This window comes from Trichechus manatus, unplaced genomic scaffold (assembly GCF_000243295.1).
Source record: "Trichechus manatus latirostris isolate Lorelei unplaced genomic scaffold, TriManLat1.0 scaffold00002, whole genome shotgun sequence".
Lineage (NCBI taxonomy): Eukaryota > Metazoa > Chordata > Mammalia > Sirenia > Trichechidae > Trichechus > Trichechus manatus.
In genome coordinates, this window is record NW_004443938.1 from 33,818,545 (window position 1) to 33,962,723 (window position 144,179).

At 38.9% G+C, this 144,179-nt stretch overlaps 2 protein-coding genes and 1 pseudogene across 5 annotated transcripts in view; 2 read left to right on the forward strand and 1 right to left on the reverse strand.

Moving 5' to 3' along the window:
• Nucleotides 1–32,490: 32,490 nt before the first annotated feature.
• Nucleotides 32,491–33,537, forward strand: LOC101350104 (V-type proton ATPase subunit E 1-like; annotated as a pseudogene).
• A 6,906-nt stretch (nucleotides 33,538–40,443) lies between these two features.
• TXLNB (taxilin beta) lies at nucleotides 40,444–84,171 on the forward strand. Its single transcript, XM_004368871.3, has 10 exons — nucleotides 40,444–40,579; nucleotides 42,894–43,349; nucleotides 50,592–50,683; nucleotides 57,272–57,442; nucleotides 64,560–64,754; nucleotides 66,801–66,920; nucleotides 71,633–71,707; nucleotides 79,216–79,308; nucleotides 81,663–81,758; nucleotides 83,282–84,171. Exons 1-10 carry the CDS (start codon nucleotides 40,462–40,464, stop codon nucleotides 84,041–84,043), a joined length of 2,178 nt encoding a protein of 725 aa, XP_004368928.1. The 5' UTR covers nucleotides 40,444–40,461; the 3' UTR covers nucleotides 84,044–84,171.
• Nucleotides 84,172–122,940: 38,769 nt separating this feature from the next.
• HECA (hdc homolog, cell cycle regulator) overlaps nucleotides 122,941–144,179 on the reverse strand; it is a 78,447-nt gene continuing 57,208 nt past the window's right edge. The window contains exons 2-6 of one of the 4 annotated variants that reach the window (XR_002823764.1): nucleotides 142,608–143,648; nucleotides 134,332–134,486; nucleotides 129,081–129,261; nucleotides 125,750–125,796; nucleotides 122,941–124,854 (exon numbers count right to left, since the gene is read on the reverse strand). Coding sequence is in view for 2 of the 4 variants with exons in the window: in XM_023729654.1 (XP_023585422.1) it covers nucleotides 129,097–129,261; nucleotides 134,332–134,486; nucleotides 142,608–143,648 (1,361 nt within the window). In the remaining 2 variants the exon portion in view is untranslated. Of the gene's footprint in view, nucleotides 125,797–127,587; nucleotides 129,262–134,331; nucleotides 134,487–142,607; nucleotides 143,649–144,179 lie in introns of those variants that run through there. The other 3 variants (XR_002823763.1, XM_023729654.1, XM_004368872.2) reach the window with 3 other exon arrangements.

The following is a 144,179-nucleotide window of genomic DNA, read 5'->3' on the forward strand; positions in this document are numbered from 1 at the left end:
ATTTGCTGCTTCACCTTGCAATTTATATTATGGAGAAGGCTTCTTTCCTTAAACTTCATGAACTCACCTCTAGTATCTTCAAATTTTTCTTCTGAAGCTTCCTCACCTCTCTCAGCCTTCATAGAATTGAAGAGAGTTAGGGCCTTGCTCTGGATTAGGCTTTGGCTTAAGGGAATGTTGTGGCTGGTTTGATCTTATATCCAGACCACTAAAACTTTCTCACATTAGCAATAAGGCTGTTTCACTTTCTTGTCATTCATGTGTTCACTGGAGTAGCACTTTTAATTTCCTTCAAGAACATTTCCTTTGCATTCACAACTTGGCAAACTGGTGCAAGAGGCCTAGTTTTCAGACCATCTTGGCTATCAACATGCCTTCCTCACTTTCTAGCTTTTGATTTAAAGTGAGAGATGTGAGACTTCCTTTCACTTGCACACTTAGAGGCCATCATAGGATTATTAATTGGTCTAATTTCAATATGTTGTATCTCAGGAAATAGGGAAGCCCAAGGAGAGGGAGAGAGACGGGCGAATGGCTGGTCAGTGGAGCAGTCAGAACACACACAACATTTACTTATTAAATTTGCCATTTTATATGGGAGCTGTTCATGGCACCCCAAAACAATTACAATAGTAACAATTAGATCACTGATCACAGATCACCATAACAGATATGATAGTAATGTAATGAACAAGTTTGAAATATTTCGAGATTTACCAAAACATGACACAGAGACACAAAGTGAGCACAAGCTGTTGGAAAATGGCACCAGTAGACTTGCTCAACACAGGGTTGCCACAAACCTTCAATTTGTGAAAAATGCAGTATCTCTAAGCGCAATAAAGTGAAGCACAATAAAATGAGATATGACTGTAATTCCCCAGTCTTGGGACATGCAAGGGGGTTGGCCCCATCTGCTTTGGTCAGGTATGGTGGAGAAACTATTTGGTGCTTCCCTGTCAGCATTGCCCAGAGCAAGTCTCTCCTAGTTCTTGATTATTCAATAATGCTTGATTTTATTTCTTGCATAAAATAAAAGTGTTATGGATTGAATTGTGTCCCCCCAAAATACATGTTGTAAATGCTAACCTCTATGCCTGTGGTTATAATCCCAGTTGGGAATGGGTTGTCTTTGTTATGTTAATGAGGCAGGATTAGTGTAGGGCATATCTTGAGTCAATCTCTTTTGAGATATAAAAGAGATCAGACAAGTGAGCAGAGCAGAGATGGGGGAAGAGAGATGCCAAGGCACGTGAAGATTGCCCAGGAGCAGAAGCTCAGAAGAGACGAGTACCTTCCTCCAGAGCTGACAGAGAGAAAAAGCCTTCCCCTAGAGCCAGCACCCTAAATTCAGACTTCTAGCCTCCTTAACTGTGAAAAAATAAATTTCTGTTTCTGAAAGCCATCCACTTGTGGTATTTCTGTTATAATAGGACTAGATAACTAAGACATAGAGGTACTACTGACTTGGAGAATCACACAGTTTAGAGTTTGAGTTTTTTATGACAACAATTTATGTTTTATAACTATAATGTAAAATATTTGACAATTAAAGGTCATCTGATTTGACTCTGTGTGTTTGCATTTGGGGGGAATTGTGGTTATAAGCATGCATTAAAATTAACGTCCCTTGAAGAAAGAGGAAGTAAGTATTGCAGTTAGTGAATTCTTTCCGTCTGACCACAGAAGCAGAGGCCAGCAACAAATTTGATTTACAAAGTAAATATAATTTCTACAGTTGGGTTCAGCTTGTTGTTTTCTGGAAGGAAGTGTATTTTGGGTTGCACTGTAAAAAACACAGGTTAGCATTTTTCAGAACATTAGGAATCAAACACAGTATCATAAAAGCATAGAGAAATAGAAACTAATTTTATCTTCCACACACAGATGATGTTTAGAATAAAAATGATATGTAACTAATATTCAGATATCAGGTTTGTTGGGCTCTGCTTTTATCCACATATTTCTCCATATCTGTTTCTTTTTTGCAGCAGAAGACAAGACTCCATCAATGGTTTAGCTAAGTGTTGCCTTTAACGATTTTTTTTACATAGACTTATAGTTCTTCAGGTTGCAGTTTTCCCTTAAGGTAAACAAATACAAGGATTTTATATGTTTGCAACTAAGCTTACTAACACCACGTAATGTAAATGTGCATAGAATAATTTTGCCGTTTTCGTTATCTTTAAGTCAAAGATATTCATGAATAAGGAATCCTTGAATATGAATATTCCAGAACATTCTCTATACCATCTGATCAAGAGCAATGGTCTCTTAATTATTGGCATACATTTGAAATAAACCAGGAGTTTTTGTTTTTATTTTTCTAATAAGCCCTAATCTTGGGGGGTGGGGGGGGACAACTATCCTATTTTCAAACTAAAACAATTTTAATAGAATCTTCCTTTCCAGAAACAATACACAAAATGAGACATTTTGTAAAACGTAGTTCTGAACTATAAATGTATACTGGACTTCCATCTCCTCAAAACAAGCCTCCTTTTTCTACCTCAGGCTTGGAAGGAAGATGAAGGGCAACCCAACAGGAACTTTGGGTAAACTATACCAGTTGCCATAAGTCAATTGCAACTCATGGTGACCCCTTGTGTCAGATTAGAACTATGCTCCATAGGATTTTCAAAGTAGATTACTAGGCCTTTCTTCTGAGACCTCTACATGGACTGGAACCTCCAACCTTTCAGATACCAGCTGAGCGTGTTAACCATTTGCACCACCAAGGATAATGCAATCAAAGATAGGAATCATAAATCAATGTCAGTGTACTACAGCATTTTTCAAGATCAAAAGTGGAGTTGCAAGAGTTAAATAAACAGTAATCAGAATAAACAGGAACTCAGTTGACTGGAGATGACAATGGAGGGGGGATGATGGAGGTGAGAGAGACTCTCATCTACAGTCCCTGCTCAGAGCTTCTGGGGGCATGTTTTGGTTTGTGGGTCCCTTTCCAAGCCCTGAGCACATTGGACTGGACACAGTAGACAATGACTAGAGCAATCCATGAACTGCCTATTTGGAAAGAAGCTGGTCCAATTTTGAGAACAGTTAAGGTGGGGGATGGGAGCAGATGTGAAAGGAAGCCCTGAGGTAGACGGCCCTGCAAACTGAAGAGGAAACAGAAATTATGAGTAAGCAGCGGAAGTTGGCAAGCCTAGAATGGAAAATGGAGCAGATGTGCTGAGAGAAGATGCTGAGAGAGAAACTATGTGAATCATGATTGTTGATGACTTTCCCATTCATCTCTAGTTCCTATTACTTACTTCTATAAGTAAGTGAAGAAATAAACACTTGTGGGGGGTTAGCTAAAATAACTCTTTAGAGGTTCCTTGCAAACAAAATTGCCCTAACCACACACTGTTCCACATCCCTGCTTCATCTTGTGCTGACCTGAAACTTCAACACTGAAAAAATGATTTCCTGTGTCTTTAAGCAAAGGAAAATCATAGTTAGACTCAAATTGAAGCTTCTTACTGAAAAGACAATTGAATTGACTCCTGGTCTCTCGAAGAAATCCCCATGAAGCATTTGAAAATGAGAAATAGTCAAGAAAAGAAAGGGATGAAGTAAAATGAATACGTAAAAAAAAGTTTGTCCTGAGGGTCTTTACAGTGGGGCAGTCACTATTCAATTAGTAAATGTTTACTGAGAATTTAGCAAGGGGGAAAAAAAAACAACTGACAAACATCCCTACCCTCAGAGAATGTACAGACTAGAAGACATAGAATAAACAACAGAAATAAGTAAAATATACTTGTATATATATTTAGTAGATTTCTGTTATATGTAAACACGCTTATGTATATTAAGTATATTTATACTATAATAGGCTTATGTGTATTAAGTGTATTTATGGAGTTCTTGAGAAGAAGTTGAATTCTGCATATATATTGAAGATAGAGTTGATACAATTTGGTGTTGGAGAAGATAAGGGATGGAAAGAAAGAGAGGACTCAAGAATGACTCCAAAGTTTTTGGTCCAAGAACTGGAAAAATGGAGTTGCCATTTTCTGAAATGGAGAAGATTAGAGGAGGAAATTCTTTGGAGGGAAATATTAAGGGATAAGTTTTAGACATTTTTAATTTTATATGACCATTAAATACACCCAAGTAGATACATCAGTAGGCACTTGAATATATGAATATGGAGTTAGAGGGGGTGATCTGTGCTGAAGACATAAATGTAAAAGTCTTTAACATATAGTTGGAGTCAGTAGAAATAAAAAAGAGGTCCAAAGATTGAGTCCTGGGACAGTTTCACACTGAGGGTCTGTGCATCCTTTAGGATTCAATCCATTAGATCTGATAGAAAACACAAATAACATGGCTTAAGCAAGAAGGTAGTGCAGAGGTAAGCATTTGGGGCTAGTAAGCAGGTCCATAGTATCAACAAGGACCCAGACTTCTTCTATCTCTGCTCAAAGTTGCCTCAGAAGTAAAACATGGCCACTGAAGCTATAATCAATTGTGATGGTTAATTTTATGTGTCAACTTGGCTTGGTTATGGTTCTCAGTGGTTTAGCCAAAAACTAGTTTAGTTGCTGTATGTAATATATGTAATCATCTTCCATAATGTAATATATTCAATCAATCAGATGAAAAGGGAATTTCCTTAGGGTATATTTTGCCTCCAGATTATAAATAGATTATTTTGAAAGAGCTCTCTGTCTTCATTCTGCACTGTTTCTATCACCTGACCTACGGATCTTGGGACACAAGCCTGCAGGAGTCTTCAGTCTGCCACCTGACCTACAACTTTTGGATTTGCCAGCCCCCACAATCATGTGAGCCAACTTCTTGAAGTAAATCTCTTAAATCTCTCTCTCTCTCGCTCACTGTCTCTGTCTGTATGTATACATACATACATATGTATATATATATGTTATTGTTGTTGTTAGGTGCCATCGAGTCGGTTCCAACTCATAGCAGCCCTGTGTACAACAGAAAGAAACACTGCCTGGTCCGGCACCATCCTCACAATCGTTGCTATGCTTGAGCCCACTGTTGCAGTGACTGTGTCAATCCGTCTTGTTGAGGTTCTTCCTCTTTTTTGCTGACCTTCTACTCTACCAAGCATGACATTCTTCTCCAAGGACTGGTCCCCAGTGATAACATGTCCAAAGTATGTTAGATGAAGTCTCACCATCCTTGCTTCTAATGAGCATTCTGGCTATACTTCTTCCAAGGCAGATTTGTTCGTTCTTCTGGCAGTTCATGGGTATATTCAATATTCTTCACCAACATCATAATTCAAAGACATTGATTCTTCTTTGGTCTTCCTTATTCATTGTCCAGCTTTCATATGCATATAAGGAGATTGAAAATACCATGGCTGGGGTCGGGCGCACCTTAGTCCTTAAAGTGACATCTTTGCTTTTTAACACTTTAAAGAGATATAAATAGGCACCTTAATTATATATATCACTTGTTCTATTTCTGTAGAGAAGTCTGCCTGAGACACCAATATATCTGTTTTAGACAGGAAGAAGAAGAAAGCTAGAAAAAGCAGAAGAGTTTTCCTGGAAGTCCAACACAGCATGGAGAAGATAAGAGTGTGGGCTCTGAAACCATATTGCTGGATGTGAATCCTGCCTCCACTAATTTATAGCTTTGAGGCCTTGGGCAAGTTGATTAACTAATCTCTGCCTTGGATTTTTCTTTTGAAAATGAGAACAATAATAGTATTTACCTCTAGGTAGATGTGAGAAATAAATGAAATAACATGCTCAGAAAATTCCCTGTCCGCAGTATATGCTCCGTAATGGTTTTATTACCATTATGTCTCATTTCATGAGCCAAAGTACAAGGGAGGCTGGGAACATAGAGTTTACCTGAGTATATTCCTCCCCAAATAATACTGAGAAGAATGGAATCTGAGTAGGCTGCTAGCAGTGTGCGCCATAGCAGAGAATGGTCTAAAAAGCTCTAGACTAGAAGTTCTACCTCTGGCTCCTCTACTCAGTCAGCGTGGAGTCTTGGATAATTTAACTGCTCTGATAATTCATTTAGGAGTCTGTTACATAGAAATAAAAACACCTCCTCTGATTCTTTCTTTGGGCTGCTGTGAGGATTAAACAAGTGTTTGTGAAACTGCTTGTGTTGTGTATTGTATAAGGTTGTGTATTTTCTTAATTTTCATAAGATTCTTTCCCACTCTAAACCTAGATGTGTTTTATTCTTATGATCCTATACCTTTACCTTTTATAACTTAGTGGGGTTTTAATAAAAATTACATTCTTTTATTGGAGAAAAATTGAAAAATACAGAAGTACATACAGAAGAAAATAAAAATTATCCATAATCCCCTTAACCATATAGAAATAACTACTAGTTACAGTTCAGCATATTTCCTTACACTATTTTTTTAAGGGATGTGTGTGTGTGTGTGTGTGTGTGTGTGTATATGTGTGTGTCTGCGTTTGCATATATACTCACACATTCACATATATACTAATATATATTTCATTTTATAAGGACAATTTTTAACTCATTTTTCCCCTTGAACTTATGTCATGAGCATGTTCCTATATCATTAAATAGTCTTTAAGGGCCATAAAACATTGTAATTCATAAATCTGTAATAACTTTATTTTTATCCTGTGGATATTTCAGTTGTTTTCAATTTTTGTTATTGTAAATAAATCTGCAATAAACATTCTTGTAGGTGTAAAGTTTTCTGCATTCTCTGATTGTTTACTCAGAATAAATTATTAGAAGCAAAAATACTAAGTCCTGGGGAATAAATGCTTTTAAGGCCTTTGCAATGTTTTGCCATATTGGCCTTGATCAACTTTTATTCTCCTTATGAGTGCATTGTTAGTAAATTTTTATAGATACTATTTTATGAAGGAAGCCATGATAGATGCCATCGAGTCAGTTTCGACTCATAGCAACCCTATGCACAACTGAACAAAACACTGCTTGGTCCTGTGCCATCCTCACAAATTGTCGCTGTTTGAGCCCATTGTTGCAGCCACTGTGTCAATCTGTCTCATTGAGGATCTTCTCTTTTTTGCTGACCCTCTACTTTACCTAACATGATGTCCTTCTCCAGGGACTGGTCTCTCCTGTTAATATGTCCGAAGTACGTGAGATGAAGTTTATCTTTTCTATGAACTTTTATTTTTTCTTTTTGTGTTCCTTTGGACTCACTATGCATGTCCCCTTTTTTAGCTTATTTATACAGTGTTTTGTTATTTTTGTGGTTAACCTAGAAATTAAAAAAATTTATCTTCAATTTGTTGGAATCTACAAAGAATTAGCATTTTTATGACTTCAAGACAAAACCAGGACCTTAGTATATTTCAACACCACTTAACCTCTTTCCAAAGCTTTTATGCTATTATCATCATGTATGTTAATTATCCATATATTTTAAGCCTTACAAGAGATTACTATTATTTATATATACAGCCAATACTCATTTAGCATTGCTCACTTATTTTCATGTTCCTTTATTTTTCATTACTTCTTATGTTGTGCTTCCATCTGGGATCATGTTTCTTGTAAAGAATTCTCTTAAATAATTCTTTTAATGTGGGGTTACTGGCAGCAAATATTCTCAAATTTTATTTGTTTGAAAAATGTCTTTATCTGTATTTTTGAAGACTATTTTTACTGCTTATAGAATTCTAGGTCAGTGGTTAGTTTTTTACAGTATGTTAAAAATACCATCACACCGTCTTCTGGCTTTCATCGCATTATTGAAAGGTCAGCTGTAAATCTGTTTCTCCTTGGAAGTAATGTGTTTCTTCCCTCTGGATGCTTTTAAGATTTTCCTCTTTGTCTATGATCTTAAGTAATTTTACTCCAATATACCTAGTCGTGTGTGGGTTTTAGAGGCTTTCTTAAATCTTTGGTTTGATATCTCTCTTCAGTTTTGGAATAATCTTTGCCTATATCTCTTCAGATATTGCTTATTCCCCATTCTCTTCCTCCACTCCTTCTAGGGCTCTAATTACACATATGCTAGAATGTCTCATCGTTTGTCACATGCATCTTTTCTTTTTTGCATTTTTTTTTAATTCCATACTTCCTACTTTCTGCTCTGCTTAACTTGCTGTTAAACTCAACCAATATAAAAATTTTGATATTGTATTTATTAACTCTAAAATTTTTATTGGAGTCCTTTTTTGTAGGCTCCAGTTATCTGGCAAAATTTTCTTTTTATCTAGTTTCTTAAATCTATTCATCACAATTATTTAAAATCCTTATCTGATAACTCCAATATATAGATCATCCAAGGATCAATTCCTATTGTTTGTTTATTTTCTCTATTATTTCTGGTCATTTTGTCCTGTCTCCTAGAAGGTCTGATAATTTTATATTGAATGCTAGACATTGTTTATGATGAATTATATGGGTTTGAATGATATATTCCTTTAGGAGGGATTTGTAAAAAAATATCTTGATCCAATCACGGATTGAGATCATTAAAATCTGTGTTCTTAGTATTTGTAAGATTTGGTCTATGTTGGTTTGCCTTTACTTCTATAGTTAAAGCTTTTGAGGGTTTTAATGGAAAGTTTGTGGTGTTTACTAGGATCTCTCCTTCTTGAAAATGTCTGAATCCAGTTTTTGTGTTTCTCAAACAGTCTTAGACTACCTAAAATTGTGCTTAGTATCTTAGCATTTTAGCTGTCCCTTGTAATTCTCTTATTTCTAAGGTTACAAGAAAGCAATTGTGATTTTAAAAAAAGAAAAAACTGGTCCACATACTTTTTATTCATCTCAGTAGAAATTCTTTTACTTCTATTACTTATTTTATTCTCATAAAGAATTTAAAACTTCCTTGTCTGAATATCCATCTTTACTTTTCACAATTTTCACACTATATTATACTTAAAGAGAATCTGAAAGTCATACTTTTCTGAGATGCTGTAAGTATCGTATTTGTATGAAATTTATATTCAGATACTTATTTCTTTATTACATGATTCATATGAGTAGTATTCTCAGGGAAGGTTATGACTAACAAATAATTACATGGTTGCAGATTTCATCCAAAGAATTTTTGCATTCTTTGGCAGTAATAAGTGGAGAAAAAAACTACTTAGTATTGTTCTAGATACACGTTATTATTCCATTTGAAATCTCGTTTCATAGAAAAAAATTTAAAAAAATAAGAGAATACTAAGGCTGCCTACCACAAAGATGACTTAAAAAATAAGGTTACAGCTCTGTTGATATCCAAAATTTACCTTCCCAGCATGAACTTTCCCATATCAAACTGCCATCGGGTGTTTCTAAAGTACCGCAGAGCTCTTTCTCGTGTGTGCTTAACAACAGATCCTGCATGTAGTTCTTCTGCCCCAAAGTCTTGGTCAAGCCACTCTTTCCCTGGCTCTTCTGATATGCCTTCTGAGATCACCATGATACAAGGAGCAGCTACACTCCATGGCTGATGGCCACTGCTAGTAGAATCCTGGCGTAGGGGACAGATCTTTCTCTTAACTCTCCATCATGCAGCTATGTTCAGACTGCAGCATTTAACAAGACTGTACTGCAGTTTTTCTGATGAAAGGTACCCAGTGGAAGGGTATTTTACAACTGCTACTAGAGGTGGCTACCTTTATGGTTTAGTCTCAACTTTCCTTCAGGATTCCTTAAGGGTGTCCTCAGCCAGCCTGAACATAGTAAGGGTCAGGTTATTTCAACCACCAGGAGTGCTCTCAACATAACTGTGCCTAAGAGTCCAGGTCATTTAGGACAAGGGGAAAGAGAGAGAAAGAAAAAGAGGATGAAAGAGAGAGATTTTCACCTTTCCTCAAGTCTAAGTCCTAAGATTGACTCCTATTGTTCAAGATGATTGAAGAATGTCTCCTCCCTTCAGAAGAAGGGCTACCCCTCACCCTCAGGAATGTGATCTTACATTATGACCCCATCAGAAAGATGACACCAAACCATAATAGTTCAGTGTTAATCATCCAGGATTATTCACTCTTAACTGATATAGTATATAGGACATCAACTCTTCAGTCTAGGTTGAGCTTTAACAGTCTTAGTCCTGTTCTCTTTGATTGTTTTCCCTCCAGCAGGAGGTAAAGATCCTTTCTAAACATTCTTCCTTCAGTTTTCTCCAGCTCAGTGTGTTTCTGAGTGAAAAACTAATAACAAAAACTGCTACTTAAGGAAGGACATATGCAGGTTAACAGGCCACACAACAGTTTTATGAGCAGCAGACTCCAAATTTATAGCCCTAGGCACTCCACAAAAAACACACACAGCAAAGTCTCAGAGGTATGGCTTGGGCTCAAGAACATGTTAGAGTTTGCATCACCAAAAAGTACACTCTGCATCTATGTCCTCCTGCAGGCAGATGCACCCACAGATTTCCTTCAAAGAATGATGACTCTTGATTTACATTTGTATAACCAAATTATCCGTTCAAGATGTTCTCTCCAAACTAAAAGAATGGTTTGGCTCAGAGATAGGCTGAAGCCTCTCTTTTAGCAAGCAGAACTGCTTCCCATTTTTAAATAAGTTTCTCCAGCTTGATGACATATGCAGCTGATGACATCAAGATTTCAGAAAGCACTGGGGCCGTGTTGTCAATCAACATTCTTGATGACACAGGATGGTGCACAGGTACAGCAGTCCAGGGCTGACCAACTCCTCCAGAGACTGGAAAACTTGTGTTCTTCCCTTATCTCTAGAATAACTGATTGCCTAGTATTATTTAAACCATGATTTTATCAATTATTATATACTTGTAATTACACACAAATGTAATAAGACTTAATAACTGTCTTGTATTGAAACAGAATGACATTTTAGTTTTTAGTTCAATATTAATAAAATTTACCAAAAAAGAGACATAGGTGTCCCTTTTAATGATTAAAACTATTCTTCATTAGGTTGCTTTGTGATTGGTTTGAAGCCTTCATAATTAGAAGCAGAAATAGAATAACTACACTTAAACTGCCAGAAATTTACTTCTAATAACTTGAAGTGTGGGAGTAGAACTTTATTTAGGACAGATATCTTCTCTTTTGGTAGATGTCTTAGTCAGGGTTCTCTAGAGAAACAGAATCAGTAAGATAGATAGATAGACAGGTAGATAGATGTAGATACAGATATATATTCAGAGAGAGAGAAAGAGATTGACTGATTGATTTTAAGAAATTGGCTCATGAGACTGGGGTCCTGGCAGGTCCAAAATCTGTAGGTCAAACTGGAGATTCCCTCAGTCTTGTGTCCCATAATCTGCTGGTCAGGCAATGGGTAGAGTGAAGAGTAGAGGAGTTCCGGCAAGAGATCAATTTATAGTCCAGAGGTAGAATACACCGTAGGGAAAACTCCCATTTTACTCTGAAGGCTTAATTGATTGGATAAGGCCCACCCACATTACGGAGGGTAATCTGCTTTCCTTAAGGCCACCTGATTTAAACACATGTAACTACTTGATAACAGCATTTAGACTGCCATTTGACCAAACAACTGTACACCACAACCTAGCCAACTTGACAGATAAAATTAACCTCACAGGAGGTATCACTTTAGTGAGCACATCAAAGTCAAGAACATAATCATTTCATTTGGGATAGCTCTGGGCATAGCTGGAGCAACCCAGATGCAAATGCTTCAGCCTGAGACTGTGAGTATTCTGTTTAATAATGTAAAAGACTGTCCCATTGGAAGCAGTCCATCTCTAAAGAAGAATGTTTTTACTCCAAGGAGATTGGCAGTTTCCCTGTCTGAACAATAACAAAGTTTGAGGGAGCACAGAGCTCTGGTGGGGAGTGAGAAGACAAAGGCTGTAAGCCAAGGAAAGGAATGCCAGGGGCACACCTGTTCATCCTTGCCTGGGCCACTCTGCCCTGGTTCTTTAAATGCTCAATTCTTTCTAATGATTTTGGTTTCAGTGTAAATGTCCCACCTCCAGAGAAAGGATTTCCCAAACCACCCTGTGGTAAGCAGCCTCTAAGATGGTTTCTAATCGTTAAGGTTTGTAAGGAAAGAAATGAACTAATTTTTAAAGGCATCACTAAGAGAAAAAAAAAAAAGTTTTACCACAACTTAAAGTTTTTTCCCCTCCTCTATGCTTCGAAGCACCATTTTTTATCAAAAACATTCTTAGAAATTTACAGCCCAAAAAAAATATTTCAAGGATTTCTGATATTGTTTGTTAGGTAAGAAGAAACATATTTGACTCTTCTCACCAACTAAGCTTTATAAATGTTTGTAACCATAGGATCTAGCCGTAATTATGTCACCAATTCTGTTTTCAATTTGCTTGGCAATGCTTTTTAATATTTTCATCCACGCAGTTTAGAATCTGGAGGATTAGTGATGAATTCCTCTTTTCTACAGGCATCGTTTGGACAAGAGGCAATACTGATTGCTTTCTTTGTACAAATCAGCATACTGAGCACTCCTTTGGAGAGGGTTAGTAAGAGAAATGAATCTCTAAAGGGTTTATAATGCATTTGGGAAAGGAGAAAAGGATAAGATGAAAATAAATTAGTATTTAACGTACATCCACAAAGCTCTGCGATGTATGCTTTGCATATTGTTCCATTCAGGGAACTTATTACAAACAAGAGAAACTGATTCTGGCATATTTCAACTGAAAAGGAATTTACAGCTAGCCTACTGAATCTAAGAAATATGGAGAACCAGGTTCAGGAAATGGTAAGGTATTAGGAAGTCTCATCAGAAGAGTCTTGACCCAGAAATACTCTGATTAAGATTATGCTGCATCATAGCATAACCCTCTGTCTTCAAATTTCCAGTTGGGAGTATAATTGGACAAGGCTAGGTCATGTATTCACATCCTTGCTGCCAATGAGTAGGAAATGGAATACATTTGTCTCTTTGTCTTTTATGGGGATACAAAAAACCTTGTCATTCATCAAGACCTATTCACTAGTGAATGAGGTTTAAGATAGTGAAGAACTCTTGGGTGCTAGGTAGCCAACAAAAAGGCAAGGTTTCACTGCAGTTCACCACTTTGACTTCCAAATATCTATATGCACCATTCTTCCTTCAGTTATATGTCACAATAAGTGCTCTTATGTAACATAATGACCCCTTATATAATCAAAAATGTACTCATCCCCCAAACAGAAATGATCCCAAATCTCAATACTTTCTGCATTCATCTCTAAATCTAAGATCTCCAGGTGATATTCATTTCTCCTCCAATGATGATATAATGCATCTATGGACTAAATTGTAAAGCAAATCCACAAGCCTACCCCACGGACAATACACAATAGTGTGGAGAGAAAGAGCCAACGATAAAGAGAAGAAGCAGAAGAAGGGGAAGGGGAGGGAGAAGGGAAGGGTAGGAAGAGGAGAAGGAGGAGGAGGAAGAAAGAGGAGAAGGAAAAGGAAGAAGAAGGAGGAGGAGGAGAAGGAAGAAAAAGGAGGAAAGGAGGAGAAGGAGGAGAACAAGAAGCAGAAGACAACAACAAGGAATATTTCTTGAAATACATGACAAAACAAAGAAATAAATACAAGGAGAGCCTACAGTAGTCACACCTATAATTTTTCACAAGGTATTTGTGGTTTGTGTTTTATTTATTACTTTCTTCTTCCACTACCTACTTTATCTTCCCTTTGCTTTCAGACAGCATCTTGATTCAGTCATGGTTAAGCATTGGCGGTCCTTCCAGTATAGAGGTGCAGTGGTCTTCATTAACTTTTGCAGCTGGGTAGGTAGTCTGAAGAGGCACCCTGGTGTCTCATCTAGGTTCCATCCATACTTCTCCTTGCTCCCATTATATAGCAGCAAGTTTATATGCCCATGATAGTCAAAATCAACGACTCCAAACAACTTCTTGAGAACTACCAATGCTCTCACCATTTGTCTCTTTGTTAAATAGCATCTACAGTTCCAAGTAGCCAGGTATAATTTTCAGCTTTAATTTTACTAGAACCATTGTAGCTCTGTGGTGGCACTGCTCCCATGGGTTCTAAAATCTCTAATGCAGCAGAGCCCAGGTGTCAATGTACACCCCTACTTCCACTCTTTGTTCTCAGACCCATGTATTCTGGCTAATCAGGAGCAAATTTGTGTTGAAACACACGTCTGGATAAAACCAATTTAACAAATTGTTTGTAGACATTTATATAGATAAAATGTGATAATTATTTCTGAGGCTTTGATACTTCCTAGACTTTGAAGACTTAAAATCTTTGAATAAACTCAATATTTCCTTTAAAAGCCATTTGTTCAGATTTCCAAGGACCAAAAGGATTCAAAATCCATTTTATTTAACCATCTTTGTATACGAGCAGAGACACGGCAATGTGGTCATTTTGAGATATTCACCGCTAAGACTATAAACTAATGGAAAATATTCTTCAAATATGAACAGATCTATATAAACTGTACTTAGGCTGACATTTTTTAATTTCAGTTTTTTCGTACTTATCCAATGCCCAGTTCTTCTTTTGTAAAAGGCCTCCCATATCACGTGCTAAGTAAAGTTTTATAGCAATAGAAATTCTCTCTAAAGCTAATTATAAGGAAACATAAATTACGTGGCATGTTATATTAAATCCTAAAAGTGCTGTGAACTTTTCTGTTTGTGGTTAATGTTACACTAATGACCCCAATAAATCACACCTCCTGGTAGCCACTCTTATATAGTCCCCTCCCTCATTAACTTGGGATGACATGGTCATGCTTTGGCCAATGAGGCATCAGCAAACATGATGCAGGCAGTGGCTTGATAAATGTCTGCACATAGAGCTTTCTCTTATTGAAACATGGCCACTACCTTGTGAAGAAGCCTAAATTAGCCGTTTAGAAGATGAAAGACCATACAGAGAGAGAAACCCAGCCACTCCATTTGTCCTAGCTGAACTCAGCCCCTAGATGATCCTTAAGTTAAATGCAATCACATGAGTGATCTCAGGTGACTCCAACAGGAGAATCAAGTAGCCAACTAACAGAATTATGAAAAATAAATTGTCTGTTTAGACCCCTAAGTTTTGGAGTGGTTTGTATGCAGCATTTGATATTTGATAATGCATAGTACAAATATCCTGTGTTATTTAATATTGAACCCTGTATTGCATAAGATGACACAATCTTGCTTGCTGAAAGTGAAGAGGACTTGAAGTACTTACTGATGAAGATTAAAGACTACAGCCTTCAGTATGGATTACACCTCAACATAAAGAAAACAAAAATCCTCCCAAATGGATCAGTAAGCGACATCATGATAAACAGAGAAAAGACTGAAGTAGTTGTCAAGGATTTCATTTTACTTGGATTCACAATCAACATCCATGAAAGCAACTGTTAAGAAATCAAAAGATGCATTGCATTGGGCAAATCTGCTGCAAAAGACCTCTTTAAAGTGTTAAAAGGAAGAAGTATAGCCAGAATGCTCTGTAGAAGTGAGAATGGTGAGACTTCATCTCGCATACTTTGGACATGTTATCAGGAGGGACCAGTCCCTGGAGAAGGACATCTTGCTTGGTAAAGTAGAGGGTCAGCGAAAAAGAGGAAGCCCCTCAGCAAGATGGACTGACACAGTGGCTGTAACAATGGCTCAAGCATGACAAGGATTATGGGGATGGTGCAGGACTGGGCAGTGTTTCATTCTGTTGTACGTAGGGTCGCTATGAGTCAGAACCTATTCCACAGCACCTAACAACAACAACATTACGTAAGAATAAACGTGAACAATAAGGCTGTCCTGGAAACTTCTGAAAAGGCAAGAAAACTATCCCTTGAAGAAGTATGTTACACTCTTTTATGAGAATAATTGAAAGGGCACAAGCTCAGCCTGGGTATGGCGTCAGAGACAATGACTCCAATCGACTTCTTTTCCCTCAGTCAATTTCATGATTTAATTCATAAATACTTGTTGAGCACTAGTGGTGTGCCATGGGCTCTTCCTCAATCTGTCTTATTCAACACTTTTATCAGTTACTTGGATGAAGACGTGGCTGATAGGTTTACCAAATGTGTAGGTAGCAAAAGCTTGGAATTTAGGACATTCAGTGATACAATTATGATTCCAAAACATCACAGTAAGTTAGACTAATGAGCTAAATGTATCAGTTTAATAGAGATCCAAGTTAAATCTTTAAGTTTAAAATAGCAACTCCACAGGCATAGAATTGGAGAATGTCTTAGTTATCTAGCGCTACTATAATAGAAATACCACAAGTAGGTGGCTTTAACAAAGAGAAATTTATTCTCTCATAGTCTGGGAGGCTAGAAGTCCAAATTCAGGGTGCCAGCTCCAGGGAAAGGCTTTCTCTCTCTGTTGGTTCTAGGGGAAAGTCCTTGTCATCAGTCTTCCCTGGCTGAGGAGCTTCTCAGCATAGGGACCCCAGGTTCAAAGGATGTGCTATTCTCCTGGCTCATGTTTCTTGGTGGTATGAGGTCCCCATGTCTCTTTGCTCGCTTCTCTCTTTTAAATCTCAAAAGAGATTGACTTAAGACATAACCTAATCTTGTAGATTGAGTCCTGCCTCATTAATATAACTGCCAAAAATCCTACTTCATTAACATCATAGAGGTAGGATTTACAATACATGGGAAAATCGCATCAGATGACAAAATGGTGGACAATCACACAATATTGGGAATCATGGCCTAGACAAGTTGACATATATTTTGGGGAGACACAATTCAATTCATAACAGAAAATCATATTTAAAATATGTCACATTAAAAAAACAACAATAATAATCACCACAGCAACAAAACCCATAGAGAGCTGAGTCAGCTACAAGCACAGTAAAAATCAAGAATGATATGGCTGCCAAGAAGAGGAAGAAATCTTGGCTGTGCCCAGAAGAAGTGCAGTGCCCAGAGAAGGTTCCACTGTTCTCTGCTCTGGTCTGACTATACTCAATATATTATGCTCAGTTCTGGATCTTAGTGCCAACATGTAGTAGAAATATGGATACACCAAAAGCAGAAAACCAAGTTGAGGAAAGGACTAGAGTCTGTCATATGAGGAAGAACTGATGAAAGAATAGTTAGAAAAAAAGGCCATATGATTTTCAAATATTTGAAGAGCCGTCATGAGGAAGTGGTTTGAAATTTATTATCTGTGTTTCCAGATAACAAATGCTTAACCAGGATCTGAAAGGAAAACTGTCTTCATGCCTCAGCAATTGGCATTTGAGCACAGTTGCTATTGGCACATTCTTTGTACAGCACATCTTTTTAGCAGGGAACGTCAAGGGCTATATCTCTGGAACATCTCTGAAGCTTGACCCTTCCCATCTGTAAACATGCCCTGGACCAAACATCAAAACATTAGAGACAACCTTTCTTCTATTTCTATCACATCTCAAAATGGCTGCAGGAGGAAGCCTTCAAAATCGGGGCAGCTCAGCAGAACTGGAGACAGACATTTCTCTTACCTTCCTTGAAAAACATATTGACATGAACCAAATCTCACTACAACCTTAAGGACCTCATTTATTCATTCATACATATTTACTGGGCACTCACTCTGGGCCAGGCACTGTGTTGAGATTGCTGAGATGGAAGACACCATCCTTATTCCCAAGGAATTCACAGTGTAATGGGAATATAGGCAAATAAATAATTGTAGAAATTTGGTGAAATGCCACAATCAGGGCTATTTTTCTAGGTAGATCTTACAGTTCCCTACTTGACACAAATATTAATAAATCATTTGGCTGTCTTAAATTTTTCTGTATTTAATTTTAAATATTCTAGGAATTAAAAGATGCATACCTACTAAGGAAGTTAGTTCCCTTTCTATTACCTGTATCCCTTCCTAAGACCTGATGATATATGCAAAACTCCACTTGTAGTTATTATGATAATAATTCCATAATTTTGATTGAAGTTATCATTGGCTCACTTCTTCGGATTCACATTCTACACAATAAATTCCATCTACTTATAGAAATCTACATTTTCTGCTCAGGATGATCCAATACATGTGTTTGAGACTCTTAGAATATATTTCTCCTTTTGATTCTAAAGACTTATAAATTGATAACATGACAAAAATATAGATGTCTTTTTGCTTTGATTTTTTCTTTCATAGTCAAGATTTTTGTTTGATGATCAGTCCACAGACATTATGAAATAATTTATAAACAATATTTGTATTTTCAATACAAATTTGTAATACAAACACTGAAAAATTTAAAATTATGTAGCTATAATCCATAACAATCTTTCCAGTGACTTTCCATCTTAAAATTTATAGGCAATTTGTCATTAAACAGAGAATTTCAAGGACCAATATTACCAAAATATTGGTAAGTTGTTAGATCTAATTTCCCTCCAATTTATGATTTAATATTATATATAACACACGCTCAAAAATGCCAACCTTTTACAATACATTAACAAAGTAGTGAGGAAAAACTGGACTACTTCTACCAAAGGAGTCACAATTCTAATGGGACACGGGACGATGAAAACAGGGAACAAACTTTTTGGGAAACAATTCCACTGGAAAAAAATGAGTAAGGGAGGTAAGTAATTTAAAATATTTAAGTCGTGTTCAATGCGTAATTATGATTTCAAATTGCTGTTTACTTGTGCTTCACGTTGTGGGCTATTGAAACTGCACTCCTACAGCCCATCGAACGTTGACACACAAAACAGTTACTCGCTTCTTTCAAAAAACAAAAACAAAAACTTGCATTTAAAAAAGGCACCTACCTAAAGACAGAGAAAAAAAAAAAAGGAATGATGTGGGATTTTCTCCTTTAAACTGGCTTCCTACAACTACCAAGAAACTTGCATTTACGAAAGAGCTGAAACAAACACCTCTGGATTAACAAGAAGAGACGTATGAGGACCACCAACAAGATGTGGTATATGACACTAATTGAGCGTGGCTTCTTTTTCACCTGCTTCTTCAGAGACTGGACTTCCTTCATTTTTAATTTTTAATTTCTCGGGTTTCTATGGTTTCTTGGTTAGCCATCTGAGCCTGTTTTTTGTTTTTTGTCTTGTTTTGTTTTTGTTTGGTTTGGTTTTGCTTGCCTTCTCTCTTTTGGTTGCATTTATTTTTGTCTGAAGATTTGTCCTGTCTCCCTGCCTTTTGTGGTTTTGCTGTAATTTTTGCACCAGCAGGTTGACTGACAACCTTGCTCTTCATCTCTTTAGCAGTTCTTCTACAGCTGCTTCATCTGACTGGATCTCCTTTGGTACATTGTACTGATGTTTGCCTTTTTCATTTATCATTAAAGAAGTTTGGACTAGATGGCCTTTTGCTTTCATTGCTACTCTTTGCGTCATTTAAAATCTTATACAATTGAATTTTGGATGCTTCCTGTGGTTTTTGTCTGACTTACAGTCACAAGTTATAGAGTCTTCCTACTGACATTCCCACCTTGTGTCAGAAAATGCCTTCTGACTGATATATAGCATTACCTAATTCCTGTATTCTTTACAGGTATAATAATTGAGCCAATAATGCCAAATAAATGACAAGGCTCGGCAGTAATAAATTCTATTCTCTTCACCTTTTTTTCAAGTAGTTCATGTTTCGTTGTTGTTGCTCGTCATATGGAATGAAGACTTTTTAACAGATTGAGTGTATTTCAATTGACTAGAGGACGCGTTATAATTTTTAAAGGCAAAAATTTGGCCAGTGGTAGTTTCTTTTAGGCAGGCTTCTGTTTTTTTTTTTTAGTTTAGTTTTGTTCTGTTTTTAATGACTTTGTGAATCTTTGAAAGCTTTCTTGCTTTCTGGCACAAGATGATCCAAGCTATCTTGCCTCTTTCTGGACCAAGCATAGATTGAGAAGTTTCTCTAAAGATCTTTGGTTTCTCTCAGTGAAAAAATTTAGATACTTAGGATAGGGTGCTAGGATGCAACATGGGGTAATATTGTTCTTAGATTATTTCAATGTCAAAGCTACAATTTTTAAAAAAGTTTATACTGATATTTCTAATCCTGTTCTAAAATTATAAAGTTCTACTTGATTTGAAGGATTCTGTAATTGCAGCTATCTTTTCGCCTATACAAATAAGAATAATTAGTTATTGTCTTTATTTGAGCAAGAGTTCCAAAATACCAACACCAATATCAATATGAACAATAAGGTATTAAATGAAACTCAACATTTTCTATGTAGTCACTTTTGTCTTAAGGAGGGATCTCGCAAAGGATACACGCCCAATGACATGGTTCTAGATTCACTCTTCAGCCTTCTTCATTCTTTGTGGCTATGTAGGTGCTTCTCTGACAGTTGGTTTGTTTCATTGGTTTCATTGGTTTTGCGACAGAGGTCTTTGGCATCTTCACAGCTGCCAGTTCTGTCTTCTCAGAGGTGGAGGATTTGGGCTTCTACTTGTCTCTTGGTGATAGTATTCAGCTACTAGAAGAGTCCAAGAGCTAGTGCAATTAGAGAGGGTAGAAAAAGTTTTAATTTGTCAACATCTGCTCTGTCCACAATGACTTACTGCCCAGTAAAAGTACAAATTCATTTATATAAATTGATGTGTGACAAATTAATTCATCATCCTCTTCTTTAATTTCTAGTAATTTCTCTTTCACAGTCAAAGTGTAGCTCCCCTAAATTCTGTCCTTACCTTAAAACTTTTAAAATGTATCTTACTCTCTTTCCTGAGCTACAAACCTGTGCTTTTATATAGTACCACACAATCAATTTTCCTCATTCGCTTAGCAGGTTAATCTATCAGGGAATGTCTTATTTGCATTTTTTAAACCCAAGCGATTCTCTCAGTTAGTTTTATTTCCTTTCAGTGCCAGGCCAGTTACAAAGTGCTTAATTTTCTGCAGGATGATCAAAGAAATACTTTGTATATAAATCATATGTAAACTTGAGCTCTTGAGGTTTTGATTGAAAGTCTCTCTTTTGAATTGTGATTGAAAATTTATATATTTTGCATATATCATCTGATAAATTTTCATTTATCAAAACCGAGTATGTCCTTAATTTAATTACAGATGATACTAGTATAGAATTCCAATTTCTTGAGGTCTTTGGATACATGAAAATAGCCACTGTTTTAATATTTTATGAATTCAAACTTCCCAAAACCACTTTAGAATATCAGAAAAAACCAAGCAAGACACATCTAAATAAGACAGCGTAATAGAAAGACTATGTGTATTTATGGAGCCCTGGTGGTGCACTGGTTAAAGAGTCTGGCTGCTCACCAAAAGGCCAGCTGTTTGAATCCACAGCTGCTCCTTGGAAGCCCTATGGGGCAGTTCTACTCTGTCCTATAGGGTGGCTATGAGTTGAAATTGACTTGACTGCAAAGGGGTTTTTTGGGGATGTACATTTATAAAGTAATTACATATTTTGATCTTAGGGTTTATGCAGAAAACTAAATGATCTCTGTCACTTATCCTTATGGAGAAAAACACAAATCCACATTAAATTTTCTAGTTTTATGATATAACAGGTATTGTTACCTTTTGAAATTGAACCAATTCTTGATACAAAATATTCCAGTTTAGGAATAAATATAATAGCGAGCTCACTACATTAGTTTTTGTTGTTGTTATTGTTCAATCCTTGTCCTTCAAGAGCTGAGGCTTTTGCTATTAGGATGGATTTTAAACTGCTCCCTTTTTTCCTGCCTCTCAAGCCTTTACTTTGGCCCAAACTACTTATCTCTTTATTGACCTTGTTTTTTTGTTTGTTTTTATTAGCACAAAGTCAAATTTCTCTTTCTGAGCTTAAATATCTGATATGAAAAAGTATTAGTTTAAAACAGTTTAATTTATATAATATTTAGTTTTAAATACATGTTTATATTATCATCCTATTTTTAGTTAAATATACATAAATGTATTCAAGCAAAGCATTCCTATACAAATTCCTCATATCACATGCTTTTTTAAAATCGTTTTATTGTGGTTTAGGTGAAAGTTTACAGAGCAAATTAGTTTCTCATCAAAAATTGATACACAAATTGTTTTGTGACATCGGTTGTAATTCCCACAACGTGTCAGCACTCTCCCCCTTTCCACCCTGGGTTCCCCATTTCCATTCGTCAGGTTTTCCTGCCCCTTCCTGCCTTCTCACTTTTGCTTTTGGGCAGGTGTTGCCCTTTTGGTCGCATATACTTGATGAATTTAAGGAGCTATCACATGCCCTTAACCAATAAAGCTTCATGAATTAAATTGTTTGTTTATTGTTGCCTCTACCAAAAAAAAAAAAAAAAAACACTCACTGTTTAGATCCTAAGATCTCTGAACACCATTTTCAATTTAACAAACTTACGTTAACAGCCTTCCAAGAGTTCTTTGTTTTGACTTGCTTTTTTGTTTTGTTTTACAAATTTTTTTTGATAGTTCCCACAGAGTTGCTTACACTTATACATACTTAAATACGTATTTGTTTTGCAGCATATATTCAACGACCAGGATTCTTTATTTCAAAATTGAACAGTTCTGGCCTTTTGCAATCTAGGGTTACTCTGGCAGGCGAGGGGCGGGAACAGGGGGTTCATTTTTATCTATGCCTAGTTACACTAAAAGTAAAAAAATCCTTGTTGGCCTAAGTCAGGCAGTGGAAGCACTGATTTCTATGAACAAACCTCTCCAGGTGAGGGTTCTCTAGCCCATTCACGGTGGGTGGTGCAGCCCCTACTGCAGGACAGCACCTCCTTTGGACACCAGTAACCAGTTGCTGTCAAGTTGACTCCAGCTCATAGTGACCCTGTGAGTATCAGAGTGGAACTGTATCCAGAAGGTTTTCAATGGCTGATTTTTGGAAGTAGATCGCCAGGCCTTTCTTCCCTGGCACCTCTGGGTAACCTCAAATTGCCAACTTTTCATTTAGCAGCCAAGTGCATTAACCATTTCCACCACCCAGGGACTCCTGTGGAGAGGACCCTGAGTATTCCACCTATTACTTCTAGAGTGTGCTCTGCTAATCCATGAGGGATTTAGTGATCACACCTCAAGGACTTTATCTTATTCCCAGGAAATCTGTAAAAGACTTCCTGGCATCTGTAGAGGAAGGACACATGGAGGTTTATGGGGACCTCACAGAAGGTAGATCTTGGGCTAAGAGCAACAGTGAAGTTTACAGAGGTTTACTCAAGGCACTCATTTTCCCAACAGCCAGAGCATCATTACTTTTTAATTATAGTTACATTTTCTCCAACAAGATCTTCTAAGGTAAAGCCTTTTGCACTTGATTGCACTTCACATATTCTTAAGAGGATTCACCATCATTTTTCCTCAATGTTTTTAGTAATTTTGCAGCTTATCCTGAGTATCCATGAGGAAGGCAATCAGAAGTTTGTCTTTCCCACAGATACCATGAATCCCTGTGGCCATAGTTTCTGGTTACCAAGGCCCAGATCGAGTCTAGGACCATCATGCTGCACAAATCCAGAAGGTACCACCACACTTATTTTATTTGAATGGTAACCCCTGGAGTTAGGCAACGTGGCAGATGTTCCAGGCTTCATTAGAGAAAACTACAATTTGGGGTCATAACTGGTATAATTCCAATATTATACAACATGGTGTCCATAAAATGGTTTAAAGATAAATGGGACTGGTATGGTGCTCCCGTCATGATCTTTGAATGAAGGAGTATACATGATGACTTCATCTAGACTCAGGAAAAATCAATCACGTAAGAGATAGTAGTGTCAGGGAAGACTCTCAGAGGCTAGACAGGCAGATAGATAGGCTCAGTTAATGGTTCATCTCTAACAACAAAGCCTATCACTGGACAGAGCTTCAGCTAGGCATGCTCCAGCCATGCAGGCGAGACAAAGAGGAGATATAATAAGGAGGATATAACTGGTATCAGGGTCTGAGCATCTGCTCACTCAGTTCTTATCTTGCTGACCACCTCTGCCATTCTCAGCATCTGTGCCGTTCCAGATCCTGTCGAAACCCCACCAAATTATTTTGGAGAAAAAGACCACAGACTTAAAAACAGGTTCATGCTCTTTGATAAGAACTGCATTGTAAAAAGGAAGCAGAAGCAGAAGGGTACCTACCAGCTAGTTAAGTAGGTGACCACCACACCCCTGGACCTTTACACAGCAAAAATGACAGGCTTTCCTTTAAACACAAGTTCAACCTAAGACCCCTTCTGAGATCTTTCTTGAGGTCAGCAGGGAAGCAGTGACCTCGAGATATGCAGGTAGGGAGAGAAGACCTCATGACCCTTAGAGAGAAGAATCAAAAGAACTTATGATTTTAAACAAAGAAGAGAAACAATGAACCTTTGTGTCACTAGTTAGCAAAGCTCACAGTCTATTTGAAAGAGATGCCTTTATCAAATCTTTGAAAGGAGTCACAGTGCTCGTGTAGTAAAACACTGTGGATCAATCATTTTTAGAGATTTAATTTCTTTGAGTAGTGCTGCCTTATTAGGAAAGGTTGACTTCTTTTTTATCATATGTCGTCTACCTGAGGACAGATCAGACTTACTCTGGACAGGACCTCTGAGTCCAAGGGAGGTAGGAAGACAATCTGTGAGGTCCCTACTCAAACCAAGATTCTGCAGATCCACAGTAGCAATCAGACTCTAGGACAAGAAGGAATGAGAAGAAGAGAGGGAGGGAAGCAATACACGTGACAGGAGGTCCCAGTTCAAAATTGTGGGTGGCTTGATGACCTCAAAGTTGGGACCATTAGCAGTTGACATTCAGTCTGTCTATATCATCGCCACCTGCTTGTCATTAATATGTTAATTTTGGTATTCTGTAGATAGAATTCTTTCAACTGGGACATATTTTCCAAGCTTTTCATCCAGAGGAAGTAGAAGACCACAAAAAAGTGACTTTTTCCCTGCAGTTCAGCAGCTTCTGCTGCAGGGTTATATTTTGGGTACTGTTGCTGATCAGCAGAAACAAGCAAATCTGTTTGCAAGGACCAGCCTGGAACTCTGCTGGGCAAGCAGCTGATGATGCCTGTTTTAGACAGGGCCTAGAGGAGAAACGTCTTTAACCATGTGGCCTTCATGCGGTCCACTTGTTGGTACACAGGGAACTGTGGAGCCTTTCAGAGGGGAATGCCAGTGGCTGCTTTACCCTCAGTGGACACGCTCTGGATGAACAAGGCAACACACAGCCCCATTCTGCAGTATCTCTATAACATTCAGCAATAGGGTGGTATGGGGTTAATTTTACCCAAAGAATTTGGTCTTAGTTTCTGGTTCCTGAGAGACAACATCTAAAACCTTGGAATTTCCCCAGTGATTAAAGTCTTGTTGATGAGGCATCCAGACCACATCTGAGAGTTTATGCTAATGAGATGTCTCTTGGGTGGGGGCCAACCATGCCAGATGGTCCTACGATGTGATATCAGCTGACATCATGGGAGGGAGATATGATTGAGTCAATCATGCTTATGTAGGAGGCCCCAGTAAAGGCTCTGGATGTGGAAGCTCACCAGATGGAAAACACAGGAATCAAAGGCACTACATCTGTGGAAAGAGACGATGGAAAAGCTCAATATCATCAGTCAGAACAAGGCCAGGGGCTGACTGTGGAATAGACCATCAATTGCGCATATGCAAGTTCAAGTTGAACCTGAAGAAAATTAAAACAAGTCCACAAGAGCTAAAATATGACCTTGAGTATATCCCACCTGAATTTAGAGACCATCTCAAGAATAGATTTGATACATTGAACACTAATGACCAAAGAGCAGACGAGTTGTGGAATGACATCAAGGACATCATACAAGAAGAAAGCAAAAGGTCATTAAAAAAGACAGGAAAGAAAGAAAAGACCAAAATGGATGTCATAAGAGACTCTGAGAGTTGCTCTTGAACATAGAGTAGCTAAAGTGAAAGGAAGAAATTATGAAGTACAAGAGCTGAACAGAAGATTTCAGAGGGTAGTTCAAGAAGACAAAGTAAAGTATTACAACGACACTTGCAAAGACCTGATGATAGAAAACCAAAGGGGAAGAGAAGAACATGCTCAGCATTTTTCAAGCTGAAAGAACTGAAGAAAAATCCAAGCCTCAAGTAGTAATATTGAAGGATTCTATGGGGAAAATATTAAAGGAGGCAAGAAGCACCAAAAGAAAATGGAAAGAATACACAGAGTCACTGTACCAAAAAGAATTGCTCGACATTCAACCATTTCAGGAGGTAGCATATGATCAAGAACTGATGGTTCTGAAGGAAGAAGTCCAAGCTGCACTGAAGGCATTGGCGAAAAACAAGCCTCCAGAAATTGACAGAATACCAACTGAGATGTTTCAACAAACAGATGCAGCACTGGAGTGCTCACTCTTCTATGCCAAGAAATTTGGAGGACAGCTACCTGACCAACTGACTGGAAGAGATCCATATTTGTACCCATTACAAAGAAAGGTGATCCAACAGAACGTGGAAATGATTGAACAATATCGTTAATATCACACACAAGTAAAATTTTGCTGAAGATCATTCAAAAACATTTGCAGCAGTACATTGGGAACAAGCAGAACAAGGGAATACTGCATGGTTTAAAATCAAGAAAGGCATGCTTCAGGGTTGTATCCTTTCACTATACATATTCAGTCTGTACGCTGAGCAAATAATCTGAGAAGCTGGACTATATGAAGAAGAACAGGGCATCAGGATTGGAGAAAGACTCATTAACAACCTGCATTCTGCAGATGACATAACCTTGCTTGCCGAAAGTGAAGAGGGCTTGAAGGACTTACTGGAGAAGATCAAAGACTACAGCCTTCAGTATGGATTACACCTCAACACAAACATAACAAAAATCCTCACAACGGAACCAATAAGCAACATCATGATAAACGGAGAAAAGACTGAAGTTGTCAAGTATTTCATTTTACTTGGATCCACAATCAACGCCCACGGAAGCAGCAGTCAAGAAGTCAAACGACCTATTGCATTGGGAAAATGTGCTGCAAAAGACCTCTTTAAAGTGTTAAAAAGCAAAGATGTCACTTTAAGGATTAAGGTGCGCTTGACCCAAGCCATGGTATTTTCAATTGCCTCATATACATGTGAAAGCTGAACAATGAATAAGGAAGACCAAAGAAGAATCCATGCCTTTGAATTATACAGTGTTGGTGAAGAATATTGACTATACCATGGATTGGCAGAAAAAAGAACAAGTCTGTCTTGGAAGAAATACAGCCAGGGTGCTCCTTGGAAGCGAGCATGGCAAGGCTTCATCTCACATACTTTGGACATATTATCTGGAGGGACTAGTCCCTGGAGAAAGATATCATGCTTGGTAAAGTAGAGGATCAGTGAAAAAGAAGAAGACCCTGGATGAGACGGATTGACACAGTGGCTGCAACAATTGGCTCAAACATAACGATGACTGTGAGAATGGCAAAGGATCGGACAGTGTTTCATCCTGTTGTACATAGGGTTGTTATGAGTCAGAACCAACTCGACAGCACCGAACAACAACAATAACATAGGCTTTCCAGTTGGTGAAAGACAGTGATGCACGTAAAAGGGTAGCATGTCCCATTTGGGGACATAGAAGCTCCCATTGGAAACCTTCCCAGACCTGGCCCTATGCGTCTCTTCATTTGTATCCTTTTTTCCGTAATAAAACTAATCATAAGTACAGTGTTTTCCTGAGTTCCCTGAATCACGCTAGTGTATTACCAAACCTGAGGGTGTAATGGGATCCAGCAGGTCAGAAGTGAGGGAAGCCCTGGGGAGCCTATAGCTTATGGCTGGCCTCCTGAAAGAGTACTGGGAAAACTGTGAATTTGTAGCCAGTAGCTCAGAAGTGATGGTGTTTTGAAGACTCCAACCTTATGGCTAGTGTCTTGGGCCAACATGGTAGTCTGGAAGACTGTGTCCTTTAACTTGTGAGGTCTGACGTACCTCCAGGTGGTTAGAGTTAGAGCTGCATGTGCAACTGTCAGAACAGAAATGGAACGTGAAAAAAACTAAACCAAACTCATTGCCATCGAGTCGATTCCAACTCATAGTGACGCTATAGGACAGAGTAGAACTGCCCCATAGGGTTTCCAAGGAACACCTGATGGATACGAACAGCCGACCTTTTGGTTAGCAGCTGAACTCTTAACCACTATACCACCAGGGTTTCCAAAGTGGAACAAAGGGGAACAAAATTGAATAGAATTGAATTGCAATTGATGCTTACAGGTGGGGAAAGGCTCTTCAAAGATGAGGAGGTCCTATATTACTGCAGTATGACAGACTTTATCCTGACCTTCCTTGAAGAAAATATCGGCATGAGCCAAATCTTCCTTGTAGAATGTATGCAGCAAATCTTGTTAATTCAGTTTAAACAGAAAGTTTAAAGGAATTTAGCCTAAAATTTATCTGTATTACCCTATTTTTTGGAAATAGCGCACATGCCTACAATGCACAGAAATGATAAAATGATGGAAAAAAATTTCTAGTATACTGTGCCGATGCATATACCACACATGTCTCATGATATTTACAGACGTGAATTTCAGCCTCATTCACCCTCATTCAATAGTCCAGTAATGTTACTTTTGATCATATTTGCATAAGAAAGGTATAAGCCCTGGTCAAGAAATCATGGACTGAGTTTGCTAGTACCCTGGTAATTGGAAAGTAAACAATTGAAATTGTATGTTTGTTTATATTAATATAGTTGGTAATTATATCCTCATTACGTTTGAGTCATCATTTGGAACCTTGAACCTACTGAAGCCTGTCCTTAAATCACACACTATCAATTGGAAGCTTAAACAAAGCAAAGTCTGCACTGGCATAAATGGCACCAAGTAGATACAAATAGGAATCTCGATTCAATCTGCACTGACATAATTATGACAATTGTCTTCCAACTCTGGCTTTTAATTGGAGGAATAAACAAAGCGAAACTGATACATGATCACTCTTGGCTCAACAGTTGAATGCGAAAACCTTATCACATTATCTTAAGTGAAACCATTAAACTATGTTAGGTCTGCTTATTTCATAGTCTAATTATATCTTATTAGCACCAATGTCTTGATCAATGATCATAAGTCACCTTAGTCATATGCTTTTGAGTATATAAAAAGACCCTTGCTTCTTGTACACCTCACATTTGAAATCTGCAAACTCTTCACTAGAAGCAGCCAGTTATCGATTATATTGTGCACATTTTTTCAGTTTATAAATCAAAATCTTAGAACTTTTTAGAATCATGGCAGGAATTAAAAGCAAGTCCTACACTGCCGACTTCAAACTGAAAGTCGTTCATTACAAGGGCAGGAGAAACAAGCAACAGAGCAGCAGCAAGAGAGTTTGAGGTTGGAGAGTTGTCCATTTGCAAATAGAGAAAGGAGAAAAAGGAGCTGGAGAAAACGAACCCACCACGCACAGGCCATGGGCCCAAGGCAACATGGCCTGAGTTGGAGAACGACTTGAAAGAGTGTATTATTTCTCAAAGGGAACAAAATCAAGCTGTCACTACTGTCGCAATTCAGATCAAAATGAAGCTCTGGCAAATGAAAAAGGATTCACAGATGTCAAAGCAGGTTTCATTTGGATTTCTAAATTCATGAAAAGCGATGGCCTTTCCATGAGAATGAGAATGACGATAATGAATGAATAAACTAAAATGGCCTATTTTAACATTAAAACACATTTTCTTCTGGTGACCTTCATTTGTTGGTTTCAAAGACATTGATTATCAAAACTTAGGTTTCAGTTTAATATTTATGAGATCAATAAAATATAAACATCTTGTTCTTGTAGTTTTAGGCCTAGGATCGTTTCTTACTTACTAATTTCTAGCTCTTCGTACATTCATACTCTTTGGTTTCAACATGGCATCCCATTTCCATCATGAGCCCCTTCAGTTCACCATTGGTTGCACTTGGTTTAGGAAAATACCTACCTTAGATGAAGTTTCCATGAGATTGGTTTTATCCTGGTAACATTAAATCTGCTGGATAGAAAAAAAATTAAAATTGAAATCAGCAACGTGAAAAAATATTGTTATGACGTGCTTATGAAAGTAACACATGGGGATGGGGGTTGAGCGCTTTGCAAAAAAACTATAATGCACTCATTATTTTTGTAAAAAATATGGTACTTATAAGAAGAAATTTACGAATGTTACCACGAAAAAAATTTAAATGTAAATGACTAAGGCTACTTAAGAAGTGGACCTCTTCTCAAGCACAAGTGTAGCACTCAATATTTACACAAATTTCAAACTATTTATTCTATTCTTGAAAGCTCGTCCACTTTACCCTTTACAAGAGAAAATCCTTGTTGGCCTAATTCTAGCTTCCGCCTATGCCTGAAAGTAATAAAACCAAGTGCTTCGCATAGGTTGTGAGTTATACTTTTCATTTCTAGAGATCAACTGCCCACAACCAGTACAAGTTAGAGAGGTGTCATCATAGGAATCAAATATTATAGCTCACTGAATGGTTTTGTATTTAGACTAGTTCAAAATAATCTGTGGACGTAAGCCCATACTTTCCCCCTTCTAGAAAAACAGAGGTGATATCGTTGAGTAGGTATACAAAGATCTGTGCCTCCTCCATGCCAGGTCACCCAGGTCAAGTGATACAATAGATTCTCAGTCATAAAATTGGTTCTAGACAGCAACACTTTAAAAATTCTGTTAGTGTAGATGTGGTGCAGTGAATTACTTAATATGGCCCTTCTAGTCATAATTTTTGTGACTTCCACACAATGATTGGTTGGGACTATGCATTTAAGGTGTACGGAACCTATGATGGTTAAGGTTATGTGTCAGCTTGGCTGGGCCATGATTTTCAGTGGTCTGGCAGTTATGCAATGATGTAATTTGGCAGTTATGTAAAAATGTAGTCAAGTAATCTACCCCTCTCTCCACTCTTTCAGAAGAACTGCGGATTATTCTCCGGAGAAGCTGAACCTGAGAGGCTCTGGACTCAGGGACAAAGGCACAGAGAAGGACTAAGGTGAGGAACTATGCCAAAGCGGTTATTGTTGTGAGTTTCCAATGAGTCAGTTCTGAGTCATGACGACCTTATGTATAACAAAATGAAATGTTGTCCAGTCCTGTGCTATCTTCATAGTCTGATAAGGGGAAAGGAAGGTTAAAGACATTAGTCTCCAGATTTAAAACCCATTAAGCATCCAACACTATAAATGATTAAAGACTCACATTAAATTTTATCATTGCAAAACTTCAGAATAGCAGGAATAAAGAGAAGATTCTAAAAGGTCCAGAGGGGTAAAAAGACAGATCACATACTCAGGATTAAGAATAAGAATGAAATTGTACTTTTAAGAGAAAAATTAAAACCAAAAGATAGGGAAACAATGCTGTCTCAGTCATCTAGTGCTGCTACAACAGAAATACCACAAGTGGATGGCTTTAACAAAAAGAAATTTGTTTTCTCACAGTCTGGTGGGCTACAAGTCCAAATTCAGGGCTTCAGCTCCAGGGGAAGGCTTTCTCTCTCTGTCGGCTCTGGAGAAAGGTCCTCTTCATTGTCATCAACCTTCCCCCGGGCCAGAAGCTTCTCTGCGCAGGAACCCCAGGTTCAAAGGAATCGCTCTGCTCCCAGCACTGCTTTCTTGGTGGTATGAGGTCCCCAACTCTCTGCTTGCTTCCCTTTACTTTTATCTCTTAAGAGATAAAAGGTGGTGCAGGCAACACCCCAGGGAAACTCCCTTTACATTGGATCAGGGATGTGACCTGGGTAAGGGTGGTGTTACAATCCCACTCTAATCCTCTTTAACATAAAATTACAATCACAAAATGGAGGACAACCACACAATACCAGGAATCATGGCCCAGCCAAATTGAAACACACATTTTTTGGAGAACATAATTCAATCCATGACAAGTGCCTTAAAATTTTTGATCGAAATGATTTTCAACCTAAAAGTCTATATACAGCCAGACTGTCAATCAAGTAAGTATAATGCAGAAAAAAGACATTTGCAGACATTCAAATTCTCCCATAAATGCTTCTGAGGAAGCCACTAGAGGATATGTTCCACCAAATGAGGAAGTAAACCAAGAAAAGAGAAGAACACAAACTAAGAAACAAGAGAGAATTGAAGAGAATTCCCAGGATTACAGTGGGGGAGGTGTCAAGACCACAGCTGTGCAGCAGGCCTAGAAAGCCACCAGGCCAGACAGTAGGAGGAGGTTGGAGCTCTGGGGGTATTTGCACATGGAGGTGATATCTCCAAGAAAACATTAGAATGTGTAAATTCTCTGACAGTTTTAGTCTTGAACATAGTTGTGTAGAGAGGCATTTACAGAGCTCTTGGACAGTTTAGAAGACACAGTATTCTCAATACTAAGCAAATTTAAAAAAAAAATCATTAACTTCAGGAAAACGAGAAAGTTGCATAAGAATAAAACTATAATCACAATGCTCTACCTGGGTTAGCAGTGAACATTATTCCAACAATGAAAATATAGAATATGGATTAATTTTTTTACTGAGATGTAATTTTACTTAGAAAATTTAAATCTTCATCTATCATTAAAGGAAGAAAATAGACAGTGTCAAAAATTGATGACTTTGCCAGATTTTCCTCTCCCATTCCTCTACCTTCCGTTTCAAACCTAAACTCAAGCCCGTTGCCCAGTGGTCTAGCATCACTTTTGCCATGACGGCTTTCATTAAACAACAAGCCAATGAGACAGCAGAGGAAATAGATGCAAAGGCAGAAGAGTCCAACATCAAGAAAATCATCTTGTGCAAATCCAAAGACTGAAGATTATAGAATACTATGAAAAGAAAGAAAAGCAGAGTTAGCACAAGAAAATTCAGATGTTCAATTTGATGAGTCAAGCAAGACTCAAAGTCCTCATAGTGAAAGATGACCTTATCACTAAACCCATTACCACTGAGTTGATTCCGACTCATGGTAACCCCATGTGTTACAGAGTAGAGCTGCTCCATAGGGTTTAATCTTTTAGAGAAGCAGATCACCATGCCTTTCTTCTGTGGCACTGCAGGGTGGTTTTAAACTGCCCATCTTTAGGTTAGTAGTCGAGCACACACCATTTGTGCCACCCAGGGCTCATGATCATCAGGACTGTGATAACGCAGAACTACTAAATGAAGCAAAACAGAGACTCAGCAAGGTGGTAAAAGAAACGACCAGGTTCAAAGTGCTACTGGATGGGCTGGTCCCTGAGGATTTTCACCAGCTGGTTAAGCCCCAAATAATTGTTCACCGCAGGATACAGGATTTCCCTCTGGTAAAGCCTGTGGTGTAAAAAATGATCCCTATGTACAAAATCACCACCAAATAAGGTGTTGATGTCCAAATTGATCAGGACGCCTACTGCTTAAGTTTGTGGTGTTGAGATCTATAGTGGGGATCATAAAACAAAGGCTTCCAACACCCTTAATAGCCAACTGGATCTCATAGACCAGCAGATGATGCCAGAAATTTGGGGACCCTTGTTTAATGTGAATGCCAACAGCAAGTTTATGGGCTGAGTCTTTGGGAGATGGAGTTCATTTCACTGCTCTACTGCTATGATATGGAAGTTTCTGATATTTGAAGAACAAAGATGATCTATTTAACCTCCTCTTTGCTGTTCTAATATTATTTTGTATGTATCAGTGGAATCTCCTTCTGTAGCTAATGCCCTTGGCCTAATTGTTAACAATGGGCAAAAGTTTCACTTAAAATGAACAGTAACCTGCCTCTAAAACCCGTTGTCGTCGAGTCAAACCTGATTCATAGCAACTCTACAGAACAGAGTAGAAATGCCCCACAGGGTTTCCAAGGAGTGGCTGGTGGATTTGAACTGCCAACCTTTCGGTTAGCAGCTGAGCTCCTAACCACTTCACCACCTGGGCTCCAACCTACTTCTAGCTCATCTGAAAGTAACACAACTCTCTGCTGATTCTGCACCATGAAGGTAAGGGGATTAAATGGTGGTTGCATGAACTTCACCAAGTCTTCTGCTCTTTCCCTTGATTCAGGTATCCAGTCTAGAGGGTGATGTGTATGGTGTTCTCTGCCTTTACATTTCACACTTTAGGTTTAAAATGCATATGGGACATGCATTCTTGTCAGCTGTAGTAGCTTGTTTGTCACCTATTTGAGCCTAGAAGTTTTCCTCATCTGTAAATATGATTTAAAATCTAAGGCAAGAATACGCTTCATTTATTTTATTAAAACAGAAGATTTATGTGGGGAAAAAATTGATGAGTTGACAGCAATATAGGCATTTTAATTACAAATGAGGAAGTAAATCCCAGAAGAAATATCTACAATAGTCAAAAGTTATTACCTCTGGGGAACACAACAAAGATGCGGGAAAGGGAGGTGGGCAAGGAAATATTATTACTTGTTAAAAGCTTTCTAACATGGTTTGACTTTTTAAACTGTTTTCTTGTAATACTTGCATAAAAATTAAAATGTTATTTTCAAAAAAGAAATGTATTCCTTATGATATCTTTAAATACTTAGAATTGTAGATTGCATTCTCTTAAGGTGGATTTTACTACTAACTTGTCTTCTTTGTTTACCTACTGCAGTTCTTTGGACTCCTAGCAGGCCACGAGGAATTCTTGAGTCATAAGTTTTCTTCAAAAATTGTGCGCGTGTATTCATTACAGTTATGATTGAAAAGAAAAGCCTATTTTGGATCATCTGGATAGTCACCATGTAACTGTAATTCTGCTGTCTTCACTAGTATGTATGTATCTACATAGCACTACTTTAATAATTGCAGGCAAATAAGAAAGAATAGTAAAGGATGCATTAGTGTCAAATGAAGGCTAAATGAAATCATAGCAGACCATACGAATAAAATTTATTCAATCTAAATGAGCCAATTGCGGAGGAAATGGAGTCATTTCACACAGCACACTGTAGAGTACCGTGAACCCAAAAGGATCAGCAGTCAGCACCATATACATGTTGCTAGCAGCAATTTAGTTTCAGCAAAACGTTAGCTGTCATATAAAATTAATGTTGTTAATTTGAATTGTATTTATTGGTTTGTAGGTTTTTTTATAGTACAGTAAAACATGCAAAAGCCAGAACCTGTGTAAGGTAGAAACTTGTCAGAGAAGGAAAACTAAAATTTTTCCACTAAAAGAAATGACAGAAAAGTGATAAAACTGCACCCTGTTAAAGGTGGAGAACTTGTGAGACTCAGAAAAACTAGGCAGTCCCGTCAAGTTCCAGCTCTCACAGGTTTCACTATATACATATTAGATATTAGATATAGGTTTTAAATTTATATTGTACAAGAACTATAAGTATAAGAAATTTATACCTATTTTTATATTAGTCACATTGGTACAAATGATATAATAATTTAGTTCAATCATGATGAGTTCTTTTTTCCTTTAAACGAATCTCAATGTTACTTAAGTCATTCATTTAAAAGAATTTGTATATTACTTAAGTTTGAGAAACACTGACCTATTGTTTGTATTACTGAGAGATCTGATTGGGTCAGTTTGCTACTGGCAAGTAGAGATGGACAGTGGATCAGAGTTTCATGCCAAGAGAGATGGCCTTCCTGTTGCCTAGCCAATAGGTGGTACTGGTCCTCGGTCCAAACTATTGAGTCCAGAGTAGTAGGGCAGATTTCACTCTACATTCATTCACAAACCAAGGCAACTTTATACAGTAAGAACTGGTGAAGACCACATTCCTCAGCATTAGAATCTGAGCCCAACAGGCACTTCTGAGTATACAATGACCATTAATTTCCTGCCTTTGTATTAAATTTAAAAGAAAATCGAGTTGTGGGGAGTGCTTTGAGACTCCCATATGGAAAGTAAGAATTCCATTATTTCCATCCTATTTTCATTTATCTCTTTGAGTAACAAGACTTCCTAATATAATGACTGGTCACCGCAAATTAAAACAAAAGATAAAAATAATTTGGACCCAAATATATATCCATTCATGGAAACATGGCTTGCTCTTTTACCATATGAAGGTTTGTTATCCACTGGCAATTTCTGAACATTTTTACACTAGCATTCATAAATGCATACACATGCAAATTTTTACAGCTAACATGGGCAAATTCTAGGCAAAGGCAATGCTGAGATTTAAAATGATAGAGTCATAAAATGCATTAGGTTGTAAAGCCTATCTAACCGCTAATAAAAATATGCCAAAGCTTGGGAAACTGATCCAATGCAATTCAGTTTGGAATTATATTATAACTTTGACATGCAACTAGAGGGAACATATTGTGTCCAGGCAGTGGGAGTAATGGGTATTACTTCCAGGTTATTTACTCTCCATCCCTGGATATTCATTCCTTTGCCATGTCCATAGGATCCCCATCACCCCAGCCCCAGTGTCAGAGGATACATTTGTCTTGCTCTGAGAAGTCAGTGTCTTCCAGAGCCCCAGACCAGCAGGGACGTCTGAAGGGGCTGGAATAGGCCAGGCCAAGAGACCTTTAACAAGGTGCTTGCATTGAGAGGGAGACTAGGATTATTGTTTAACTTCAATATTTGCAGTTGCTAGTTTCTGAAATTAGGTCAAGGGCTATATCTTGAAGCTAGGCAAATTGAATGTAGTCCACAGGCTGTAGCTTGTTCATCCTTGGCCGATAACTTTTAAAAATCCTTTCTGTCTTTGGCTTCCCTGATCTGCTTCTCTTTTCTTTCTCCTCTTACCACTCGCCTCCTTATTGCTCACCTTTATTTTATCCTTCTTCCTCCTGTTTCAGTGTAAACATTCTCCAGCTTCTAGCTCTCTTCCTAGCACCCTACCTGCCTAAAACTAAGAACTCTTTTAACATAACCCTAATACTATTATCACACCTAAAATATTAAAATTAACTTCTCAAGATTGTTAAAATCCAATCAGTGCTCAAATTTCAATTATCTCATTACTGGGATAGCTCTTTTTTTACAGTTTGTTTTTGAATCAGGATCCAAACAGCATTTACTTGATGTGATTTGTTGAAATGTCTTTCATGTCTTTTTTCACTTATAGTTTCTCCACTTCGCTTTCTTTTTTTCCTTGCAATTATTTGTTGAGGAAACCAGGTAGGTGACTTATTCTGTAGAGAGCCCCACAGTCTATCTGGACTTTGCCGAATGTACCCTGAGGTGTACTGTAACATGTTCCTCTGTCTTCTGTACTTCCTTGATTAGATTCAGGGGTGATTTTTTTAGGGAAGACAACTTCATCAGTGTTCCGTGGTGTGTTCTTCCATCAGAAGGCACATAATGCTTTATGATCCCTCCTTTTAAGACATTAGCCTTATTTGATATTCATTGACTAAATCTATTAATTCAGTAAGAGTTCAAAATGATGATATTCTAATTCTATCATTACTTTTTCATTTATTAGTGGGAAGACAACCGAAAAGAGAAAACAGTTCTTCATCTATTATTTGGTTACCCAGTATCATTCATATAGGAAAGTCATGATAATGCTTAATTTTTTCTCTTAATCTACTAATTTTCACAGCAATGAAGTCATTCACCAGTTCCTCCAGTGACCAATTAGTCATTTTAAAAAATATATCATTATAAACTCATGGGTTTAAGCAATTTAATTTTTTTTTTAATTTAGCCTGTAGACAGTTTTAATTTTCCTGAATTGAATTGACCTTATCCAAATGCAGTTGCTCTCCATTGGCAGAGTTGGTATCATTAGTATTCTTGGCTGTAAAGGGTTTGCATGGAACGAGGACTAAGACTAAAGATTGAGAAGAGACCATTGTTTTGTGCAAGTGGATCATTGATAATCTTCAAGGGTACATTTTCCTTAGGTGGATGGGGCAGATACAGAGGTCTGCAGTGAGGGGATGTAGAGGCAACTAGCACAATCTTTGTGATGAAGTAAAGAAGCAATGATGTATAGTGCTTGCTATGGGCAGGGTCACTGAATCCTCACAGTAACTTTAAAAGGTGGGTACAGCTATAATCTCTATTTACCAGGTGACAAAACTGAGACACAGAGGTTAAGTAACCCACTCAAGGTTACACAGTTGTAAGTGGTAGAATTTACGTTTCAAACTCAAGGAGTCTGTCTCCAGAGTCCCTTAAGCACTACCCTACACAGGCAACAGCACAAAGGAAAGAAGAAACAATGGAAGTTTTTTTGTGTGTGTTAGTTTTTTTATGATGATGGTGATTTAATCATATTTGTAGTAAGAGTCAAAGAAGCCAAGAAGAGAGAATAACTGAGTAATTAGATTTATAGGAAATAAATGATAAGGCAAGATACTAAGAGAATGGGATTAAGAATATAACCCTCACTCCTATTACTTGAAAGAATAAGATGATATCCAGTACCAAAAAGTTTGCCTGAAGATCCGCACTGTCCGATATGGTAGCCAGTCATTGCATGTGGCTATTGAACACCTGTTATGTGGTTAGTTGAAATTGAGATGTAGTGCATATGTGAAATACCTACTGGATTTTGAAGATTTAATACAAAAAAAGAATGTAAAACATAATATTGATTATATGTCAAAATGATAATATTTTAAATATATTGGATAAAATAAATGTATTATTGAAATTGATTTCAGTTCTCTTTTACCTTAAAAAAAAAAATTCCGACTCACAGCAACCCCATGTGTGTCAGAGTAGAACTGTGCTCTGTAGGGTTTTCAATGGCTAATTTTTTGCAACTAGATCACCAGGTCTTTCTTCCAAGATGCTCTGGCTGGACTCTAACTTCCAGTCTTTTGGTTAGCAACTGAGCATGTTAACTGCTTGCACCACCCTGGGACTCCAGCTTTTCTAAAAAGGGCAACTAAAAAAACGTTTAACACTGCATATGTGGTTCACATTCATGGCTGGAATTCTATTTCAACTGGATAGTGCAGCTCTAAATGTTCAAATATACAAACTAAGCCCAGAAGACAGTGCAAAAGATGTTTATTTTTGCTCTCAGTTTACAGAGAGCCCTTATTGTTTTTCTTCTGGGTCTCTGAGCCAGTTTGCCAGTTTCAGGGTCTCATATGTCTTTCCTCTGGACCTAGATGGGAAAACAGAGAATGGGCCGCTTCAAGTCCTTGGCATTGGAGGCAGTGGTTAGAGAGACAGGTGTGAAGAAAAGGAAAGTACTGTTCCTTATGTAGTCTCAGGCTAAACCATCTACAAGATAAACAACCATTCTACTGGTGAGACTGACCACCTTTTGGAATAACTCCAGTGTGTTATTACCCCGTAGTATTCTTTGTCTCTTCTCTCTACCTTCACCAAAACTTCCTTCTGTTTTCCCAGTGTGGTATGGGCAAGCATAAAAGGGTGGAAAAAAGTTTGAGGGTGGGTGTATTAGTTTCCTTCTGCTGCTGTAACTGTTCACAAACTTAGTGGCTTAAAACAACACAAATTTATCTTACAGTTTTGGAAGTTAGAAATCCAAAGTGGCTTTCACTGGGCTAAAACCAAGCTGTTGGCAAGATTTCGATCCTTCTGGAGACTCTAGGGGAGAATCTACTTCTTTGCCTTTTCAGTTTCTGTAGGCTGCCTGCATTCCTTGGCTTGTGATGCTGCAACACTCCACCCTCTACTTCTGGTATCGCATATACAGACCCTTGACTTACCAGAAGCCTTGTGGTAACATTAGGTTCACCTGGATAATCCAGAATAATCTCTCCATTTCAAGATCCTTAACTTCATCACATCTTCAAAATCCCTTTTGCCATGTAAGGTAACATATTCACAGCTTTCAGGGATTAGGACGTACACATTTTTGGAGGACCATTATTCAGCTTACCACAAGAGGTGTCACTATGCCCAAAACAGGAACACCAGTATTCTTGTTCTGGATCTGTTTTGCAAAGTCTGGATAGATGTGCTTTGGAAAAATGTGAGAACATTCTCTAGAACATAAGAGGGGAATGGATGTAGGTTGAGAGAGGCATTTTATGGTGAATGAAGAGGAAATCCTTTTCTGAGGAGGATGAAGGAGCAGACTGAAGGTTTGAGAAGAGTGGGAAAGACTTGGAAAAGCTGCTGTTGGAGGTGGGAAAGCTGCCAACTAAGGTAGAAAAAGCAGACTGCTTCCCTGAGGGCATATGTGAGATGAGAACACAGTTACCTGAGTTAGACAATGTGATCTGAGATCATGCCAATTACCAGAGGCGCCCCAAAGTGTAAACATGAAGATGACATTAAACACGGTTCTAAAATACCCATCTAAATCTGTGTCTCAAATTTTATGAACAAACCAAAACAATCACATCAGAATCAAAGTGGTCCTCCCATGTCCTTTTGGCTATGCCGTTGTTTTTCTTTTCCCATAATTCCTCTAAGAACCGGACGCTAATGAGGCTAGCATAAGAAGGGGGAAGAAAAAGGAAGACGAATTATAACACCACACTGGAAAGAAACCAAGAAATAAGACAAACTGATCTCTGCCCAAAAGAACAACAACAGTGAAAAATTGCACTAGCAAAGGGGCCATTATAGACTCACAGTTTAAATTTTTAAAAAGACAAAATATGGAGGATCTGGTAAGATCGACCAGCTGCTTCTCTTTTCTACAACATTTCCCCAAGGGACACCTCCTGAAGCTTGGGTGTATCTCTCTCTTGCTGTGTCATAGGATATTCCTTACCCCACCCTCTCCCGCCTGCTGCCAGTGTGTGTGTGTGTGTGTGTGTGTGTGTCTATGGTTTCTCTCTCCCTTGTAAGAACGCGGCCTGCCTGTCTGCTGCCGTTGCTGCTGCTCTTTCTCTTTCCTGCCTCTCTCTTCTCTTTTCTCTTTCCACTTAGCTCCTTGCCTTCTGGTAAGTACGATAAACACTCCTTCAAGCCCTGTGAGAAGATGTAGGGTGCGGTTTGTGGTGCTCAAAACTTGGAACTTTGCGACTTCTAGTGAACTGTTGAAGAACTTTCCATTGTTTTATTTATAATTAAAACGTGTTGCTCAGGAAGGAATGTGTGTGTAATAATCTGCTGGGACTGCCAGTATAAGTGAAGAATTCTCTCAGAGAAAAAACAAAAAAAGTAGACAGTGACGTTTACGTACAATAAAATTTAGAAATACTTTTTTTCTGCCGCAAAATTAATTAGGAAAGAACCAATTTAAAAGTAACAGAGTGCCTTTGACTTTGTTTTTTTCTTGTTATTGATGTATCTGGAGGGAAGTTTTAGGAATTGTGCTGTCCGATAGTTTGCAGTGACTCAGTTATTCTGTTTTAAAGTAAATGTGGAAGAGGAGATTGAAGGATATTCATGGAATTAATTATTTTAAAAAAAGCAGCAATATTATAGCATCTAATGAATAAAGGGCAAATCAATACAAATAAAGCACTTGCATTTAGACTAACCACACTAAAACTCCTACGAACTGCAGGCTTTTAATTAATTGCTTTGATGTTTGGATTACTTTAAATTTTATTTCAGACTAAGACAACCTCCATAACACTTTAAAACCTATGTATAGACTTAAACCAGTGCATATTTACTGTTTTTAATTGATTTAAAAGTTATTCTCTTCCCTTGATTTTCAAGGATAAAGTGCTAAACATCATGACTCCGTTTAGAAGAGCTTAAAATAACCTCTGGCTGGACAGCAGGTGCCATGTGTCTTTCTCCAAGTTTGGGGGGATGGTGGTGGCAGGCATAAGTTATATATAGATGAGTGTGCCCAACAAGTAGAGGTCAGGATCAAGAAAATTCCAGTGATGAAGACAATGAAGCTGTTTACTGCACCATTTGGTAATAAAGTTGGTGAATTCAAATGGGTGAAAGGAAAAAGTACTTCCTTCCAAGTTAATAAGTACTTGGTGAGCACCACAAGGTGGGTGGCAAAATCTGTATGTTGAACTTTCCGTTCTTTTTGGCACGCAAGCGTTTGACATCTACTGCCCTGAGAACAGGAGAAGGAAGCCATGCAGCGTGAAGATCAGTGTTTTCTCTTTCATGCCACCACAACAGCAAAACCTATGCATGTTGAGGATCCTGCCATATTTTTATGCCACTAATTAGCAGTCTCACAGTTAAATATTATTTACAAATAAAATGCACCATAGCTTAAAGAGCTAAGCCAAATCCATTGTAACCTCAATCAGAAACTCTGGATTATTTGACTCACCTTGTTCCTCATCCCTATTTCCTAGGAGCCCATATTACGTCTGGATTACTTCCCTACTTTATACCCTATTATGAGTCAGAATCGACTCCACAGCAACTGGTTTGGTTTTTGTGCTTGTTTCGTATTCATTAAACATTGCTATTTTTAAAATTAAATAATGTATCCTAGTGCTTCTTGACTGAATAAAGTTGTGATCTGTTTTTTTTTTTCTAAAACAAAGTCATATTTTATATTGGAACAAAAGGTATTCTATAAAGTCAAGGAACAATTATTGTGAGCATCATCATGTTTTCATACTAGTTGGTTTCTTATTTATACCTTCCTTCATTCTCTGCCTTATTCCAAAAATGATGCTAGCTGGAACCTCAGCAAAACTGTTTGCCAATTGGTAATTACATGTTACTTATCCAGGAAAAAGAAAATACCAGAAAAGCAAGAAAGAACATATGCAGTATAATAATGCATTTACATCAAAGTATTCATATTAATCAAATTTTGATTTATAGATTAAAATAGAGTTTAGGGATGTTATTATTATGAATGATTTTCAGTAAGTCCAGTGGCTCTTATATTAAATGTTTTTACTTTTAAAGAAAACTAATACCATTTTAATTGAAATATTTTAAATCTATATATCCATTTACTTCCAATGATTATGACTCTATATAAAATTTATAAGAGAATGATAACCACAAATTTACTATTCCAAGCAAAATGACAATATGGCCACGAAGAACAATACTGTGAATTACTCTTTTAATGTTAATAATAGGGAACACTACTGGAATTTAAAGACCAAAATAAAAAATATCTAGTAGTATGACTTGATTTGGAAAAAATGGCTTCCAGCTAGTCCTGCCTTACTAATTGTAGTATCAATGGTTCATGAAAAAGTACTCATTCTATGTTACAAATAGTGATTAGTAGACACCCATTTGGGGATATCCTTACTCTTTACATATAACTGGGTTAGCTACATTAAACCTAACTGTGTTTGCCACTAGATACTACTCGAAGTATGGAGACTAATCAACCTGTACAACTCTCAGTGGAACCACAGTCAACACCTCCAGAGGACAGTTCCTCATCGTTACCCAGTCAAAATGGCCCGGAGAAGCCAGATGGCCAGGATTCCTCAACTCCACTCCAAGAACCAGACAAAGAGGCAAGTGTGCAACCTGAAAAGGGAGCTCATGATATCTCTGAAGAGTTGAATCAACAACTGGAAGACATCATAAACACATACGGGTCTGCTGTGGGAAAAACAGGGAAAGAGGGTGCTGCCAGAGCCAAGGAGCAGCCTGAGAATGCAGAATTGCCCGACAATGAGGACGGGGACTGCGAAGAGACAGCTGAAGAGGCCGAAAGAGAACTTACTGCTCCTGGAGAGCCATCTGCAGCCAAAGAGCCTGTCAGCAATAAAGAGCAGAAGTTGGAAAAGAAAATCTTAAAAGGATTAGGCAAGTATTGTGTTCTAATACAAGAATTTTCTTTCTTTCAGTTCTTCCCTTCAACTTTACTAAAAGCCACATTTAGTTTTGTCTATCATTTGAATGACTACAATAGCTTCCTTCAAGGTCTCCCTACATCTTCTCTTGCTGTACTTGCCCCTAGCCCCTTCCCCTCGCTAGAGCTACAATGAACTTTTCAACATGTTACCCACCTACCTCTCTCCTCAATGGCTTCCCATTGCTCTTAGGACAGAGGCCTAAATCCTTAACATGGGCTTTAAAGCTCTAATGCTGTAACCCCAACTAGCCTCTTCAGCTTTATTTCACCTCACTCTACCCCACAACATCCCCTTCCTGAACACCCTGCCCCTATCACTGCCAACACCACTTCTATTATTGTCATTCTGATCTTCTTTTTCAGTTCTTTGAACATGCCATGCTCCATCCCCCATAGAGTCTGTATACATCCTATTTTCTTTCCCTAGAAATATCTACCCATTCCTCATCACCATACTCAATTCAGCCCTTTGGGTACTTAACTACTCATCATTTAGCTCACAATTCAAATGGTATTTTCTTAGCTCAATCCTAGATAAAGTCTATTTTGTGTTTTTAAGGTACTTAGCAGTGTTTGAAATTATGCATTTGTTTTTGTAATTTTTTGGTTAATAAGTGACTTTTCCCACTAGATCCTTTATCTTAGGGGCAGAGATTGTGTGTGTATTTGTACATTATAGGATGCCTAGTGCCTAGGGCAGTAGATGGCACATACTAGTAGGCATTCAGCAAATATTTGTTGTAAGAATGAATGAATAATTTATGTAGAGAAAGAAAGAGATCTCATCTCTCTCTCTAATTCTGCCACTATCTACAAGTCATCAGATTTCAATTGAATGTGTTTGACCAGAACCAATGTTTGTGAATTAAAGTGCCCTCCCTGGTGAGCCCACTCTAAGTACATGTGTGTAGGCTGCTGGCCCTTGCATGCCATCCTACTGAACACCTTTATCATATTCTAAACACTGTATTATTTACGTTACATTATAAGCTAAAACAACATTTTTAGGCTAACCTAAACATAGAACCACCATAGAAAATGTTATTTTAGTCGTTTGCAAGTGGCTTTAGCAGGCTTCTTGGCTGTTTATCAATTAATTGGCACTGCACTATCATCTAGACCAGTGATTTTCAAGCTTAACTGTGCATTAGAATCAAATGCAGAATTTGTCAAAAATGCTGTTCCCAAGTTCCCCACACAGAGATTCAGAGTTGGTAGGTCTAGAGTGGCGCCAAGGCACTCTGGGTAATTTTGATATAAACAGGTTATAGAAGCAATGATTTTGATGCTTCAGAAAGTGCTTCCTTGCCTCTTTTGTAGAAAATAGATAAAGTATAGGCTGTGGTCTTGTTTTTACAATCTGTCTGGACCTTTCATAGAATCAAGTAAGTAATTCAATCCTTATCTGAAGATATATAGACTTTGCTCATGCACTTGATCAAAGAAGAGTCTTTAATCATTGAATATTTATGAGATAATACTTCCTTAACCAGTATTTTTAAGATGCTGGAATTTTCTGATTCTCTAACCCAAATTTTTCCAAAGTGTGTACTTCGGGTTCTTTGAGAGTTCAGACAAAATTAAACAGTTTCTTTACTGCCCAAATTCTCTGGCCTTTAATATATACTCAATGAAAATCTCAATTGTGCTGGTTACAGTTTATAGCATTTCCTAAACTTATTGGATAACAAGACCTTTTTTGACAGAACATCCTGAATATTTGGGAAATATCTCTACAGCCCAAGGTCTTGTTTGTCCTTTAGAGGCTGCATATTCTTCCACAATCAACACACTAACCATTGGAACAGTTGGGGGGAACATTTTAAAATCTCTTTAGCCAGTACAGTCACTTTCTCCTTGTCATCAGAACTGAAAGCATCCTGTTAACAGCTGAAGCATCCCTCTTACCTTCACCTTCTCTCTACCCTAGGCTCACAAGGGTCTCATTAAACATATCTTTCCCAACATTTTGTGGTCTGCACAAGCACCACATAGTAATAAGCACAAAACAATGATAAAATATAATATACCAGTAACCACTCGCCATCGAGTCATTCCAACTCATGGCAACCCCATGTGTTTCCGAGTAGAACTGCACTCCATAGAGTTTTCAATGGCTGTAATCTTTTGGAAGTAGATCACCAGATCTTTCTTCCGAGGCATCTCTCAGTGAAATATGTCTTTTGACATTTAGATTTGATTGAGGCATTAAAAAAAAAAAAAAAAACCATTGGCATTGAGTTGATTCTGACTCATGGCAACCACATGTGTTATAGAGTAGAACTGCTCCAGACAGAACTGCTTTCTTCGCTGTAATCTTTATGGAAGCAGATTGCCAGGCCTTTCTTCCACAGTGCTCCTGGGTGGATTCAAACTGCCAATCTTTCAGTTAGTAGTTGAGCACAAACTGTGTGTGTCACCCAGGGACCTGGATAAAGGCATTAAAACCAAGCTAAACAAACAGACAAAACCATGACTATAAAATACAGTGAGGGGTAAGAGAATCTTTACAAATTTAAAAAGTGGACCAAAACATTTTAGGAAGACAAATATACCACCCAACAATATTACTTTTATTGTTTTTGTTGTCTAAATCAAGCTAAAATGGCTAAAGCTATTTTAGTCATGGAACCACAAAATCTTAGAGGCTAAACTTAGAATCCATTATGTCAACCCACTAATTTTATAGAGAGGGAAATTGAGGCCGAAAGAGCTTACAAATCTGCCAAAAAGATTACCCAACTAGTTGTTGGTGGAGTCAGTTCTAGAATCCAGGTCTCCAGTCATTAGTCCAGTATAAATTTAACTATACTCTCCTTCCTATCCTCTAAATACGTGAATTTTATTTCCCTTAAAAGATATACACAGATCTTTAGGAATTATTTTTATCACACTCAGTGTTTTGAAATTGTGTTAAAAGGAAAACAAAATTAATATTTAAATACAAATCTGGGTCTAACACTTGAAATGAAACATTCACAATCTTGCCCTCCTTTAAGTTTCTGCCACAACACATGGAAACTGTTCTGAGGGAAAAGAGGCACATAAAGACATACTAGATGAAATCTTACCCCCAAAGCCCTAGAAAATAATTTTGGAAGAGAAAATGTATATTTTTGAACACTCCTTCATTCTGCATAAATTGTCACCAAACTTAGTGTAAACAATCATCACTAATGCTAGAAGGTTCAGAAAAATCCTGGTCCACATGTCTACAGTGGGTTTAGTTGTCTTAATTTAAGGTTTTTAATTTTTTTTTTGATGTAAAAATAACTCCTTCGTATTCCAATATTCCCTCAGTCTACATCTGTGCTGGTGACTACAGCCATATATGACGTCGTTGTTCTTGCTGCACAGGTGGTTCTGCTTTCATGTAGACTCACTGCCAAGCTGAGCATTTTGCAGCATGATGGCCATATGCCCACCACATGCCTTCCCCAACTTCAATGGGAAAGAAACGAGACTGGCTTTGGAATGACACATTGATGAGAACACAGTTGATCCCCTCCTGATAAAATGTCCTCTTATGTCTGGCACTGTGACTAAGTGACCCCACTTTCATGGAGCTGTAATTATAGCCTTTTTTACAAGATGAGCAAGTCTCTTTGTCTACCCGCTTCCTCCATAATAATTCCACACGGCACTTTTAGTCCAGAAAAATCAATGGAAGCTTAAAGAATAAGTTCTCTGATGTCATAAATTTAATAATTCTACACATCTGCTTCCAATTACTTGGATTTTTTGTTGCAGAGAAAAATAATTTTTGAAGGGTAGATTGACACATCTGAATATTAACCCTCTATACAAAATAACAGAATATCAGAGCAAAAAGAGACTTCCATAAGTGTGAAGATTTAAAAAAAAAAAAGAATCCTTTTCTCACAGGTAAGAAAAACAAAACCTAGGAAGAGAAATTAGTTTATGTAGGAAGAGACACCCATAGGACTCACTCAGTTGTTTACCTCTCCCCTAAATCAGACACGCGATGGTTTTCTGTGCCTGAACTCACACGGAAAGGTATCCCAGCATACATAAAATGTCAGAGTAAGACTAGTCTTTCCTCTAGTTGGTCACAAAGTTGCCTTCAGGATAGTTTTATGTTGATTGACTTGATCCCAGTTTGCCCTAGTTGGCTTTGTTTTGTTTCATTATTACCAGCATTCATTGGGCATTTACCATGGCCGAACACTGTGCTAGATCCTGGGACCAAACTGATAAACAGTACTGTCTCTTGACTTTAATAAATGACATTTAACCCAGGACAGCAGTCTTCATGTGGGCACCGTCCACAAATGGAAGACAAGGGTGAAGGACTGGCTTGACCAATGCAAATACATCCCAGCTTCGAGAGGGATAACTCAGCCCAGCTGATGTGGACAGCAGTGGTTATCAGCTGCAAAGGGCAGCACATTACGCCACGGTTCATAATTGAAGAGCTGGTAGAGGAACCAATTACACCCACCTTCCCTTTGTCTTAGGCCATGTATCTAATTCGAACTGACTCACTGGGCAAAGATAGACAAAACCAACTGTTAGAAATGAGATCATTTTCTTTTAAAAAAAATTCCTTTTATTTCTCTAAGTTTCCCTGGCATCAAAATACCACCAGGGAGTAGAGTGATTTAGGGCAAGTAGACTGACCTTAGATTCAATCCTTGGCTCTACCAGCACTAATTATGTTAACACTGGACTTCTCTGGGCCTTAGATTCTTGATCTGTAAAATTAGCCAGTTTGTTTGGATGCTCTTTGAAGGCTTTTTTATACCTAAACTTGGGTTCCATGTGGGATTGCCAGATTTAGCAAATAAAAATACAGAATAATGAGTTAAATTTGAATTTCAGATACACAATGAATAGTTTTTTAGTGTACGTATGTCCCACTCAATATTTGGGACTTATTTGTAATAAAAAAAAAATTCACTGTTTTTCTGAAATTAGAATTTAACTGGACGTCCTGTATTTTATCCACCAACCATAATTCTGTGGCATATTTGCCTCTCCAGGATAAAAATAAATATTACAGCCAAGGAGAAATGTTTGTTCTTGGGGGAAAGGTTATCTAAGTTGTTAATATTCTTAAGCAGATTTATATCAGAAAACATGGGCTCTACTGCATGGCTTGACCTGCCTTCATTGATTACACAGAATGGTTGTCACAGATAGGTGAGGATGGGGAAAAGGCTCCAGAGTGCCACTTCTCCTTCCCAACACTCAGCCCGATAGATGCCTGAACTCAAGTTTTCCAGGCACCACAGACAGGTAAACTTGGCAGTTTGAGCAGAAGAAGACAAAAGGAAGAACAATAGGGAGAGAAAAGAATAAATCTGAGATTGACTGTTAAATAATCATGAACAGATGATATTATGGACGGAATTGTGGCCCCCAAAAGATATGTTGAAGCCTTAGCACCCTGGTACCTATGAACATGACCTTGTTTGGAAATGGGGTCTTCGAAGATGTTTTTGGGTAAGATAACATGAGGTCATACTAGAGTAGGGTAGTCCTAATCCAATACTGGTGATGTCCTTATAAAACAGGAGAAGAGACACAAAGAGAGACACGGAGGGAAGATGGCCATGTGAAGACAGAGGCTGGGATTGGGAGTGGTGTGTCTACCAGCCAAGGAACACCAAGGATCTGCATCTGTCATCAGAAGCTAGGAGAGAAACATGGAACGTATTCTCCCTCAGAGCCCTCAGAAGGCATCAACACACCATCACACCACTTTCAGATTCCCAGCTTCCAGAACTGTGACGCAATGAGTTTCTGTTCTTATAAGCCAATAAATTTGTGGTACTCTGTTACAGCAGCCTAGGGAACTAACACAAATGAGTTTCAGAATACAGTGTAAACTCCAACTGGGGACAGAAAATGAAACCGCCAACAGAGTATAAGACATTGGTGGGAAAAATGAAGGCCTGAGAAGGCTGGTCCCCGAATCACAGAGGCACAAAGATCCTCCACATCTTGACTCTGTTTTCCCTATGTATTGATTTCATTCTCTGCTTGGTAAGAAATATATTTAGTGTTATTCCTATGCAACCAGAACAGGTTCATGTACAGAAATGAAAGAATCAGTTCTCAGAAGAAGAAAGGAAAGAGATACTGGAAGAACAAAAACCACAGAAACAAAATGGGCAAACTAAACTATCAAATTTCCCTGTTTATGACTGGAATTCTAGCAACCCAGTGTGTCAATACTGGCCATTTCATGCTAATTAGAAATTTTGATTGACTATTTTTATTGTTTATTAATTAAAGTAGGAAAACGGGTGACTTAATCTGTCAGTTTGTCATACTGTGGTGGCTTGTGTGTTGCTGTGATGCTAGAAGTGATGCCACTGGTATTTCAAACACCAGCAGGGTCACCCAGGGTGGACAAGTTTCAATGAAGCTTCCAGACTAAGACAGACTAGGAAGAAAGGCCTGGTGATCTCCTTCTGAAAATTAGCCAATGAAAACTTTAGGGATAACATTGAATTGTGGTGTTGGCAAAGAATATTAAATGTTCCATGGGCTACAAGAAGAATGAACATATCAGTCTTAGAAGAAATAAAACTAGAATGCTCCTTAGAAGCAAAGATGGTGAAACTTGTCTTGTTTACTTGGGCATATCATTAGGAAAGATCAGTCTCTAGAAAAGGACGTCATGTTTTGTAAAGTAGATGGGTCAGTGAAAACGAGAGAAACCCTCAATGTGATGGATTGGCACAATAGCCACGATAATGGGCTCAAACATACCAAAGGTCATGAAGATGTCGCAGCACCGGGTAATCTTAAATTGTATTACACATAAGGTCGCCATGAATCAGAGCTCACCTGATGGCAACCAACAACAACAAGAATTCTTTCATAAAGTTAATATTTTGGTGGATAAAGATTTTTATGGAGAAAAAGTAACAAGAATGGATTCTTGGATAAAATTTGGGGGACGACTGTTACAGCAGACATTTACTAAGAATCTTTCATGAGCCTGACACTGCACCACACATTGTCACAGACTTCTCAGCTAATTCCGACTTACTCTGTAAGGTAGATGTCACCTCTTTTTACATGAAGAAAGATTATATAAGTTAAGTGGCTTGACCTCGTTTGGGTAATAACAAGTGAGTGGTCAACCTGAGATTCCAGCCCAGACCTTCTGACTGCAAGTTCAATGCTTATTTATAAAAAATGTCTTTATTTCTTTTAAGGCAAAGAAGCCAACCTTCTAATGCAAAATCTGAACAAGTTGCACACACCTGAAGAAAAGCTTGATTTTTTATTCAAGAAGTATGCTGAATTGGTAAGATTTTTGATTGGCTCTTTTTGTAAGAAAGATACATGCTGTGGTTTGGGTTGACAAAGGGGGGCTGTTACTTTTTCATGTACATCCTTATAACCCACGGCTGGTTACCTCAAATAATCCAAGTCTAGAATTTATAAAAATAGAATTTTTTTTTTTTTTTTTTTAAGGAAAAGAAAAAGACAAACTGAGGAGTAAGAGTAAAATGGAAGAAGGATAGAGTTATAGAGTGTATATAATTTTGGGGATGGGAGAGAGAAGTATAAAACCAAAAACCAAACCATTGCCAGTGGAGTTGGACTCATGGCAACCTTATAGGGCAGAGCAGAACTGCCCCATAGGGTTTCCGAGGCTGTAAATCTTTATGGGGAAGCAGACTGCCAAATCTTTCTCCCACGGAGTGGCTGGTGGGTTCCAACCGCCAATCTATGGGTTAGCAGTGGATGGGTTACCCACTGTGCCACCAGGGCTCCTTAGAGAGAAGTATAAATAATTTAAAATTGTGGATATATCAAAGTTCCTTTTAGCCTTGCAATAAAAGAGAAATACACCCAGTATAAGGATAAACAAATCTTCAATCTTCCATTCAGTTCTTATACTCAGGTTTTTTGAGGGAATCCCCTCAGGAAGGCAGAAGTTTGAGTTAACCCCACCCCTCAGCTTGGGACACATTCTCATCTGGTCTGGCCGACTGATTGATTGATGGATCCTCTTTGGCCTGCGTTCTTCTCCTCCTTCCCGCACGACGCAGTGTTTGATGTGGATTGTTTCATGCCTGGTTCTGGGTCCTCCCTCTCAGTAAGTTAGGACCGCGGAGAGCAAGGGAAGCCATTGCCAGGTCATCAGAGACTCCATGAAAGGGACTGTCCACTCGCCAGTACTCTAGGATTGACCAGTTGGAGACAAGGGGAGGGCTTCGTAGGCCAGCATCTCCGGTTTCCATGAACCCTCACAAACACCTGCTGATGTGAGCCTGAAGCGAGAACAGCACACAGCGACGTCTGTGCCCTACCCTGGGAGAGTTTGAGCCCCACAGCTGGGAGGCGACGTACTTGCTAGTGAACTTAGACAGCGTCCTTCTCTTTCACTTCTGCTTCTTTTCTTTAAAAAAATTTTCCCACTTATTTGTTTCCTTTGGAGAAACAGTGACAGGAAAATGAAATTTAAGTCCATGTACGGCAAAAGAAAAAGAAAATTCCTCCAGCCGGTGGGTTGAACTGCCCCCAAGGCAGATCTACGTGTTGCTACTAAAGCTTAAGGGTCAGGGTCTCTCAGATGCATGGGCTGCCTCGGAAATCCTGGAACTAATTTTCCATTGTTAATTTTATATTTTTTAAAGAGGGCCTCCAAAACTGAATAAGCTTCAGTCCCACAAACCCTTCAGAACCCTGCTTGCATCTCTCATCCCTGTGGATGGAGTAGAGTTTAATGCGTGACTTGTTTTCTTTGTTTTTCCCTCTAACTTCAGTCCTGTAATTCCCTATTTGTTTTCCCTCCTTTCCTCCCTTCCGCCTTCCTTCTTTTCCTTCCTTCCCTCTCCCTCCCTCCCTTCCTTCCTTCTTACTTTCCTTCCTTCTACCTTGCTGTATCTGTTATACTGAATTGTCATGCAGTAGACCCAGAAATATTCTGAAGCCCTCAGTAGCTGATTGCTTAATTCTGCCAACAATACTTTTTAATTATTTTTTAAACACACAAACCACATGATGATGATATAAGAAGAATACTGAATACTTGAAACAAAATTACCTCTAATTCTACCACCTAAATCACAAATTTTTTTTATACACATTCCTTTCCTGTTCTGCTATGTATGCAGAGATAATTTTTATGACAATTATCATCAGAACCAAACCCAAACCAAACCCGATACCATCGAGTCGATTCTGACTCATAGCGACTCTACAGGACAGAGTAGAACTGCCCCAACAGAGTTTCCAAGGAGCGGCTGGTGGATTTAAACTGCCGACCTTTTGATTAGCAGCCAAGCTCATAAAGTACATATAAATTTAGTATCTTCAGTTTTTGGCTCATATTGCAGACATGTTTCCGTGTAGTTCATAGTCTTCATAATTGTATCTTATAAAAGCTGTGTCATATTCCATTAAGAGGCTGTATCCACTGGTTCTCTAATCTGGGGACATTTAGATTCCTTTTACTGTTTGCTTTACCGAATATTGCTGCCGCAAACATCATCATACACAGATTTGTTCCTTCTCCTTCTTTTTTATGACTTTAGAGAAAAGTTCTAGAAATGGCACCACTAAATTAAACAGTATGAATGCTTTTTGGTTTTTAAACTTTATGGCCACATTTCTTTCTAAAAGAGTGGTAGAAATTTACAAAGCAAGCATCAATGTATCAACTGTCTGGCAGCTTGTTTAGCACTGGCTATTATCCATCTCATAGAGACTCATAGCAACCCTATAAGACAGAACAGAACTGCCCCACAGGGTTTCCAAAGAGCGACTGGAGGATTCGAACTGCCCAGCTGTTGATTAGCAGCCGTAGTTCTTAACCACTGCACCACTATAGTGTTCTTACGAGTCGAAATTAACTCGAGGGCAACAGGCTTTTTTTTTTTTTTAATTATCCATCTATTAACAATTTCAATGCCATAAAATAAAGTAGATATCAAAATAATATCTTTCCCCAAAAATTTGGTCCCCCATTCTCATCTATCCATACTTGTTCTTTTCAATGTTTCCATCTCATTTCCCTTTTGTCCTTTCCGCTTATCTATTCATATCAAAGTCATTCACGTTTAGTTTCTAGTGCCAGGTTCTGTACTTGGCTGGACTAGGCATGCTGGACTAGGCATTCTGGACTAGCATAGGAAGCCATTTACAATACTCCAGCCCCACAGCAGTCCGTCGGAGTAGAATCACTTCTCCAGCCTGCTCAAGATTTTCTACTCATACCCCTAGCTAAGCAGTCATCCCCATAGAGGTAATTTTTCAAGACAGCCTACTCAATTCAATCCTTACTTACTATACTTTGGCATTTGTATTGTGTCCTATAATAAACTTTAAGACTCAAAAGATCATTCTAGAAAAAATAAACAAGAGAAAATTGACCAGAAATAAATAAATAAATTACATTTCCTTTTCAGATAGAAATAATTATGAGGGATTTCACTTTTTAACTTAGATACCAAAACCTATTTCTTTGCTCACTGATTTGGATATTAATATAGAAAATGTCTGAAGTATGTGTTAACATAGAAAAACCATCAAATTCCAAGCTGCAAATCAAACTGCCATTCTAGCTCACTCATCCTTACAGAATCTGAATCCTGTAATATTATCTACCATTTTATTCATTAATAAGTAAGGATAAGTTCATTAATAAACAAGAACACCTCATGACTAAATTAAATGATCTACTTTTTTAAATTTCCTTAACTTTAATGTAGTTAAAACAACATCACTAGTACTATTTTTATTTGGTACTTGGCATTAATTTTACTTTTTTTTTTACTTACTAGCAAAAAGGACTGTGAGAACAAGAGAAACTGCAGATAAAAATCCTATATGCCTGTCACAATAGTACAGAAGAACCATGTCTGAGTGCGTTATTAAACCACAAAGCCAGCGTTTGACTTAAAGTTGACTCAGTTGCAATGTTTGTTTTCAGTAAGAAACCCCCCACACATTCACTTTTCTGAAGTTTTTAAACAAAATTAGTCACTCACTAAAGAAAATAATAATTATCAACAAGTTAAGGGTTTTTATTTTAGAGCAAAGCAAGACAGACCTAGCTAAATTTTAAATTTGTATGATCTTGCAACAAAACTGAAACATTAAATGATCCATGAGGAAGAGCAAAATATCTCTCTTTCAACTAATGAAGGAGCCCTGGTGGTGCGGTGGTTAAGTGTTCAGCTGCTAACTGAAAAGTTGGCCATTCTAACTCACCAGCCACCCCTTGGGAAAAAGATGTGGTAGTCTGCTTCCGTAAAGACTACAGCCTTGGAAACCCTATACAGCTGTTCTACTCCATCCTATAGGTTCGCTGTGAATTAGCATCGACTCAACAGCAACAGGTTTGGTTTTTTTGGTTTTCAACTAATGAAAAGTGTGCATATCCTCCTCCACACTCATAAATCCACACAAAGCAGTACTCCCCAAATAGGGGCAATATTACTCACCAGTACATATTAGGCAATGTCTGGAGATTTTTTTTGGATGTCACAATCAGGGGTGCTACTGGCATCTAGTGAGTAGGGTCCACGGATGCTACTTCAACAGCCTACAATGCACAGCTCCCTCTGGCCCAAACTGTCAATAGTGCTGAGGTTGAGAAACCCTGTCATAGGGTTTAATCTATAAAATGTAGAGTCTAAACCATAACGGCAGTAACAGTAATAACAATACAGTATATAAATTTCAAGAGAGGACAATACATTATTTAAAATCCATATATAAGCACAAGGAATTTCACTCCTAACGACTATGGCGCAAAATGAAAATATCTCATCTATCCTATGAACACAAATTTAGCAAGAGAAGCACGTAATAAAATATCATTGATTTTCCAATTGAACCTCAAACAGGGTATCAATTTCAACTGATATTTATTGTAATATGAACCTAGTTTTTCCTGATGCTAATTCCCACTGGTAAGTAGAAATTGCTCATGAGTATGAAGATACTGCATCACTATGAATACCCCTGGTTTAATCTGGCAAGGGTTTATAATGGTCATTTCAGTGTGACAAGAGGGAGGGAGGAAACGATTAGGATAAGATGCGAACTGAAGAAAATGTGACATTCTTATTTATCTACTAGTTTAAAAAGAACAAATGCTTTTTCAAGACAGAGAAACTGAGACACGTCAGGGCTCATGTGACGTGTGTACCCATTTTCATCAAGCTCTGTGAGACACCAGGAACACCTGGGATCCAGAAGCATCCAGGGGCTCCTCAGGGCTTTTCCTTTTGGTTGGCCAGCAAGGTCATTATCAGGACCAGTACCTACCTGGCTTATGCACCATTCAGGCACTAAAAGAACTGAGTCTAGCAGAAGAAACAGCTCTGGACAAAGGGCTGCAACTTGAATATGGTCACACTGATTGTTAGTCTAAAATGGACTCCTAGAATCTGTTAGTCTCTGCTGGCTCCTGGCGGTTGATCCCGATGCTTCCCCCACCATGACTAGAACCCCATGATAAAGTTGCCAGACTTAGCAAATGAAAATACAGAATACCAAGTTATGTTTGCATTACAGATAAATAACAAATAATTTTTTGTTAGAAAAATATACCATGCAATGTTTTGATTATACTTACTAATACACTTCCTAAGAAAATTTTAAAAAAACAAACCCATTGCCATCAAGTCAATTCTGACTCATGACAACCGTATGTGTTACAGAGTAGAACTCCTCCATAGGGATTTCTTGACTGTAATCATTACAGAAGTATATTGCCAGGACTTTCTTTCACAGAGCCACTGGGTAGGTTCAAATCACCAACACTTAGGTTGATAGCCAAGTGCAAGCCATTTGTACCACACAGGGACTTTCTATAGAAAATTATTCTTTATTAATCTGCAATGCAAATTTAACTAGATAGCCAGTATTTTAACTGGCAATCCAACGCCAGAACTTTAGCATCCCAAGATGGAAAGCACATGGTAAGTTGGTTCATCTTACGTACCATCCTAATACCTTAGTTGTGGCTGCTAGACGAGTGTGAGAGGAACTCTGGGGCCCCGCCTGGCCGCACAGAAGCAAGTGTCATGATTTATTCTCCATAAGCATGGAGAGGGTTGGGATGGGTGCAGAGCAGGGCATGTTGCAGATATTTGCCATTCATGTCATTGGGTTGGGCACTGGCTATTTCTGAAGACTTGATGAAAAACTGTCCATGCTTAGTTAGTCAAGGGGTACTTTCTCTTCTTCCTCTTTCTCACAATCCACCCTAAAGCCCAAAATTATAAGAAAGAGGACTTCATCTTCTCTTTACCAAGAGGCCTCTTTTTTCTTGTTTGTTTTTAAAAGTGGTTGCTATAAGTTTATTTTGAGAAAGAATTGTGGGAACTAAATGCAACCCAAGCAGTCAACCTGTTGACTATTTCCTGTCAAGGAATTCTCGTGAATTCTGGAAGTTTACAGATTCTAAGAAATGCCTTTCTATATCGACTGGCATTCATTTGATAGAGTGAAGAAAAAAACTCTCTCTAGACTACCAAAGGAAACCCTGATGGTGTAGTGGTCAAGAACTATGGCTGCTAACCAAAAGGTGGGCAGTTTGAATCCACCAGGCGCTCCTGGGAAACCCTATGGGGCAGTTCTACTCTTTTTTTTTTTTTTTAGACCACCAAAAAGATCAAAGTAAGAAGATATCAATAATAATGATAATAACATAAATAAAGAAAGCACCTATAAACGATCTGCTCTAAAAATTATGAAAACCTCAAAGGTGACATTTGTGAAGTTCATTTGCTTCCAGAGGGACAATAATAATAGCAAAAAATGTTTCCAGACAAAGATAGAGTAATCTTTAAGTCTTTCCTCATTTGCTCCTTTCTATCAACTCAGAAGAGATCTCTGCCATTTTCTTTCATGTTCACACCCCCACGTCTAGCTGGAGGAACATCGCACTGAGCAAAAGAAGTTAAAGCTCCTACAAAAGAAACAAGTACAAGTCCAAAAAGAAAAGGACCAGTTACAAAGTGAACACAGCAGAGCTATCCTCGCTCGCAGCAAACTGGAGAGTCTGTGCCGGGAGCTGCAGAGACACAACAAGACTCTGAAGGTAGGTGTCACATCACAAATAACACACTTTAGTGCATACTGTATAGACACAGGCCTCTGCCACTCCTGGAAAGAGTATAAGTTTGAGAATCAGAGAGTCTTGGATTGAAATACTAGCCCTGCCACTTGCTCACTTGTGATCTTCAATAAATTATTTTACCATCCTGCGCCTGTTTCCTCATCCATAAAATGGGGACGATATCGACTCCACTGTGTGGTTGAGGAAAAATTAAAGGCGGTCACGTAAGTGCCCACACAGTACCTGATACAGAGTAGACCCTTAATAAAATTTGTGCCGTTCCCCTTACCTTTATTTTATGTTGAGTGTATTTGTTGTTTGGATTTTTTTTTAAGGTAGGCTTTAGTTCTGTTTTTTAGAATATAAATTTGTACCAACTGAGCACTTTTTGTGTCTATAAGGAAACTTGCATGACATGAGATGAATTGACACACAGCTAATTGACATAATAAATCGAGATTGAAGCTAAAACGTCAATAGCCATCTGAAAAAAAGAAGCTACTTGACAAAACACTGAAGCTCTTCAGACTTAATTATTGACCCTTAAAATAATAGACTGATCACTTCATTCAGTCTGCATGGGTTTCATTAATTACAGCGAAAGCCTCAAGCAGTGTGATTAATCTGATTACACGAAGACACTAGCTCCATTCAATGAAGCAAGATGCAGGGTTCTCCAAGATAATACTGTATCAGTCTATAGTCCCCCTCCAGCTGAAGATCCTGGAGCTTTTGACAAATAATAATTAATTAGACACCAATATTCCCGTGAGGTGGTTATTATTACATGTGTTTAAAAGGAGATGGATTAAGAAACAGATGAAATCACTGCTAAATCTGTACAATGAGTTAGGAAGAAAAATAGAAGAGGATGTTGGCTCTTCGTTTTCCAATTGTTTTTGATATCTGGGAAATGGGAGGCCAGTGCGATGAACTCTAATGCTCCAATAACAAGTTTTAGGAGCCGGGCTTCTTGTATCTCTTCAGTGATTGCATAAGGACAATGAGAAACCCAGACTGCAAGGGGGTCTGGGGATGGGAGCATCATCTTCAACTCAAGATGTGTATTTAAGTGATAAAATTCTGAGTTTACGTAAATCCCCTGGCTTTCATAATGTTATACAGTAAGGAGATGAAAATTAAATCAGATACAGTGAAAAGATTTAATAAACCAACAAAAATATTTGAAGAGCGGAATGATACCACTTGTTCCCTTTGGGTAGCATTCAAAGGCAGAATGATGGAAGCAGGGGGAGACCCTATAGGTATATCCACACACCCTCAGTAATGGCTCAAGTTATTGGCAACAAAATTAATTAATTAATATAATTAAGTACCATTATTGCACCAGGAGTTGTGCTAAGTGCTTTACATATGTTGTTTTGTTTTCGTCTTTACAACAACGCTATGAGTTAATGATTTCCCCATATTATTGATGAAGAAACTGGCTATCAATTTAAATCAGTTGTCCAAGGTCACACATATTTTAAGCATTAAAATCAGGACTGGAATTCAAAATATTTTCTTATTTCCCCTCTGATTTCTTCATCAACCCACGGATTACTTAGAAGTGCTGTTTAATTTCCCAATATTTAGGGTTTACCTAGATATCAGAGACCTGGTGGTGCAATGGTTAAGCACTCAGCTGCTAATCGAAAGGTTGGGGGTTTGAATCCACCAGCCACTGTATGAGAAAAAAATTTCAGCCTAGGAAACCCTATGAGACAGTTCTACTCTGTCCTACAGGGTCACTATGAGTCAGAATAAATTCAGCGGAACACAACCACCACCTAGATATCTTATTGTTATTGACTAATTTAATTCTGTGTGGTCAAAGAACACACTCTATATGATTTCAATCCTTTGAGATTTTTAAGACTATTTGTGGCCCGTCATATGGTCTATTGATGAACACTATGTGCACTTGGAAAGAATGTCTCTTCCTCAGATGTTGAATGAAGCATTCCATAAATAACAATTAGGTCTAGATCATTTATGTCTTTACTGAATTTTTGTTCAGTCATTCTATCAGTTGCTGAGGAATGGATGTTAAAAATCTCCTAGTGTGATCGTGGAATTGTTTATTTCTCCTTTTAATTATGTCAATGTCTGTTTCATGTATTTTGAAGTGTTGATATTAGGTGTACATACATTTGTGATCATTATGTCTCCCTGATGACCATTTTATCATTATGAAATAGTCTTAGGTAATACTCTTTGTCTTCTATGCTTATTGTTTGCATTGCTTCCATCTGCTTATTTTCAACCTGGGTCTTTATACTTAAAGTGCATCTCTTGAACACAGCCTACAATTAGGTCTTGCTTTTTTGCTCATTCTTACAATGTCTGCCTTTTAACTGGAGGAAAGTCCATTAACATTTAATGTAATTATTGATGTGGTTGGCTGTAAATCTACCATTTTATTACTTGTTTACTGTTTGTCACCTCTGTTTTCTGTTCTTTTCCTGCCTTCCTTTGTATTATTTGAGCATTTTTAAACTCCATTTTATCTCTTGGCTTTTAAAATTATGCCTTTTTGCCTTATTAGTAGTATTTTCTCTGTATTACTTTATACATTCTTTACTTTTTACAGTCTACTCAGAGTAAATACTGTGTCACTTCACATGTAGAAACTTTGCAACTAAATAGGTCCATCTATTCCTCCCATCTTTAAGAGGTAATTGTCATATGTGTAACATTTACATACATTTATAAAACCAATAAGACAATGTTATAAGTTTCGCTTTAAAAGGTCATATGCATCTCTTTAAAAATTAAAAGACAGAAACTGTCTTTTTTTATTTACCCAGATGTTTACCATTTCTGGTATTTTTCATTCTTTCTGAAGGTCTGAGTTTCTGTCTGATATCTTTTCATTTCAGCCTGAAGAACTTCCTTTTCCTTACAGTACAGGTCTGCTGGGGATGAATTCTCTTAGCTATATTTTATCTTTAAAGTGTTTTTATTTTGCTTTTATTATTTACAGCTATATTCCTTTGTATCCGTTCTTTTTTCTTCTTTCTTTCAGCCTTTTATAGATGTTGTTCCATTGTATTCTGGCCTCCATAATTTCTGATAAAAATCAGCAATCATTTGAATTATTGTTGCTTTGTATGTGATATGTCATTTATTTCAGGCTACTCCCAAAATATTTCTCTTGATCGTTGGTTTTCAGAAGTTTGACTGCTTTATTTATGCCCAAGAGTGGTTTTCTTTGTATTTATCCTGTTTGCTGAGCTTCTTCTATTTGTAAATGTATGTCTTTCACCATATGTGAGGAAATTCCAACCATTATTTCTTCAAATACTTTTTCTATCCCATTCTATTTCCTTCTAAGTTTTCAACTTCATATATATTAGACTTTTTAAATATTGTCCCACAGGTCCCTGCATCTCTCTTCATGTTCTTTACCAATCTTTTATTTTAATATTGGATCATTTCTATTGATCTGTTTGCACATTCACTGACTCTTTTCTCTGTCATCTCATTCTACTCTAAGCACAACCAGTTTGTTGTTGTTATTGTTTTTGTTTTAATTTCAGGTATTGTAATTTTTCAATCCTAGAATTTCCATTTGGTTATTTTTATAGCTCATATTTCATTCATGACATTTCTTCTTTTTATTCTTTGAGATAATATATTCTTTTACATCATTAAGCATAGTTATAATACCTATTTTAAAATTCCTATCTGCTAATTCCACATTTGGATCATTCTGGAAGAGGACTCCACTGGGACTGAGATCGGTTCACATTTTCTTGGTTCTTCATATGTCAAGTAATTTTAGATTGTATCCTGGATGTTGTGACTGTTATGTTGTGAAGAATCTGTATTCTATTCATACTTTTCTGGAAAATGTTGGGTTTTTTTTTTTTTTTTTTTAAACAGGAAACTTACAAACTCTGTCTCTTGGGCAGCAGCTCAAACCTCAGTTCAATTCTTTTTCTCCTTAGCTGTGCTGCTTTGAGTCTTCCCTGAATATGTGTGGTTCAGGGTCAGTCAGAAATTTCAGCAGAGTTTATTTACAGAATTTGGGATTCTCCCTTTCTGACCCTCTCTTTACTGAGAATCCCTCCTCATCATCCAGTAGCTGTAGTTACCTAGAACTCTGTACTCTCATTCTTGAGAACAGAAAGATGATGCGTTTTCTATGAAAATTTTACCCACCTTACAGCTGCCAACTGGAGTCTGCTGCTAAGCCAAAAGCTGTAAAAAAAAAAAAGGCGAAATTTACAACATGCTATTCTCTTTTTACACGTGTCCACTTCCATCCAGAATATTCGTAATTTTGTTTACTCTCCAATGCCTTTAAGAATTTGTTCCTTGCATTTTGTTCAGAGTTTATCATTGTTATCTGCAGAAGAGTCGGTGCAGTATGAGTTTACTTGGCCATAGTAGAAGTAAAACAGCCTAAGTATATTTTAATCTAAATTCCAGGTACTAGGAACTTGGGAAAATACAAAAAGTGAACATATACCCAGGTTGTTTCCGCCACTATAAATTTTAAATTTTACTATTCTTTATTGAAATTGCTTCCTCAATGAGTCAAAAAAAAAAAAAAACCCACAAAACTTTATAATTTAAGATAATTTAGAAAAGGACCAGTGAAAGTCTGCGGCATGGACTTGTTTCAAGAAATGCTACATATATTTGAAGCAATAAATCGGAGCCTCGAACTATACTGAAAAAGAGCTTCCCAGTAAAAGACAGGTCAATGTTTCAGGGAACATGTTTTTAGTAAAGAAATAAACAGTGATTGTTATCAGCATATCCCAGAATTTTAATGTGGAAAGGACTAGAGGAATCATCTAGTCAAAACTACTCATATTACTGTCTATAAATGAATAATTCACTGATTCATTAAATAAACATTTACTGAATGCCTATGGATTATGTGCCAGGCACACCGTCAGTTCTAAGATACACTATGATGCTTGCAGTTTGTTTTCTTAGTTATTTCAGACTTTGCCCCTCAATATTATTCATATTATTAATTTTCACTATGAATAAAGTGTTTGCTAAAGAAAAGAAAATTTTATCTCAGACACTATCCAAATGATTTCAAATTCTTTTTCAATGAACTCAAGTTTTATAAGATTTTGTAGACTCATTTTTCTCCCATTGAAAAATATTATGATGTAAAATGTAAGATGACATTTTGTGGGCCATGACTCGGGGTTATAATGGTTTGACATGTGTTTGATGCCATCCTAACACCTGTCTCTTCTTATTTGTAGCCAGCTGCCAGTGAAGAACTCGGTTTCTTAGTAGTATGAGATGGTTCTTTCATTTAATCATTCATTCAGGGAGGGAACATTTATGAATGCAAATGGCATTCAGGTCAAAGTCCGTAGTTCTATGATTCTGAACTTGCTGACTTCTAAGCTGACCAGGAACAATGAGGAGAAAATCACTATAATGTATATATTCAGTTCTTCTGAGCTGATGCCCACAAATCACTTTTTAATGAAATACGTATACTAGGAAGGTTCCTAGGTGGCACAGTTTGTGCTTGACTGTGAACCTAAAGGTTGAGGGTTCAAATCCCCCCAGCAGTACTATGGAAGAAAAGTCCTGGCAATCTGCTTCCATTAAGATTACAGCCAAGAAAACACCAATGGACAGTTTACTTTATAATACATGGAGTCACCATGAGTCAGAATCAACTTGACAGCAACTAACAACAACATATAGCAGCTGTTCTCATCACAAAGTTTGAAGAAATAACATCTCATAAAGTCCTTCATATTAGATAGTGCAGAAAACTTCTATAACATCCTTAAGAAGTTGTCATTCAGTAAATGTTTATAAAATGAATAAAATATAATTCTGATATCAGAAATCACATCAAAATTAGAGAAAGTATTAATATTGTAGAGGAAAGAGGAAACCTAACAATAAGTTAAAATATTTCCAGGGCATATATTTTCAGCATCAGTTTTTACTTTTGATCACATTATTCTACTATCATGGTAACGATTTGCACAATTACTTCTGTTTAAATATTATTTCTCTTTTAAAAAATCCTGTTACATAATTTGAACTTGGTAGGCAGCTAAGTGCAGTATAATTTTACTTGCCAACAATGAAGCAAGCTTTCATATTAACAATTAATCAGAACTGAAAGGAATCCTAAAATGTCTGTATCACTTGTCAGCACTGCAAATGTCTTTATCTTTGATATGATGTCACAAGATTAAACCCTTTTATTCTCAAAGGATGGGGAGAACAATCAAAAAGTAAACAATTCTCAGTATAGAAATGGAGGAAATTTAGATACATTGTTAGTGGTTAACAATGAATGAAGAGTTTTGATTTAGGAGAAAAGAGAACAGAAATGATACAAAAGTTAATTTCCAATTCTTCAATGTTAACAAAGCAGAAGAGGAAAAAATTAGATGTTTCATTTTAGACTTAAAGAAGATTCAAAACTTTATATTGCTTTCAGATTCAAAATTTACACTGAACATTTCAATTACCCTATGTGACACATGAGATAATTGTTCTTTCAGACAGAAATAAAATAACCAGCATATTTTAAAAGATTGCCTTTTATATTTTGAATCGCTGTAATTGCTCCATAGCTAGCTTAGTTTCCTTATTTAAACTTTTTAATGAAAGTTTTTTCTTACTAAGAACAAGTTTATATTGTGATCATTTATATTTACAAAACGTGGGTAATACAATTATCTAGCTAATATGCCGTGGGTTTTATACATACCAAACCAAAGTAACACACAATCTGTCTCATCAATCAGCAAAACTGAGTGGCCTTTTGTGCAGGCCACAGACAAGAGATCAAAACCATGTGATGTGTGTTTGTAAGAAATTGCTGCCGTTCATTCACTCGGCAGGAGACCTGTCATCTTTAAAACAAGCCTATTCATCACCAACTATCAAATTCAAGGCCCTCACAGCTGAAACCTTCGCTCATACATTTATTTTGGGAGCTGAGCGCCGCTGGCTCTAGAAAGAACTGTGAAAAACACACCCGACTTACCCAACTGACTAATCTCCCTTCATTGACCTAATCCTGATTTCTATGAATCCAGGGTGACTTTAAACCAGCATCACAAAATATTTGGCTTGTTATCCACAGGAGGAATCCCTTCAGCGGGCACGTGATGAGGAAGAGAAAAGGAAGGAGATCACAAGTCATTTCCAGAGCACCCTGACGGATATCCAGGCCCAGATTGAGCAGCAGAGTGAGCGGAATATGAAGCTGTGCCAGGAGAACACAGAGCTTGCTGAGAAACTGAAGAGCATCATCGATCAGTATGAACTCAGAGAGGAGGTGAGAGCCACATCAAACAACTTAGAAAACAACAGAGATCCGGATCTGGGCTGTGAAGGTGGGGAACTTGGTAAATGAGAGAACATTGTGGCCAGCCCTCTCAACTGATTGATATTTTGAATTGGATTTTTATTACAAACGCAAATAAAGACAGATGGTGTTACAAAATACCTAGCTGAAAAGTCAGACAAGATTTCTTCAAAGTGGAATCACTGCAAAGCAAAGGCAGTAAATAGAAAGTGGTAGGCCATGGGCACAGTTTTCTTTAAAAGTTGAACTTCTCAGCCTTTTTAAAAACCTCTTTATATAACCCCCAAAATATCTCACACACTCCCTGTTAAAAATCACCATGTCATCTAAATTAAGGATCTATATTCTATATACCTCACCGCCGATAATAACATTATTGATAATGTATTTATTATAATAAGAAAGGTATCATTTGTTTGGTGCTTAATTTGTGCCAAGCAATGTGGTAAGTACTGTACTTTACACACATTACATCATTTAATTGTCTCAAGAAGCACAAAATAATAATGTATTATTAACATGTTATAGATGAGGAAGCAGAGGCCTCTACAGTCACAAAAGCCAAAAGATTTTTACTTTCAGTAATTTACATTTGGAGGAATATAAAAATCTTTTGTTATCCCAAAATTATAATATTTAATATGTTTTTAAACTCCAGATGGGACCCCCCACCAAGCCAGGAGTTTGATATACCCTATTCTTTTTCCCAAGGAGCCCTGGTGGTACAACTGTTAAGTGCTAGGCTGCTAACTGAAAGGTTGGTGGTTCAAACCCACCCAGTGGCTCTGAGGGAGAGAGACCTGGCAATCTGCTCCCATAAAGATTACAACCCAGAAAACCTTATGGAGCAATTCTACTCTGTTATGTGGGGTTGCTATGAGTCAAAATCAACTCAACGGCACCTAACGACATTCTTTTCCCCAGACCCTCCCAGGTTTTAAAATCTCTGCTTTAAAATGTAACAACATAGTCAAAATGACTCTTTTGGCTAAGATTTTATCAGGAAAGAAACTGAGCCAATAGCATTTGGAAGCGGCAGTTAGGTGAATCAAGAAACACCTCGCAGTGAGTCATAACATCCTGCTACCATTTTATCTTGTCACGAAGATCAACCCAGCTCCAGAGCGGAGGTTCCAGACTGAAGAGGAAGGGAGAATAAGAGCGAGCTAGAGGGAAAACATCCATACTCTTCAGGGAGATCTCAGATGGGACATCCAGGACAGGTCCTGATATCCTAGTTCTATATTCCTGGGACTGGTCTAAGGGTAGAAGTACACATGTCCCTTTCCATTGGGGAACTCCTAATCACCAAGAAATCCTCCACACTGAGATCCAGCTGGTAGCTTCTCTTTGCAAAGCAAGTTAAGGGGCCTCTGAGTGTAGAGGAAGCCGCAACCTATTTGCATTTCAATTCATCTGTGACCCTGCGCAACAGAGTAGAATGCAGGGGACTCCCTCCCAAGCCTCAGGCCCCATGTTGGCGCCCCAGAGCTTCCTCACAACCTTTGAAGCAAAAACTGTGGAGGAGAATTCACAGTGATAAATTGTATTAATGTAGTGATTAAAAATGGTTTTATATTCATAGAAAAACCCAAGATACCTGGTGATCATGCTATAAACCAAAAACCAAACCCACTGCCATCAAGTCGATTCTGACTCATAGCAATCATGCTGTAGTTGCTGCAATATATATCATTACCTGCTGTCTGGCATAATAAATAGCATCATATGTAACAGTTGCCAAATTTACAAAAATAACCTAGGGAACTTTTGCCATTAATACTGCTAAACTTTGGCACCCCCACCTTTGTGTAATGCAAAATGTAGGGGACTTCACCAATTTATGACTTTAATATAAGGCATAAATGATGCCAGTGCATTTATTTCGTCTCTTTTTTTAAATCTTAAAAGCTAGAGAATGTATGCTCATGAGAGTATTATTATTATTATCATTATTACATTTTTCAAGTACCAATGACAAACCAAGCTTTATGTGTGTACTTTGTCTTTCCTTAGCATCTGGACAAAATATTTAAACACAGAGAATTGCAGCAGAAGCTGGTGGATGCAAAACTTGAGCAGGCGCAAGAAATGATGAAGGAAGCCGAGGAGCGACACAGTCGAGAAAAGGAATATGTACTTATCATTTTAATCAGTGTGCATTTCTGCTCTGCCTTAGTGTTGGGAGAACCCCTGAGAAGGTGGTTTTGACAACTATCAAAGTGCCTGTGCTTTGGTGGAGAACTACATTTGCTAGCCAGTACAAGGCATTATGCCTACAGTATTTTTAACATAAAATAGTCATTCATTCAGCAAATACTTTTCAAGTGCCTATCATATGCTAGGGAGCACTGGTGGTTCACCTTCCATGTGGGATACCAGGGTTCGATTTCTGGCCAATGTACTTCAAGCACAGTCACCACCCATCTGTCAGTGGAGGCTTGCATGTTGTTATGATGCTGACCAGGTTTCAGTGGAGCTTCCAGACAGATGGACTAGAAAGAAAGGCCTGGGAATCTACTTCTGAAAATTAGCCAATGAAAACCCTATGGATCACAATGGTCCAATCTGCACTCAATCATAGGGATGGCAAAGGATCCAAAAGCATTTCATTCTGATATGCATGGGGTCGCCATGAGTCAGGGCCACCTCAACAGCTAACAACAATCATATGCTAAGCACCATAATAGGTGCTGAGGATACAGTAGTGAACAAGACAGAGAAGGGCTACCACCCATCATGGAGATTAGAGTTAAACAAGGAAGAGACAGGCATTGAACAAGTAAACAAACTATGAAGGGTAATTTCAGATAATAATAAATGCTACTAGGGAAATAAACAGGAACTGAAAAGGAAGAGGCAAGAGAGGACTTACTTTAAGATGAGTGACCACGAAGGCCTCCTGCAGGGGAGGATGCCTGAGTGGAGACCAGCCTAATGAGAAGGAGCTGCCAGGTGTGTAGTCAGGAAGTCCCCAGCCTCAGCGTCTGCAGCAGGGACAAAGGCCTGATGCTGAAACCAGTCTGGTGTTCTCCAGAAGTAGGCAAAGGTCAGGGAAGTAAAAGTATGTTGACCAAGTGGGAGAAAGTTTCAAAATGAAGTTGGAGCCAAATTGTGCAGCTTTGCAGGGCTTGGAAAGTAATTTTGATTTTACTCTAAATAGAGTAGGGAAGTGCTGGGTAGTTTTAGCAAGGGAGGTGACATGATATGCTTTGCATCTGTAAAAGATTAATTTGGCTTCTTGGTGTAAAATAGACTAAAGAGACACGAGTGAAAGCAAGAAGATAGTTAAGGATGACTGTAGCAATCCAGATGTGATAGGACGAGGGGTTGGAGTAGGGAGGTGGCAGCGAAGAAAGAGAGATGAAGTTGCTGAAAATTAAATTTTCAAAGTAAAACCAAGAGGCAGTGCTGATGGGCTAAAGATGGTGACAGCGAGGAAAGGGAGGACCAAGGATGACTCCTAACATTTTTGGTTTAAGAAACCAAGTAGCAGTGTTTACTGATACCTCACTAATGCCAAACTCACCAAAACAGGTGTAAGGCCATCCTACAGATGAGAGAATTGAGGCTTAGAGAGGATGTGCAGCTTGTTTAAAGTCACACAATGCAAAGCGACCAAGATGTTTTTCAAACCCATGTGCGTCTATCTCCAAAGCTCAAGCTCTCTGAGACAGTACCTTATACTCAGAGGTGTGTCTTCAAGGTAGACCTCATGTCTGTTGCTAGGGGTAGAGGGAGATTTAAAACCAATTATTCAGATTTGGCCATTTATTATTCGGTCATGAGTTTTTCATTTACCTAAAATCAGCCCAGAATCACTTTAATTATTATTAATTTCAAAAATAATTTCAGTTTTCCATCATGGCAAAGAAACGTAGAATTTCAGAGCATACAACCTGGCATATATTCAATATTTTCAAATTAGAAGTCCACATGTTTTTAAGAAAAAGATTAATTTATTAAATCTATCTATAACCTAGCCTTCAAAGTAAGAAATAAAACATTCCATTATTATTCAAAATCCAAGAAAATAGATACTCCATAATTATCTTCTTAGGTAAATTATACTTCCAACGGGAAATAAGCAGCTTCACTGTATAATATATGAGATAGTACCATGACAGAGGAACAACTGGGCAAAGGTTCATGGGGATTGGGGGGGAAAAGTGGGGTGACCTATCATTGGCAAAGAAGCATGAAGCCCAATTTTCCAACCATGGTTTAGCAAAACAGCAGATATGAATGAAAGAGAGTTAGCTCCCCTCAGCTTTTTGAAGCTGGCCACCTCCCTGGCTTCCAATTCTGATATGTCGTTTTGAAAGTGGTGAGATGTCAAAACAGATCTGGTGTATTTCCTCACCCCAAGCAGAATGGGCAGCCGCTGGCCTCCCTCGCTGTCAGGGGCCTTCCTCAGGACACACTGCACAGCCCCTCAGTGCAGCAGGGGAAGAGCACCCTGCCCCCGCACCTTCAGATGGCCAGAGTGAGGACTGCAGAGCTTCCAGTGCACAGCTGCCCCAGGCCTCTCATACAGATGCAATTACACTTCTAGTAATTAACCTTCACTGCACCTCTGAGAGGCATAAAGGAACATAACCAGCTGCATCTAGTGACTCGGATTCCTACGACTCCATGTGTGTCAGAGTAAGGACTGCGCTCTAGAAGTAGATGTTCTTTGAAGACACCTCTGGGTAGACTAGAGTCTCAGCCTTCCAGTTAGCGGCCACGTGCCTTAACCACCTGCAACCACCCAGGGATCCTAGAGCAACAGAGTTGTCCCATTTTACAAATGGAGAGACTGGGCCACGGGAAAAGGATAAACTTGGATAAGGAAAAAGATGCCTTCAAGTTTTAAAAAATAATAATGTTATTGTTGTTTGGTTGTTCTGATTACAAAAATAATACATGAACCTTGGGAACAATTTTTTTTTTAATAAAGATAAAAAAAAGAAAATTCAAATCACCCTATCTTGAAATGCAATAAATACTTCTTAACTGGCGAGCACCTGGCTGACTAACCAGATTAATCCATGTCCGTAAAACAAACTGACAGATGCCCACAGCACATTAACTGCCTGCAGCGAGTAAGCAACAGTAAGCAACGCTCTGGATTGCCTATACCCGTTAGACCCCAGCGGGTAGATGGAGTTTAACCAAGAATCAGCTTTTCCTCCTGTATTAGTTTCCTAGCATTACTTTCCCTATATTACTTTGCCATAGCAAAGTACCACAAATTGGGTGGCTCGTATAAGAACAGAAATTTATTGTCTCACAGTTCTAGAGACTAGGAGTCCAAATTCAGGGGGTCAGCTGGGCTATGTTTCCTCTGAAGGCTCCAGGGGAAGATCTTTTCTTGTCTCTCCCAACTTCTGTAAACCTAGGTGTTCACTGACTTGCAGCTGTAGCATAACTTCATAGTCTCGCGTAGCCGTTTTCTCTCTGTCTGTCTCCTGTGTTCTTCTCTTTTATAAGGACACCTTCAGATGAGATTAGGATCCTACTCTACCCTACTCCAGTATGACCTCTTTTTAACTGATAATATTGTCAAAGACCCTATTTCCAAACAAGGTCACAGTCACAGATACCCGGGGTTAGGACTACAACATATCTTTTTTCGGGACAAAATTCAATCCATAACACCTCCCAAATTTTCCTTCCAGTTACACATGTTCCTGTATTGTGTAAATCAATAGAATGATATAAACTGATGAAATGTGCGTTTAGAGTTGTTTCTTTGAAAACTATGTTCAATGCTTTGAAAGCTTAGATGAAGGCAAGTAGTGAAAAACAGTTGTCAAATTAGGTGTGAACAGCCATAAAACATAGCTTTTAAGAAAACTTTAAAACTCTAAAAAAATTACTCATTCGAGTTGCTTCGCAAGTATCTTTAGATTCTAGCACTATTTAAAAAAAAAAAAGGGAAATCTTAGATGTCACATTATGGATGTGATTTTTATCAAAAGACAACTCTGAACTCCAATCAGAAGATCCATACCCAAAACAAAGACCACAGCCCTATATCAAAAGACTGACATGTGAATGAACACTTTTATATTTTAAGTTAACATAACATATTTTTAAATATGTGTATGTTGCTTTTATGCCTAAAACAGCTATTTCAATGTAATGAATCAGTTTCCATTTCTGACCGTGTTAGATACAAGGGCCTTGACCGTATTTCAAGGGCTGTCTTGTGGGAGAAGAATGAGACTTATTTTGTAAATCTTCAGAGAGCAGGATTTGGAACAATAGGTCAAACTTCTAACCTAGTGTTTCTCAAAACATAATCTGTGGACCACAGATATCAAAGCTGCCTGGGGAATTTGCTACAAATGCAGATTTCGATGCCACCCTATACTTCATGGATCATGTCCTCTGAAAGGAGTCTACATTTTAACGTGCTCTGTTGGTGATTCTGATGCATGCTATGATGGCAAACAGTGGTCTAGGAGAAAAACTTTGAGCTTAATATAAAGGAAGCAGTTGCTCACACAATGCCCCAGGATTTCCTGGTGGGCAGTGATGTTGTGGAGATGTTCAAGTAGAAGCTGAATGATGGCTGGCTAGGATTGCTAGATAAGGTTCCTGAATTTGGGGAGAGTTGAATATTGTGTGATGCATGCTTGAGTTGGTGGCTATTTTTCCTTTTTATTTTTTTTTTTCATTAAATCAAGTAATCTTATTTGAGAACTCAATTTTTTAGATCAACTATTGTCTCACATTTCTTAGATTCTTTGCAGAGTTCCAAATATTACTTAATAGGGTTAATGAGCTAAAATACTGAGTTTTACAAATTACAACCAAGACAACTTGACTTTCTTCCCATGCATCTTCTTTTCTCACAGCTCCTGAACCAGGCAGCAGAGTGGAAGCTTCAGGCCAAAGTGCTGAAGGAACAAGAGACAGTCCTACAGGCTCAGGTGACATGGGGGTAGACTGTGCGTGGGATGTGCTTTCCTTACTCTTCCCAAGTAAAGAAGTCTGTAAGCACAGGAAGTCTGCAGAAGCCCTTACATGTGGTAGGGTAAGGGAGACAGGAGTTGGAAATGAAGAGTAACTTCATATTTATTATGTAAAATAAAAGCACAGTATTATATCTAAGCAGAACAAGAAATGCTCTGTGCCAACAACATCCAGTCAAAAGGTTTGTTTACATACAAATATATCAGTTGCCGTAGAATTGATCCCAACTAATGGTGACCCTACATGTGTCAGAGTAGAAGTGTGCTCAATAGTGTTTTGAAAGGCTGATTTTCATCAGTAGATCACCAAGTCTTCTTCTAAGGCACTTGAACCTTTAACTTTTCGGTTAGCAGCCCAAAGCATTAACCATTCACACCACCCAGGGACTCCTTACATAGAAATGATGGCCCCCAAATCGTCAGTTAGAATAAGTAAGCTGGTATCTAGCTTTCCTTCAGTGTGTTCATATTTCGTCTCTCTCTCCTCCCCCATCACCCTATGAAGGTTAGAATAAAATGTAAACTGTTCAGATGCACCATTTATAACTGTCAATACCTAAAATGCCCTCAAGGTTTGATATTGCTTATAATAAAGAGGAAATTAGAAAAACAGTGTCAGCATCCAAGTTTCTGTGCTATCTGAAGTCAGCCCTGTCAGTGGTTAACTATTAGAAATAACGACCAAAGCAGGAACCATTTTCATTTGCCTTTGGGATGCCATATTTCATTAGACCATGGGAATTCCTAAGAGCCCCAGTGGTAAAGGCAGTTTGTGATCCGTTACTAACCGAGAGGTTGGCGATTTGAACACACCCAGAGGCTCAGCCAAGAAAACCTAATGCAGCAGTTCTACTCTATAACACATGGGGTTGCCATGAGTCGGGGCCAACCCAACTGCAGCTAACAACAACATGGGAATTAATATTTCAGACTCAAAAAGAAAGCGTCATGCAACAGCCGACCCTGGGGGAAGGTTGGAGTTATCCAGTTTTCCCTTGCCCTTAGGGTTGAGCCCCTGTGGGCCTCCATCTTGGCTTGGGAGCTCCTGCCTAGGCTCCTCTGCCCTCCTGGCAAATGTTCCTTCTCAGGTTCTGGGACACCCACCTTGCACAGAGCCTCAGAGGGGGCTCGAGCTCTGCTGCAGGCCGAATGCCCCAGTGCTAAAGGGCCGGGAAATCATCTAGAGAAAATTCACCGACCCTTAGGAAATCAGAAGCCTTTCAAGTTGTGCAGATTAACTCAAGACTTGGATAATTCACTGGTAAATGTTTATGTGCTGACTACTGAACTTATGGGAGATAATATAGAGCTCTCTGTCACAACAAAACATACTTGTTCATTATAGAAAAATAATAATAAAAACAAAATAAAAACTTAAGATTATAAACTATACCACTGCATAGACAAAAACACAAATAACATTTTGATGTCTAGCTTTCCTAAAGCATACCTTGCAGATGTGTGTATAGAAGGCAACTATGGATTGTTTTCCCTAATATAATCTTTTTTTTAATAATATATCAGAATAATTTTAAAATACTAATTATACATAGGTTGGAACTGTGATCTTTATTGATTACTAATAGAATCTAAGGGCTCAGAGTCAAAAGATTATGAACTCTAGAATCAGAAACTCACAGATCATCCTTTAGGCAGTTATGAACCCATCAAATCATGGCAGAGGGTGGGTGGCAGGCAGTGGTGGCCCTCTAACCGGGAGGTGGGCAGTGGAAAAGGGGGTGTGACCACATTGTCTGGCTGGAAGGAAAGAGCCCAAAGAATCATGCCAGAGCTTCTGACTGTCTCTGCCCCATTCACAACACAGAGACTTGAGAACAATAGACAATACTTGAAGCTACGCATTGTTCACATCATCTGTTATAAGCAATCTCTGCTTCCACATGCTAAATGAAGCTAATGAACTTGAGAAGAGTAGATTAATATCTGTAGACTCTGGGCTAGAGAGTGATTCATTCAGTTGGCATCAAAATCTAGGACTTTAATGGCCTATGAGATAAAAATATAAACATATGATTCAATTTCCTACCTACATCCTAGAAACAAAAAGGCATCTACCAAGGGTTCACAGACTTGCCAATGTTCCTCGGTTATCTCTCAGTACTCAAATGAGTCCGGGCACCAGGTTCAGAGCCCTGGCTCTTCTGCTGAAAAGCCGTGAGACTCTGCAACTCCCTTAATCTCTCTCTGAACCTAAATTTCCTTGCCCGTAAAATTAGGATGTCATAATGAATCCTCTTTGAGAGCATTCATTTTCAGTTTTTCAGTACACCTTCTCCTCACTTTTCAACTATATCGTTATCCGACATCTTGCCTTTACAACAATAGTAAAAAATCTACTATTCAACTATTTTGCGCATTAATGGCATATATCCTGCAATAACAAATGCCAAGGCACGAGGCAAGAGTAACACTGGCTTTGATGGTTAAGCTTATGTGTCAGCTTGGCTGGGCAATTATTCTCAGTGGTTTGGCAGTTATGTAACGATGTAACTTGGCAGTTATGTAACGATGTAATTTGATAGTTATGTAATGATGTAATCATCCTCTGTTTTGTGATCTGATATGGTCATCCTCCATTTTTGCATAACACTGGTTTCACATACCAACATGGTCTTTGGAACCTAACCATGTCGATAAGTGAGAAGAAGGTGTACTTCAAAGAGCATAACAGCACATAATAAAGCAGCACCTACTATCTAAAATGTGGTTATTTTTGGCATTATATCAGCTCTCACTCCAGCAGCTAGAGGTGAGAGTTATTCACATACTTAAGTTTTTAAAAGGAAAATGAGTTAATGAATATGTAATTCACATGTGCAGTTTGTTTTCAAGTTATATATGCAAAGCACTTAACTCAGTGCCTGCCCATAATAAGCACAATTTATTCAATCAATATTTATTGAGCACCTACTAAGTTCTAGGCATGGCTCGAGGTGTTAGAGATACAGTAATAAAGAAGAGAGACAAAAATCCCTGCCTAATTTAACTTACAATTATTAGTGATAATAATAATGTTAATATAATACTAGCTATTAATTAGTACATTGTTGTTAGCTGCCATGGAGATGGTGGTCCCCAACTCATGACAACCTATGCACCACTGAACCAAATATTGCCTCTTCTTGCTCCATTCTCACAAACGGTTGCAGATCAGACCGTTACGATCCATAGGATTTTCATTGGCTGATTTTCAAAAATAGTTTACCAGGCCTTTCTTCCTAATCCATCTCAGTCTGGAAGCTCTGCTGAAACCTGGTCAGTATCCTAGCAACATGCAGGCCCCCACAGTGGCTGCGCATGAGGTGCATTGGCCAGGAATGGAACTTGAGTCTCTCGCATAGGTGGGGATCTATATAGGGAAATATATGGGACAAAAAGGAGGTTTTAGCTAAAAAAAATTGAGAATGACTGGAAAAGATGATCTTAAGACCCTTTCCAGCTCCAGTTGATGGCTCTAGAGAAGAAACAGGGCTGAAGAAGCAGGGTCCAAGGCTAAGTTAACCCTGCCTTCTCCTCCCTTGCCCTGTTTTCCATGGCACAGACACTTTGGGCAGCCTCTGTTTGTGAGAACTTTCCCTTGTCTTTCTCTTATATCTTTATGGTTCTTCAAAATCCCAATAATTACTTAATCATCAAAACGAAAATAGAGGCATCTGAATCCTTATGTATATTAACATGTAATTAAGTTCCTCTTTAAAATGACCAACAAATTTTTAAAAACTTGAAAATCCCAAAAAACAATCAATATCACAGATCATTTTGCATAGCACGCAAAACATTTCCTTGGATTTTAAACTATCTTTAAAGGAATAGGCGTGGCAGGAGGAGAAGGCCTTAGTCCTCATTTCCAAGGCCTGAGCAAGGGAAATATCAAGAATGAGCTGTGCTGTTTTCCTAGAGTTAAGTCACTTTTCAATTATAAGACAACAGCTTGCCAGTTTGGGGCATGGTTCTCACTTCGGGAAGAGATGTCTGGCTTTCAATTATACAAATCAAGGCAATAGAGTAAATGTCAGAGATGATCAATGGCATACAACTGTCACTACAAATAGAGTGTTCATTGGATCAATAAGGATGAATATGGTAGTAGATGTGGAAAGTCAGCAATATCTGACAGATAATACAGACACAAAAGACTACCAAGGGGAAAGATCAGTGAGTAAATTGTTAAAAACATGTAATCACAGTCCTTAAAAGCAGAAGTCCTCACCTTATCCACATAGGATGAGGGCAGATCCTTCTGCAACTACTGTTGTCGTTGAACTGTTCCCCAACCACATCTCACAGGTTTGCTAAGAATTCCTGGGCCGGGTTCTGTTTCCTATACACTTTGAATGTTTGTCATTAAAATTTGGTGCTCAGTGAAAAGAATGTGTGTATTGCTCAGCCCCTTTAAAAATGAAATATTGAGGCAATTATTGTTATTCCTAACCTTGGAAAAGTTTGCTTCTCTTTCTGCCTCTGGCAGGAGAAATACTGTGGATGACCTCTGGATGTCCCTTCCCTGCCTCTCTGAAACACCAAAGTGAGAGAGGACTATGACCCATCAAACCAAACGCGCATCGTGTCAGCGTAACAGTGAGAGGGAGAACACTGCTGAACAAACAGCTATAAAGTAAACAGGAAGTTTAAGAAGAGAGCGTTAGAGCTGATAACCCGAGGAGTTCGTAATCTACACGTGTTTTGCCACCTGTGACAAAGAGATCAAGTAGAAAGAAAAGCAGAATATCAGCCCACTCACTAGAAAAAGCCTAGAGGGGGTGGTGCTGAGGGAGATACTACTTCTCTGTACTCTGGGTGTGGCTGTCTTCTCCAGGACACAAGCCAGCAACAAGAAAACATGGAGAAGGGAAGCAAAATCTGTCCAGTTAATACACCAAAAAGAACTTCCTCCCCAAAGAAAGGAGAACTTGCCAGGAGTTGGTGTGGGAGCTTCTTCTGATACTGAAAAAGATGCTTGTGCGAGATGGACCGCACTCGTGCTCACCCCTGCCCACACCTGACTGCAGCTTACAGCTGCAGGGGCTGCAAGAGCAGGCTTCGGGGACCAGGTCAGGAAACCACTGCATCCACGACCCCCATGTAACTCTGTTGGAATTACTGATAAGTTGGAAAGAGAAGCGGGAGAAAGTAAGAAAGAGAGGTTCTCATAAGGGGCCTGGTCAAGAAAGCAAATAAAGGAATTTTGTGATAGAAGTTGAACAGGATCGTCTAGGGATAGTTGTTCCCACCCCAGGTCAATGGATATTGTGCTGTGCGGGTAGCCAGTTCCACGGCAGCTAACCAGAGGATAGAATGACTCAAACTGAGAACAGTGAGCCGTTGGTGGGCCCTGAAATCAATTTAGTGGATCCCAGCAAAGAAAAAGAATCAGAATTGAATAAAATGTCCTTAAAAAGTGCGTTGCACATAATAAGAGTATGTATTATTTTATGCACCTTGTATGTGTGTGAGTGTGTATGTGTGTGTGTAAAACATTAGGGCACCTTCCTGGCCATGAATTCCCTGGTGTCCCTTTACCGATCTCCTTTAAACCGTATAGCAAGGAATCGTGAGAAACTATTTTAGAGCACCAGGGTTGCCCCAAGCTCTGTGGCACACTCACTGTGCTAATGAGTGATTATAAAATGATGGCCAGCTGTTGTTTGATGTTTCTATGGAAAATCTGTATCCTGTGGAAAGGATTTGTGTTATTTTGTTGTTGTTGTTAACTGCAATAAAACCTCTGCTATTCTGAATCATTTGGGAATAAGCCATTCTAGGTAGCAAATTTTCTTGGTTCAAGTTGCTGTTTCACTCACACACACTCCCTCCAGCATCTACCCCCAGAACTGGGAACCATCTAACCAGCTGGCTTTCCTTCATTTGTGCTCTCTCTGCTTTCAAAATGATCGTCGCACAGGCACCACCAGCGGGTCAGTTGGTGCCCTCCTTCTGGCCGATAATCCAACCTCCCCCTCTACCAAGTGCAGCTTTTGCTTCTTCTTTGCTGCTGGATGCTGCCAGTTTGCTTTTTCACACAAAAGACATTTTTGTGCTTATCTGAGAATTTGGGCCTGTTCTGGACACTTAAGCGTACCAAAGACTCATCTGAATGTAGAGGTTTTACCAACTTCACCCATTCGTATTAAATCTCCACTCACTTAAAACATGGTATCCTAATATTAAAGTAAGATTTAATTTTGCCTACTCTCACTAACAATCAAGTATTTGCACAGTTTCCTCCCCTGTGCTGCCCCAATACCACCCCAAATGCAAGCCTTGGAAGTAAGAGTGGTGAGCTACAGATTCGCCATGGATTCGCCATTCCTAACGCATACGATGAGGAAGGCATCCCTTCCTCAAGACGTCTTACTTCCATCTGTAGAAAACTGATGTAATAGACTGATTTTGCTGAAAAGAGACATTGAACTGCTATGGGTTAGAATACTGTATTAGTAAATTTATGAAACTACAATGTCTAAGATGGAATGGCAATTGTTTAGATGTGGCACCACTGGGTAGTGCACAACCTGCACAAGGATTAGTCTTAATCTGGCCCCAGGGGTGGATTATCTAACAGGCAAGGTAAACACAGTGCTTACCTTGCTTACCAGATCATCTGTAGTGAACAGTCTCACATTTTTTCACCACATCAAAGATTCTGCTTCTATGTATGGTTGGTATCTATCTCTTTCCCAATCCCACAGCACCTTCCTACAGAATCAAAGCTTCTTTTCAAATTTACAATCCCTGACAAGGACAGATTACCCAGTCAGCAAGGGTAAGCATGGGCTTACTTGTGTTCACTTACTGGTCTGTAGTGGACAATTTCACATGGATTTCACCATATCCACGTGAAATTGTTCACTACAGATTAATAAGTAAACACAAGTAAGCTGTGCTTACCTTGCTAATTGGGTAATCCGCCCCTGTCTGGCCCACATTTCCCTTGTCACTTCTTTTCATTTGTCTACATTCTTCCCTTCCTTCAAGACCAAATTCAAGGCTTGCCTTCTCCACAAAAATTTGGCTTACATGATCACCTACCACGATCACCTTCTCTAATCATCCACTTCATTTAACTCTCTTGGCACTTTGCTCACTGTCTTCTAGTCAAATTGTCTTTGAGATTGTCTTCTCATTTGGAGTGCAGGCCCCTCAAAAACAGAATCCACATATTAAATACCTTCATACATACACTATATGCTCAATACATATGGTCATGCTCGATAAATGCTTATTGGTAAAAATTATGATATTATGAAACCGTAATGACATTAGATTATTTCATTTTTATTTAAAGAACTACTTCAATCATAACCACGGAACATATTCCCAACACTGTACTGTGAATTTCCTTAAATCATTTTTCTTTTCAAATAATGAACAATGGCATGCTGTTTTGTTCTGGAAGCACTCTGAAAGCAGGCCTAAAATAGATCCACTCTGTTCTCTGTTTGCAGCTTACTCTCTACTCTGGAAGGTTTGAAGAGTTCCAGAGCACACTGACAAAAAGCAATGAGGTGTTTGCCACTTTCAAACAGGAAATGGATAAAGTGAGTATTGCTTATAACCCATGAAATATTGAGTTTTCTATTTTGACAGGCAATTCTCCTTTGAGTTCATTTATCTCTCACTAAGATATTTCAGTGCATTTCATGAAGTAATGAAGGTGTGGATGAGGTTTGTGTCGTAATTTTTTTTTTTTCATAAGTACCTGGTAAATTAATCTTAGCAAGAGTCCAAAAGTCCAAAAACAGCTAGGATATATTTTAACTCTAAGAAAGAACATGTTCTTTTTCTAATCCATGGATAGCTTACCAAAAAAAAAAAAGTGCTAGCAATTTAACATTAAGTGTTGAAGTAAAAAAATACCTAATCTTCTGAAGAGAAAAAGAACAACTTTAATACAAGAGTAGACTGTTAGAGTAGAAGATATCATCTTATAGGATTCTTCTTGGAAAGGGAGATATGTAGTATGATATAACTGATAGAAATTGAACTCAAATTTCTGGGTATACCACATCCTCATCAAGTGGCCTTGGGCAATTCATTCAATTTCCCTGAATTTTATTTTCTTTACCTATAAATGGAGCTACTATTTCACTTGCCTGCTTCACAAAGTTGTGAAGTTCAAATGAACCAATATATTTAAAAAAGGTTTTTAACTTTTTTAGCATCTTAAAATGGTAGTAACATTATTATTGGACACAGTATTTAAATCTTGCTTCTACTCAGTGCTTCCCCAATACAAAATCAGTATCGCAATTATGTTTCTGAACAGGCATTGGCATTAACCATTTTTAAGTGTAGAAATCTTCCTTTTAGAAATATTTTTGTAAAATCATATGACAAACTTCATGATTCAGGGTGCAAACTTAAGATTTTCTTAACGTGTTACAAGTTACAGTTTTCCCAGTCCAGGATAGCTTTATAAATTTTAAAATGTTTTTATTTTAAAATTATAGCATTTTCAGATTGGAATGAGTATTAGAGCAGGAGTTCTTAATCTGGGGTCTATTTATGGACTTCAGTAGTAAACCTGAGAATTCCTTGGAAATTAACCAAAAAAAAAATCTATGTCAGTGTGCATATTTGCATTTCTCTGAACTGTGGCTGTAGATTTCAGCAAATTCTTAAAGGAGTGATAACATTAAAAAGTTCATAAGCTAATAACTCAGTTAAGATATGATTAAAATTTAAAAACCACCCGAGGCTCACCCAGCTTCTCCGTACAGCCCAGGGGCTGACAGTACCCTGGGCCTTGCCTCTGGCCTCCATGGGCACCCAGTCTAAGACAGCTGAGCACAGAGCAATGAGTACCCCAGCAGCAATACAGCCAAGGAAAACGTCCTGATTACATGCCTTGTCTTTCGCTACATCCAAGCAAAGAGGAGATGCTACAAACCAGGAACATGAGTCTCGGGCTGAAAATATGCTGTATTTGATTCACTTCTGTATCCCTCACCCGCTGCCTAAGGCCAGGTGGTAAACAGACACTAGAAGCAAAGATTGCCAGACTTTGTCTCACGTAGTTTGGACATGTTATCAGAAGGGACCAGTCCCCAGAGAAGGACATCATGCTTGGTAAAGTAGAGGGTCAGTGAAAAAGAGGAAAACCCTCAACCAGATGGATTGACACAGTGGCTGCAACCACAGGCTCAAGCGTATCAAGGATTGTGAGGATAGCGCAGGACCCGCAGTGTTTCGTTCTGTTGTACATACAGTTCCTGAGTTGGAACCAACTCGACGGCACCTAACAACAAGTATATGCTGCATTAAAGGGAATGAAATAACTCTAGCACCACTCTTCTGCTAACTCCCCTGAGTATTACTGCACCTCTCTGATACTCAGTTTTCCCATTTATAAAGTAGGGATGAAAACAGAACCTGCCTTGTGGGATTGTTCCCAAGATGCAATAAGATAATGTGTGAGTAATCACACTTTATGAACTCTACAGAACTCTACCCAATGTAAGGGCTGAAAACATAGAAAGTTGCCTTTGTGTGGCTACTTGTCAAATGTGCCCAGATCAACATTTTCATGGCTCAAAAGCCATGCCATTTTCTCACTGATAGTCTTCTACTCAGTGAAGTAAATAATATATTCTTGGGACTCAGTAAAGCTATTTTATTTTAGATGAAAGAAAACAACAACAAAACAGTGCACCCCTAAGTAATCTTCCTTTTTCCTGAATTGGCTCCGGTGCAAAGAAGTGCTCCTCATCAACCAAAAAGATTCAGGAATAAATCATAACTCTCCCCCCATCTTCATTCCTTGACATTGAGCAATTGTTTTCTTCCGCGGCTGGTAACAAAGGGACTTTTCTTGATGTCACATATGTAGCTAATAACTTCTTTGATATATTAACACTTCAAGATTAACATTAAAGCACTCCATTTTTTGTAGACAACTAAGAAAATGAAGAAACTGGAAAAAGACACAGCCACGTGGAAAGCCCGGTTTGAGAACTGTAACAAAGCCCTCTTGGACATGATTGAAGAGGTGAGCAAATTTCTCACATAGATTGGTTTTTCCCCTGTTCGCTATGAGTCCAAATCAACTTGACAACCTCAGGGTTGGGGGGAGCCAAAATATTTATAGAAAAAAATTATAAAATACAAATGATTGCATTTGAAAAAAAAGAGCTGAATTTCTTTGGGACATGACATATTAAATTGTAATAAAATTAATAAGAGCAAAGGTAATTTAGAAAGGAGCCCAGACTTACAAGGTACTTAGGGACACTAAGGCACAGGCTTTACTTACTGATTCAAAAGCATGTTCCAGAGCAGCACTACTCCACTGAACTACGAATTCCTTGAAGGTAGGAAGAGTGTCTTATTTGGTTTTGAATTTCCCTGGAGCAGGGCACATAGAAGGTACAGAATAAATTAACTGATATGAATGTACAGACAGAAGATACCAACCAGTGCAGGCACCCACAGTACGCGCTCTTTTATGGATAGATATACAGATATATTTTTTAATTCCTCCAACAAGCATTTAAATACTGATATTATGCCAGGCACTGAATAGGCTGGGCTTACAGCTTAAAGGTAAGGGTATCTTCATGTAAACAGGCAAAAAGAGTCTTAAATGTGTTTATAGGGTACAGAGTAGCACAAAGGTTGGGTGGGGGTGAGATGATGAGAACCAGTTTCAAGCACAAACACACCAATATTTCTAGAGAAAAGAAATAAAATTGAACAGTTTGAGGTGCCAGCATCATAGATTACGTGTGTAGTGAGTTTCTCTAGTTATAATTACTGTTCTAACAATTTATCCCAAATTGCAAGAATTCCAAAGAGATATGCTTATTATTCATCAACACATAAATGCAGATGTTTGCTGGGATGAGCATTTAGCAGCTTATCTACAGAACAGCAGATAAGGCCTGGCTGTGAAGGTCAAGTCCCAGTCCTGTCTTAGTCATTTTGCCACAAGGCTTTGCTCACCTCTGCTAAGTCTTAGAAGCAGAAGATGCTTCTACTTTAAGATTTTAGAGGCTCTCGACAGAAGCAGAAAGAAGCCTTGCCATCTTTATTTTGTGAAAAAAAAAGAATGTTGTTGCTGTTGCGGTTACTTGCTGTCAAGTTGATTCCAATTCACGGCGACCCCATGTGTGCAGAGTAGAACTGTGCTCCATAGGGTTTTCAAAGTTGTGGCCTTTTGGAAGCAGATTACTAGGCCTGTCTTCCAAGGTGTCTCTGAATGTGTTTCAACAACCAAACTTTCGGCTGGTAGTCGAGAACTTAACTGTTTGCACCACCCAGAGACCTCAAGAAAAGGTTACGGTAATCAAAAGGATATGGCAATTAGAATGAATGTTCCCAGAGTCTCTAGCACATAATGCAAAAATGAAAGTGATATCCTGACCAAGGGTCTGTCCAACTACCACTCTGTGGCTGAGGCCTGGAGCCTCATAGACAAATTCCAGCACAAATGGTTTCGTTTGTCTCCAGAGAACATCCTGACAATTGTGCTCTTCATGCTGTTGTATGTGTGTGTTTGTTTTCAAATCACAGAAAGCGCTGAGAGCGAAAGAATACGAGTGCTTCGTGATGAAAATTGGGAGGCTGGAGAATCTCTGTCGAGCTTTACAAGAAGAGAGAAATGAACTTTACAAAAAAATTAGAGAAGCGAAAATGCCTGAAAAGGAAGACCCTTCCAATGAAGAGCCAGAGTCAAGTGTGTCTGTGAATGAAGAGGTCAATGCAGAGGCCAAGAAGGTAGAAGAAGCTGTGAAAAATCTGGCCGCAGCCTTCATGGTAATTCATCATCCAGAGTCTGCCTTTGACCAACTCAAAGCAATCCAACCAGAATTAGGCAGCCCTCAAGGAGGCAGTGTCATTGCCCTCAAGGAGCCAGAACAACCCCCTCTGTTTCTTTCATTCGAATCAGAGAGCCCCCTGACTCCCCAAAGTCCTCAGGCTAAGGCCGAAGGAGGTAATGAGGCAGAAACTCTCCCCAAGACCATTGACTCCCAAGCTGGGGGAGCAGAGGTCTGTGGTGAGGGCCTCGCTGCTGGAGCAGAGGCTGATGAGCAACCCCAGAAGCCAGAGGCAGAAACTTCTGGTCAGACCCCACTGTCCCCAGCCCAGGCCTCCCTACCAGTGATGGAGGCAAATGGTCCTGCTCCAGCACTCCCAGCAGGTGAGGAAGTTTTAGCTGGAGTGCCCGGATGTGAGCAACCCCCACCACCAGCAGCTGGGGAACTGCCAGCAGGGTCTTCAGCAGGGCCCCAGCTGCCCAAAGTGGCTGACACCAACCTGGAGGGAGTAGACTAAGCCTCATCATGCCCTTTGAAGCTGTTCTTCCTGACTTTGCACCTTCACATTACAGATCTGAAAGAGATATAAAGGGCTAGGGATGTCAGGTGGAAGAGACTTAATTAGGATCAAGACATTTTCAAATGTTGTGCAGAGCACATTCAGCCTGTGCCCTTTGTTCTCAATTTATAAGTGATTTGGAGCTTTTCTATTTAACACTTGTTGGTAGTATGATTTTCCCAAATGGCAACAAAAAATAGCAATAGTATATTTATATTAATTTGCCATTAAAAAGGTACTTAATTCAATTTCTTAAGACCTGGTGTTTAAAGACTTCCACTACAATATAAAAACATTGAAAAATGTGATGTTCTAGTTATTTCCACACATCATATAATAAGTTTCATAATAAGTAATGGATATCTAGGTTCCATTTAAACACTACATACATAATATAGACACGTGTGTGTGTGCAAAAGTACACATATGTATATGTGTGCTAATATATACATGTGTGTATGTGTATGAATAGATATATATGTACATATATTATAAACATATACAGATGTATATGTTACTTATATATTTCTATCACCCTTTTTTGGATTCGTCTCTATGCAAAATATTTAGATGCTAGTCAAAAAATCATCTTTTACTTACACTTGGGACTACAGTAGATTATCAAGAAAAAGCAGGTTCAGAACATATATATTTAGACCATTGGTATGTTGGGCAAAAATAAGTAACCCAAAGGAAGGTCAAACAATTCAACCAGTTGATCAAATGACGGTAGAGACTTTGACATGTCTGTGCAAAAAGCCTGGACACAGAGATGGCCAAGAGGCCCTCAGCAGGAAAGGGGATAGTGCAGCTATAGACTGGCTGCAAAGAAAGGGTTGGGAGCAGAAAAGGGAGCTAGAGGATTGAGAGTTGCGGAGCCTCAGACTGGAAGAGGCTGTGCTCTGGGCTCCTGCCTCTATGCTAGAGCTGTCTCAAGACAGAACATTCACCTGACCCTACTAGCTCCTCAGTTTACTGCCTCCCTTTCCTCTGCAGCTCCCTGCAGAGGGTCCCCCACCACCTCTTGGTACCACTGCCCCAGTCTATATTCTCAAAGCATCCGCTCCTTCTTACCAAACCCCTTCTTTGAGGCAAGAAATTACACCCAGCTCTCATCTCAATAAACACTAAATAAAAGCTGTTATTTCTCCAAAATAGAATCCACATAAGGCCTCAATATGAGCGATGAGGCATATTTTCTTCTTTGAAGAATTCTCTGTAGGCCTGAAGTACAAAGCAGAGAACAAATGGGCCCCTACTCAAAACGACTGGAAAAATAGGTGACGATTCAGGAGAAAGCACAAGCTAGAAACATCTGGTGTTTTCTACATGACTTTTACATTATTACTGCTTAACAAGATCTCTAAAAATACTGATGGCATAAATTACTCTAGCCCTGGTGGCACAGTGGTTAAGCTCTCGGCTGCTAACTGAAAGGTTGGTGGTTTGAACCCCTACAGTGGCTCCATGGGAGAAAGACCTGATGATCTGCTCCTGTAAAGACTACAGCCAAGAAAACCCTATGGGGCAGTTCTGCTCTGTCACATGGGGTCACCATGAGTTGATATCAACTAGACAGCACCTAACAACAACAGGGTAAGAGAAGAATGAAACAATGCAAACAAAAGGCAGAGAGATAGAAGGGGAAGAAGGAAGGAAGAAAGGGAGGAAGGGGGAGAGGGAGGGAAAAAGGAAAGGATGAAAAAGGTCTAACCCAAGCCTACATTAAAGTTGAACACAAGTAGGAAAATGGATAAAAGCAAGATTCTCTGTACTCACCCAGGAAATCACTCTTTGCTGTTGCATGTGGCTGTTCGCCAAGGCACGCAAAGCGCCTGTCGGCAGCAACCATATGCTGCAAGAATTATAAACTGCATAAAATTTGTTTGAAGTAGACAGTGAGGGTAATGACAAAAATGCTAGTCATGAAAAAATAATCAGGAAAAAAAGCATGTCATTATTGGAGAACCCATATATTTTAAAGGCTTAAAATATTGTAGCCACGGGGTATGCAGCCAAATTCAGCATTTTTGGAAATCTTAGACATGTAAACGTTCACTCAATTCAGAGCTAAATATTCACCACAACAATCCATGAGGGTCTCCTTTCTCACTATTTACAGAATCTGAATTTCCAAGAACAGTTATATAATCTTGGTAAAGTCTCAGTCTGAGTGTTTAGCAAGAGAAACTGATAGCAGAGGAGCCAAAATCCAGTAAACTGAATATTCTAACACCCATTTGTTTCATCCAAAAGACTTCCATAGCACCACTTATTCACTACCATCTATATCTGAAGCAGAGTTTCAGACACAATAACTTGCTTAAAATTTGCAAAGCTTAGTATAGACTTTTGTCTCCAAGCATGTTTTATTACAGTCCTTTGTGTTAGAATTTGGCCTTATGAATGATGACAATAACTCTCAAGGTCTGAGTGAAGAAGGAATCTCTATTCTTTATCCTGTTCACATAACTATGTCTAGACATGCCAAGTCTACTTTCCAGAAATACTGGAGTTGTTGGTGTTTTCTAAATTAAATAACTATAATTCATCTATCTATTAAAATGATATTTCTCTTCCCAAATTCTCTAGTAGTGTTTTTTTTTTTTACTTTACTTTTTTTTTTCTATGTGGTGGTACAGTGGTTAAGCACTCAGCTGCTAATGGAAAGGTCGGCAGTTCAAACCTACCAGCTGCTCCACGGGGGAAAGATGGGGCAGCCTGCTTCTGTAAAGATTTACAGCCTTGGGAACCCTATGGAGCAGTTCTAGTCTGTCCTATAGAGTCACTATGAGTGAGAACGGACTCGATGGCAATGAGTGTTTTGGGGAGGCACCCTGGAGGCATAGTGGTTAAGAGCATGGCTGCTAACTAAAAGGTCAGTAGTTTGACTCCACCAGCTGCTCCTTGGAAACCCTATGGAGCAGTTCTAGTCTGTCCTATAGGGTCACTATCAGTCAGAATCAACTCGACGGCAACGGGTTTGTTTTTTATTTTATTTTTTGGTGTGTTTCAACAAGTGCCTAACAAAGATTATGGTTTAACTCTGTTGTTGGATGAATCTTTGATCTCTGAATAGGATGTATATGAGGAGCTGGAAACAGAATACCCAGGGCTAACAAGAGAGCAAAGCCAGATTCCTCTGCTTACCATCCAGCTGCCCGAGGGCAATTATCACACCGCCAATCAAGCTTGGCTAAACCCAAGGGCAAATCCTTCTTCCTGCTGAATTTTAGAGCCTAAGATTTCTACTTACAACAATGTCTACCTCACTTTAACTTTGAAATTTTTTTAAAGTGGTATATGAAAACATTCAATTACCTCATGTCATAATTATAACATAGCTATGTGCAAAAATCATTATTTCAGAACTGAGTGCCAATTGATAAGGTCTTAATGTCATATAACCCAAAAGCCACCACAGAAGCCAAGCAGAAGACATTCTGTTAAGAGAAGGAAAGATGGAGAAAAAGAAAGGCTGTCGATCTGATAGTTATCATACAAAAAGAAAAATAAAAAGATGAGACTTAAAGACTACTAAGAGCAATAGGACTAAAAGACACGTAAATTGATTTACCCTTCTGTGAAAGCAGTACTGCAAAAAGGGCAAGGACCATAAGATGTTAATACAATTCAACAGCACAGCTCCGCCTGGGGAATTTTTACAAACATATTTTTCAGTGTTGTTGCTTTAATGCCTTTCTTCTCAATTGTCTTTCTTTTCCAGTATTACACGCATTCTTTCCAGTAGAAAAACAATAAAATTACAATATAAAACATTTAGAAAAGAGAAAAATTACCCATAATTCCATCACTCTAACTTAACCACTGTCAGCATTCACTATATCATAGTATATTTTAAATAATGTAGTTGTCTTTTTTACTTAACATTATGTTAGTTTGTCTTTGGGGGAGGGCACAGTTGTTCAATTAAGAATAATAGCTATTAATAGCTACCAGATTTTAATTTTTATATTATGTATCTAAATTTTATACACATTGCCATATGAATATGGAAGTGTACTAAGCTATTTATAGAATAAATATGACTATGCAGATACAAATAAACAACATACGTACACATTGTTTAAAGAGGTTATTCCATGCATTGCACTTCACCGTTCAACTACACGTATGCAGGTTTCTGTGTAAACCTGCTAGACATAGTCTAGAATAAGATGTCTAAACTTAGCACAGCAAGAAAAATAAAAATAAAAAACCAACTCTAGAGAAATACGAATGCAGTAAATAACAAAACAAGGGAAAAAGTCTAACTCTTATTTATACATGACAAAAAAGATAGTACCATAAATCATAGCACTGGCTAGAAAAAGGTCACAATTCTAAAACAAATCTAAACTCCTCAAAATTGATGAGATACTTGTGGTCTTGTTGCACTAGTAGAGTGATGTTTACCATCTCTATTAAATTGAGGGCAAGGACCAAACACCGTTGTGAGCCTGAGATTGCTTTAATATAGCTACCAGGCAGATGCAACAAACCATGTTCTATTCAGGGGTCCCATAGACTAAGAAAATTTTAAAGTCAAAGTTGAAATTTATAGAAATAGTATGACAGGATGTCTCTCGTCATACCTAAAGTCATGAGGTTAAATTTATGTTCAGTGGGAATACTGACCAGTGTGACACTACAGGCCAGACATATTCGAATATAGTGAATGCTTTACCCAAACCAGTAGAATTGCTCACAGTCAGACTATTGCAATGCTCTGGGTAAAGAAATTCATGTCTAATTCATTTGTTCCCTTAACATTCTTTTGTTGTTGTTGTTGTTTGTTTTTTTATTGTGCTTTCGATGAAGGTTTACATAGCAAATTAGTTTCTCATTAAACAATTAATACATATATTGTTTTGTGACGCTGGTTGCCAACCCCGTGACGTGTCAACACTCTCCCCTTCTCGACCTTAGGTTCCCCATTTCCATTCATCCAGCTTTCCTGTCTTATCAAGGAGTTATTCCCTGGAATAAAATCACTCAAGTCTGTTAAAGATTCTGTCCACAGAGAGTCCCTGACACAGCGAGAGAAAAGTGTGGAACAGAACAGAACTCAAATTCTAGTAAAAAGACCAGACTTAATGGTCTGACTGAGACTGGAGGAACCCCCGAAGCCATGGCTCCCGGACAATATGTTAACTCAGAACTAAAACCATCCCTGAAGACTACTCTTCAGACAAAGATTAGACTGGACCATAAAACATAAAATAATAGTCGCGAAGAGTGTGCTTCTTAGTTCAAGCAGACACACAGGACCAAGGGGCAGCTCCTGTCTGGAGGCAGGATGAGAAGGCAGGACAGGACAGGAGCTGATTGGATGGACACAGGAAACCTGGAATGGAAAGGAGGAGTGTGCTGTCACTTTGTGGGGAATGCAACTAGTATCACATGAAAATATGTGTATAAAATTTTGTATGAGAGATTAACTTGGGCTGTAAACTTTCACCTAAAGTACAATAAAAAAAGATGCTTTCCCTGAAAAACAAAAAAATCACTCAAGTCTAATCAAGGTGAGAAGTGTAGAATAGCACTAACCCAGGTTTCAGGTTATTGAGTTCCTACTCTCTGTCCTGCTGTCAAATAGCTGGGTGACTTTGGAAAAATTACTTAACATCTCTGGGCCTCAGTTCACTCATATATAAAATGAGATCCTTGGACTAGATGACGTCTGAGGGTACTGGTGTCTTTGAATAAAACCTCAAGAGATTTATGAAATTATGTAGGATTTTCCACTCTCCAGGTAGGGTTGAATCTTAAAAGAGCTGCACATCACCTCAGGTACTTCTGTTAAAAGCTAGGCAAGGGAAAGGAGACAGGAAATCACTCAGATAAAAAAAAAATTAAATTAAAAAAAATTTTTTAGACAAAGGAAGGACTAAGGGGGGGAATCACAAATTCTTGGATTTATTCAGCAAATATTGAGGTCTTTCTCTGTGTGAGGTTCTGTGCTAGCCCCTGGGATAATAGTGGTTATGAGGCTAAACCAGGGATTTCAGCAACACCCATACCTTGGCCCTATCTGCTGAGACTCGGAGCAGGCACGCTTGTCATATGACTCAGGCCTGAGGATTCCTCCACTGCCTGCGCTGGAAACTCAGTACCACAGGAAGAGGCTGGAAGAAAAGTCTGAGCTGTTTCACATGCCACACAATGCTCAGCAACTAAAAAACAGGGAGGAGATCTCTAGAAGCATTTTTATTACAAATGATACCCAGATCTCCAATTGGAAAGTCTGGGTTTTTGGTAGAGAAGGAGGCTTTTATATAATGTGTGTTATGGTTATTTGTGTGCGAATGCATGTATATGAGACTGTGTACTTGTGTGGAAGGATATGTGTGTGTTTGTGTGTAATGTGTGTTAGTATATGTGTGGAGTCTTCTGCAAGTGTGTTGTGTATATTGTGTATAGTTCTACGTTAGTGTTTATGACTGTGTGGGATTGTATTTATGTATAATAAATGGATGTGAACATATATAAGTACATGTAGTTGTGTGCAACTTTATTGCATATGCCTGTGAAGGTTGGGAACTGAAAAGCTGAAACACCGCAGATGTGATTTCAGTCATACAACTACCTTGCTTTTTCATAGGATCACATCTTGTTGAAGACTTTTGTTTGCACAGCTAATCCTCTTGTGATTACAGCATCATAGGCCTCCCTCTTTCTTGGCTGAAGATCTGCCTTCTAAACAAACAGTCAGGTGGGTGAGGCTGCAAAGCTAGTTGCACCTATTCATGAAGTAATTGCACGTACCACCAGCCTAAGGTGACAGCCTCCGCTGACTCACGGCTCCCATCCTCTGGCAAGGCGATGGGTATGTCTTGGGAAGTTCTCAACACCATTCCTCACAGACACCAGCCGGGAACACAAGAAGTGGTAGCAAATAGGCAAACTGGATTTTGATCTTGCCAAGTGAGAGAGGAGCTTGTCCCACGGCCACTATTTCTAACACAGGTGGCAGCCTTGAAGGCAGAGTTGCAGCGTTCTGTATCTCTGCTAAACCATCATCCATCTGAAACCAAGCCCCTGAATACAAAAAGCATTTCCCACGTAGTGTGATGGTTGCACAACATGGTGAATGCAATTACTGTCACTGAATTGCACACTTAAAAATGGTTAAAATGTTTCATTATATATATTTTACTGCAATAAAAAAAAAAAAGTTTCCCTAAACTAAAAGCCAAAGAGAAATAGTGTGCAATCCATTACACTCTAATCAGTGAGTCAGAAGGTAGCAAGCCAGGGTTGATTGCTGATCAGTCATGTCCATGACTCATTCTACGCACAGGGAGAGTTTTGCTATGATACAATTCATCTCCCAAAAATACCCAGTATATTGACTAGCTATGCTGTCATAGCTAGGCTATCTGGCTGCTCCCTTGCCCGTTATTAGAAAACTGATCAAGAAGTCCTCCAATTTGGTCTGGGAATAATTTAAAACAACACCGAAAGGAAAGAGAATGAGTGAGTTTGGTTTAATAGTGAGAGATTTTAATTGCCTGCCATACAAGTGAATTGACGATCTTCAAAAGTTAAAAGGGAGAGGGCAACTCAACATAAATAAAATTAAAAGACAAGGTAGTCACAATGAATATAACAAAGCATTAGCATCCAGGATATAAAAAGAAATCAAACAAAGCGATAAGAAAAGACAAACACCACGGAAGGAAAATGGGCAAAGGCAGTGGGTCAGCCAGGGGTGGGTGGACAGTGAGAACAGTGCATTCAGGTGCAGGTGATGCAGAGGGGATGTGATGCATGGTCTATGTTGTCGTTGAGTGCCATCAAGTCATGTGACAGAGTAGAACTTCCCCCTTGGGGTTTTCTTGACTGTAATCTTTACGGAAGCAGATCGCCAGGTCTTTCTTCCATGGAGTCACTGGGTAGTTTCGAACTACCAAACTAATTAAAAGACAAAAATTATCAGACTGGATAAAACAGAACACGTTTTGTTGCACACAATGCATGTTGCAAATTATAAGAATTCAGGAAAGTTGAAAGTAAAAGGATGGAAAAAGAAAAGCTCTTGTACCTATTCTAACATAAGGCAAAGCAGACTTTATGGCAATATAAGCATTATTAAAGATAAAAGGATATTTCATAATAATAAAATGGATGTACTTGCTCATTTTTCATTAGATTTAATCCTAGGCATTTGGTGTTCTGTGATGCTATTGAAAATGGCATCTTTATTTAAATTTCATTTTCTAATTGTTTGTTGCTTATATATAGAAATATAGTTGACTTTTTAAAAACATATTGAACTTATAGCCAGCAACCTTATCAAATACATTAATTAATCCTAATAGGTTATCTGTAGATGCTTTTGGATTTTATAAGCACACAATCATTTGATCTACAAATAATGATGTTTATTTCTCCCTTTCCACTCATTATATATTTTTTTAATTTATCTTTCTTGCATTATTGTACTAGTAAGAACTTCTGATAGAATTTGAGTATATGTGGTGATAGTGAGCTTCTTTGCTTAGTTCTTGATCTCAGGGTAAAGCTTACAGTATTTCACCAATAAAAATGATGTTTGCTGCAGGTCTGTTGCAGATGGTTTCTATCAAATTAAGGAAGTTTCCTTCTATTTCTAGCTCACGAATGAACTAGCAATGAATGTGTTTTATGAATAGATGTGAATTGTATGAAATGCTTTTTCTGTATTTATTAAGCCAATCATAATTTTTCTTTTTCTTCTGTTAAAGCAGTGGATTATATTGATCTATTTTCAAATGTTAAGCTAACTTTACATTTTTTCAATAAACCTAACTTGGTCATGAAGTAATACCTTTCCTACATTATTAGATTGGTTTGCCGATATTTTGTTTAGGAATTGGCACCTACACTCATGAGACAGATTGCCTGTAATTTTTTTTTTTTTTTCTTATAATGTCCTTGTCATTATGAATTTGGAAGTGTTTCTTATTTTTCTATTCTTTAGAAGAGTTTGTGTATGATAAGTATTCATTTTTCCAATGTTTGAAGAATCCTTTGGTTAAGATCTCTGGTCTTGGATTTTCTCTGTGGGGAGGATTTAAATAACGGATTCTCTTTAAATAATGGATTTTCTGTAATAAATTTTTCATTTTTTCTTGTGTCATTTTCTTTAATAGATTTTTCATTTTTATATGCTATATTCTTCAAAAAACTAGTCCATGGCATCTAAATTTTCAGATTTATTGTTACAGCGTTGTTGATGATAACCTCTTAACATTTTTTTAACCCTGTAATATTTGTAGTGTTTTTCACTACTAACAATGGTTATTTATACCTTCTATCCAGATTTTTATTAGTTTTATCAGCAGGTTTCTCAATTATATTACATTGTTCACAGAACGAATTATTGGCTTTTGATTTCTTGATTTAATTTTCTCTATGTACATTTGTTTCATTAATTTGTGTTAATTCTTTGATGTTTAATTTGCTGTTCTTTTTTTTTTTAATTATTGAGATGGACATTAAAAGAATTTATGTCCTTCCTTTCCTCTTTTCTAATACCTAAGAATGGCATTAACTGCATGCACAAGTGTTGGCCTATTATATTTATTGTCATTTGTTTAAAATACTTTATATTTTTCATTGTGATTTCTTCTTTGCTAAATGTTTAAAAGCATATTGATTAATTTCTAAACATATAAAAATTTTCTATTCATATTCCTGTTGTTAATTAATAGCTTAATTCTGCTATGATCATGGACAACACTCTGTGTAATTTCAGTCATGTGAAATTTGTTGGAACTTTCCTTATAGCCCACATTTTGCAAATGTTCCATGTGTATTTTTTGAGTGCAGTGTTGTATGTACAGTTGATTCTTGTTATTCATGGTAGTCACCACGAACACTAAATTAGTGAATACTAATCCAGCCTTGTTCAACCTCAGTTAGGAATGTGTGCGTTAGGCAACTGAAGTTTTTCACTGTTCTGTGCAACACATGCCCAGGAACGAAGCATTGTGAGTATTGATTTGGGGGTTGCAAATAAATTTTAGCAAGAACTCATAAATACAAAATCTGTGAACAATGAGGATTGACTCTACAGCAATCAGGTCAGGTTTGGTAATCATGTTGTTCATTATCCTTAACTGATTGTTTCTTTCTTTTAAGTCACTGGTTCTACCACTTACTGCAAAAGGTGAGTTAAAATCTCCTACTATAATTGCGAATTTTTATATTTCTCTATCATGTTGTATCAATTATTGTCTTATATGTTATTGTTATTGTTGTTAGATGCCATCAAGTGGATTCCAACTCATAGCAACCCCCTGTGACAGAGTAGAACTGCTCCATAGGGTTTTCTAGGGTGCAATCTTTACAGGAGCAGATTGCCAGGTCTTTCTTCCGTGGAGCTACTGGCGAGTTCAAACCACCAACCTTTTGGTTAGCAGCCCAGTGCTTAACCATTGCACCACCAGGGTTCCTTTATATATTAGGTATATACAAATATGATATCTTCATGTCGGGATGTCCATTTTATTATTATGAAATATCTTTTTATCTTTAATAATGCTTATTGCCATAAAGTCTACTTTGCCTGATATTAGGATAGGTACATGAGCTTTTCTTTTTCCATCCTTTTACTTTCAACTTTTCTGAATGCTCATAGTTTGCAACATGCATTTCCTGCAACAAAAATTGTTCTTTGTTTTATTGAGTCTGATAATTTTTGTCTTTTCTAATTAATTGTTTTTGATTCATTTACTTTTAATATCATGACTGCTATATACAAAATTGGATACCCTGTTGGCGCAGTGATTAAGAGCTACTTCTGCTAACCAAAAGGTCAACTGTGCCACCAGGGATCCCCTTTGAAGGTAGTTGTGTGTGTTTTTTTTTTCTCCAGGTACTTTGAAATTTTTTTTTTCCTCTTTGGTCTTAGATTTCAGGAGTTTTCTAGCTGGTGCCTAGGTGTCTGTTTTATTCCACCTGCTTAGAGTTTAAATAGCACTTCTTCAGTATGTGCCTTGATGTCATTTGGCACTTTTAAAAAATAATTATTGACCTTTATCTCACCAAATATTGGTTCTGTCCCATCTCTCTCCTCTCCTTCACCTTGTCTCTCTGTCCTTGACTCTTTCCTTGTACGTTCATTTATCCTGGCACACTTTTCTACCACCCAGTGAACACTTTCTTTAGGGTTGACACTGACTGTCATCATGTCACTCAATGCTTCAGCCTGAATTATTTCTTCTGACTCATTTGCCAGTCTATGATCTCTCGAACTATATTTAAGTCATTATTAAATAGATCTATTGGATTCTTAATTTATATTCTCCAGTTTTACACTTTCTATTTGATTTTTTTTTTTTAATATTTTATTGTACTTCAGGTGAAGGCTTACAGAACAGATAGTTTCTCATGTAACAGTGACACACATGCTGTTTTATGACATTGGTTAACAACCCTCTGTTTGATTCTTTAAAATAGTTTCCAGTTCTCCTGCACAATTCCCCATCTCATCATTTCGTTTCTTGAACATACTAATCACAGTTACGTTAAAGTCCATGCCTGATAATTGCAATATCTGAATCTGTTCATCTCTCCCCTCTCTCCCTTGGTTTACAGTAATTTTATCTTGATGTATGCTTGATAATTTTTGTTTGTGTGCAGGGTACTTTCTGTGAAAATTTTTTGAGCTAAAGCTATGGATAGTGTTACCATCATGAAGAAAATATTTATTTTTGTTTCTATCAGGCAGCAAAGGTGGGAAAAATCACCGTAACCAATTACAAATCGAAGTGATTTAAAGTTGGATTTCTGTCTTTAAAAAATTTGTGTATTTTTTACGGTGTAGTTACTTGAGAGTCTCACTAAAAGCCTGGAGTGTTTACCAGGGCCCTAAACTATGGCTAGCTCTACTCAAATGTCTCTTCCCCAGGCCCCATAAAACTCTGGAAGCTTTGCTCAGCTTCTCAGTCTTCCAGCCACAGCTTGCGTGTTTACTAGTGCCTTGAGGGGGAACCAGTCTGAAAATCCACTTCATTTCTTTTTTTCCTTCTCTTCAGGACACTGTCCCTTCAAAATTTTCACCCCTAGGTATATGCCCAAAAGACTTGAAAGCAGGGACTCAAACAGATACTTGTACACCAGTGTTCATTGCAGCACTATCCACAATAGCCAAAAGGTGGAAACAACCCAAATGTTCATCGATGTTATGTTTTGGATAAACAAAACGTAACATATACATGCAATGGAATATTATTCAGCCATAAAGAGAAATGAAATTCTGATGCATGCTACAACGTGGATGAACCTTGAAAACATTATGGTAAGTGAAAGAAGTCAGTCACAAAAGAACAAATATTGCATAACACAACTTATATGAAATATCTAGAACAGGCAAATACGTAGAAACAGAAAGTAGATTCGTGGATACCAAGGAACGGGGAAAGGGAGAGATGCTTAGTGGATACAGAGTTTCTGTTTGGGGTGATGAAGAAGTTTGGGAAATAAATAGTGGTGATAGTTGCACAACATTGTGAACATAATTAATGCCACTTAATTGTGATTTAAAAATGGAAAGAAAAAAAATCCTAATGGTTTATGGTTCTCCATCATTTTATATAAGCATTTGATAAGTTTGAATTAGATAGAAAGAGAGGTTACATTGTCAGTTGAGACTCAACTGTCAGGAAACAAAGGGTAATTATGGTGACCATATTTCCTAAACCCCAAATAGAGGCACTAATGCTCTTGTATCAGCAGTAACACAGAATGTTAGAAATAATCAGAACTGACCAGGAGAAGCCAGTACATAGTTATAACAAAAACAGTTGTGTCACAGGTTTAAAATATTCTAGATTTTCATTAAGTTGGTTCCAAAATGGGGCTTTAGAGAGAGGGCTATTTTGACAGATTTTCCAGAGCAGAGTGAGGGGCTGCCTGCTGTATCTGCCTCCAAGCTGCTTCAGCAGGCGTCTGCAGGGAACCAGATAACTGACTCCTAAACTGCTTATTTTAGACCAGTGGCTTAGCTTCTTGATGTCTCCAGTCTCACAGATTCCAGAGGCCCTTCTGAGCTCGGAAACTGCCTGCAAGCAGGGACGAACAGCAGCAGCTGCCACCACGCTGATAATGGGTTTGTGCTGCCCAGAAAGGCTGCTTTGAGCTGCTGATTTGCATTCCTGCCTGCCCAAACCCAGAGCCTCCGCAGCACCGCCAGCTTCAGCACAGAGAGAACAGGAGTGCCACCTACTGAACCAGTGGAGATGTAGCCAGCGTTCGGCCAGCCCAGGACGCAAGTCAGGAAATCTGGCAGGAGTGCTGCACCCAGCAACAGGCCTGAAAACCACCTTTGTACAACGATTAAGTAGGCCTTCTCTTCCGCCAACTGTAGTGATTGTTTACCACTGTTCAGTGGAAAAAGTCTCAAGGAAATTTATTCTGCTCTGAACAAATTAAACCAAATTGCAGTTGGGATCCAGGCTGCACTCCACTTACGTGAGAAGTGGGCAGGCTAGCAAATGCAGAGTGTAACTCAGAATACATTGACTAAGCACTTACCCGGTGCCAGACACAGGGAGACATTAGGGATATAGCATCCACGATCCACGCTAGAGAAACAATAAAATCAGCTGCCATCAAGTCGATTCCACCTCATGGTGACCCCATGTATGTCAGAGTAGCACTGTGCTCCACAGGCTTTCAGTGGCTGATTCTTCTGAAGTAGATCCCAGGCCTTTCTTCCAAGGTCTCTCTAGGTGAACTCAAACCTCTAACCTTTCGGTTAGCATACAAGCACATTTGCACCACCCAGGGACTACTAGGGAAACAGTAGATGAAAAACCTATTCCTGTATCTCACAACTGACAAAATATATTCAAGGAACTCAGCTACAGTTTACTCCATGGGGAGAATATTTCAAAGTATGGAATTGGAGGGATCTGGATTTTCTATTTTTCCCTGGGTTCTGCCCCTACTGCCACCAAGGTTGGATTAAGAAGTCTCGATGACTTCTTCAGTGCTTCTTTTGAATCGTCAATTATCAAATAATTTGGGGTTTTGTTCTCAAAATGCCTACCTTGCAGATGCATGGCCTGTTTCTTAGAAAATCTTGCTAGGACAGCTCTCGAAGGGCCAAATGCTTTCCCTGTACTCACAAACTTCTATGTATGTGCAAATAGCATATCTCTGACGATGATCAGTACAACACATTTTGAAATATTTTGAGTGTCTAACAACATTGGAAGCCTTAGGTTTCTGCATACATATGTACTTCCATCAGTTAGTTAAGTAAAAGTAAACACCCTATTAAATCAAGAGCCCAACACTCACTGATTGGATCACATCTTTGCAACTGGGCCACCCCAAGGCAGACCCTCCCCAACTGAGAGACCCCGGTGCTGCAGCCACCGTGCACTGTCACCAGCCAAGCATATTATACTAAACTCCTCCGAGAGGAGTCCAGGTAAATACAAATGATAGGAAATGGGCAAAGAAGTTTCACGTTGAATACAACAAGATTGGTAGATTGAAGGCAGATTGCAATACGCACAAACAAAACTGAATTTTCTGAAGCTACTACTGTGAGAATTACATGTGAGGCAAGATGATGTAGATGTTAACCCATCGTATTTTACTATGATTTTACTTTTGAATACAGCCCAGGTGGACAATAATTTTTTATGTTAATTCCTATTTTCACCCATAAATATTCAACCATTCCATCCATTCTTACCCCCTTCTTTTTGCAAGCTTCCGTGCGAACTAGTTTGAAAATATTTCTATTCCTGCTTCTTGTAACTTCCACTAATTGGTCCTTGGCCTACTCCTTGGGCCATAAGGAAATCTAATTCTTTTTCCACATGATAGTCTTGATACTTAACACAGAGTAGGTGTTGCCTCTTCTCCCAGCTAATCCCCCAGTTTCTTCAAAGCAACACATCTCATATGACATGGTTTTTTATTTCATTCACCTTCCAGGCCCTTTCATCTGACATGCTCCCACTGGCCTCTGTGCCTCTGGAAAGGTGTTGCCCAGATCCTAATATAACCACAGGCAGGATGTGATTTGACTGATGCAGTATAGAAAGACATTGTCACTGCCTGCATTCTATCCCTGTTACCCATTGCCATCAAGTCAATTCCGACTCATAGCAACCCTACAGGACAGAGTAGAACTGCCCCATAGGTTTTCCTAGGCTGTAATCTTTATGAAAGCAGACTGCCACATCTTTCTTCCGTGGAGCAGCTGGTGAGTTCAAATCGCCAACCTTTCGGTTAGCAGCCAAGCACTTCAGTGCTGCACCACAAGGGCTCCTGCATTCTAGCCCAGCGCTGCCCAATACAACTTTGTGTGATGATGGAAATGTTCTATACCTGTGCTGTCCTACTCAGTAGCCACTAGCCATACTTGGCTATTCAGCATTTGAGATGTGGTTACTGCAACTGAGGAAATAAACCTTAAATTTTATTTTACCTAACAAATTTTTATTTATTTATTTATTGTACTTTAGATGAAGGTTTACAGAACAAGTAGTTTCTCATTAAACAGTTAGTACCCATATTGTCTTATGACATTGGTTAACAACCCCATGACATGTCAACACTCTCCATTCTCAACTTTTGGTTCCCTATTACCAGCTTTCCTGTCCCCTCCTGCTTTCTAGTCCTTGTCCCTGGGCTGTTGTGCCCTTTTAGTCTTGTTTTGTTTTATAGGGCTGTCTAATCTTTAGCTGAATAGTGAACCTCAGGAGTGACTTCATTACTGAGCTAAAAGGGTGTCCGGGGGCCATACTCTCTGGGTTTCTCCAGTCTCCGTCAGGCCAGTAAGTCTGGTCTTTTTTTGTGAGTTAGAATTTTGTTCTACATTTTTCTCCAGCTCTGTCCGGGACCCTTTGTTGTGATCCCTGTCACAGCAGTCAGTGGTGGTAGCCGGGCACCATCTAGTTGTACTGGATGCAGTCTGGTGGAGGCCGTGGTAGTTGTGGTCCATTAGTCCTTTGGCCTAACCTTTCCCTTGTATCTTGTTTTCTTCATTCTCACTTGCTCCCGATGGTGTGAAACCAGTGGAGTATCTTAGATGGCTGCTCACAGGCTCTTAAGACCCCAGACGCTACTCACCAAGGTAGAATGCAGAACATTTTCTTTATAAACTATGTTATGCCAATTGAGCTAGATGTTCCCCGAGACCATGGTCCCCACAGCCCTCCACCCAGCAATTCAGTCCCTCAGGGAGTTCGGATGTGTCTATGGAGTTTCCATGACCTTTCCTTGTACAAGTTGTGCTGGCTTCCCCAGTATTGTGTACTGTCTTACCCTTCACCAAAGTTACCACTTACCTTTTGTCCATTTAGTATTCCTCCCCACCCCTCCCATCCCTCGTAACCATCAAAGGTTTTTTCTTTTTGTGTGTAAACCTTTTTCATGAGTTTTTACAGTAGTGGTCTCATACAATATTTGTCCTTTTGTGATTGACTTATTTCACTCAGCATAATGTCCTCCAGTTTCATCTATGTTATGAGATGCTTCACACATTCATCGTTGCTCTTTATTGTCGCATAGTACACCATTGTGTGTATGTACCATAGTTTGTTTATCCATTCTTCTGTTGATGGACATCTAGGTTGTTTCCATCTTTTTGTTATTGTGAACAATGCTGCAATGAACATGAGCGTGCATATGTCTACTCGTATGATGGCTCTTATTTCTCTAGAATATATTCCTAGGAGTAGGATTGCTGGGTTGTATGGTATTTCTATTTTTAGCTTTCTAAGGAAGCGTCATAACATTTTCCAAAATGGTTGTATCATTTTGCATTCCCACCAGCAGTGCCTAAGAGTTCCAATCTCCCCGCAGCCTCTCCAACATTTGTTATTTCAGTTTTTTGATTCATGCCAGTAATTCCGGGGTGAAATTAACCTAACAAATTTTAATTTAGTTTTGCATAGCAATATGTCGGAAGTAGTTTCTGTATTAAAGAGTGAAGCTCAAGATTTTATAGTTCTATACCATATCCCAATGTTGAACTGAATGTTCTTAGTAACTATGTCTCCACCATCCCGTAATGTGCAGTTGTCTTAGGGGACCCCTGGTGTAGATTTTACATTTATCTTACCTCATTATCTTTCCAATCTATCAAGATCTTTCCCAATCTGTTTCTATCATCCAGTGTATTCAGGACCTCTCTTGCTTTGTGTTATCTGCAAACTGACTAAGCATATTTGCTATATCTTCACAGAATACAGCTATTGATGTAATAGTAATATATGTAGCTAACCTTTACTGTGTGCTTATTAAGAGCCAGAAGCTGTGTTATAAACCCCAACACTCTTCTATACATCTCCTTATTTGAACCCAAGACCATCTGGCTTCATAACCCACACTCTCATCTAGTAACTGGACTGCTTTCCATCCTGAGGAAATACACAAACACACACACACACACATACACTGAGTAGTACTAGAAACGATCTTAACCTAAATTTCTGCATACCGTCTGTAGGGGGTTGAATGGTGATCCCCCTAAAAGATATATTCAAGTCCTAACCCCCAGAACGTGACCTTATTTGGGAAAAGGGTCTTTGCAGATGTAATAAAGTTATGGCTCTCAAGATGAGATCATCTGGATTATCCAGGTGGGCCCTAAATCCAATGACAAGTGTCCTGATAAGAGATACACCAGAGGAGAGACACACAGGGAGACAGAGGAGAAGGCCATGTGAAAACAAGTAGAGATTGAAGTGATGCAACCAAAAGCCCAGGAAAGCCTGGAGTCACCAGAAGGTGGAAAAGGCAAGGGAGGATTCTCCCCTAGAAAATGAAATGAAGAGGGAATGCAGCCCTACCAACACCTTGACCTTTGACTTCTGGCCTCCAGAACTGTGAGAGAATAAATTTCTGCTGTTGTAAACCACCAGGATTATGGTAATCTGTTATGGCAGTCCTGGGAAACTAATATACCATCATTCAGCCAGTTATCAGTCTCACAACTGTCCTTGCTTCCAAGACAAATGTTCACAAGCATTCATGAGTTGCTGTTGTTGTTAGGTGCCATCGAGTTGATTCTGACTCATAGCGACCCTATGCACAACAGAATGAAACACAGCCCAATCCTGTACCATCCTCACAAACGTTGTTATGCTTGGGCCCATTGTTGCAGCCACTGCGTCAATCAATCTCGTTGAGGGTCTTCCTCTTTCTCGCTGACCCTCTACTTTACCAAGCATAATGTCCTTCTCCAGGGATTGATCCCTCTTGACAACATATCCAAAGTATGTGAGACATAGTCTCGCCATCCTTGCTTCCAAGGAGCATTCTGGTCGCACTTTTTCCAAGATTTGTTTGTTCTTTTGGCAGTCCATGGTATATTCAACATCCTTTGCCAACATCACAATTCAAAGGCATCAATTCTTCTTCCTTATTCACATTCAGCTTTCACATACATGAGATGACTGAAAACACGATGGCTTGGATCAGGTACACCTTAGTCTTCTAGGTGACATCTTTGCTTTTCAACACTTTAAAACCGCGGATTTGCCTGATGCAATACAGCTTTTGATTTCCTGACTGCTGCTTCCATGAGTATTGACTCAGGATCTGAGTAAAATGAAATCCTTGAAACTTCAATCTTTTCTCTGTTTATCATGATGTTGCTTATTGGTTGAGTTGTGAGGATTTTTGTTTTCTTCATGTTGAGGTGTAATCCATACTGAAGGCTGTAGTCTTTGATCTTCATCAGTAAGTGCTTCAAGTCCTCTTCACTTTCAGCAAGCAAGGTTGTGTCATCTGCATATCGCAGGTTATTAATGAGTCTTCCTCCAATCCTGATGCCCTGTTCTTCTTCATATAGTCCAGCTTCTCCGATTTTTGTTCAGCATACATATTGAATAAATATGGTACAAGGATACAACCCTGATGCATATCTTTCTTGACTTTAAACCATGCAGTATCCCCTTGTTCTATTCAAACGACTGCCTCTTGATCTACGTATAGGTTCCTCATGAGCACAGTTGTGTTCTGGAATTCCCATTCTTTGCAATGTTATCCATAATTTGTTATGATCCACACAGTCAAATGCCTTTGCATAGTCAATAAAACACAGGTAAACATCTTTCTGGTATCCTCTGCTTTCAGCCAGGATCCATCTGACATCAGCAATGATATCCCTGGTTCCATGCCCTCTTCTGAATCTGTTTTGAATTTCTGGCAGTTCCCTGTTGATGTACTGCCACAGCCGCTTTTGAATGATCTTCAGCAAAACTTTATTTGCATGTAAGATTAATGGTAGTGTTCAATAATTTACACATTCGGTTGTGTCTTAGTCATCTAGTACTGCTATAACAGAAATACCACAAGTGGATGGTTTTAATGAAGAGAAGTTTATTTCCTCACAGTCAAAGTAGGCTAAAAGTCCAGTTTCAGGGTGTCAGCTCCAGGGGAAGGCTTTTCCTCTCTGTCAGCCCTCTCTTCGGTGTTCCCCCGGACTAGGAGCTTCTCGGCACAGGGACCCCTGTCCAAAGGACACGCTCTGCTCTCGGCACTGCTTTCTTGATGGTACGAGGTCCCCCGTCTCACTGCTCACTTCTGTTTTTTATATCTCAAGAGATTGCCTCAGGACACAATCCAGTCTTGTAGATCAGGTCCTGCCTTACTAACACAACTGCCACCCATCCTCCCTCATCAACATCATAGAGGCAGGTTTACAACATACAGGAAAATCACATAGTACCAGGAAGCATGGCCTAGCCAAATTGATACACACATTTTTGGGGGGACATAATTCAAACCATGACAGGTTGGATCACCTTTCTTGGGAAGAGGCAAGAATATGGATCTCTTCCAGTCAGTTGGCCAGGTAGCTGTCTTCCAAATTTCTTGGCATAGATGAGTGAGCCCCCAATGCTGCATTCGTTTGTTGAAACATCTCAATTCCTGGATGCTTGTTTTTCGCCAATGCCTTCAGTGCAGCTTGAACTTTTTCTTCAGTATCATCGGTTCCTGATCACATGCTACCTCCTGAAATGCTTGAACGTCCACCAGTTCTTTTTGGTATAGTGACTCTGTGTATTCCTCCCATCTTCTTTTGATGCTTCCTGCGTCATTTAATATTTTCCCCATAGAATCCTTCAATATTGTAACTTGAGGCTTGAATTTTTTTTTTCAGTTCTTTCAACTTGAGAAATGCCAAGCATATTCTTCCCTTTTGGTTTTCTAGCTCCAGGTCTTTGCACATGTCATTGAAATACTTTACTTTGTCCTCTTGAAATGCCCTCTGAAATCTTCTGTTCAGCTCTTTAATTCATCATTTCTTCTTTTTGATTTAGCTACTCAACGTTCAAGAGCAAGTTTCAGAGACTCTTCTGACATCCATTTTGGTCTTTTCTTTCTTTCCTGTCTTTTTAATGACCCCTTGCTTTCTTCATGTATGATGTCCTTGATGTCATTCCACAGCTCGTCTGGTCTTTGGTCATTAGTATTCAACACAGCACATCTATTCTTGAGCTGGTCTCTAAATTCATGTGGGATATACTCAAGGTCGTACTTTGGCTCTCCTGGACTTCTAATTTTCTTCAATTTCAACTTGAACTTACGTATGAGCAATTGATGGTCTGTTCCACAGTCAGTCCCTGGCCTTGTTCTGACTGAAGATATTGAGCTTTTCCATCGTCTCTTTCCACAGATGTAGTTGATTTGATTTCTATGTATTCCATCTGGTAAGGTCCATGTGTATAGTCACCATTTATGTTGGTGAAAAAAGGTACTTGCAATGAAGAAGTGTTGGTCTTGCAAAATTCTATCACGCGATCTCTAGCATCATTTCTATCACCAAGGCCATATTTTCCAACTATCGATCCTTCTTCGTTTCCAACTTTCGCATTCCAATCACCAATAATTATCAATGCATCTTGATTGCATGTTCAATCAATTTCAGACTGCAGAAGCTGGTAAAAATCTTCAGTTTCTTCATCTTTGGACTTAGTGGTTCGTGTGTAAATTTGAATAATAGTCATATTAACTGGTCTTCCTTATAGGCAAGTGGATATTATCCTATCACTGACAGCACTGTACTTCAGGACAAATCTTGAAATGTTTTGATGATGAATGCAATGCCATTCCTCTTCAAGTTGTCATTCCCTGCATAGTAGACCATATGATTGTCTGATTCAAATGGCCAATACCAGTCCATTTCAGCTCACTAATGCCTAGGATATCGATGTTTATGTGTTCCATTTCATTTTTGACGGTTTCCAGTTTTCTTAGATTCATAGTTCATACATTCCACATTCCAATTATTAATGGATGTTTGCAGCTGTTTCTTCTCATTTTGAGTTGTGTCACAGCAGCAAATGAAGGTCCCAAAAGCTTGACTCCAACCACATCATTAAGGTCAACTTTTCTTTGAGGAAGCAGCTCTTCCCCAGTCATATTTTGAGTGCCTTCCAGTCTGAGGGGCTCATCTTCTGGCACTATATCAGACAATGTTCTGCGGCTATTCATAAGGTTTTCACCGGCTAACTCTTTTCAAAAGTAGACTGCCAGGTCCTTCTTCCTAGTATGTCTTAGTCTGGAAGCTCAGGTGAAACCTGTCTGCCATGAGCAAACCTGCTGATATTTGAATACCGGTGGCATAGTTTCCAGCATCACAGCAACACACAATACCCCACAGTAGGACAAACTGACAGATGCCTGGGGACATTACATCATAGAGGCTAGGATTTACAGAACATAGGATAATTCGGATAGAACACAAAGCCAAGGACAACCACACAATACTGGGAATCATGAATTCTTTGGATTCTCAGGCTAAATAAGAGTCTTGGCCGTGCAATGCTGTCGGACAGTGAGTTGGTTGTGATCCTAGCAATATTCTGGGTATTGGGTCCTGGAAGGAGTCTGTGTATCTGACAGTCTCTTTCCCCCAGACGGTTCCAGCTGTCGATGCGTGCCTCCCCTTGGGTCCTTCCCCTGTGCAGGGCTGGCTCCCTGCCCCTCTCCCATCCGCCTACCCCCCACCCGCCTCCCGTGGTGCTAAGTTTGCGGGGTGGACGGCGAGTCCGGGTGCTGTCTGCGCCGGTCCAGCCCGCGTGCTCTCTCTGTCGTGCTCTCTTTTCCTCGCGGGCTCACTCGCGTTCACGATTGCCTGGCCGGCCTCCCCCGGCGCCCTGGCGGCAGCGTGTCCGTCCATTGTTCGGTGGCGGTGAGTGAAATCGCGTGGCTCCAAAGGAGTGTGCATGCGTTCGCCGCGGGGTCCTCTTTCTTCTGGCATTCATGAGACCTCCTGAATTCTCTTGTTGAAGCTCAGGTTCACAACGTCCATTAACACTTCCCTGAAACACCTAACAACCTTTTAAGAAATATGAGATCAGTCTACTATGATTTGTTCTTGAACTTATTCTGACTCTTGGAAGTATTTAATACTCCTTCTTTTCCTTTCAGTCAAGGGCTAGTCCCATGTCCACCAAAAGGAATGTAACACCCAAGACATTATGAAAACTTGTCAAACAGGGTGGAGAGATGCATTTAAAGTTCAGAGCAAAGAACAGTTTGAAATAAAAAGCAAGGCTTCAGGAATAAGAACATTAAAAAAAGACATGTGTTCTGCTAATGTTGGTGGAATAATTTGGAACCGTATAGTGGTAATGGCTGTACAACATGACGGACGGAATCAATGCCACTGAATTATACACGTGAAAACTTTTGTTATATATAGTTTTGCCACAATTAAAAAAAAAGATACATATGTATAACAGGACATTAAATAAGATTGTTTTCCCTATTGTTCCAATTTCAGTTAAAGTCCCAAGACTGAGTATAGTAAGTGGAAGGTACCCTCATATTCTAAAGAGTGGAGCTAGATTGTCTCTTTCTTAGGAGGTGGTCTCAAACCTGTTCTACATCAGTCTGTCAACCACCTTTAGTCTATATTTGTAGAAAATTAGACTAATGAAAAAGGAAATATTGGTGGGTGGAGATTTCTTTGAAGAAATTTATAATACTGCTGTGCAATCTCTCTCTCCATGGGGCAGTGTGTAGTGTGAGAAGACTGAAGAGATGGGAAGAGAAAGATACTGAAAAGCATTCTGAGAGTAAAAAGAAAACTAGGAGAGTGCATTGTCATGGAAACCAAGGGGAGAGAGTGTTTCAAGAAAAAGGGAGTGGGCAGCTGTGTCAAGGGCTGCTGTGAGGTTAAGCTAAGGGACGAAAAGCAGTTAGTGTATTTAGCAATAATGGGGCATTGGCAGCCTTGATTAGAGCAATTTCCACTGAGAGGTAAGGGTGGAAGTGAGACTGCATAGGTGAAGTGCTAATGACAGAAAATGTAGACATTTCTTTGAATCAGGCTGTGAGAGGGGAGAGAAAGACGGGTAACTGGAGGTAAATGTTCAGTCCAGGGAGCAATTTAAAGATTCAAACATCATGGACAGGAGTGGGTAGAAAGGGAAATGCTGAAGGATCAGGACTGATAGAATCCCTGAGATGAAAGAAGGAAATACGTAAAATGTATTCACATTAGGACATCCTTCGGTAGCACGAACAGTTAAAATGCCCAACTGCTAACCAAAAGGTTGGTGGTTCAAATCCACCCAGAGGCACCTTGGAAGAAAAGCCTGGCTATCTACTTCCAAAAAAATCAGCCATTGAAAACCCCAAACAAAAATCAACCCCATTGAAAACACACATGGGGTCATCATGATCGACTCAATACCAACTGGTTTTGTTTTGTTTGGTTATTCACATTAGAGGGGAAAACAGACAACTCTTGAAAGATAAGAAGGAATAAAGTTACAGATACTGTGAAGTCTGGTAACTTGGAGACCAAAAGTTGAAGGATTTATTCATTTTTTACTTTAATTTCAATGTGATGTAAAAGGCAAAGTTATCTCCTGTGAATGAGGAGGCGGGGGGAGGGGGTGATGAGTTAGGTTTGAAAAAGAATAGAGTTTTATTTTTTTAAGTAAAACCCGCTGTGGAGAATGGAAGAAGTGAACTGACTAGACGAGCACAAAAATTGTAGACTGGTTGAGACTGGATAGAGACCATGAGGGTGAAATGACCCCAGATGCCTGGGTGTGTGGTGTTCAGCAGCTGCCAGGCTGTGGGTAGGCTGAGAGAAGGTGCAAAGATTGATGAGTATAGGGCAGGAATTTTCCCAGCCAAGTTACAAGGAGTTGGGAATACTGGCAAGACAGGGATTGAAGCACTGGGCCATGAGTTTTAGGCTAGACTGGAGTACCAGTGACTCAATAAATCCTTGTTAACAGAGAAATGAAAGAAAACTAGAAACCTAATCATTATCCTTCTTCCCACCAAATCTAATCACCAACCCCTATGGAGTTTGCATCCTAAATATCTCTCCATTCTATTTCTTTCCACTTCCACTTCACCACATGGTCACCAATATCGCTAAATCTCCTAACTCAAATCCCCACATCCACCATTGTTCAGAACAGTCAGAATTTTCTTCTTAAATACCTAAGCTCATGATGCTTTCCCCTGTTCAAAATGCTCCAGTGGTGTGTTAGGCAGGGTCTTAGCTAAACAGAAAGTCCTTCAACCATGGTGATTTATTTCCCTCATCCTACAGGCCCTCTAATCTGACATGGCCCAGTTAGTAAATGTCCCTCTGAAATATGGTTCAGATTCTAGACACTAAGACACCTAAACACACAAGAAAGCACTAGAGGAAATGCCTGTGAGAGAAAATGGGGGAGAGGGGAGCAGCCAGAGGAGGCTGGGAGAGCAGTCAGACCTCGATGCAAGTCTGAGCCCCAGTGAAGGAGACGGGAAGGAAGGTTGGCTGGGAAGTGTCCTGGACTGCCCTGCAGTCTAAGGAAAGCTTGGCAAAGCCAAAGGGAGTGCTCAGGCTCATGGCTTCCTGCAGAGGAGTCTTGTGTCTACCAGGAATAGGCCTGCCTTGAGAACCTAGTTGCATTCGTCATTGGCTGGCAGCAACCTATGCAAGCGCAGCCTCAGGGAAAACGTGGTCATAGATTTCAGGATGTGGCAGCTGAGGCCCTGGGATGATTGTGCTTTCTATAGTTGGGAGTTGAAGTCCATAGGTGGTGTAAACACTTAGCTTGCTCCACTGCTAACCAAAAGGTTGGAGATTCGAGTCCACTAAGAGGCACCTCAGAAGAAAAGGCTGGACATCTACTTCCAACAAGTCAGCCAGTGAAAACCTTACGGAGCATAATTCTACTCTGACATACATGGGGTTGTGTCTTAGGCTGGGTTCTCTAGAGAAGCAAAATCAGTAAAGCATATAAATATAGATAGAGATTTATATCAAAGAAACAGCTCACGGGATTGTCGAGACTGGAACGTCCCAAATCCATGGATTAGGATAGAGGCTTCACCCGCTTCACGGAACTGCAGGGGCTGGTGAACCCAAGATCAGCAGGTCAGAAAGCAGGGCTCTTGCTCACAGGATGTGAAGATCGACAAATCCCAGGATTGGCAGATAAGCTGATAGCTCAAGTCCCAAAAACCAGAGGTGAGACGAACAGGAGGCAGCCACAGGATCCAGAGCGACCAAAAAGCCAGAACATCTGCTTATATTCAGTTGCAGGCCACACCCCCAAAGAAAATCCCTTTCAACTGATTGGCTACTCACTGCAGATTCAGTCATGGGAATGATCACATAGAAACACTGAGAATCATGGCCCAGCCAAGATGACGCACAATCTTAACCACCACAGGTTGCATGAGTCAGAATCAACTTGATGGCAACTTGTTGGAGTTAGAGGTCTATTAAAAGGTTGCAGGTTCAAGTTCACCCATGTCCACCCAGAAGCGCTTCAGAAGAAAGGCCTGGCAATCTATTTCTAAAAAAATCAGCCATTGAAACCCCATGGAGCACAGTTCTACTCAGACACACATGGGGTTGCTATGAGTCAGGGTGAACTCAAGGGCAATGGGTTTAGCCAGTGAGGTAGGAGGAAAACTGGAACATGTGGTGTCCTGGAAGAGGGCGTGATCACTGTATTAAGTGTTATTAATAATTTAAGTATGACGAGGACTGAGAAATGACCACTGGATTTAAAATACAGAGGTCACTGATGACCTTCATAAGCATTTTTACTGATGTGATCAAATGAAAACAATCACCCTTGATGATCATATTCACTTATTCATTCATTCAACATTTTCTGGAGTGTCTACTACTTGACAAGCACTATTCTAGACACTTAGTATATACCAGACAGCCCCCTCCAAAAAAAATCAGTGTCCTTAAGGTTCTTTTACTAGGGAGAGACACACAATAAAAAATAAGCACAATAAATGAGTAAAAAGGTATTGTTGTTGCTGTTGGGTGCCGTCAAGTCGGTTCCAACTCATAGTGACCCTATGTACAACAGAAGAAAATACCACCCAGTCCTGTGCCATCGTCACAATCATTGCTATTTATATAAAAGGTGGTAAGTGCTATTTTAAAAATAGCATGGGAAGAAGGGGATCAGGCTGCAGGAAGGGTTGCAATTGAAATAGAGTGTTCAGGGTAAGCATCATAAAGAAGATGGCATTTACTTAATAGCTTTAAACAGATATCTGACTCCCTGACCCAATACTATACTCCAGGATTTTATTTTCTTCAGTGCCCTCAGTTTACAGCCCTCAGCAGGCATTAAGTAATCAACTATATCTGCAAGATCTGTATGCTAGACGCTTCCTGAAACGCTAACAATTAGTAGAATAAATAATCCAGGAGTAAAAACCAAGATTTGACTTCCGCTTATTTAGCTATTACGTTGATTAGCTATTACTGTGATCTATCACAACCACTGAACAAAGAACAATCATCTTGGATTAAGTCTGATAAAGGTTCATAAGGAATTACTGGCTCAAAAAGAAAGCCATTAATATAAGGTTGTTATGAATAGAGTGTATGCTTAGTTGTTTCTATGCTTAGTTGTTTATAGAAGAGGTTAAATTGAGCAGGGCTGTTATGAACTCCAGCTTTAGGAAGTTACTTTCAATTGACACAGACCTGAAATTGACCTTGGCGTTTCACATGATGCAGTCAAGGGCAAAGAGGCCCTTTATCATTCTGTTTCAGGGACATGACCATGTAGTTACTCACTTAAGGCTGTTGATGTATGAATGAACTACACACACTCCATGAATCTCCTGGGTACAACACCCTCCTAAGATAACGAAAAATAAGTAACTTAAAATCATTTCACACATTGTTTCTGACTTTAAATCATTTATTGAATTATATGACACAGTGTTATAGTCATCAAGAATTCATTCATTAAGGTTTTCACAGTGGAGAGGAAAGAGCTTTAGAGGAAAAGTCGAGTCCAGTGCTGTCCAACAGACTTTCTCCAGAGATGAAAATGTTTTATAATTGTCGTTGTCCAATATGGTAGCCACTAGCCAGATATGGAAGAGTCCTGGAGGTACAACAGTTAAGCACTAAGCTGCTAACTGAAACGTTGGTGGTTCGAACTCACTCAGTGGCTCTGCGGGAGAAAGACCTGGCAATCTGCTCCTGTGAAAAGCAAAAAAACCCCATTGCCATCAAGTCAATTCCGACTCATAGCAACTCTATAAGACAGAGTAGAACTGCCCCATATGGTTTCCAAGGCAGTAAATCTTTACAGAAGCAGACTGCCACATCTTTCTCCAGCGGAGCAAGCAGCTGGTGAGTTTGAACCACTGATCTATCAATTAGCAGCCAAGCACTTAACTACTGTGCCTAAAAAACCCTCTGAGGAAGTTTTACTGTGTCATATGAGTTATTATGACTATGAGTCAAAATCACCTCAAGGACATCTAACAAGAGCCACATGTGAAAATTTGAAATGTGGCTAGTGCAACTAAGGAACTGAATTTTTAACTTTTAAAAAAAATGCTAATTTAATTTAAACAGCCACATGTAGTGGCCACTGTACTGGATGGCACAGCTCTACAACCCCAATTCTAAGCAACCCTTGTGTCTGCTCCCTTTTCTATAGAGTAAGAGGATAGAAAAAGAGGATTTTAAGGTCTCTTCTATTTCTGACATTCTCTAATTCTTTAATCTTAACTACTTCCATAATCTTAAACACCATCTTTATTCTAAACATGTGAGAGATGAAGCAGTTTTACCAATGGCCCAGAATAGATGTCAATTCTTATGATCCATTTTTTTCTTTGCTTTTAATTATTTTGATAATTGATTTTCTCAAAAGAAATCACGAAGGAGCAGGCAGCAAAAATGTAAAACCAGGAAACCATATAAGTTATACAACGGTGTTAACAGGTAAAAACAAAGATTGTCTGAATTCTTCCACAACCAACTCACTTGTGTCTCTGACACACAGAGCTGCCAGTGCATTGACTTGTTCATTTAACAGACAGTTAATGGGCAAGGCCCTGTACTAGGCATTAAGAATACAAGGATGTTGAAGACATAGTCCCTGCCCTCGAGGAGAGCCATGTTGTTGTTGTTAGCTGCCAGGGAGTTGGCCACCAACTCATGGTGACCCCATGCACAACAGACCAAAACGCTGCCCTGTCCTGCGCCATATCCATTACCAGCTGGGGATTGGACCATTGTGATCCATAGTTTTAATTGGCTGATATTAGAAAGTAGAAAGCCAGGCCTTTCTTCCCAGCCCATCATAGTCTGGAATTTCCTCTGAAACCTGTTTAGCATCATAAAAACACACAAGCCTCCACTGACAGACAGGTGGTGGCTGCGCTTGACAGGCATTGACTGGGAATTGAACCTGGGTCTCCCGCCTGAGAGGTGAGAAGTCTACCACTGAACCACCAATGCAGAAAGCCATAATCAGAGTAATATTTATGAGGAATCCCATCACATGGCTCCAGAGAACAAATTTAGTAACTTCTAAGGACCACACATCTGAGCAACTACACACCCAACAAGATTTAAAAAAAAAAAAAAGTTGTCACTGAGTCGATTAAGACTTACAGCAACCCTACAGGATAGAGTAGAACTGCCCAATAGAGTTTCCAAGGCTATAATCTTTATGTAAGCAGACTGTTGCATCTTTCTCCCAAGGAGTAGCTGGTGAGTTCAAACCGTTACCTTTTGGTTAGCAACCAAGTGCTTTAACCACTGCACCACCAGGGCTCTTTCTAACAAAGTCATCCTTGCTAAATGCTGACACTTCCAATCCAATAAAGCTCCGTTTTTCATCTGGCTCTGCCTCCCTGCCCCCCGCCACACACCTTGCAAAGACACTATGTCTTTGAAGAGCTGAAAGCTTACTTCTTTGGCCCATATTAGAAATATGTCCTGGAAGTGAATATTTTTAAAAAGAGCACATCTCCACAGGCTGAGAACTCCATTTACTTCAAAACCTTTCTAATTTTCCTTCTTTGGAGTTCAGTAATAAATTTTGAAATCTTCAGTCTCATAATTAATATCTTGTTAATTAAAATGATGTGTAAATCAAAAAACCAAGTGCCAAAGTACCTGTTCCATCCTCAAAAAAGAAACAGCTCTGTAACAAGAAATTCGACTTGACTATTTTAAACTTTATTCTCTTTAGATAAAATCATCTCTTTGAATTTTAAAGCTTGGCAATTTTGAACAAGCTTTCTTACATAGTTTAGATGATTTGCTGGAGATACTTTCTTTAAACTTTCAACTAATACAAATCCAAATACGCAACATGAAAAGCATCAGCTTTAAATCATAAAGATTTTAGCAACTAAAAAAAACGCCTGTCACCTCCTTTGCAATGTTTTCACTCTGAAAGTTATAATAAAGCATTAGTACTTCTCACACTAAGCATTATATGCTTATATTAAAACCCCAATTTCAAAAGAATAAGAACTAGAGCCAGTCTCCCACCCACACAGAACACCAAATTAAAGACATCTGTAAAATTATTGAGATTCCAGTACAATTCTTTGAGGAGCTCTTGCTCCCCTGCACACAATGTGCTACACATGCATTAATAAAGCTGACAAAAATGTAAATGAGAGGCATGCCAGGAGTGAAGTTTCTCTTTCAGAATTTTTTCAGTTTAATAAAATTCTTCTGAATCTAAATATGCAAACCTTATTAGTCAAATGCTTTGTTAGAATTTCAATTCATTTTGTAAAAGGGATCTAGATTTAAAATTTCAGTGTTCAGACAGAAGATCACAGATGCACACAGCAATTCTCAGCAAGAACTATTTTAGGTGTATATACCTTGGGAGTCTGGTCACCTCTCATGGAATGCCACCACTTCCAAACTGGAATTCAGCAAAAGTTTTTAAAAGATGTTTGCAGCTATTGAAGATGATCAGCCTTCTGTAAAAACAATCCTTTTAGTTCCTACCCCTGCACTATTCATATAGCATGTCCTCAATAAATGCTGAATTGAATAATATTTTAGCATGTCAAACATGACATGTGGAAAGACTAATTTTAGCAAGACAGCCACAGCTGTTCAACACCAAAGATCAAAGGCATCTTTGATAGATGCTATTTTTTAAAAGGAGAAATAAATGGACCCATAACTGACTCGTTCACTTAAATAATAACTCCTCACATCTATTTCTCATTGACATGTTTATAAATTCTTTTAGTCTATTGGTTCATTAATTAAGGATTCTCACTATTAGGAAGTTTGTATTTGTATTCTCATAATGGAAAGCATGATGTAAATGATTAAGTGCTCTGCCTGCGTGTAAGAGCACAATTTAACCCTAGCCTTTCTGACTCTGAGGCCAGCATTGTTTCTGCCACTACACTGCCCCTACTTGGTTGAGTGAGTTACATGTTTGTGAGGGGCTAACGAATCTGAAGCACTTCATCAGCTGCACCTTACAACCTAGACCAGGTCAGTGGAGGTGAACACCAAAGCTAAAGGGCATTACCCCAGCCAGCACCAAGGGACCATAACCAGCTTCCATCACATTCCAAGAGAAGACATTTGCAAGTGATACTCACTGCACTAAGTCAGGAGCATGGATGCCATCTTTTATGAGCATACTTAAGATGAAAAAACAATTGCTATAACTGATGGGCAGCTGTTTCTGTTTTCACCATCAAGGGAAAGAAATGGGTAATTTCGCAGCTCAAGAAGAAATAAGTCTTTGAGCATAGGCCTTATCATAAAGCTAAACCCAAGTGGGTTAAAGCAAATGTGATCGTCACAAAATTTCTACGCCACCTTACTAAGCCAGATTTCATCTGTCTACTAGGGCTACAACATTCTCAAACCCCTACTAACCTCACTGCCTCATTGAGGCCTGGTCTTACCTCTCCATACACACCCATTGACTTGAGACACACAAAGCAAAGCTGCTCTCCAAAGAAGCTCCTTTACAAGTCTGCAATTCCTCTATTAGGATTAGAAAACTCTTCAAGTCATAAGTAGCCCCTTAGTAAGAAGCCCCCTGGGAAGGTTCCTCAGGGGTTACCAACTTGTAGGTGATGTGCAAGTAGCCTTTCACCCTACATGCTGAAGTGTTTGTTATACAGAAATTTTCCTCAACTGTAAAATAGCTGAATGAAGCAATTTCCAATGCCCTTCCTGCCTTAACATAAAAATGCTTTCTGAAGTAACATAAATGATCCTAATAAGGAACATTTCAAGCATTTACTATATTAGGCCAGGGGCAGGACTAAAAACTTTACTTACATTATTTCATTTAACCCTTACTAACACTCCCACCCCCAGGACGAGGTGGTGGTAGTGGGGTGGTGGTGGTGTTTGATGCCGTGGAGTCGGTTCCGACTCATAGCGACCCTATGTACAACAAAACCAAACACTGCCCGGTCTTGTACCATCCTCACAATCGTTGCTATGTTTGAGCCCACTGTTGCAGCCACTGTGCCAGTCTATCTCACTGAAGGTCTTCTTCTTTTTCAATCACCCTCTACTTTACCAAGTATGATGTCCTTCTACAGGGACAGGTCCCTCCTGATAACACGCCCAAAGTACGTGAGACCAAGTCTCACAATCCTTGTTTCTAAGGAGCATTATGGCTGTACTTCTTCCAAGACAGATTTGTTTGCTCTTCTGGCAGTCCATGGTATATTCAATATTCTTCACCAACACCATAATTCAAAGGCATCAATTCTTCTTCAGTCTTCCTTATTCATTGACCAGCTTTTGCATGCATATGAGACCATTGAAAATGCCATGGCTTGAGTCAGGGGAACCTTGGTCCTCAAAGTGACATCTTTGCTTTTTACCACTTTAAAGAGGTCTTTTGCAGCAGATCTGCCCAATGCAATGATCTTTTGACTGCTGCTTCCATGGGTGTTGATTGTGGATCCAAGTAAAATTAAATCCTTGACAACTTCAATCTTTTCTCTGTTTATCATGATGTTGCCTACTGGTCCAGTTGTGAGGATTTTTGTTTTAGGTTAAGGTGTAATCCATACTGAAGGCTGTAGTCTTTGATCTTTATCAGTAAGTGCTTCAAGTCCTCTTCACTTTCAGCAAGCAAGGTTGTGTCATCTGCGTATCACAGGTTGTTAATGAGTCTTCCTCCAATCCTAACGGCACGTTCTTCTTCATATAGTCCAGGCTACTTGGATTATTTGCTCAGCATACAGATTGAATAAGTATGGTGAAAGGGTACAACCCTGATGCACACATTTCATCAGGAACCAGGTAGAGACTCTTAATCTTTACAGATGAGGAAAGTGAGGATTGAGAGCTTGGGCAGAAAGATCTCTCTCCACCGACCTTTACTTAACCAACCCAGGAAATTAACTGACTCTAATTCATTTTGTAAAACTGCACTGTGAAAATGACCTCAGTCCTATGAATGCTGGTGGCTGGCAGCCTCCTATTAGGCAGGGTCTGCATTCGGTTTCCCCCAAAAAAGTCATATGCTTACCAAAAGTTAGTCATGTTTGTTCCCAAACTTGTTTGTGCCAGTTATACTTGTCACGGCAATGAGGTAATTTAATAAAATGAGTGCATGAATCAATGTTTCAGTCAGATGCTTTGCAAAGGTAAGGGAAATCATACACAGCACAAAAAAATATTGATGAATTAAATGAGAGAGAAAACAGTATTAGATTGGAGGACAGAAATCCTAAGTCTAGAAAGATTCTTTTCTTATACGGTTCCACATGTGTCTTTACATTCTTATTACATCTTAAAGAGAACGAAAATGGAAATAATCTTAGAGAATGCAGGCCTGTCCCTGGCCTAATGTAGTAAATGCTAGAAATGTTCCCTATGACCGTTGATCTCAGAAAGCATTTTTATGGAGATTTTGCAAGAAAGGCAATATGGATCTGAAATTGGAGGTATCATACACTAAAACAAAAAAAAAAAAAAACCTAATCTGGCAAATAAATATCTATTTCTGATTTAAATTTAAATAAAATGTTTACGGTATGCAAGTTGTTTCTTTGGAAGGATATTTTTTTCTGCTTTATAGAGGTATAATTGACAATGAACTACACATATTTAGTGTACAATTTAATACGTTTTGACAAATGTATATACCTGTGAAACCATCACCATAGTCAAGGTTATAAATATCTCAGTCTCCCCCCGAAAGTTCCTTCATGCCCCCCTGTAATCATTTTCTCTCACTCCTCTTCATTAATACCACTTCCCTCACCCCCAGACAGCCAATGATCTGCTGTCCTTACAGACTTCTTTGCATTTTCTTGAGTTTTTCCATAAACAGAATCATAAAGTATGTGCTTATTTTCCTCTATTGTCTTTCACACCAGTAAAACTATTTTGAGATTCATCCATTTTTGTTCTATGTATCAATTGTCTGTTCCTTTTTATTGCTGAGTAGTAATCCATTGTATAGATGTACCGTATTTTGTTTATGCATTATCCTGTTGATGGACATTCAGGTTGTTTCTAGTTTTGGGCTATTACAAATAAAGCTGCTGTAAACATTCATGAACAAGTTTTTATGTGGACACAGGCCTTCATTTCTTTTGCGGAAATACATAGGAGTGGAATGGCTGGGACATAGGTGTATGTTTAACTCTTTAAGAAACTGCCAAACTGTTTTCCACCAGCAGTATATCACACTTCCAGTGACTTCACATCTTTGTCAGCACTTGGTATTGTTTTTTATTTTACCCATCCCAATGGGTGTGTAATGGTACCTCATTGTAGTTTTAATTTGCATTTGCCTGATGACTAATGATAATGAGTATCTTATTATTTGTTCATATGCCATTTCTACATTTTTTTTGGTGAAGTGTCTCTTCAAATCTTTTGTACATCCCCATTCTTTATTGGGTAGTTTGTTTTCTCATTACTACATTTTTGAGAGTACTTTATATATTCTGGATGCAAGTCCTTTTTTCCAGTCTTTGGCTTGCCTTTTAATTGTCTTAATAATGTCCTTTGAAGAGTAGAAAGTTCTTAATTTTAATAAGATCCAATTTATCCATTTTTACATTTTACATTTAGATCTATGATGTATTTTGAGTATTTTTTTTTTTTTTAAATATTGTGTGAGGTATGGGCAAAACTACTACAAAAGACCTCTTTAAAGTGTTAAAAAGCAAAGATGTCACTTTGAAGATTAAGGTGTACCTGACTCAAGCCATGGTATTTTCAATCACCTCATATGCATATAGGAGCCCTGGTGGATCAGTGGTTAAGAGCTCGGCTGCTAACCAAAAGGTTAGCAGTTCAAATCCACCAGCCACTCCTTGGAAACTCTATCTGGCAGTTCTACTCGGTCCTATAGGGTCGCTATGAGTTGGAATCGACTCAATGGCAATGAGTTTTTGGGTTTTGGTCATGTGCATATGAAAGTTGGACAATGAATAACGAAGAGCGAAGAAGAATTGATGCCTTTGAATTATGGTGTTGGCAAAGAATATTGAATATACCATGGACTGCTAGAACAATGAACAGATTTGTCTTGGAAGAAGCATAGCGAGAATGCTCTTTAGAAGCAAGGATGGTGAAACTTCATCTCACATACTCTGGACATGTTACTAGGAGGGACCAGTCCTTGGAGAAGGACATCATGCTTCGTACAGTTTTAGCGAAAAAGAGGAAGACCCTCAAAGACATGGATTGACACAGTGGCTGCAATAATGGGCTCAATCACAGTAACAACTGTGAGGCTGGCACAGGACAGGGCAGTGTTTTGTTCTGTTGTACACAGGGTCGCTATGAGTTGGAAACCGACTCCACGGCCCCGAACAACAACAACAACATGGACCCAGGTTGATTTATTTGTGGGAGAGGGGGAAAGAGGGTAGCAGATGTGGGTATCCAATTGTTCCAGTATCATCTGTTGAAAACATTATTCTTTCTCCACTGAATTCTCTTTACACCTTTTTGAAAATCGACCATATTATGTATGTGAGTCTATTTTTGGACTATTTTCCATTGACTCACCTGTCCACCCTTATGCTAACTGTAAATATCATTCTTTTAAACTAACTTTTTTTGATTTACTGACCAACTCATGTCTGGTTTTGTCAGGGGTCTTTTACTATGCTTCGATGCAGTAAACATTGGATGCAACAGGAAAAGCAGGAGAGAGGACAAAGTAGAAGAGAGAGAGCTGAGCAGGAAGGGAAAAAATAAAGCAAAAGTATTGCACTAGGTAAAAGGAAAACGATTCGAAAACATGGAAAACATTAAAAAATGTTTGCCATCACCAAAGACCACTCCCCACTCAACATGACATTATCCTATGTTTTGAAAGATCATGTCTATAAATTACACAGCATTAGGTAATAATTCATTTGTGTTCTCATATTTTATTTATCAAAGGCATATGCTACTGCCAGTGTTTCTGAGCAGTATGAGATAACCAAGGTTGATATAACTCCTGCCAAAAATAAATTGACCTTTTAGATATCCTATGCAGTCTTGTGGTGGGTAACTTTATGAGCTCCATTAAGCTTCTTGAAATATTCACAATAGCCCCCGGGGCCTCCCACCATTCCACCCCATTCTGGTTTTAGATCCATGGGGTCTGGAAGCCAGAGGGAAACACTAGCCTAGGGGCTTCACCTGGCTTTACTTCCCTCATCAATCACCTGCTGTGTCACCAGAGCTTTAGAAAAAGATGTGATTTATGAGTGACAAAAATAACAAGAAAGTGTAAGGTACTGATTGCCAACCCAAGGTTTTGCAGTAATTTGGTTTATCACTAATTAGCTCAAGGAATGGCCCCAAAACCATGAAAAATTCTAATTCTCTCCAAGAAACATGTAACCAGCACTTTTTTCCCTAAGCCTGTGTAGAATTCAAATACTGATTAGGTTCAGCAACTCCAAAGAGTCTTTAATACCACAGCTATAGGCAGGATACTGAGACACTGAAACTGAAACACACCGAGACAGACTGTTTGAAAAGTGAGTTAAAAAGGAAAACCCTGCCCAATTTGGATAGATCAGTGCAATCAAATCTGACAGCTTGACATGCTTGAGTCTAAAAATATCTCCAAGTCAGACCCCAAAGTGAATATCATGATGGATTCTTAGTGTAGACTGTTAAAATGTCACTTTACACACAGACACAGTTCTCAAACGATCTATTTTAACAAAAGGGTACAGATGTTAACAAACTAATGCATGAAAAATGAGGTAAAAGGCACAATGGTCGATTTCAAGTACTATTTTTCCCTTTCAGATAAGTGTTCCTGCTTTTTTTCTAAAATTATGCGATGCTTGCAAATAGCTTGTCGCCCCTACACAGGAGGCCAGGCTAGGCCTCAAAAGTACTATTTTAGTGTGTGTGCTGCTGAAGCAAGGGCTACTATACCTTTTAAATCTGCCTTGTTAATCCATACCTAAAGTTATCCCTTAACTGAACACAAAGTGCCCATCCACCGACATATACAAAAAATGTTAGTAACCTCCTCATCCACTAAACGTACTAATAAGTAGAAAAATGAACTGAGATGTTGCTGCTTCATTGAGCTAGAAAACCAATGCAATGTGGCAGCACACACAGCAAACAAATTTTTGAAAAGTGGTCTAATTATATTCCTCATAAACTGAATCAGACTTATGTAATTTAATTCTAGAAACTTATTTGAGCCCAGGACAAAGAAAAACTAAATGCTTGGATATGTAGGAAAAATTATACAATCTGTTTTCTAAACTGGGAAGTGAGTCTATGTGTCATAGATTGCGTCCCTCCAAAATATCTGTCAGTTTGGCTGGGTCATGATTCCTAGTATTGTATGATTGTCTACCATTTTATCATCTGATGTGATTTGCCTGTGTGTTGTAAATCCTATCATTATGATGTTAATGAGATGGATTAGCAGCAGTTATATTGATGAGATCTACGAGATCAGACAGTGTCTTAACCAAATCTCTTTCGAGATATAAATGAGAAAAGTGAGTAGAGAGACATGGGGACCTCATACCACCAAGAAAGCAGTGCCAGGAGCTGGACCCGGGGTTCCTGCACAGAGAAGCTTCTAGTCCAGGGGAAGATTGATGACAAGGACCTTCTTCCAGAGCCAACAGAGACAGCCTTCCCCCGGAGCTGACGCCCTGAATTTGGACTTCTAGCCTACTAGACTGTGACAGAATAAACTTCTGTTTGTTAAAGCCATCCACGTGTGGTATTTATGTTATAACAGCACTAGATGACTAAGACACCATGTATGTCTATGGTTTTGTTATTCTTCATACCTATTTTATGTTATTTTTCACATACTCAATTAAAAACATTTTATAAATGATGCATTAACGAAGAAAGCTTTCAAAATCACTATTACAAATAAGTTTATTAAAGTAGTAGCTAGGTCAATAATGACATATAGTACTGAAAAAATCAATCAGGAGCCATAGCATTTGCTTGTGAGATATGACACAGGTAAAAAGCCTCATTTTGCTAGAGCAAATAAACTGTTTTCCAAATACAGGCAGTCCCGGTTTACGAATGTCTGACATAACTTGTACTTATGAACCAGACCCCGGAAAACCTATATTATATTAAAAATTTGAGGCACATTCAATGGTTCAGAATAACAAACAGGTGATACTTTGCAACACGCATCAAAACATCATTATTATTATTATTGCTGTATTACTAAAGATGTTTTAGTGTATCTGGAAGTGTTTCTTTAATGTTTTTATGTATAGAAAGGTACGCTATATATTATATACTAAGACAAACATTTGACTGACATTAGATACGAACTACATCTAACTGTTTCGTACAAATTCCACTTAAAGACAGACCTAGGAAATCTTTCATAATCTGGGGACTGCCTGTAATGTTTTTCAAATGGTTCCACAGCAGAGAAGAGGGGTGTATAGATCCAGAGGTTCTATGGTGAGGTCTCAATCTGCCAGCACCCTAAAATCATAAATTTTTCAGTCTACTTCCTAAGACATATTCTTGCTTATTTTCATATAGTTTAAGTTATATACCATGGACTAAAATTAGCTCTCAAGCAAGATACACTATGTTTATCCTGTGGCTTCAGAAACTCCTTGGATGGTTTAACCCCCGATCCCCAGTGTAAAAAGTATGAGGCTTTAGGCAGCACTATGAAAACGAAGTCCCCTGGCACCTTGCCTTTATTTTGCCTAGCTGTCCTCAGGTGAATAACGGTTCAACATGGATTGAGTTGTGTCCCCAAATATATCTGTCAGCTTGGCTGGGTCATGATTCCCAGTATTCTATGACTGTCTACCATTTTGTCATCTGATGTGATTTCCCTGTGTGTTGTAAATTCTATAACTATGATGTAGTGAGATGGATTAGTGGCAGTTATATTGATGAGATCTCCAAAATTAGATATAGTGTCTTAAGCCAATCTGTTTTGAAAGACAGAGACAACCACAGAGACATGGGGACCTCATACCAGCAAGAAAGCAGCACCGGGAGCTGAGTGCATCCTTTGGACCTGAGGTTCCTGCACTGAGATGCTCCCAGACCAAGGGAAGACTAATAACAAGGACCTTCCTCCAGAGCCAACAGAGAGAGACAGCCTTCCCCAGGAGCCGGCGCCCTGAATTCAGACTTCTAGTCTACTGGACTGTGAGAGAATAAACTTCTCTTTGTTAAAGCCATCCACTTGTGGTATTTCTGTTATAGCAGCTCTAGATGACTAAGACATGGCCCCTGTTCAGAGAACCCCATAGCCCTTTCCTGTGAGGCCATCTGTCCACCCCTGCACCCACAGACTCCTCTCACTTACTTCTTAGTGACTCTTTGCTCCATTGAGTCCAGACACTTTTTTGTTTTTATGTTACACTCCACTCATATCTGAAACAAATTAAATAGATATCTTCCTATTTACATATTTGGCAAAAATGTATGTGCCTTTAGCTGACATTTTCTTTCCTTTACAACGAATACAACTGCCATTCACCTAGGCCCCCTTAGCATCAGAAAGTGAAAAACAGATGATCTGAAGGCAATAGAAATCAGTAGACACAAAATCAAGACAACAAAAAAATAAAATTTAGGATCTAGGTAAGGCTTACACTAAAAGGTTTCTCCAATAACATGGGCTAGTAACAGAGATCTGTTCAGGTATCTGATGTCTAAATCTGAGGATAATTAACATGCTAAATAAAGGTGACTTTTACGAAACAGTAACAGAAAGCAGAAGGGAAAATTAAAGAAAATTCATGAATATTCCACCTCTAAGCCATGGTTAGCTGAGGATTTATCTAAATCCCATTTTGAGAACTATGTAAGGGAATCCACATTTAGTTTTCAGCTACTGATTATATGAACTTATCAGATTTAAGTGTTCTGGGCCTCTGTTTCTTTATCTATAAAATGAGTACGATGAATGGTAGTCAAAGCAATTTAACAAATGTTAAGTGAATACAATGAAAACTATAGCCCTTACTCTAAATTCTGGCATCTCTGTGACTTCTATGGCTAGAGCTTTGCCACTTTTAGAGTAATTGGGTTTACTAGGAATGTAATTAGATAGCTATAAACTTGATTTTGAAATATGATCTATATTTTTAATTAAATGTATCAGAACCACTTGGCATGGTGTCCATCACCAGGAAATGGTGCTATGGTGGCCAATTCCATTTAAGCACTGATAAAATGTCATCAGTCTTGTTCTGCTGAACTCCATGAGACAAAGCGTTTTATTTTTCTGTCTCTGAAGATTAGCAACACAAGATTGAGTTTATAGAGTACCACAATTCTCAAAGCTGCCACTAAAAGAATCTGCCTTAAAATATACTATTATTTCAAATATTACATCTGTACGGCACTTTATTGTCTCCAAAGGGATTTCACATTCTTTACAAAGATTTATCCCACGTAGGGCACAGAAGAACACAAGCTCAAGACATGCTTTTTTTTTCCTTCCAAAATTTAACACCTTACCAGAGAAACAGTCTGAGTGATTATCAATCTAACTGATGCCAAATTTAAGTCAAAACAATATAACCAAGATTTAAAGAAGTGCAAACTACTAAGAACAATGAAGAATTTTCTTCCATTAAACTTAATTCTTATCAATCACGACTTAACTTTGGTAAGAGCTTGGCTGCATACCAAAAGGTCAGCAGTTTGAATCCACCAGCCATCCCTTGGAAACCCTATGGGGCAATTCTACTCTGTCCTATGGGGTTACTATGAGTTGGAATAGACTCGACGGCAACAGTTTGGTTGTTTTTTGTTTTTTGTTTGCAGAAAGATTTGTACCTTCCTAACAATTGCAATGGAGTTTTCTTCACGTAAATTACACTGGTAGAAATCACAATATTCCAAATCCATAAAAATAAATAAAATAAAACTTACACCTCAGACGTCTGTAATAAATTAATGGTAAGGCAGGTTTTGAATCCACTAGCTGAGTATGAAAGATTCTTTCTTCACCTAAGTTTCCATATCTTATCCTGTATTCTAATATTTTTGTGGATTTCAATCTATTGGCTTAGAATGATATCTGAAACGAAGTGGATAAAGAGATTTGAAGGATAAACTATATCACAGTGCATAAAGTCAGCAAGAAGTTAAATTGCAAGTCAGTGTTCGCTTTGCTTATAATGAACAAGCATACAATCAAGTCCTTTTATTATAAAATGTAATTGTTACAGGTCTAGGAACCAAACAAAACATTTGTAGGACAGGATTATCTATTCAATAGAATCCCCTATAACCATAACAGTAATTTTGGACTATTCACATGGAATTAACTTTTTTATATAGAATGTGTCCTTTGTTGTAAAGAAGTTTACATGTAATACACCACTTTCAAATAGCACAAAAAGTTCACATTTATCAGCTTTAGAAGTGAGTTTGAAAGGGTTACCTGAATAGCGATAAGACACCTCAGAAAACACCTCTACTATCTTTCCTGACCACATAATCCCACTGATTAAAAAGCTTTGAATCCCAACAAAAAAGTGGCACATTAAAGAGAGGGGACCATGTTAGCTTCTGAAATTTTATTATTTTTAATACATACATTTCACAAACAGAAACCCTCTAACACCACACACAATTCCATAACCAAATGTTTCAATTTCATCAACATTCTTTAACTATTTACACAGTCTTCCCTCAACAAAAGTGCAATCCAAGACATCTTGACAAGAAATCTTTACTGACAAGAATATATTTTTGAGCTGGCTTTAATGGTGTTCGTCTTTCAATAACCTGGAATAATAATAAAGCCAACAGTACATGGAGATAAACTGGGCTAGACAATATCCTTCTATAGGAAGCACAACAGTGGACGGGAGCACTTTCTTTCGCCCCACCTCCTCCCCAATTTCCATCTAAAATTACTCAAGGGCTGTTACCCAGGGCTAAAAGAAAAGCAGACTGGAGTTACTGACCTGCACACAGGAGCAGAGACTGCAGTTTAAGCACTGGTCTTGCAGGACTAAACAAAAGATTTCAGCAAGTTAGTTTTGGTGCTTTATTATGTTAACACATCAGTATACCTGTTAGTTTTGAGGTTCAACACCTACTATTCTTTCTTGATGAAAGATATGAAAACGTCTTTAATTCAGAAAATGAATCTCTTTTAATAAAAACTAGAAATTAAAGGATGTCTGGGGAAAGCTCTTCCTTAATAAAGACGGGGTAACCAACTCCCCGATTTCATAGCACAAAGAGTATCTTTTAAGGTATAAACCCAGCACATCAACTGCTTCAGATGCAACCAGAATAGAGTGGAGAGCTGAGGCAGCCTGAGAGAAAATGGTCAGACATCAGGAATTGCCTTCTCAACAAACAATTTTAGTTAATTGAGCAGATAATTTTATTTGCTCAAGGTATATAACTCTTAAAAACAAATGATAAAAAAGAGCAAATGTTAGATGAAAAATCAATTTGAAATTATTAAGAGTGGTTCATATTATTGAACTAAACATCAGAAAAGCAGAAACTGGATCTCTTGGGTGACTAACACCCTTTAATATCCTAGTCACTACAAAAATAATAATCTTTTCTGACATATTCCAATTCCCATCAAGGTACTCAGAGCAAAGTATTTTGAGAAAGCTTGGGGAAAATACCAAAGTCAGCGGATTTCCAAAATAAGATTTATCTTCACAGTGTTGCAGACTCAGTTTTATTTTATTCTCAAGGCAGCCAAATTTTCCCTTTTAGACAAGAATGTAACACCTTAAAGGCAAAAGATATTCTCAAGTATGACACCTCTGCCCTCTTTTTACGTAACTGCAGCATCCACAGACTCCTGATTTTATCTTCAAAATAAAGGCCCCGAGAAAGTTTTACTGAATTACAGTGAAACCTTATCATACTTATTTTTCATGGAGCATAAAACAAGATAAGGAGAAAACATTAACTGCAGCAAACACTATACCCATATAGGTTTTAGACTGAGGAATTTGCTGAATGCAATCTTGCAGGAAAACTAAGCTTCAGAACAATATAAGTAAGTTTCACTATAAAAATTCAGCTCGATTAAAGAACAGCATTACAAATATGTTACGATTCATTTTAAATTCAGAAATAAAATCCAAATGGTATTCTAAAGACAAGGGAAACTTACCAATTTTATATTTGGATACATGAGAGAATCAATAAGGGAAGAACTAATTCACAATTACAGCTTTGTGCATTAAAGACAAATTTGCAAGGGCTCTGTCCTATATACCTCTTTTAGTTACATCAAACACTAGCAGACCAATAATGATGTTGTTTCTCACGGGCATTTTGAGCATTTCCCCCACTGTGAAATATTTTTCAGATCATCAAGCACCAAGCCAGATGCAGCAAACCAAGTGACAATCATCCAAACTGAGAGATGAAGAATATTAGTCAATGCATTGGTTTTTTAATGCTGTGCTGTTTCAAACAAAACATCAAATATTTCATGTAGTAGAACTGAAAGTCACAATAATGCCTAAAACACTTCTGCAAGGAAAAACTACACATTTCTCTGAGAAAAAGATGGTATAAGCCAAATGAGTAACAAAAATGTCTCAATTTGGTTATCCATAAAACATGATTATATTTTCAGCATTCTCTTAGCATGTATACATATCACACTTGAAACTATCAAGTACATTTTTGAGAAGTCATATTCCCGTTCCAATTCTATAAATGTATGGGATAAGAATCCAATTAAATCACCAGAAGGCTGAATTTTGGAAAGCCCAATGATCTAACTGATCAAGCCCTAATCTAGTAACATCTTTTTTCACCAATGGTAAGGTGTAACGGGGTTAATGTGTTCATCTGCTAACTGAAAGGTTGGAAGGTTGAGTCTCCTCAGAGGTGCCTCAAAAGAAAGTCCTGGCAATCTACTTCAAAAAAAATTAGCCACTGAAAATCCTATGGAGCACAGTTCTACTCTGACACACATGGGGTCATCATGAGGTGGAACTGACTGGTTAAGGTATAATGGGGATCTTTAGAATAATGTATTTTTTAAACATACTGTTATGCAGTACGGACCCTTGGTGGTGCAATGGTTAACAGCGTGGCTGCTAAGCAAAAGGTCGGCAGCTCGAATTTACCAGCTACTCCTTGGACACCCTATGGGGCAGTTCTACTCTGTCCTATAGGGTCACCATGAGTTGGAATTGATTCAGTGGCAATGGGTTACAGGTTATGCATTACTATCAGTGTTTTTCCAAAATGAAATACACTTAACAACAAGTATTAAAACTTATTTTCCTTATCATCCTCTCAGAAAATACTATTTCCTTTGCCTTCTTGTGTCAAATCTTTGATTTTGGAAACTCAGCATTAAATGGGTAAAAGGTGGCCATAAGCATTTTGAAGGAGATAATTAGCGGCAATGATTGGTTATGAAACTCACCAATTGGGTTTTGTGGCTGTGAGGTTTACCTGTGAGAAGAATCTGACATCAAATGGCACACTGACAGAGCAACGGTATAAACTGTTACCGCCCAAATCACGCTATTCATGCCATTCCCTTCAAGAGCTATTCTGACCAACCTCAAAGACACAATTCACATGACACATTTATGGATTTCTGTCCTCTCAAATCAGCGTGTATCATTTCTGAATTTTTTTAAGAAACCCTGCTATGGGTCAGCTTACCTAAAAATATCTGTCACATAAATAGCTTTCCTATGTCTTATAATTTGGATATTGTTTTGGGGATGGAAAACTGATGGTTAAATTACAACAGTGATGGATACAGCACTCAGGTCCACTTTCAAGCAATCTGTTAGTGAGGGTGAACTTCATGTCAATGTGCGCTGCAGAACACTAAGCCGAGATAGACTAATACACTCTCAGCTCTCCAGGGACAGACTTACATTCATTTGTCAAACTTTTCCCAGGGCCCAGGGAAGCTGTAAGTCAGTCTTTACACAGTTAACACTTTAGTGAGAGTTTCCTCCCAACTCCTACCATGCTTTTAGCTTGTAACCACATAATCCCTTTCCTAAATTCTCGTCACCCTCCCCACCGTCTTAAAGTTGCTTCAAAGACTCTTCATGATGGTGAACCACTACCCCAAACTCACAAGATTACCCATTCAGGCTCTGGTCATGACCACAGACAAACACTCAGGGATCAGAAAGCGCAAGGGGCAGCCCCCATTGTAGTGGCACACGTACACAAAGTAACTCTCCTCAAAATTAGAAAAGAAATTAATGTCACAGAATGTTTCCCTATAAAAGATATGTAACAAAGTAAGAATATCAATAAAATAGCTATTACTAAAGCAAAGCTTTCATCAATAAGCTTCAAGGACTTTGAAGGAGGAGAATGGCTTCACGAAATGGTAGTCCAGGTTCCCACAGTGTGGACACTGCTGGACGTTGCTGTACTCGGAGAAGTACTGCATCCCAATCCGCACGTCGATCACGGGCTTCCCGCAGTGCTTACAGTTCAGGCGAGCCTGGCGGAAACACAGACAGCGTAAGCCAAGACACCCTCTGCTTCTCCCCTTGTAAAAACCGTCCAAAGAAAAATGCGAGACTGTTAGATCTGGGAAACTGATCAAGAGTTTAGTAAAACAACCCTTTAGTAAAATCAAAAACCAAGTATACGAAGCATAAGATGGTTGTTGTTGTTAGCTACTACTGAGTCAGCTCCAACTCATGGTGACCTCATGTGTAACAGAACAAAACAATGCCCAGTCCTGCACCATCTTCACAATCCTTGATGTGCTCAAGTCCACTGTTGTGGCCACTATGCACTAAGTGTTTTCCAACCTAGGGGGCTCATCTTCCAGCACTATATCATGCGATATTCTGTTGTGATCCATAGAGTTTTCACTGGCTAATTTTTGGGAGTAGATCACCAGGCCTTTCTTCCTAGTCTGTCTTAGTCTGGAAGCTCTGCTGAAATCTGTCCAACATGGGTGACCCTGCTGGTATTTTAAATACCAGTGGCACAGCTTCCAGCCATCATAGCAACATGCAAGTCACCACAGTGTGACAAACTGACAGGTGATAGAAGCGTTAGTCTGATAGATTAACGACTCCTAATCTCCTAATCGACACATTGCGTTGGGCAAATCTGCTGCAAAAGATCTCTTTAAAGTGTTAAAAAGCAGAAATGTCACCTTGAAGACTAAGGTGCACCTCACCCAAGCCATGGTGTTTTCAATCATTTCACATGCATGCAAAAGCTGGACAACAAATAAGGAAGACCAAAGAAGAACTGATGCCTTTGAATTATGATGCTGGCAAAGAATATTGAATATACAATGGACTGCCAAAAGAATGAACAAATCTGTCTTGGAAGAAGTACACCAGAATGCTCCTTAGAAGCAAGGACAGCGAGACTTCATCTCACATACGCTGGACATGTTATCAGGAGGAATCAGTTCCTGGAGAAGGACATCATGCTTGATAAAGTAGAGGGTCAGCAAAAAAGAGGAAGATCCTCAATGAGATGGATTGACACAGTGGCTGCAACAATGGACTCAAACATAATGATTGTGAGGATGACACAGGACCAGGCAGTGTTTCTTTCTGTTGTACATAGGGTCACTATGAGTCAGAACTAACTTGACAGCACCTGACAAAAACAACAATCTCCTAATCAGGACTGGAAGAAGATTCATTAACAACCTGTGATATGCAAATGACACAACCTTGCTTGCTGAAAGTGAGGAGGACTTGAAGTACTTACTGATGAAGATCAAAGACCACAGTTTTTAGTATGGATTACATTGCAGCATAAAGAAAACAAAAATCCTTACAACTGGACCAATAAGCAACACCATGATAAACAGAAAAGATTGAAGTTGTCAAGGATTTCATTTTACTTGGGTTCACAATCAACACCCATGGAAGCAGCAGTCAAGAAATCAAATGACACACTGCATTGGGCAAATCTGCTGCAAAAGACCTCTTTTAAGTGTTAAAAAGCAAAAATGTCACTTTGAGGACTAAGGTGCATCTGACCCAAGCCATGGTATTTTCAATTGCCTCATATGCATGCGAAAGCTGAACAATGAGTAAGGAAGATCAAAGAATTGATGCCTTTGAATTACGGTGCTGGCAAAGAATACTGAATATACCACGGACTGTCAGAAGAAGGAACAAATCTATCTTGGAAGAAGTACCGCCAGAATGCTCCTTAGAAGTGAGTATGGCGAAACTTCATCTCACATATTTTGGACATGTTATCAGGAGGGACCAGCTCCTGGAAAAGGACATCATGCTTGGTAAAGCAGAGGATCAGTGAAGAGAGGAAGACCTCAACGAGATGGACTGACACAGTGGCTGCGACAATGGGCTCAATCATAGCAACAATTGTGAGGATGGCACAGGACCAGGCACTGTTTCGTTCTGTTGTACACAGGGCCAGTATGAGTCGGAACTGACTCGACAGCACCTAACGACAACAATTTCTCTCCTGATATGCAGCTCTGCTAGTAGTTGCACATACTAGTAAGAAGAAAATTCTAATCTAGTATTGCCCAAAGTTCTCCATCAAAGTTCCCCTAATAATAAGAAACCCGTTTGACCCTGGGCTTTAGGGAGTAGATGAAGCTGACTTCCCTCTCTAATCCTGCATGAAGCTCCTTTGAAGATTCTAGGTTTATTTTTTAAAATAATTTACATTTTTCATTTTACCCCATACCATATTTGTGTTTTCTTTGATGTAAAAATAAAATTTCCCTAAAATATTTCAGAAATATTAACAACCCAGGAAGAAGTGCCATGTTCATCCTGGGGTTTCTGGAACCCTCTTGCATGCTGTATCGTCATTCATGCCCAAGCCTCCATCTAACAGAACAATACTTGAGGCTTTCAGCAATAGGTCTGAGTGAAGACTGAGCAAATAGCCAGGATTTATAAATACAGCAGACTCTCAATTCAGATTCATTCTAAAAACAGAGAAGTATAATCTCATTTTGTCCCCATAAAATTCCTATGAGGTGGGTAATATTACCTGAATTTTAGATAATGTAACTGAGACACACAGCAATTAAGAAACATGTCCAAGATCACAAAGGTAGGAAGTAGAAGAGCTGAGATTTAAACCAAAGTAGTCTGGCTCTAGAGCCCACAGTCTTAGCCTCACCTAGACTACCTCTCTGTAACCTGAGACTAAACCCCCTTTTAACTGACTAATCTCGCTGAACAACATTAAAAGTCAGTCTCTGGGCATGCCCCTCTCTTTATCTACTCTCTTTAACCTGTTATTCCTTTCTAGTAATTAGTATTGCTTATTTTTTGGTTCAAAGTCTTATTGGAAGACTTCCCTTGACTCCTTAGCAGTGTATAATGTTTGTATCTTTACAGTGAATATAACTAATTGACTTTTTTTTTTTTTTTTTTTAAATAAAAACTGTGATCAAACGTATCTTCCATTTCAGTTAGGGGCCAGAAAATAAAGGCCTGGGCTTTAATTGTTTTAAGGAAGAAACACACAGTGAGTACCAATTTGCTGTGTGCGTGGCAGGATGCCATTCTACCTTTTTTTCCCTGAAGATTTAGAAATAATCCCACTGCCTTTCAGTGGGGCAGGAGAAAGAACATCAGATTCAGAATTAGGCTTTAGTTCTGGCTGTGACACAATCTGTATACTCGGTTAAAACATTCAAATTCTTTAGGCCACTATTATATGTGTAAAATAAGGAGGCAGGACTAGATCTCTTGGGCCGTTTCCAGCTCTAATACTGTGAGTTAGCAGGTCCAAACATTCTTTCACTTCCTTATTTCTTTGAAAGATAAACCTCTGTGGGGTGTGTGTGTGGAGAGAGGAGAGCCGCTCCTATTGTTTCTCTCATTTCGAAAGCTGGCATTAAGGCATGGTGACCATTATGAAATGCTCGAGTGCACAACTGAAAGACTGTAATATCTCAATTCCAAGGGAAGTTTAAAAATGGAAATGTGTTCAATGCATTAGAATAGTATAAAAGTAATCCATCTAATCTGGAATCAAAAGGACAAGCTAAGAATGACTGTTTAGATCCCTTATAACCGTATTTCTCTTCTGAGAAGCATTACTATAAACTACAGCTAAAATATCAACCGTGCCACATTTTTAATTCAAAATACATGTTTTATCTTCTGAATAAAGTGAATAATAAAGATATTCTCTTTTCAAAGGTCAAACTCTATGCAGAAGATACAAAACCATGTAGTAACAGTCGTTGTTGCAGTTGCTGTCAAGTTGATTCCAACTCACGGTGATCCCATGTGTGCAGAGCAGAAATGCTCCATAGGGTTTCCAAGGCCTGTGACTGCTGGGCCTTTCTTTCAAGACACTTCTGGGTGGGTTCTAATTGCCAACCTTGCAGCTGAATAGTTGAGCGCTTAACCGTTTGTGCCCCAGGGACTCCATGTAGTAGTCAATAAAGTGTTAATCAGCTATTTAAACTAAAAGCCAGATTTGGACACTGAAAAGCACAAGCAATTCTTCTAATACCCATGAGTATCAAGGAATTGTAACAAGTGCTTTTTTCCCTAAGCGCTCAGAAATAACCCAAGATATTTCCAAGGATTTAGTCTCCTACATTTCTATGGGCTTACATAATATGTTTTTATATGTTAGTGTTCTCCTCCTTCCCTGATGACAGCTAAATGTCAGCTGCTCTTGTGGCATCAGAAAATGCCTCCTGTTAGCAGTGCTTCAAGGATTACAAATGTTTCATGACAACCTTAAACACCTTGCAAGGCAGGTAGTCCCAGTGTAATTCATTGCATTATCCCACAGAAACACAAAAAGAAAATTCTGCCTACTAAACAAAATGAAACTTTCTACTTCCTTTTAAACAATTTCTTATTAGATTTTAAATGTAGATATCAAATTTCTTATTAGAAATTTAATATACAGCCATTATACAAAATATCAGAAAATGCAAGTAAGTAGAGGAAGACTAACCACTCACCATCCCACCATCCAGAGACCACCTCTGGTAAAAGGTTCACATATCCCTTCACCCTCCATGTCTTAAAAACGGAAGCATAATGCCAATTTCTAACCTGCTTTTTTCACTTAATATACTGGGAGTATTTTCTGTATATTTATATGTTATTCTCCAATAGCCCTTTTAATGACTACATACGAGTCCCTGGATGGTGCAAACGGTGAAGTGTTCACCTACTAACTAAAGGTTGGCAGTTTGAATCCACCTAGAGGCGCCTCAGAAGAAAGTCCTAGTGATCTACTTCCAAAAGATCACAGCCACTGAAAACCTTATGGAGCACAGTTCTACTCTGGAACACATGGAGTCACCTGAGTCGGAACTGATTCAACGGCTACAGGTTTTAGCATTCTACTAAATGGCTGCATTACAGTTTGTCAAATCAGCCAGCATTGCTTGACTTTCAGGAAACTGCTCACCATTCTCCTTCACATCCTGCAGCATCTTCTCCATATCCTCATGCTTCTCCCAAAGTAACAGTACAGCCTCTAACTGTCTCGATTCATGTGGATCAGACCCCTGCTATCACCCACAACTCCCTCTGGGTCATATACCAACCTCCCTAGGGTCAATACCAACCTGACAGCAGGGCGAAGCGGCCAGGATGTCATAGGTGTACATGGTGCCCAGCTGGTGCCAGCTGCCATCCCACCGGGACTTACATTTGATGCAGATGATCTTGTGCACCCCCTCCAGGCAGTCCACACACACTGCATACAGGTGCATGAGTCTCCCTGTGCATAGAAGACACAATACTGAGAGTGGCCATCATGGAAACCACAGTTTGTCTCTAAAGGGGATAGAAAATCTCCTCTCTATCAGTTACAAGCAAACATTTTGTCATTTGGGTAAGTATAAAAATCAAGATAGATATCTGCCACATATCCCCAAGTTAACCTTTTAGAATAATGATGAATTGCAACTGTCAACAGGACATATATTTTCAGTTCAAGGTTATTAAATACTTGCTTTAATTCACTTTTTGTAAAAGTGCTGCTAGGTCTATAATATGAACATACAAATTCAAATGACCAAGCCACATATGTTCAAAACCAGACTGTAATAACAAGGGACTTTCTACTCAGATGTCTATGTGCAGCATACGGAGTCTGAACCAGCAACATTGGTCTTTAGTCATGGGCTCTCACTCACCAACTAGAAGAACAGTAAGTATGGTAGAGAGAAGGTTCCACTAACAATCAGAGAACTAACCTCAGCAGGAAAGGGGAGGGACTTAGATTCTAAGCTCTATTCTGACAAGTCCCATCATAAAAAAGCCAAAAGTCTCTCTTGGTATCCACAGCCCAGAATTATACCAAAGCCAAAATTACTATGTTAACTGCCCTTGTCCCAGAAAATTGCTCAGCCACCACCACATCTAATTTAGGAACCAGAATTATATCTTACTTGTAAGTAGTTTTTAAAATAAGTTCAATGTCTTATTATTTACTGGGCTCTTAAAAGTCAGAAAGCAGCTCGACCCCATTCCTCCATTATTTATCAACATCTTAATACTTATAAAGGAAAGAGGTCACTTACATGGGAGAATCAGGGTCCAAATGGTCAGAGAAGAGTCAGAATGTCCAAACCAGACTGGGTGATGTGTAACAGCAACAATGTTGCTCTCTATTTGGGGACCAGAGAGCTGCACTGTACTGAGATCTAGCGTCAGGACCAGAAAGCTGCGCTGTATTGAGATCTAGTGTCAGGAGAACACACTCCTAAGTGGCTTGATTTAGGACGTGCTGCTCAGTGCCATCAATCAGACTACGGGTCTCCATTTGTCAGTGGTAAGGACTAGTCTGTCCTTTACCTGTTAGAAAGGGAAATGTGGTACTTACACGGCAACCTTTTCTTGCATTTGCTTACATGACTCTCTCCCCCTCCTTGAGGGAAGGAACCATGTCTCAGTCACCCCTGTAGCCTCAGTATCCAGCACAATGTCTGGAGTATCTAGCACAATGTCCGGAATGTGGAAAGCACTCTGTAAGCATATGTTGGATGAATGGATGGGGCATGTTAACAGCCACAGACATTACAACTTGGGGGCCTCAATGCCAAAAACAGAAAGAGTGACAAGAGCTTCTTGGCAATACTGCCCACCCCTGCTCTGGGGCACTCTGGGTCCAGTCTCCTCCTAGACTTACTCACTACAATTTTCAAACATTCAAAGAGACACAAGCTGCTGCTAGGAAGAGTGGGGGCAGAAGCAGCCACCGAGGTCAGGTGTTGACAGCAATGATCATGATGATGATGATGATGATGACAGGTACCTTTTACTAAATGCTTGCCAAGGGTCTGGCACTGTGCTACAAGCCCTACATGAATCACTTCACTTAACCCTCACAACCCTATGAAGTAGGTACTACTGTTATTCCTACTTCTGACAGGAGGAACTGAACTTAGAGAGTTTAAGTAACTTGTAAAAGTTCACAGGAACAGTAAGTGGCAAAGCAAAGACTAAAATCTATGTCTGTTTGACTCTTAGCTTCCAGGCAAACTCATCAGACTTCCCGCCCTAGACTTTCTAGATTTATTTCAGTTTCTATTATACCGTGTCATAAGTACAGAGAACTTAACATTTCCAAATGCTAGAGCTGTGTTGTGAGTTCATATACAAATGCAGATTCCAGACAGAACAATCACATGTGGTTCAAGGTGGTGAAACCCAATGAGAACTTCCTAATTAGATCAATCTTAATAAATTATTAAAACCAAACAAGAATACATTCTCAGAGGAAGAGTCAGAGAACTGAGGCTGGAGTTGAAGGGGAGGGCAGTTAAGGGTAAAAGGCAGAGCAAGGGAGCAACAATCCACACCATCCACCACTGAAAATACACGGTTATTTCAGCAACATATAATCAGCTGCGGACTGTGGAATCCTGTTTTACACTAGCTTGCCGTAAATAAAATTACATGGGACTGTTCCGAGATAATAGCAATAACAACAGAGACAAATGGTCAAGGCTTCAACTGTAGCACTGATGATCTCTCTGATACTGATAAAACACCTTGATCTTCAGGAGATTTTATAAATTAATAGTTAAACTTCTCAATACCCTTGTAGTGCAGTCCTAACACACCCCCAGTATATATATACCTCAAGACTATTTACTTTTCACCTCTTTCTCCATCCACTCCCTGACTGATAGGTGTCCTCAAGATTTTGGTCTTGGGCTCTGTCATATAATCTTCCTTTTCTTTCTTGTTCTATCTCCATTCAATACTCCTTGGCATTCATCCCAAAACCTTATTTCTAATAGTGCTCACTAGATGTCTCCACATGAAAGTCAGATCATCACTTGAAACCCAATACACCCACTCCTCACTTATCGAAATGATTAGGTTCCAAATACCAGGTTATTATGCAAAAATTGGCATTATGTGAAAATGGAGGATGACCACATCAGATCACAAAATTGAGGACGATGACATCACTACATTACTGCCAACTTACATCATTACATAACTGCCAAATTGCATCATTACATAACTGCCAAACCACTGAGAATCATGGCCCAGCCAAGTTGACACATAACATTAACCATCAAAGCTAGCGCTACTCTTGCCTCTCAACTCAGCATTCGTTACTGCCAGACATATGTCGTTAATATTCAAAATAGATAGTAGGTTTTTTACTGTTGTTGTAAATGTGAAATGTCAGATAATAAGACAGTCGATAAATGACGAGTAGGTATACACAAAAAATGCCTCCATCTTCTTTATCCTAAAATCAGATCCCTTTCCCAACTTTCTCTACTCCTGTTTTTGACAGTACCATCTATCTGCTCTAGAACCAAATGAGCCAGTGATGACTCTTCATCCTCCATAAAAGCTGTCCCCAAAGCCAGAATTTTCCTTTTAAAATAGTATTTGGCAGATACCCTGTCCTCTCAATTCCCACTATCACCATCCCAGCAGTCTTTTATCTCCTCACATCTGGACTAGGGTAGTAAGTTTCAACTCTGTCTCTAGACTCCACCCCTTTCAAGGTACTTTGATCCTCTGCTTTAAAAACAATTTTAATAGTTGCACAACTTGATGAGTGTAACTGATACCACTAAGTTGTACAGCAGAAAAAGGGCAAAATGGCAAATACTGTGTTATATATAATTTTATAACAACAGCAACCCCCTCCCCCAAAAAGAGAAGCTAAGTTGCTGATGCTCCTTAACTACATCCAAAGACTTCATGGGATTAGTTCCATTGGTCTGAAGGTTCAGGGTCCTGGCTTCATGGGGCTGTCCAATCAATTGGCTTAATACTGTTTTTAGAGTTACTGCTCCACTCCCTAGTTTGGTGAGTAGTGCCTGGAGTCTTAAAAGCTTGCCAGCAGCCATCCAAGATACAACAATTGGTCTCTATTTGCCTGGAGCAGCAGAGGAAGGAGATCCAGAAACCTGAGAAGAAACTGGACTGCAGGCATACCTGTCTCCATGAAAAACTACCTCTTTAGCCATAAGACCAGAACTGGATGGCACCTGGCTACTATTACTGAATGTTTCGATCAAGGACTCAATAGATGAAACCTGATTAAAAAGGGTACAAGTGTCGAACAGAATTTTTCAAATTCTTTCAGAGTCCAGGCTTACCGGATCTACCGAAACAGAAGGAACCCCCAAATCTACTGCTTTGAGAAAATCTTCAAACTATGAACTGAAATTATTCCCTGAAATCATGTCTAAACTAAAAAACTGTTTAGCTAAACTAGTGAACAATCTTCGCCATGAGAATTGCACTCTTTTAAAGAATTATCAATATGAGATCAAACTGTCAGTAGTAACTCTAAAACATACATGAGAAGTTTAGGGGGTAGTGAGTCTAAGTCAATGGTGGTGAAACAATATGGGTAGAGAGAGCAAAAATGGCGACATAATGTAAAGAATGTAATCAATGTTATTGAACTGTACATGTTGAAATTGATGAATGGGTGTGTGTTCTGCTGCATATATTTTCACCCAAATTAAAAGTTATACATAAACTTTTTTTAATCCTTCACTTCATAAAAGACAAGGAAAAAGCTCTTTATTACAGCTTGAAAGGCCCTCACAATCTGTCCTCTACCTATCCTACTCATTTTCCACTCTAACCAAGCAGTTCTTTCCAGTTGACTCACTGTCTCCTGATCCCAAATGGCCTTTCTGACCACCATTCTTTTACTCATGCTGCTATCTCTCCTCATCAACAAACATCTGACGTGACTTATCCCCTCTGCCTATCAACTCTACATTCTGCCTATCAAATCTGCCTCCTATGAATACTCCAGGCCAAAGTGGCCCCTTCCTCCTTGGAAATTACAGGATATACATAATATCCACGTGGTACTAGTTCCACATATAGTACTAATTCCTTAAGCCTGGTAGAGTTAGTTACATTTATATAAAAGTATTTTATACCCCAAGCCTATACATGAAAGGTGAAGACTGATCCTTTTCTTGCTATGAACTCTAGAATACCTAGCACATGAAATCTGTAAGTACTGTTTGATGGACAGATGGATTAAATGAAAATAATTTGTCCATCATGAATACAAAAAGAACACTACTCTCACATACCCTGAACTTACAGACCCATATTCATCTTCATAAATAATATTTTGAGTTTCAAGATAGTAAAGGTGTATCCACCCATTTTTTCTCTCTAAAACTACCTACCCCCTCCCCTGCCCCCAAGCAATATAAACAAGAAACAAAAACACAAACTCCATCTTCCATGAAGCTATCAGGAACCTGCAACCCTGAACCAAGATATATGAGGTCTGAAAGTGGATAGAATGGTAAACGGTTTAGCTCTGAAACTGGAGGATATGCACAGAGAAGAGTAGGGTGAGGGACTCAAAAGGGAAATAGTGAGGTGCTATAAATTACAAATAACCATAAATTCTATACAACTCTTCCTATCAAGAAGCAGAGACTATTTCATTGTCCCTGGAATCTAGATTAGCCTTGTGGCTCACTTTGATGAACAGAATGTGACAAAAGTGATGTTAGCAGTTCCAAGTTTAAGGCTCTAGAGACTTTGCAATTTCTACTTTCACCCTCCTGAATGCTGTCCTGAGACCGCCATGTGAAAAAGCCAGAGCTACCTTACTGGAGGATGAAAGACTACATGGAGCAGAGCTGAGCCATTCCAGCTGAGGCCCCTAGCCAACCAGTCTGCAAACTGCTAGACATGTGTAAGGTCATCCTAACCATTCAACCCCAGGTGTGATGGCCCAGATCAGAAGAATCACACGACCAACCCATAAAATTATGAGAAATCATAAATCACTGCTGTATTAAGCCACTAAATTTTAGAATGGTTTGCTTTACCACAAAAGCAGCTCCTTTCCCCTGCCCAGAATAATAAAACAAAAAATTGTACCATGAAACAAAAACAGAATATTAAAAAGAGCCCTTAGAAATAAAAAATGTGAGAACAGAAAACTCAAACTCAGTGAATATATTGGAAAATAAAGTCAAGGAAATTTTCAAAAGGCAGAATACAGATAAAGATATGAACAACAGAGCTAAAACTGTATGTTAAAGGATCCTCCAAAAAGAATCACACTAAAAGGTTCAATATCCGATTAACAGGAGTTCCAGAGTCGGGGGAAAAAGTAGAAATACAGAGCACGAAATTATCAAAGAAATAATACAAAAGAAAATTTCTCCAAACTGAAGAACATAAGTTTACAAAGTCAAAGAGCCAAGAGAGTACCCAGTACAATGAATAGCAGGAGGAAAAAAAAAAAAAGATATATCATGGTGAAACTTTAGGATAATTGGGGGGGAAAAAAGATACTAAAACTTTCCAAGGTAGGGAGAAGAAAGGGAATTAAAGAATCAGGAATAAGAATATTAGAATTCTCAACAGCAACACCAGAAGCCAGAAGACAGTAAAGAAATGCCTTCAAAATTCCAAAGGAATAATATTTGACTTGGAAGACTATACCCAGACAAATGGCAATCAAGTGTGAAGTTGTAATCAAGATATTCTCAGATTTTCAAAGTCTCAAAACATATATTCCCATGCACCCTTTCTCAGAAAGGCCCTGGGAGATGCTCTCAAGCAAGTTGAGAGAACAATCCAAGAAAAAAGAAAATATGGAATCCAGGAAACAATGAAGAAATTTCTAAAAAGACAACCATGTAGCATAGCAGGTCATGAGTGTACCAGGATAGGCAGGAGCAAGAAGATAAAAGGTGCCATGAGAGAAATTTCAGGGGGAAAAAAATTCATAAAATGTCTAACAGAGGCCCCCGCACACCCTTTTAACTCAATACTGAAGTCACTCCCGAGGTTTACCCTTCAGTGAAAGATTAGACAGGCCTATAAAACAATAACACACATAGGTTTATCATGTATATAAGACTAAACGGGCACACCAGCCCAGGCGCAAGGACAAGAAGGCAGGAGGGGACAGGAAAGCTGGACAAATGGAAACGAGGAACCCAAGGTTGAGAAGGGGAGAGTGTTGACAGGTTGGAGGGTTGGTAATCAATGTTACAAAACAGTATGTGTATTAATTGTTTAATGAGAAACTAATTCGCTATGTAAACTTTCACCAAAAGCACAATAAAAAAAAGAGAAAAAAATGTCTGGCAGGTATGCGGAAATGTTTTTTGAGAGATGGTCTGAAGAGCTGCCAAAGAGTGAAAACAATCAGCCAAAGTTTCAAAGAAGGCTAAGCAAATGAAAATGTGAAGCAATTATTAAATCCAATAAAAACAAAAGTTGTCCTAGAATGGAAATACAGTACTACTTACAGGAAATCCACCTATACTTCTTGGATCAGCACTAAATATTTATTCATAATATTAACAGCTTTAAAGATTTAACCAAGAATTGTGATATATTATACTGGGAGAAAGGGGGAAGATGTTATAAAAAAAAAAAAAAAAAAAAAAGCTTAAACAGTTATCCACCCTAAAAGTAAGTCAACAGATAATATCTAAAATTGGAGAAAGAAGACAGCAGTGTCTTAAACTATGATGGTAAAAATCTGAAAAATCAAGTACGATTTGAAAGTGTCTTTGGATTTGGAGACTTAGACAACGGGGTAGTAAGAAAATAGTGGGGATATGTTATTTTTACTACAGACGTTTTGTTAGCACTATTTAACTTTTAAGGTTATCAACATGCTATATATCAGCACCCCATATTTATGTAAGTTCAATAGTTTCATATGAATGGACAGATTTTTCAGTTATACTAACCAACACCTGTCATTCAATTTATGGCTGAAATGAACCCAAGTCCTTGCCTGTCATCCACAGGCATAGCAAGTAAACACTGAACCCCTGCCCTACCTCACTCCCTATACCATCAGGGTAATTTCTCAGTTTTTAGTAATTCCCCATTTTTCATTTGCTGCTATCAAAACATTCTCATTTTTTGTTAGTTCTGAAATTTATTCAACTAATCTAAAAACATGCTGGCTCTAACCCCTACTTTCCCTCCCACTCTGTTACGTTTACATGGATCAAAAGAATACATAGCTTCCCGTACACTTTAAGTTTCAAAGCCAACTATTTTATAGCAAGTGACATAATTGTGCAATTCCGTCTCTAAATACCCTCCCAATTATGAAAAACTATACACCAGCAATCCTATCTTCAAATTATGGCAAAACCTAAAATTATCCACTAAGATAACTGTGCATGGTACGATGACATCAGATTAAGGGAAAAAAAACAACCAGCACTGCCACCCCATCACTGGCTGATGCTGGAATATTCAAAGGTTACCCAGCACCTGCCTAGAACAAAGCAGCAGCAGCAGCTAAAATTAAGCCAGAACAAAGTAACTCCATCTTGTTTGCTTTTAGGCTTCTAACAAACAAAAAGCAGGCAAGGTGAATGAACACCTATACCTTGAAGGTGACAAGGCACGTCATATTCAATCTCATCGTGTCTCGATGGGCTTAGGAACAGAGTTCCGTCCACCAGGGGGAACTGTTCAAACACCGGGAGCGCTCGGTGGCACAGTGCACAGTTTACAACATTTCTATGGCTGGCACTGAGGGCCGCGAGGATGAACTTCCGTAGATCCTCGCCCTGGCCCACTTGGGCATCGTCTTCCATGCGCACGTGGAAAGTGTTCAGCTTATGCCTGGGGATGTGCGTGAGCAGCTCAGAGAGGTCGAGCCGCCGCAGGAACTGCACGGGAGCGTCAAAGTGCCCCGCCCTGTGAACCGATAACCCGGCTGGACTGTAATCAAAGTGGGCATTTCTGAACACGTGGCCCCCAGCCATGGCCTTTTTGTGAGGCTCAAGATGTATGGCATTCTTTAGGAATTCCCCAAGGTATCTCGAGGAGCGGGGACCGCTGAAGTGGGCAGGGGAGAGGATGGAGTAGCCGGTGGGTGGGGACTGGCCAGGGGAGGCGCAGGGGGAGCGGGCACCGTAGGCCACGGCACTGACTGCTTTTTCCTGGGAGTTCTGACGGTCCATGGAATGCCGTCGGGGGAGATCATGGTTCAGGCCTTTTTGGGGCTTGTTCTGCGGCCTGCACTTCTTCACCTCCTCCACGGCCTCAGCCAGGGGCTTCCCTGTGTTCTTTTCCAATCCAGATTTCTTCTTCTTCTCGTCCTGCATCCGCTTCACCTGGTACCAGTCTGTGTCCTTCTTTAAGTGGCCTTGTCCACAGCGGCAGGAGCAGAAGCGGAAGGCCAGGTCGTAGCCCTTCTTTGTCCACATGTTCTGGCGGCACTGCTTCTCATTCCAGCTGCGTGCCCGGCCGATGCAGTTGAACTGGACCAGGATGCTGCTCTCCCACTCATAGAAACACTGCAGGTGCATCCAGGTGCTGTAGGGACAGTGCTCGTTGTTACACACCACCTTCTGGTAGTCGTCCTTCTCCAGGTCAACCGGTCGCCCGAAGCTGCAGATCAGGGGTGTGGCACAAGGAGCTTCTGGGAAGGAACAAAAAAAAGAGAAAGAACTTCAGTATACAGAACACTAGGATTCCAGCTGATATCAGTTCAGAGATCAAGACTACCATCCCGCAGTAGCCCAATCAAGCCAAAGGTTCAATCTTTCCAGTGTCAAGAGTTCTACTGCTGGCTTTACCACCACAGGCAGGGCTAGAAAATATTTACCATTTTCTTCTGGTATGATGTTGTGCCAAGGGTATTTATTTTCTGATATTTTTTAAATGCTGAAAAACATACCAGTGAGCTTCAGAAAGTCCAAATCCTTCACAGTGCAATTAGCTCTGTGTCAGTACTTCCAACAGTATGCTATGAGGTTTTCCTAGGATGTGGGTGTAATGACAGGCAGTTCCAGGGTTCCTTGAAAAATGAGTCACTCCAGCAACTAGGAAATAAATGCTGAAGCTACTTAACCAACTAATTCTGGCGGTATCTCCGAAAGGGAGATACCACCACATTTGGTGGTATCTCCGAAAGGGAGATACCACCACATTTGGTGGTATCTCCGAAAGG

Excerpts from the sequence above, each read along its gene's own strand:
- TXLNB (XM_004368871.3), top strand. The coding sequence starts at position 40,462 with ATGGTTTCTCTCTCCCTTGTAAGAACGCGGCCTGCCTGTCTGCTGCCG. Across the intron at positions 50,684-57,271 it reads TCAAGAAGTATGCTGAATTG|CTGGAGGAACATCGCACTGA; the intron begins GTAAGATTTTTG and ends CCCCACGTCTAG. Across the intron at positions 79,309-81,662 it reads TCAAACAGGAAATGGATAAA|ACAACTAAGAAAATGAAGAA; the intron begins GTGAGTATTGCT and ends CATTTTTTGTAG.